The 144,179-nt window shown below is 44.0% G+C and overlaps 1 protein-coding gene and 1 non-coding gene across 2 annotated transcripts; both read left to right on the plus strand.

Annotated features, from left to right (window-relative positions):
- The first annotated feature begins 988 nt into the window (after positions 1 to 988).
- On the plus strand, positions 989 to 110,453 carry SMARCA1 (SWI/SNF related, matrix associated, actin dependent regulator of chromatin, subfamily a, member 1). The gene is made up of 24 exons (XM_038747895.1): positions 989 to 1,158; positions 17,021 to 17,107; positions 24,252 to 24,418; positions 27,502 to 27,602; positions 27,725 to 27,825; positions 30,749 to 30,928; positions 35,686 to 35,841; positions 38,008 to 38,139; positions 39,371 to 39,439; positions 43,342 to 43,451; positions 45,716 to 45,942; positions 46,246 to 46,367; positions 49,095 to 49,247; positions 50,466 to 50,598; positions 51,970 to 52,118; positions 55,436 to 55,555; positions 59,413 to 59,523; positions 59,642 to 59,755; positions 74,515 to 74,637; positions 77,229 to 77,361; positions 85,797 to 85,915; positions 86,038 to 86,250; positions 108,983 to 109,093; positions 109,946 to 110,453. The coding sequence occupies exons 1-24, from the start codon at positions 1,036 to 1,038 to the stop codon at positions 110,015 to 110,017; spliced, it is 3,126 nt and encodes a 1,041-aa protein (XP_038603823.1). The 5' UTR covers positions 989 to 1,035; the 3' UTR covers positions 110,018 to 110,453.
- On the plus strand, positions 34,092 to 34,229 carry LOC119930186. The gene has a single exon (XR_005451674.1). It is a non-coding gene; the product is annotated as a small nucleolar RNA SNORA7 (small nucleolar RNA).
- Positions 110,454 to 144,179: the final 33,726 nt, after the last annotated feature.

Here is a 144,179-nt window from a genome sequence, read left to right on the forward strand (position 1 = left end):
AAAGGGGCTCTGGTGGTGAGGGTGTCCGTTTAAACGTTGTGAGCGCCCGGACCTGAAAAGGCTCCTCACCTAGGCCTCAGCCCAAAATGGCAGGTGGGAGGATGAAGGCCTTGACGCTCCCGCCCACGCCTCGTGATAAATGCCATTATTATTATTAAACAAAACATGTAGACAGGTGTCAAAGTAAATGACACACTTCTCAAGCATTTAGCACAGTGCTCCACACACAGTAAGCGCTCAATAAATACGATTGGATGAATGAATATCAGTGGACAATGGTGTTTGGTGTGGCGGCGGGAGGGAGGGCAAGGGCTCTCCCTTCTGCTCATGAAGGTTGGTGAGATTTGTAGGCCTTGGATGACCAGGAAGGGGGCTCTGGTGGTGAGGGTGTCCGTTTAAACGTTGTGAGCGGCCGGGCCTGAGGAGGCTCCTCACCTAGGCCTCAACCCAAAATGGCGGGCGGGAGGATGAAGGCCTCGATGCTCCCGCCCGCGCCTCACGATAAATGCCGTTATTATTATTAAACAAAGGTGTCAAAGTCATCAGAATGACGTACTTCTCCAGCATTTAGCACATTGCTCTGCACACAGTAAGCGCTCAATAAATACGACTGAATGAATGTCAGTGGACAGTGGTGTTTGGTGTGGCGGTGGGAGGGAGGGCAAGGGCTCTCCCTTCTGCTCATGAAGGTTGATGAGATTTGGAGGTCTTGGTTGACTAGGAAAGGGACTCTGGTGGTGAGGGTGTCCATTTAAACGTTGTCAGCGGCCAGGCCTGAGGAGGCTCCTCACCTAGGCCTCAGCCCAAAATGGCGGGCGGGAGGACGAAGGCCTCGACGCTCCCGCCCGCGCCTCGCCTTCGGGTCACGCGGTGGGGCGGAAGTCTCGCGATATTTGGGGGGAGCGAGGGTTGGCAGGCGTCCGGGGGTTGTGTTGGGGGGGGGAGGTGTTGGAGGGGGCGGCCGTGACGTCAGGCCGTCTGGGGAAGAGCGGCGGGCACGGGGCCGGGGGGGCGCCGGTGGTCGGGGCCGCCGCCATGGACGCCGCCGGGCCGGACGAGCAGCCAAGGCCGTCCACCTCGCGGGGGGCGGGAGCGGCCGCCGCCGGGGCCCCGCAGGAGGAGGAAGAAGAGGAGGAAGGGGAGGAGGAGGAGGAGGAGGTAGGCGGTGGCCGACGGGGGAGACGCCCCTCCGGGACGGGAACAAGCCCCAGGGGCCGGGGTGGGGGGGGGGCGCGCGCATGCGCCGAAGGGCGGGGTTGGGGTGCGGCCCCCTCCCCTCGGGCTGGGCGCGTCCAACTGGGGCGGGCCGCGGGGGGGGGGGGGCGGCGCGCGGTTGGTTTCGTCTCCGTCGTCCCCCAGCCGCCTCCCCCGCCCTCGGGGGGGGGAATGGTCTCTCCCTCCTGCCAATGCACAGCGGGGGGCGGGGCCGGGGCGCGCGTGTGTGCGCGTGCGCGCGCGCGCGTCATTCATTCATTTAGCAGTATTTATTGAGCCCTTACTGAGCATTCATTCAGTCGTATTTATTGAGCACTTACTGTGTGCGGAGCATTCATTCATCGTATTTATTGAGCGCTCGCTGCGTGCGGAGCATTCATTCAGTCGTATTTATTGAGCACTTACTGTGTGCGGAGCATTCATTCATCGTATTGAGCGCTCGCTGTGTGCGGAGCATTCATTCATCGTATTTATTGAGCGCTCGCTGTGTGCGGAGCATTCATTCAGTCGTATTTATTGAGCGCTCGGTGTGTGCGGAGCATTCATTCAGTCGTATTTATTGAGCGCTTCCTGTGTGCAGAGCATTCATTCAGTCGTATTTATTGAGCACTTACTGTGTGCGGAGCATTCATTCATCGTATTTCTTCAGCGCTCGCTGTGTGCGGAGCATTCATTCATCGTATTTATTGAGCACTTACTGTGTGCGGAACATTCATTCATCGTATTGAGCGCTCGCTGTGTGCGGAGCATTCATTCATCGTATTTATTGAGCGCTCGCTGTGTGCGGAGCATTCATTCAGTCGTATTTATTGAGCACTTACTGTGTGCGGAGCATTCATTCATCGTATTTATTGAGCGCTCGCTGCGTGCGGAGCATTCATTCAGTCGTATTTATTGAGCACTTACTGTGTGCGGAGCATTCATTCATCGTATTGAGCGCTCGCTGTGTGCGGAGCATTCATTCATCGTATTTATTGAGCGCTCGCTGTGTGCGGAGCATTCATTCAGTCGTATTTATTGAGCGCTCGGTGTGTGCGGAGCATTCATTCAGTCGTATTTATTGAGCGCTTCCTGTGTGCAGAGCATTCATTCAGTCGTATTTATTGAGCACTTACTGTGTGCGGAGCATTCATTCATCGTATTTATTGAGCGCTCGCTGCGTGCGGAGCATTCATTCATCGTATTTATTGAGCACTTACTGTGTGCGGAGCATTCATTCATCGTATTGAGCGCTCGCTGTGTGCGGAGCATTCATTCATCGTATTTATTGAGCGCTCGCTGTGTGCGGAGCATTCATTCAGTCGTATTTATTGAGCGCTCGGTGTGTGCGGAGCATTCATTCATCGTATTTATTGAGCGCTCGCTGTGTGCGGAGCATTCATTCAGTCGTATTTATTGAGCACTTACTGTGTGCGGAGCATTCATTCATCGTATTTATTGAGCGCTCGCTGCGTGCGGAGCATTCATTCAGTCGTATTTATTGAGCACTTACTGTGTGCGGAGCATTCATTCATCGTATTGAGCGCTCGCTGTGTGCGGAGCATTCATTCATCGTATTTATTGAGCGCTCGCTGTGTGCGGAGCATTCATTCAGTCGTATTTATTGAGCGCTCGGTGTGTGCGGAGCATTCATTCAGTCGTATTTATTGAGCGCTTCCTGTGTGCAGAGCATTCAGTCGTATTTCTTGAGCGCTCACTGTGTGCGGAGCATTCGTTCAGTCGTATTTATTGAGCGCTTACTGTGTGCGGAGCATTCATTCAGTCGTATTGAGCGCTCACTGTGTGCAGAGCATTCATTCAGTCGTATTTATTGAGCGCTCGCTGTGTGCGGAGCATTCATTCAGTCGTATTTCTTGAGCGCTCGCTGTGTGCGGAGCATTCATTCAGTCGTATTTATTGAGCACTTACTGTGTGCGGAGCATTCATTCATCGTATTTATTGAGCGCTCGCTGTGTGCGGAGCATTCATTCATCGTATTTATTGAGCGCTCGCTGCGTGCGGAGCATTCATTCATCGTATTTATTGAGCACTTACTGTGTGCGGAGCATTCATTCATCGTATTGAGCGCTCGCTGTGTGCGGAGCATTCATTCAGTCGTATTTGTTGAGCGCTTACTGTGTGCGGAGCATTCATTCATCGTATTTATTGAGCGCTCACTGTGTGCGGAGCATTCATTCAGTCGTATTTATTGAGCACTTACTGTGTGCGGAGCATTCATTCATCGTATTTATTGAGCGCTCGCTGTGTGCGGAGCATTCATTCAGTCGTATTTATTGAGCACTTACTGTGTGCGGAGCATTCATTCATCGTATTTATTGAGCGCTCGCTGCGTGCGGAGCATTCATTCATCGTATTTATTGAGTGCTCGCTGTGTGCGGAGCATTCATTCAGTCGTATTTATTGAGCACTTACTGTGTGCGGAGCATTCATTCAGTCGTATTTATTGAGCGCTTCCTGTGTGCAGAGCATTCAGTCGTATTTACTGGGCGCTCACTGTGTGCGGAGCATTCATTCAGTCGTATTTATTGAGTGCTCGCTGTGTGCGGAGCATTCATTCAGTCGTATTTATTGAGCGCTCGCTGTGTGCAGAGCATTCATTCAGTCGGATTTATTGAGCGCTCGCTGTGTGCAGAGCATTCATTCATCGTATTTATTGAGCGCTCACTGTGTGCGGAGCATTCATTCAGTCGTATTTGTTGAGCGCTTACTGTGTGCGGAGCATTCATTCATCGTATTTATTGAGCGCTCACTATGTGCGGAGCATTCATTCAGTCGTATTTATTGAGCACTTACTGTGTGCGGAGCATTCATTCATCGTATTTATTGAGCGCTCGCTGTGTGCGGAGCATTCATTCATCGTATTTATTGAGCACTTACTGTGTGCGGAGCATTCATTCATCGTATTGAGCGCTCGCTGTGTGCGGAGCATTCATTCATCATATTTATTGAGCGCTCGCTGTGTGCGGAGCATTCATTCAGTCGTATTTATTGAGCACTTACTGTGTGCGGAGCATTCATTCAGTCGTATTTATTGAGCGCTTCCTGTGTGCAGAGCATTCAGTCGTATTTATTGGGCGCTCACTGTGTGCGGAGCATTCATTCAGTCGTATTTATTGAGCGCTCGCTGTGTGCGGAGCATTCATTCAGTCGTATTTATTGAGCGCTCACTGTGTGCGGAGCATTCATTCAGTTGTATTTATTGAGCGCTCGCTGTGTGCGGAGCATTCATTCAGTCGGATTTATTGAGCGCTCGCTGTGTGCGGAGCATTCATTCAGTCGTATTTATTGAGCGCTCACTGTGTGCGGAGCATTCATTCAGTTGTATTTATTGAGCGCTCGCTGTGTGCGGAGCATTCATTCAGTCGGATTTATTGAGCGCTCGCTGTGTGCGGAGCATTCATTCAGTCGTATTTATTGAGCGCTCGCTGTGTGCGGAGCATTCATTCAGTCGTATTTATTGAGCGCTCGCTGTGTGCGGAGCATTCATTCAGTCGTATTGAGTGCTCACTGTGTGCAAAGCATTCATTCAGTCGTATTTATTGAGCACTTACTGCGTGCGGAGCATTCATTCAGTCGTATTTATTGAGCACTCGCTGTGTGCGGAGCATTCATTCATCGTATTGAGCGCTCGCTGTGTGCGGAGCATTCATTCATCGTATTTATTGAGCGCTCGCTGTGTGCGGAGCATTCATTCAGTCGTATTTATTGAGCGCTCGGTGTGTGCGGAGCATTCATTCAGTCGTATTTATTGAGCGCTTCCTGTGTGCAGAGCATTCATTCAGTCGTATTTATTGAGCACTCGCTGTGTGCGGAGCATTCATTCATCGTATTTATTGAGCACTTACTGTGTGCGGAGCATTCATTCAGTCGTATTTATTGAGCGCTTCCTGTGTGCAGAGCATTCAGTCGGATTTATTGAGCGCTCGCTGTGTGCGGAGCATTCATTCAGTCGTATTTATTGAGTGCTCGCTGTGTGCGGAGCATTCATTCAGTCGTATTTATTGAGCGCTCGCTGTGTGCGGAGCATTCGTTCAGTCGTATTTATTGAGCACTTACTGTGTGCGGAGCATTCATTCATCGTATTTATTGAGCGCTCGCTGTGTGCGGAGCATTCATTCAGTCGTATTTATTGAGCACTTACTGTGTGCGGAGCATTCATTCATCGTATTTATTGAGCGCTCGCTGTGTGCGGAGCATTCATTCAGTCGTATTTATTGAGCACTTACTGTGTGCGGAGCATTCATTCATCGTATTTATTGAGCGCTCGCTGCGTGCGGAGCATTCATTCATCGTATTTATTGAGCGCTCGCTGTGTGCGGAGCATTCATTCATCGTATTTATTGAGCGCTCGCTGTGTGCGGAGCATTCATTCAGTCATATTTATTGAGCGCTCGCTGTGTGCGGAGCATTCATTCAGTCGTATTTATTGAGCGCTCGCTGTGTGCGGAGCATTCATTCAGTCGTATTTATTGAGCGCTCGCCGTGTGCAGAGCATTCATTCAGTCGTATTTATTGAGCGCTTCCTGTGTGCAGAGCATTCAGTCGTATTGGGCGCTCACTGTGTGCGGAGCATTCATTCAGTCGTATTTATTGAGCGCTCGCTGTGTGCGGAGCATTCATTCAGTCGTATTTATTGAGCGCTCGCTGTGTGCGGAGCATTCATTCAGTCGTATTTATTGAGCGCTCGCTGTGTGCGGAGCATTCATTCAGTCGTATTTATTGAGCGCTCGCTGTGTGCGGAGCATTCATTCAGTCGTATTTATTGAGCGCTTGCTGTGTGCAGAGCATTCATTCAGTCGTATTGAGTGCTCACTGTGTGCAGAGCATTCATTCAGTCGTATTTCTTGAGCGCTCACCGTGTGCAGAGCATTCATTCAGTCGTATTTATTGAGCGCTCGCTGTGTGCGGAGCATTCATTCAGTCGTATTTCTTGAGCGCTCGCTGTGTGCGGAGCGCTGTAGTAAGCGCTTGGGAAGGGCAAGTCGGCTATCAATCAATCAATCGTATTTATTGAGTGCTTACTGTGTGCAGAGCACTGTACTAAGCGCTTGGGAAGTACAAGCTGGCAACATATAGAGACAGTCCCTACCCAGCAGTGGGCTCCCAGTCTAGAAGGGTGAGACAGAGGACAAAACTAAACATACTAACAAAATAGAATAGATAGGTACAAGTAAAATAATAAATAAGTAAAAATAGAGTAATCAATATGTACAAACCTATATACATATATACATCATCATCATCAATCGTATTTATTGAGCGCTTACTATGTGCAGAGCACTGTACTAAGCGCTTGGGAAGTACAAATTGGCAACATATAAAGACAGTCCCTGCCCAACAGTGGGCTCCCAGTCTAGAAGGGGGAGACAGAGAACAAAGCCAAACATACTAACAAAATAAAATAGAATAGATAGGTACAAGTAAAATAAATAAATAGAGTAATAAATATGTCCAAACATATAGACATATATACAGGTGCTGTGGGGAAGGGAAGGAGGTAAGATGGGGGGGATGGAGAGGGGGACGAGGGGGAGAGGAAGGAAGGGACTCAGATAGATAGGGACGGTCCCTGCTCAACAAGGGGCTCACAGTCGGGAAGATAATAATGATAGCATTTATTAAGCACTTACTGTGTGCAGAGCACTGGACTAAGCGCTTGGGAAGTACAAGTCGGCAACATATAGAGACGGTCCCTACCCAGCAGTCGGCTCCCAGTCTAGAAGGGAGAGACAGAGAACAAAACTAAACATATTAACAAAATGAAATAGATAGGTACAAGTAAAATAAATAGAGTAATAAATATGTCCAAACATATAGACATATATACAGGTGCTGTGGGGAAGGGAAGGAGGTAAGATGCGGGGGATGTACAGCCCCTTTTAGACTGTGAGCCCACTGTTGGGTAGGGACTGTCTCTATGTGATGCCAATTTGTACTTCCCAAGCGCTTAGTCCAGTGCTCTGCACATAGTAAGCGCTCAATAAATACGATTGATTGATTGATTGATTGATGGAGAGGGGGACGAGGGGGAGAGGAAGGAAGGGGCTCAGATAGGGACGGTCCCTGCTCAACAATGGGCTCAGTGTGGAAGGGGGGGGACAGACAACAAAACAAAGCTGTCTGTGTGTGCCTGTGTGTGCGCATCTGTCTGTGTGTAAGTGTGTGTGTGCGGCTCTGTGCACGTCTGTGTGTGTGTGTGTGTGTGCGCGCAAGCGCCTGTGTGCGCGTCTGTCAATGCAGTACCTGTATATATGTATGAATGTTTGCACATATTTTTTACTCTATTTATTTATTTATTTTACTTGTACGTATCTATTCTGTTTATTTTATTTTGTTAGTATATTTTACTTGTGCACATGTATTCTATTTATTTTATTTTGTTAGAATGTTTGGTTCTGTTCTCTGCCTCCCCCTTCTAGACTGTGAGCCCACTGTTGGGTAGGGACTGTCTCTATATGTTGCCAACTTGTACTTCCCAAGCGCTTAGTCCAGTGCTCTGCACACAGTCAGCGCTCAATAAATACGATTGATTGATTGATTGTGCGTGTGCGTCTGTGTCTGTGTGTGTGTGCGCGAGCGTCTATGCAGTACCTGTATAGATGTATATACGTTTGCACGTATTTATTACTCTATTTTACTTGTACGTATCTATTCTATTTATTTTATGTTGTTAGAATGTTTGGTTCTGTTCTCTGTCTCCCCCTTCTAGACTGTGAGCCCACTGTTGGGTCGGGACCGTCTCTATATGTTGCCAACTTGGACTTCCCAAGCGCTTAGTCCAGTGCTCTGCACACAGTCAGCGCTCAATAAATACGATTGATTGATTGTGCGTGCGTCTGTGTCTGCGAGTCTGTGCGTGTGTGTGTGTGTGCGCGCGAGCGTCTGTCTGTGTGCGCGTCTGTGTGTGCAGTACCTGTATATATGTACCTATGTTTGTACATATTTATTACTCTATTTATTTATTTATTTTACTTGTACATATCTATTTATTTTATTTTGTTAGTATGTTTGGTTCTGTTCTCTGCCTCCCCCTTCTAGACTGTGAGCCCACTGTTGGGTAGGGACTGTCTCTATATGTTGCCAACTTGTACTTCCCAAGTGCTTAGTCCAGTGCTCTGCACACAGTAAGCGCTCAATAAATACGACTGATTGATTGTGCGTGCGTCTGTCTGTGCGTGTGTGTGTGTGTTTGCGAGCGTCTGTCTGTGTGCGCGTCTGTGTGTGCAGCACCTGTATATATGTATATACGTTTGCACATATTTATTACTCTATTTATTTATTTAACTTGTACATATCTTTTCTATTTATTTTATTTTGTTAGTTTTATTTTTTATTTTATTTTATTTTATTTTATATTTTATTTTTATTTTTATTTTTATATTTTTTATTCTTGTTTTATTTTGTTAGTACTTTTGTTCTCTGTCTCCCCCTTCTAGACTGTGAGCCCGCTGTTGGGTAGGGACTGTCTCTGTATGTTGCCAACTTGGACTTCGCAAGCGCTTAGTCCAGTGCTCTGCACACAGTAAGCGCTCAATAAAGACGACATTGATTGATTGATTGTGCGTGTGCGTGCGTCTGTCTGTGTCTGCGCGTCTGTGTGTGTGTGTGTGTGTGTGAGCGCCTGTCTGTGTGCGCGTCTGTGTGTGTGTGTGTGTGCGCGCGCGTCTGTCTATGCAGTACCTGTATATATGTATATACGTTTGCACATATTTATTACTCTATTTATTCATTTTACTTGTACATATCTCTTCTATTTATTTTATTTTGTTAGTATGTTTGGTTCTGTTCTCTGCCTCCCCCTTCTAGACTGTGAGCCCACTGTTGGGTAGGGACCGTCTCTATATGTTGCCAACTTGGACTTCCCAAGCGCTTAGTCCAGTGCTCTGCACAGTCAGCGGTCAATAAATACGATTGATTGATTGATTGATTGTGCGTGCGTCTGTCTGTGTCTGCGCGTCTGTCTGTGCAGTACCTGTATATATGTATATACGTTTGCACATATTTATTACTCTATTTTACTTGTACATATCTATTCTATTTATTTTATTTTTGTTAGTATGTTTGGTTTTGTTCCCTGTCTCCCCCTTTTAGACTGTGAGCCCACTGTTGGGTAGGGACCGTCTCTATATGTTGCCAACTTGGACTTCCCAAGCGCTTAGTCCAGTGCTCTGCACGCAGTCAGCGCTCAATAAATACGATTGATTGATTGATTGATTGTGCGTGCGTCTGTCTGTGCGTGTGTGTGTGCGCGCGAGCGTCCGTCTGTGTGCGCGTCTGTGTGCAGCACCTGTATATATGTATATACGTTTGCACATATTTATTACTCTATTGATTTATTTTACTTGTCCATATCTATTCTATTTATTTTATTTTGTTAGTATGTTTGGTTTTGTTCTCTGCCTCCCCCTTCTAGACTGTGAGCCCACTGTTGGGTAGGGACCGTCCCTAGATGTTGCCAACTTGTACTTCCCAAGCGCTTAGTCCAGTGCTCTGCACACAGTCAGCGCTCAATAAATACGATTGATTGATTGATTGATTGTGCGTGCGTCTGTCTGTGTCTGCGCGTCTGTCTGTGCAGTACCTGTATATATGTATATACGTTTGCACATATTTATTACTCTATTTTACTTGTACATATCTATTCTATTTATTTTATTTTTGTTAGTATGTTTGGTTTTGTTCCCTGTCTCCCCCTTTTAGACTGTGAGCCCACTGTTGGGTAGGGACCGTCTCTATATGTTGCCAACTTGGACTTCCCAAGCGCTTAGTCCAGTGCTCTGCACGCAGTCAGCGCTCAATAAATACGATTGATTGATTGATTGATTGTGCGTGCGTCTGTCTGTGCGTGTGTGTGTGTGTGCGCGAGCGTCTGTCTGTGTGCGCGTCTGGGTGCAGCACCTGTATATATGTATATACGTTTGCACATATTTATTACTCTTTATTTATTTATTTTACTTGTACATATCTATTCTATTTATTTTATTTTTGTTAGTATGTTTGGTTTTGTTCCCTGTCTCCCCCTTCTAGACTGTGAGCCCACTGTTGGGTAGGGACTGTCTCTAGATGTTGCCAACTTGTACTTCCCAAGCGCTTAGTCCAGTGCTCTGCACACAGTAAGCGCTCAATAAATACGACTGAATGATTGTGCGTGTGTGTCTGCGCGTCTGTGCGTGAGTGTGTGTGTGTGTGCGTGCGCGCGTCCGCGTGCGTGCGCGTGCACGTCTGCGTGTGGGGTGCGAGCGTCTGTGCGCGCCCGCCTGTCTAGGCGTCTGCGTGCGCGTGCACGTCTGTGCGCGCGCCTGTTTGAGTGGGTGCGGTCGCGCGCGCGTCTGTATGCGTGCGCGCGTGCGCTCGCGCTCGCGTGTCTGTGCGTGTGTGTGTGTGTGTGCGCTTGCGCGCGCGCCTCTCTGTGCGTCTGTGTGTGTGCGTGTCTGCCTGTGTCATTCATTCATTCATTCAATCGTATTCATTGAGCGCTTAGTGTGTGCAGAGCACTGTGCTAAGCGCTTGGGAAGGACAATTGGACAGCAGATAGAGACGGTCCCTACCCAGCAACGGGCTCCCAGTCTAGAAGGGGGGAGACAGACAACAAGACAAAACTGTGTGTGTGTGTGTCTGTGTGTGTGTGTGTGTCTGTGTGTGTCGGTGGGTTCATTCAGTCGTCTTTATTGAGCGCTTACTGTGTGCAGAGCACTGTGCTAAGAGCTTGGGTGCGGGGCGTTGGACAGAGCCCCCGGGAGGGGGAGTGTGTGCGTGTGTTTGTGTGTGCGTGTGTTTGTGTGTGTGTGTGTGTCGGGGGTTAATAAAGATGGCATTTGTTAAGCGCTTACTATGGGCCAGGCACTGTTCTAAGCACTGGGGGGTGATACGAGATCATCAGGTTGTCCCATGTGGGCCTCACAGCCTTCCTTCATTCATTCAGTCGTATTTATTGAGCACTCACTGTGTGCAGAACACTGTGCCAAGCGCTTGGGCGTGGGGCATTGGACAAAACCCCCGGGGTGTGTGTGTTTGTGTGTATGTATGGGGGTTAAGGATGGCTTTTGTTAAGCGCTTACCAAGTGCCAAGCAAGCGGGGAGACGGCGTGGCTCAGTGGAAACAGCCCGGGCTTTGGAGTCAGGGGTCATGGGTTCAAATTCCGACTCCACCACTTGTCAGCTGTGTGACTTTGGGCATGTCACTTCACTTCTCTGTGCCTCAGTTCCCTCAACTGTTAAATGGGGATGAAGACTGTGAGCCCCCCGTGGGACAACCTGATCACCTTGTTAACCTCCCCAGTGCTTTGCACATAGTAAGCGCTTAATAAATGCTAACATTATTATTATTATTATTATTATTATTATTATTAGCATTGTTCTAATCACTGGGGGAGATACAGGGTCATCAGGTTGTCCCACGTGGGGCTCACAGGCTTCATTCATTCATTCAGTCGTATTTATTGAGCACTCACTGTGTGCAGAACACTGTGCCAAGCGCTTGGGCGTGGGGCATTGGACAAAACCCCCGGGGTGTGTGTGTGTTTGTGTGTATGTGTCGGGGGTTAATGATGGCTTTTGTGAAGCGCTTACAAAGTGCCAAGCACTGTTCTAGTCACTGGGGCAGATACAGGGTCATCAGGTTGTCCCATGTGGGGCTCACAGTCTTAATTCAATCGTATTTACTTGCGTGCAGAACACTGTGCTAAGCGCTTGGGAAGTACAAATCGGCAACAGATAGAGACGGTCCCTTCCCGACAACGGGCTCCCACTAATCCCCGTTTTACAGAGGAGGGAACTGAGGCCCAGAGAGGTGAAGCGACTTGCCCAAGGTCACCCAGCTGACAAGTGGCGGAGTCGGGATTAGAACCCACGACCTCCGACTCCCAAGCCCGGGCTCCTGCCACTGAGCCACGGGTTCATTCAGTCGTCTTTATTGAGCACTTGCTGTGTGCAGAACACTGTGCTAAGCGCTTGGGTGTGTGTGTGTGTTTGGGGGTGGTGTGTTGGGCAAAACCCCGGGCGTGTCCTATCTACATGTTTTGTTTTGTTGTCTGTCTCCCCCTCCTAGACTGTGAGCCCGTTGTTGGGTAGGGACCGTCTCTGTATGTTGCCGACTTGCACTTCCCAAGCGCTTAGTACAGTGCTCTGCACACAGTAAGCGCTCAGTAAATACGATTGAATGAATGGCTGAATAGAGAAGCACTGTGGCTCAATGGAAAGAGCCCGGGCTTGGGAGCCAGAGTTCATAGGTTCGAATCCCAGCTCTGCCACTCGTCGGCTGTGTGACTTTGGGCAAGTCACTTCACTTCTCTGGGCCTCAGTTCCCTCATCTGTAAAAATGGGGCTGAAGGCTGTGCGACAACCTGATCACCTTGTATCCCTCCCAGCGCTTAGAACAGTGCTTTGCACATAGTAAGCGCTTAACAAATGCCATTATTATTATTATGCCCTCCCTCTGCCCATCTGCCAAGCTAGCTCTCTTCCTCCCTTCAAGGCCCTGCTGAGAGCTCACCTCCTCCAGGAGGCCTTCCCAGACTGAGCCCCTTCCTTCCTCTCCCCCTCGTCCCCTCTCCATCCCCCCCATCTTACCTCCTTCCCTTCCCCACAGCACCTGTATATATGTACATATGTTTGTACATATTTTTACTCTATTTATTTATTTATTTTATTTGTACATATCTATTCTATTTATTTTATTTTGTTAGTATGTTTGGTTTTGTTCTCTGTCTCCCCCTTTTAGACTGTGAGCCCACTGTTGGGTAGGGACTGTCTTTATATGTTGCCAATTTGTACTTCCCAAGCGCTTAGTACAGTGCTCTGCACATAGTAAGCGCTCAATAAATACGAGTGATGATGATTATTATTATTAGTAGTAGTAGTACAATGAGAATGATGAGAGGACCAGACCCCAGATGCTGCGCCCCCAACTCTCCAGTAAACCAAAATTGCTTCTTTCAGTCATCCCCAACATTTCCCGCTTGCCCCCCCAATCAGTTTCCCTCGCCTTAGATTTTTTCTTTCTCTCTCCAGAGACATTTTCCCTCCATCAATCAATCAATCAATCATATTTATTGAGCGATTACTGTGTGCAGAGCACTGTACAGCGCGCAGGAGGGGGAGACAGACAACAAAACTAAACATGCAGACTGTGAGCCCAATGTTGGGTAGGGACTGTCTCTATATGTTGCCAATTTGTACTTCCCAAGCGCTTAGTACAGTGCTCTGCACATAGTAAGCACTCAATAAATATGATTGATTGATTGATTGTACCAAGCGCTTGAATGAATGAATGACTCGTAGAACAAAACCCTGGTTCTTCGTGCTGCCGGCCCTCTCCTGGGTCCAAAGCAAATGAACTAATAACAGTTTTTATTTTAGTGAAATATAAACATCAGGGTACTTTAACAGGCAGGCGGTGGTAGTGGGTTTTGATGCTTATTTATAATGTTTTTGTATGGATCTTCAAATATCTTCCTTTTAATGATGTGAATAGTGGTATTTGTTCCTACATGGTAAGGCCTGGGAGAGGTGCAGTCCAATAATAATAATTATAATGATGGCATTTATTAAGCGCTTACTATGTGCAAAGCACTGTTCTAAGCGCTGGGGAGGTTATCAGGTGATCAGGTTGTCCCACGGGAGGCTCACAGTCTTCATCCCCATTTTACAGATGAGGTAACTGAGGCACAGAGAAGTTAAATGAGTTGCCCAAAGTCACACAGCTGACAATTGGCAGAGCTGAGATTTGAACCCATGACCTCTGACTCCGAAGCCCATGCTCTTTCCATTGAGCCACACTGCTTCTCTGCAATGAAACCAGACATGATTTTGAGCTTTGGGTAATTTATTTGATAATAATAATAATGATGGTGGCATTTGTTAAGCACTTACTATGTGCGAAGCACTGTTCTAAGTGCTGGGGTGGATACAAGGTGATCAGGTTGTCCTACGTGGGGCTCACAGTCTTAATCCCCATATTATTTTCATTCAATCGTATTTATTGAGTGCTTACTATGTGCAGAGCACTGTTCTAAGCGCTGGGGAGGTTATCAGGTGATCAGGTTGTCCCACGGGGGGCTCACAGTCTTCATCCCCATTTTACAGATGAGGTAATTGAGGCACAGAGAAGTTAAATGAGTTGCCCAAAGTCACACAGTTGACAATTGGCAGAGCTGAGATTTGAACCCATGACCTCTGACTCCAGAGCCCGTGCTCTTTCCATTGAGCCACGCTGCTTCTCTGCAATGAAACCAGACATGATTTTGAGCCTTGGGTAATTTATTTGATAATAATAATAATGACGGTGGCATTTGTTAAGCACTTACTGTGTGCGAAGCACTGTTCTAAGTGCTGGGGTGGATGCAACGTGATCAGGTTGTTCTACGTGGGGCTCACAGTCTTAATCCCCATATTATTCATTCAATCGTCTTTATTGAGCGCTTACTGTGCGCACAGCACTGTACTAAGCGCTTGGGAAGTACAAGTTGGCAATGTATAGAGACGGTGTGCAGAGCACTGTACTAAGCGCTTGGGAAGTACAAGTTGGCAACGTCTAGAGACGGTGTGCAGAGCACTGTACTAAGCGCTTGGGAAGTACAAGTTGGCAACGTATAGAGACGGTCCCTACCCACCAACGGGCTCACAGTTTAGTCCATATTACAGAGGAGGTCACTGAGGCCCAGAGGAGTGAAGTGACTTGCCCAAAGTCAAACAGCTGACAAGTGGCGGAGCCGGGATTAGAACCCATGACCTCTGACTCCCAAGCCCGGGCTCTTTAAGACTGTGAGCCCCCCGTGGAACAACCTGATCACCTTGTAACCTCCCCGGCGCTTAGAACAGTGCTTTGCACATAGTAAGCGCTTAACAAATGCCATTATTATTATTATTATTATTATTTCCACCGAGCCACGCTGCTTCTCTAAATACTAATACTGCTTCAAAGCAGCCGGTTTCAGGCTGGGCATTTTTAACCTTAAACAACCCGCTTCGTTGATACGAATAATAAAATTAAATTTAATATGCGGCATTAGCTTAGATCAAATCTCATACTCCCCTTTGTAATTGAAGTAGCTTTATCCCCCTTCAACCGATGAAAGGTGAGGGGCTTTGGTAAGTAGTTAACCTACCCGCTTTCATTTGAGTCAAGAAGCTCACAGGTCTGCTAGTATTTATGTCAAATGCTACAAGCAGAGAGGGCTGGATAAAAACGGCATCGGACTTTTCTTAATATACTACATTGTACACGAGAAACAGCACCGGCGAGGGAAAAGGAATTGGGCTTGGGAATCAGAGGACCTGGATTTCTAGTCCCGCCTCTGTCAATTCAGTCATATTTGAGCGCTTACTGTTCGCAAAGCACTGTACTAAGCAGCGTGGCTCAGTAGAGAAGAGTAGAGAAGCAGCGTGGCTCAGCGGAAAGAGCCGGGGCTTTGGAGTCAGAGGTCATGGGTTCAAATCCCGGCCCCACCAACTGTCATCTGTGTGACTTTGGGAAAGTCACTTGACTTCTCTGTGCCTCTGTTCCCTCATCTGGAAAATGGGGGATTAAGACTGTGAGCCCCACGTGGGACAACCCGTTCCCTTTGTAACCTCCCCAGCGCTTGGAACAGTGCTTGGCACATAGTAAGCGCTTAATAGATGCTATTATTATTATTATTATTATTATAACTGTGGTATTTGTTAAACGTTTGTTAAACATTTGAGAAGCAGCGTGGCTCACTGGAAAGTGTCCGGGCTTTGGAGTCGGAGGTCGTGGGTGCAAATCCCGGCTCTGCCAGTTGTCAGCTGTGTGGCTTTGGGCAAGTCACTTCACTTCTCTGGGCCTCAGTTACCTCATCTGTAAAATGGGGATGAAGACTGTGAGCCCCCCCGTGGGACAACCTGATCACCTTGTACCCTCCCCAGCGCTTAGAACAGTGCTTTGCACATAGTAAGCGCTTAATAAATGCCATTATTATTATTATTATTATTTACCACGTGCCAAGCCCCGTTCTAAGCACTGGGGTAGTTAGAAGGTAATTAGGTTGGATACAATCCCGCAACCCACATGGGGCTCACAGTCCTGATCCCCATTTCACAGATGAGGTAAGTGAGGCCCAGAGAAGTGAAGTGACTTGTCCAGGGGCACACAGCGGACGTGTGGCAGAGCCAGGATTAGAGCCCATCTTGTCCGACTCCCAAGCCCGTGCTTTTCACACTAGGCCACTCCGCTTCTTCATTTATTCATTCAGTTGTATTTATTGAGCACTTACTGTGTGCAGAGCACTGTACTAAGCGCTTGAGAAGTACAAGTTGGCAACATATAGAGACGGTCTCTCCCCAACGGCAGGCTCACAGTCTAGAAGAGTGAAGTGTTAGATGCTGGAAAGCGACTAGCTGATATTGCTTTTAACAAAACCACCTACCATTAAATATTGTATCTACCTCTCTGAATTTCTGCTATTGCCCCCCCCTTAATGCTTTTTCCTTTCTCCCTCAAATTTCTCCTCCCTTCTCCCCACTCTTCCCTCCCCACCAACTCTTCTTCTCCTCAGTTTCCCCAGTCTCTGTCCTTACTCCCCTCTCACTCCATATGCATTCAGCCTGTTTATATGCACATGGGTTATTTGTGGAAGGTTATTTCTGTTTTTTGATGTTTTTTAAAGACCTCTTTCATATTGTCTAAAACTTGAATTTTAAGTCCACTCTAAGTGGAATGACTTCATTGGGAAAGGCTTGCCATTTTTAACAGTGATGTTGAAATTAGTTGATGATTTCCATTAGTTCTTTAACTGGTAACCATCCTCATTTTGGGTCATGTGCTAATTTCTCTCCTTGGAAATTCCAGAAAAATGATCCTCCATTTCAACTCAAACTTCCCCCAAAAGCCTGTAGACCCGAGAAGGAAATTGACCCGGAATATGAGGAAAAGATGGTATGTAATTTGCCGGTTCGGGTAACACGTGGTTAACTTTTGTTGATTTGTTTTATATGTGATTTAACTCAACTGAGACAATGGGAGGAAATAAAAAGATTACAGGCAGGATGTGATGTGGAGGGAAGCGAAATAGAATTAAGGCAGCAATATTAAAAAAAAATCACATAACTGCATATCTACATACTACATAACTACATTATCCTCTGTTTCTGTGGAGAGCAAATACATTATACTAGTACATTATACTACATTATACTATAACTAGCAAATACTAGTGGCTTCATAAATATCTCCCGAGTGGACAGCTAATTGCAGTTAACATGTTCCCAAAACATGCAGTTTTTTTTCCATTATATTCTCAGTAACATAGAATAAGCTCTCTAGTATTCTTATAACATTGTCTGCTTTATTTTTCAGTCCCTGGAATCACCTTTATTTTTTTCCTTCACGTTTTAACTGAAATCTCATCCCTTGGGATTCTACAAAGTCAGTGAGTCCAAGAGCCACCCATCTATAATAATAATAATAATAATATAATAGCATTTGTTAAGCGCTTACTATGTGCGAAGCACTGTTCTAAGCACTGAGGGGGATACAAGGTGATCAGGTTGTCCCATGTGGGGCTTACATTCTTAATCCTCATTTTACAGATGAGGGAACTGAGGCTCAGAGAAGTTAAGTGACTTGCCCAAGGTCACACAGCAGATGTGTCAGAGCCGGGATTTGAACCCATGACCACAAGTTTAAGCACTTTTAAGATTTGTCTTCTTCCCCACATGCCATGTTGCATGCGCTCAATCTGTTTATCTGAGCTCGTGCTTTGCAGAGCACTGTATTCAGCGATTGAGAGCATTCCAACAGAGGAAGAAGACATGACCCCTGCCTCCAGGGAGCTTACATTCTAGTTGAAAAGAAAGACACTTAAGAATTCACAGACAGGAGGGAGATGTGTTCAAATAGCATAGCATGTAAAATGATGTGTGAAAGTGCTAAGGTGGTGCAGAAGTGCAGGAATGAGAGAGTAAGGAGGCTATGGACTAGGGAGAAGAAAAATTAATCAGAGAAAGTTTCTCTGGAGAGGTGGGATTTCAGAATAGTTTAGAAGATGGGGTAGAGCTGTGGACCGGTGGATTTGAAAGGAGAGCGAGTTCCAGGCTCGAGAGAACGCCTAAGCGAGGGTTTAGCGCTGGGAAAGGTGAACGTGAGACACAGTGAGTAAGTTCGCCGGAGAGGAAAAGAGGAGCATGAGCTGGGATGAAGTGGAAGAAGAGTAGATAAGTAGCCGGGAGAGTAGTTTAAAGCCAATAATCAGGAGTTTCTGTTTGATGCGAAGGTAAATGGGTAACTATTGGAGATCGACGAGTGGAGAGACTGATGCCGAACAAACATTCTAGAAAGATGATCCGAACAATGGTGTTTGAGCACTTATTGTGTGCTGAGCACTGTACTAAATGTTTGGGAAAATGCAATAGAACAGAGTTGGTAGGGCACCGTGCCGAAAGGGCCAGCTTCATGCTTTCACTTGTCTGCTGTGTGACCTTGGGCAAGTCCCTTCACTTCTCTGGGCCTCTGTTACCTCATCTGTGAAGTGGGGATTAAGACTGTGAGCCCTATGTGGGATGAGGACTGTTTCCAATCTAATAATAATAATAATAATAATGGCATTTGTTAAGCACTTACTATGTGCAAAGCACTGTTCTAAGCGCTGGGGGAGATACAAGGTGATCAGGTTGTCCCACTGCGGCTCACAGTCTTAATCCCCATTTGACAGATAATAATAATAATAATAATAATGATGGCATTTGTTAAGCACTTACTATGTGCAAAGCACTGTTCTAAGCGCTGGGGGGGATACAAGGTGATCAGGTTGTCCCACATGGGGCTCACAGTCGTAATCCCCATTTTACAGATGAGGTAACTGAGGCTCAGAGAAGCTAAGTGACTTGCCCAAGGTCACACAGCAGCCGTGGCGGAGCCGGGATTCGAACCCATGACCTCTGACTCCAAAGCCCGTGCTCTTTCCACTGAGCCACGCTGCTTCTGTGATGAGGTGACTGAGGCACAGAGAAGTTAAGTGACGTGCCCTAAGTGATTAACCTGATTAACTTGTATCTACCCCAGCGCTTAGAACAGTTTGGCACATAGTAAGTGCTTAACAAGTACCATTATTATTATTGTTATTATTATCATCATCACTTCTCTTCTTGGCTCTCAGGCTTTTCCCTTCTGTATTGGTCTCCACCTCCTTGCCCAAGTCCCCCCTTGTAATTGGCTGGTTTCCACCTGGATGCCCCTAGTCAGATGACTGATATCCCATATAAAACAACTTTCTCTGACATTGATTGGTAATATTTATTGAGCATTTACTCTGTGCACTGTAAAGAGCACTTGGGAGTGGACAATAGAGTTATCAGACATAACCCCCACTTTCCAGGAGCTTACGTTCCCGCAGAGGAAGCAGACATTAGAATGAGGAGGCGGTAGAGCGAGTATTTTCTCTGTTCTGGAGACATCTGGACCTGTCACACTTAACAAAATAATAATAATAATTGTGGTATTTGTTAAGCGTTCACTATGTGCCAAGCACTGTACTAAGTTTTGGGGCGGATACAAGCAAATTGGGTTGGACACAGTCCCTGTCCAATGTAGGCTTCACAGTCTCAATCCCCATTTTCCAGATGAGGGAACCGAGGCCCGGATAAGTGAAGTGACTTGCCTAAGGTCACACAGCCGACAAGTGGCGGAGCCGGGGATTAGAGCCCATGACCTTCTGATTCCCAGGTCCGTGCTCTGTCCACTAGGTCATGCTGCTTCTGTGTGAAGCTAGTCTCCCCGAACATTTGGCCCCCCAAACCGGGCAGATAGTAGAGTGTTCACAGTTCAGTCCCATAGTCACTAGGCCACCGAACTTCCCAGTAGGGCCGCTAAAGTAGCCGGGTCTGTCGGAAGCCCCATGGGTGCTCTCGGGTCTCTGGTGTCCGAGACTGAGCTCCTTATCTTCCCTCCCAAACCCTGTGCCCTCCCTGACTTTCCCATCTCTGTTGACGGCACTACCATCCTTCCCGTCTCACAAGCCCGCAACCTTGGTGTCATCCTCGACTCCGCTCTCTCGTTCACCCCACACATCCAGTCCGTCACCAAAACCTGCCGGTCTCACCTCCGCAACATTGCCAAGATCCGCCCTTTCCTCTCCATCCAAACCGCTACCTTTGCTGGTTCAATCTCTCATCCTATCCCGACTGGATCACTGCCTCAGTCTCCTCTCTGATCTCCCATCCTCCTGTCTCTTCCCCGCTTCAGTCTATACTCCGCTGCCCGGATTATCTTTGTACAGAAATGCTCTGGGCGTGTCACTCCCCTCCTCAAAAATCTCCAGTAGTTGCCTGTCAACCTTCGAATCAAGTAAAAATCCTCACTTTCAGCTTCAAGTTTCTCCACGATCTCGCCCCCTCCTACCTCACCTCCCTTCTCTCCTTCTCCAGCCCAGCCCATACACTCCGCTACTCTGCTGCCGCTAACCTCCTCACTGCCTTTTAGACTTTTAGACTGTGAGCCCACTGTTGGGAAGGGACTGTCTCTATGTGTTGCCAATTTGTACTTCCCAAGCGCTTAGTACAGTGCTCTGCACATAGTAAGCGCTCAATAAATATGATTGATTGATTGATTGCCTCATTCTCGCCTGTCCTGCCAAAGACCCCGGGCCTGGAATGCCCTCCCTCCGCACATCCGCCAAGCTGGCTCTCTTCCTCCCTTCAAAGCCCTACTGAGAGCTCACCTCCTCCAGGAGGCCTTCCCAGACTGAGCCCCCTTTTTCCTCTCCTCCTCATCCTCCCCTCCCCACCCTCCCTCTGCCCTACTCCCTTCCCCTCCCCACAGCACTTGTATATATTTGTACATATTTATTACTCTATTTTATTAATGATGTGCATATAGCTGTAATTCTATTTATTCTGACGGCACTGACACCCCTCTACTTGTTTTGTTTTGTTGTCTGTCTCCCCCTTCTAGACTGTGAGCCCGTTGTTGGGTAGGGGCCATCTCTGTTGCCGATTTGTCCTTCCCAAGCGCTTAGTCCAGTGCTCTGCACACAGTAAGCGCTCAATAAATACGATTGAGTGAATGAATGAATGAATGGTGCCTTACTCCGTGCTCTTTTGAGGCAAGTGTAGCTCAGACTGACTCCTGTTTGAAGAGCAGGATGGTGGGAAAGTTAGTATGTTCCCCGAACATGCCATTTTCTTCCATTATTCTCAGTAACATAGACCCAGCTCTCTAGTATCCTCTTCTCTCCCCCCAACCTATCTCCTCTCCCCCACACCCTTTCCTCTCTGCCCACCCTCTTCTCTCCTTCCATTCTACGCTCTCTCCCCCCTCTTCTCTCCTCCCCTCTCTCTTCTCTTCCCCACTCTCTCTTCTCTCCCCTCGCTCTCTCTTCTCTCCTCAGATCAGAGAAGCAGCGTGGCTCAGTGGGAAAGAGCACGGGCTTTGGAGTCAGAGGTCATGGGTTCAAATCCCGACTCCGCCAATTAGCTGTGTGACTTTGGGCAAGTCACTTAACTTCTCTGGGTCTCAGTTACCTCATCTGGAAACTGGGGATGAAGACTGTGAGCCCCCCCACAGTGGGACAACCTGATCATCTTGTAACCTTTCCAGCGCTTAGAACAGTGCTTTGCACATAGTAAGCGCTTAATAAATGCCATTATTATTATTATTATCTCTTTTCCTCCCCTCTTCTCTCCCCCATTATCTCCTCTCTCCACCCACTGTCTCTTCTCTCCCCACCTCTCCCTTCTCTCTCACACTCCCCCGTCTCTCCCTCATTCTCTCCTCCTCCCTCTTCTCTCCCCCATTCTCTCCTCTCTCCTCCCACTCTGTCTTCTCTTCTCCCACTCTCTTTTCTCTCCCCAACCCTCCCTTCTCTCCCCTACTCTTTCCTCCTCCCCTCTTCTCTCCCCTATTTTCCCTCCTCTCCTCCCACTCTCTCTTCTCTCCCCCACTCTCTCATCTCTCCCTCAGTCTCTCCTCCACCCCTCTTCTCTCCCCCACTTTCTCTTCTCTCCTCCACTTTCTCTTCTCTCCCCCACTTTCTCTTCTCTCCCCCACTCTCTCTTCTCTCCACCTTCTCTCTCATACTCTTTTCTCCCCCCACTCCCTGCTCTCTCCCCCATCTTCTCTCCCCCCCCGTCTTTCCCTCCACTCTCTCTTCTCTCCCCCCACTCTCTCTGCTCTCTCCTCCTAACTACACTCCTGTTTCAGCTGTCTCTGAAGCTGTCTACATGTTTTGTTTTCTGTCTCCCCCTTCTAGACTGTGAGCCCATTGTTGGGTAGGTACCATCTCTATATGTTGCCAACTTGTACTTCCCAAGCGCTTAGTACAGTGCTCTGCACACAGTAAGTGCTCAATAAATGCGATCAAATGAAAGAATGAGCTGGAGAATCAAGTCCAATATATATTTTTTTTGATGAATGAATGAACATTGGACAGGGACTGTGTCCAATAATAATAATAATAATAATGGCATTTATTAAGCGCTTACTATGTGCAAAGCACTGTTCTAAGCACTGGAACCTGATTAACTTGTAATAATAATAATAGTGATGGCATTTATTAAGCGCTTACTATGTGCAAAGCACTGTTCTAAGCGCTGCAGGGGATACAAGGTGATCAGGTTGTCCCACGTGGGGCTCACAGTCTTAATCCCATTTTACAGATGAGGTAACTGAGGCACAGAGAAGTTAAGTGGCCTGCCCAAGGTCCCACAGCTGACAAGTGGCGGAGCCGAGATTTGAACCCATGACCTCTGACTCCAAAGCCCGCTCTCTTTCCACTGAGCCACGCTGATAGTGTTCAAATGGACGGAATTTTCCTCGGAAGACTGAAGGCTCTTCAGCCCGAATATAGTTTTTATTTCCTTATTGTGTTAATCTGGTAGCTCTTTCGGAAATGCAGCTCATCTTTTGCAGTTTTAACGACTGTAGGGATAGCAGGAGAGGGAGAATAAAATATAGCAAAAATGGTTTTTGAAGTGATATCACACAATTAGACCTCTTCAGGATACATGACCTCAGTCTTTGTGTTTGATTCAGAAAAGTAGATTTGGAGCAAAATAAACTTTAGAATTTATATTCTTTGTTATCTAATTTAATATATCCTGACGTTTTTTAAAGAATGTTTCCTAGCAAAATATAAATGTTATGTTGCCCTCAAATGGCAAGAAAGTGAATCACTTGTTCATTTTTATGTAATGCTGTGACTTCAAGGATTATCACATATTTTTAACTGAAGTTTAGACCATTTTGGGGAAGGGGCATATTGCATATTAGCATATAGAATTTCAATTAAGAAATGCTTATGTTACATTATTTAAAACACTGCTTAAAAATACGCCTGAAAAGAAATTACGGAGTAGCGCAAGGTTTTTATTTATTCCCTCAAAAGAAGAAATTTTGGAGTAGCGCGAGGTTTTTATTTATTTCCTCAAAAGAGTGAAATCTAAAGCATTTGCAAAAAGCTTTTGGAAACAGGTTTGAAATATGATGATTATGTATTGCTTCATGGTACAGTGTTCAAACTTCAGGAGATTTTGGGGAACAGCGTAGGTAGATAGAAAACAAATCATGAATCTTTTAGAAATGTTTTGATTTGTTTTGACTTCACTGTTAAAAAGGGGATCCCTTTGCTCACTTGAATTACTGAGTGTTAAAATCAGACCTAAAAACCTGAGTTTCTATAATCCTCATAGCACTTCTATTAGTTATTTACCCTGTTAGTCTCCCTATTTGTAATTTGAGTGTCTGTCTTTGCTACTAGAGACTGGAAGCTCCTTGAGGGCGGAGATTGTGTTTAACTCTTTTATAGTCAGGGTGCAGTTGTCTACTCATAATAGATGCTCAGTAAATACTACTGATTAATCGATTACTAGAGTACTTGTAAGGTGACTCCCATACGAGCTAGTTAATTGAGCCACATTCTTTTGGATCTACAAGTTGTCTTGAATACCGTGTGGCTGTCATTTTTGTCGAATAAATAGAGGGTAATAAAAAAGTATTCTAGGGCTGGATGCATTTTCCAGCAGTTCTTCAAGGGAGTGTAAGGTAATGAGTGGAAAGGATAAAACTCTTTTTCTCTTTTCAAAATTAGAAAACAGACCGTGCTAAAAGATTTGAATTCCTGCTGAAGCAGACAGAACTCTTTGCTCATTTTATTCAACCCGCAGCGCAGAAATCTCCAACATCTCCACTAAAAGTGAAACTGGGTCGCCCACGAATAAAGAAAGATGAGAAGCAAAGCCTTTTGTCAGCTGGGGAGTATGTTTTCATTTCTGTCTTTGGTTACACATTTACACCTCACTATGCAGAATAATTATGTGTGGGCAGTTTGAACACGGTATGTAACTGGAATTTTCTCTCCCTGAAGTAATTCCCCAAACCACTTGCACCTGGAGAATTACCCTCATGGGCCTAGCTTCAGCTTCTGAAGATAATAATGATAATAATAATAATAATAATAATAATAATAATAATAATGATGGCATTTATTAAGCGCTTACTATGTGCAAAATTCTTTTCTAAGCACTGGGGAGGTTACAAGGTGATCAGGTTGTCCCACGGGGGGCTCCCAGTCTTAGTCCCCATTTTACAGATGAGGTAAGTGAGGCACAGAGAAGTTAAGTGACTTGCCCAAAGTCACACAGCTGACAGTTGGTGGAGCCAGGATTTGAATGTGGATAGTGGCTCTTGGTGGTGGTAGTTATGGTAATTATGGGATCGATCAATCAATCAATCAATCGTATTTATTGAGCGCTTACTGTGTGCAGAGCACTGTACTAAGCGCCTGGGAAGTACAAGTTGGCAACATATAGAGACAGTCCCTACCCAACAGTGGGCTCACAGTCTAAAAGATGCTTACTGCGTCCAATGAACTGCACCAAGGGCTCGGGAAAATCCCTTGGGAATTTGAGAAGGAGCGTGGCACAGTGGATAGAGCACAAGCCTGGCAGTCAGAAAATCATGAGTGGTTATCCTTCTCTGTGACCTTGGGCAAGTCACTTCACTTCTCTGGGCCTCAGTTACCTCACCAGTAAAATGGGGATTGAGACCGTGAGCCCAGCATGGGACAGGGACTGTGTCCAACCCGATTTGCTTGCTTAGTACAATGCCTGGCCCGTAGTAAGCACTTAGATGCCATCATTATTATGGACAAACAGTTTAGGGTTGAGCAATCAAGGCCGGCAGAGGAAAAGTGGATTTCAAGCATGGAAGGTGTAGGGGCAGCCCTTAATACTAGCACTATCACCGACTTTGTCTCCGTGTTCCCAATTGCCTTAGCTGATGAAAAAAATTGTGTTGTGGAGTCCAGTCCCTAGCAAAGCCTAAGGAGAGCAGTGAAGGCCGGAGGGTTTTGCTCTTTTGATTTGTTGACACCAATCTGTCTCTCCCCAACCCCCCATACCACTCCCAGTCCATTCTTTCGCTGCATCAACGTTTGGTCCTGAAGAGCTGCATGGAGGGAAGAGATCTCCCAACTTCCTAGACGCTAGGCAGTAAGGCCTAGTGGAAAGAGTATGGGTTTGGGGAATTAGAGGACCTGCGTTCTAATCCCACCTCTGCTCCTTGCCTGCTGGGTGACCTTGGGCAAGTCATTGAAGTTCTCTAACCCTCAGTTCCATCATCTGTAAAATGGGAATGCAATACCTGTTCTCTGTCTTATATGATGAGTAGGTGAGCCCCATGTGAGAATATGATGATCTTGTGTCTACCTTAGCACAAAGTAATAATAATGATAATAATAATAATAATCCCTTCAAGGCCCCACTGAGAACTCACCTCCTCCAGGAGGCCTTCCCAGACTGAGCCCCTTCCTTCCTCTCCCCCTCGTCCCCCTCTCCATCCCCCCATCTTACCTCTTTCCCTTCCCCACAGCACCTGTATATATGTATATATGTTTGTACATATTTATTGCTCTATTTTACTTGTACATATCTATTCTATTTATTTCATTTTGTTAGTATGTTTGGTTTTGTTCTCTGTCTCTCCCTTTTAGACTGTGAGCCCACTGTTGGGTAGGGACTGTCTCTATATGTTGCCAACTTGTACTTCCCAAGCGCTTAGTACAGTGCCCTGCACACAGTAAGCGCTCAAAAAATACGATTGATTGATTGATTGATGTTATTTGTTAAGCACTTACTATATGCCAGGCACTGTACTAAGCACTGTGCTGGATACACAAATCAAGCTGGACATAGTCCCTGTCCCATGTGGGGCTCACAGTCTCAGTCCCCATTTAGGGGATTGAGATAGGGGGAACTGAGACACGGAGAAGTGAAGTGACTTGCCCAAGGTCACAAAGCAGACAAGCGGCAGAGCCGGGATTAGAATTCACGACCTTCCGATTCCGAGGCCCATGGTCTTTCACTAGGCCACATTGCTTCTACAGTGTTTGGCACATAGTAAAACGTGAGCATAAGTGGGAAGAGAAAAGGAGACATTCAGCCAACTTTCATGCACTCTCAGATGCTCTATACATTCTGGGTAATGATGATGGTCCACTATTTTGAATCTTTTCTTTCTCTTTTTTTAAATGATATTTGTTAATCACTTACTCTATGCCAGGCAGTATAGTGCTTTGCACATAGTAAGCGCTTAATAAATGCCATCATTGTTATCATTATTATTATTATTATTACTAAGTACTGGGGTAGATGCAAGATATATTGTACTGGATAGGGCTCACAATCTTAATCCCCATTTTACAGATGAGGTAACTGAGGCCCAGAGAAATGAAATAACTTGCCCAAGGTCACACAGCAGACAAGTGGCAGAGCCAGGATGAGAATCTAGATCCTCTTACTCCCAGGCTTGTGCTCTCTCCACCAGTACATGCTACTTCCATGTTTTCAACAGCAAAGTTAAACCTGGGATTTTTTTTAAAACTAATTTAAAGCAAATTTAATGTCTCAGTGAAAAATTCTTAGGGGAAGAGATGCTAGTTTCAGCTCTCTGGATGTGTGAGGCAATTAATGATAATGGTATTTGTTGAGTGCTTACTATGTGACAGGCACTCTTCTAAGTGCTGGGGTATGTATAAAGTAATTGAGTTGAAACTGGGTATTAAGCTGGAATTTCCCTTCAAACTTTACTGTATTCTGCAGTAGACCTAGGATTCTTAGATTTGCCTGGTAGAATGTATAGAAATGCAGCACATTTCCAAGAACATCTTAAAGGCTAGCCAATTCCGTCTCTTCCAAGAAGACACCAGTCGACATTAGTTCTGATCTTTCTCTGCATTTTTTGTGTGGGTAAAAGTATCTTCAGGACATAGCGAGATGGTATTTTTCTTAGTATGCCGGCTGGACCTAAACTGAGGTTGTTTTGTTCGTTCTCGATTTCAGTTACCGACATAGGCGTACAGAGCAAGAGGAAGATGAAGAGCTGTTGTCAGAGAGTCGGAAAACTTCTAACGTGTGCGTTCGGTTCGAGGTGTCGCCTTCGTGTGAGTACTGTGAGATGTCGGTGGGCTCTTCTCCTTTGGGTCTGAAGCGAGCGTTCCTCTTCAGAAAGAGCGTTTGCTAGACCACAACGAAAGGATTCACAGCTGTCATTTTACATTTGTAGATGTGAAAGGAGGAACGCTTAGAGATTACCAGGTGAGAGGATTGAACTGGATGATCTCCTTGTACGAAAATGGAGTCAATGGCATTCTGGCAGATGAAATGGTAAGAGGAGCACTTTTGTAATTGGTATCAATCAATCAGTGGTATTTATTGAGCGCCAGCCGTGTGCAGGGCACTGGACTAAGTGCTTGGGAAAGTGTAAAATAATAGAGTTGGTAGACATATTCCCTGCCACAAAGAGTTTACAGTCTAGAGGAAATAATCTGATTCTGAACCCACTTTTTCTTAAGGTATTGGTTAAGCGCTTACTATATGCCGCGCACTGTACTAGGTACAAGCTAATCAGGGTAGACACAGTCCGTGTCCCTCATAGGGTTCCCAGTCTTAATTTCCGTTTAGCAGATGAGGTAACAGTACAGTGTCTGACACTTATTAAGTGCTTAGTAAACACTATATTAAAAAAAGGAAAAGAAAAGCTGCCTCCAACCTAATGAGCGGAAGCCAGAGCCTGGACTTGCTGCCCTCTTGTGGAATGTTCTGGGATAGACTGTGGATAGTCACTTGAGAAATACGAGCATAATAATAATAATAATAATAATAATAATAATAATAATAATAATAATAGCATTTATTAAGCGCTTACTACGTGCAAAGCACTGTTCTAAGCGCTGGGGAGATTACAAGGAGATCAGGTTGTCCCACGGGGGGCTCACAGTCTTCACCCCCATTTTTACAGATGAGGGAACTGAGGCCCAGAGAAGTGAAGTGACTTGCCCAAAGTCACACAGGTGACAAGTGGCGGAGCCGGGATTTGAACCCACGACCCCTGACTCCAAAGCCCGGGCTCTTTCCACTGTGCCGCGCTGCTTCTCTATAATAATAATGATGGTATTTGTTAAGCGCTTACTATGTGTGAAGCACTGTTCTAAGCGCTGAGGGGGATACAAGGTGATCAGCTCTCTTCCTCCCTTCAAAGCCCTATTGAGAGCTCACGTCCTCCAGGAGGCCTTCCCAGACTGAGCCCCCTCCTTCCTCTCCCCCTCCCCATCTCCCCCGCCCTACCTCCTTCCCCTCCCCACAGCACCTGTATATATGTTTGTACAGATTTATTACTCTATTTATTTTACTTATACATATTTACTACATATTTTGTTAATATATTTTGTTGTCTGTCTCCCCCTTCTAGACTGTGAGCCCGTTGTTGGATAGGGACCGTCTCTATATGTTGCCAACTTGTACTTCCCAAGCGCTTAGTACAGTGCTCTGCGCACAGCAAGCGCTCAATAAATACGATTGAATTAATGAATCAGGTTGTCCCACGTGGGGCTCAGAGTCTTAATCCCCATTTTACAGATGAGGGAACTGAGGCACAGAGAAGTTAAGTGATGTGCCCAAAGTCACACAGCTGACTAGTGGTGGAGTCGGGATTAGAACCCATGACCTCTGACTCCCCAGCGCGGGCTCTTTCCACTGAGCCACGCTATTTCTCTAGAAAGAGCAGGAAACTCTCAATCAATTGTATTTATTGACAGCTTACTCTGTGCAGAGCACTGTACTGAGTACTTGGGAGATCACTATATACAACAGAATTAGCAGTCACATTCCCTGCCCGCAACGAGCGTGCAGTCTAGAGATGAGCTTATAATAATAATAATAATGGCATTTGTTAAGCGCTTACTATATGTGCCAAGCACTGTTCTAAGCGTACAGTCTAGAGATGAGCTTATAATAATAATAATAATGGCATTTGTTAAGTGCTTACTATATGTGCCAAGCACTGTTCTAAGCGCTGGGGGGGGTTACAAGGTAATCAGGTTGTCCCACATGGGGCTCACAGTCTTAATCCCCATTTTGCCGATGAGGTAACTACTTGTACTTCCCAAGCGCTTAGTACAGTGCCCTGCACACAGTAAGCGCTCAATAAATGCGATTGAATGAATGAACAAAGGCTCGGAGAAGTGAAGTGACTTGCCCAAAGTCACACAGCTGACAAGTGGCAGAGTCGGAATTAGAACCCACGACCTCTGACTCCCGTGCTCTGTCTACTGAGCCACGCTGCCTCTCCTTATAGTCTTATTACTCATCTTTATTAATCGATCGATGGTATTTATTGAACACTTACTGTGTACAACTGACTAAGAGCTTGGGAGAGAACGATAATTTCTTTTCAATCTGTTTCTTTTAGCAATTGAAGCTATATTAATATCTATCTCTCCCTCCAGACAGTAAACTTGTTGTGGGCAGGGAACATGTTTGTCAACTCTGCTGTACTGAACTCTCCCAAGCGCTTACTGTAGTGCTCTGTGCATATTAAGCACTCAATAAATACCATCGATGGTGATGAATTGGAAGTAGAAGTTTAATAATTGCGGTCTTTGTTAAGCGCTTAGTATATACCAAGCACTGCACTAAGCGCTGAGGTAGATACAAGCAAATCAGGTGCGATACGATCCCTGTCCCACGCCCTAACGACTAGCCAGTATAACCTCTGTCCTAAAAGCGAAGTCAAAATGGACATTTTCAATTTAAAGCCTTCTAGAAAAGTGGCTCAACTATTTCACGGAAATCTATAAAGTCATAATAGCCGTATAATTTAAATCACGTAGAAAAGGTGATTTGTTTTTAATATAGTTCATTCTAGGCCCTAGCAAATGTCAGTATTTCTGAATATGTGCCAATCTCATGGGAAAAAAAAAGAACAAATTAATGGCAGCGTGAGAGAACATTGGTTTATCCTGGTTTTTTTTTTTTTGAGAACAAAGACTTTCTTCTTTCTGTTTTGGAGACTCAATCCGATAGTTCCTAGTAGATCACGTACCTTCTTTTGTTGAATAAATAAATATTGATTGAATAAGGATGGAAATTGCCTTTGTTCCCGTGTATGTCACCTGAACTGTAATATGTTTTAGTTATTCTCTAGTAACATACAACTAATGCGACATAGAAAATATTGAGTTCTGATACTAAGGGAATCCGATTTTAAAGTTTGTGATTTTTTTTTTCTCTTGTCGGGGGGATGCTACAGGGTCTTGGCAAAACTCTGCAAACGATCGCTCTACTTGGTTATCTGAAACACTACCGAAACATCCCTGGACCGCACATGGTTTTGGTTCCCAAATCAACTCTGCATAACTGGATGAATGAATTTAAGCGCTGGGTTCCGTCTCTCCGTGCCGTCTGCCTCATCGGAGACAAGGATGCAAGAGTAAGTGAGACACAAGTTGAAGAACAGCCCCTCGCTCAAATATAAGTTTAGCTACATCTTTGGTCGAGACGTTATATTGACTGGCAATAGGGGAGCCAGTAACAGGCTGCACACTTGTATGCTTATTGTCTTATGCTGTCTCCATGGGCACTCCATGGGCACATCTCTCCGAGAACGCCCCACCTCCATCTGCAATCGTTCTGGTAGTGGATCCACAGAGTTTTCTTGGTAAAAATCTGGAAGTGGTTCACCATTGCCTCCTTCCAGTCCGTAAACTGGAGTCTCCATCCTCAACTCTCTCCCATTCTGCTGCTGCCCAGCACAGGGGAGTTTTGACTTGTAGCAGGTGGTCTTCCACTCGCCAGCCACTGCCCAAGCTCGTAATGGAATGGGTAGGCCTCAGCTTGACTCTCCCTCCCGTAGTCGAGACTGATGGACTACTGGAAACTCTCCAGGTGCTCGTAGTTGGGACATTTTTGCGGTGGTTTTATTTTATAGTAGTTGTTAAGCACGTATCATGTGCCAGGCACTGCACAGGTACAAGCAGATGAGGTTGGTCACAGCCCATGTCCCAGATGGGGGGCTCACAGTCCTAATCCCCATTTTACAGATGAGGTAACTGAGGCCCAGAGCAGCGAAGCGATTTTCCCAAGGTCACACAGCAGGCAAGTGCCAACTTGTACTTCCCACGCGCTTAGTGCAGTGCTCTGCACAGAGTAAGCGCTCAATAAATACGATTGAATGAATAAAGTGGCGGAGCTGGGATTAGAACCCAGGTCCTTTTGACTCCCAGCCCCCTGCGCTCTCCTCTAGGCAACACTGCTTCCCTTGCAGCATGACTCAGTGGAAAGAGCCCGGGCTTTGGACTCAGAGGTTATGGGTTCAAATCCCAGCTCCACCACTTGTCAGCTGTGTGACTTTGGGCAGGTCACTTAACTTTTCTGTGCCTCAGTTCCCTCACCTGTAAAATGGGGATTAAGACTGTGAGCCCCCTGTGGGGCAACCTGATCACCTTGTAATCTCCCCAGCGCTTAGAACAGTGCTTTGTACATAGTAAGCGCTTAATAAATGCTATCATTATTATTATTATTATTGTGCTTTAGTTGGGTCATTCTTTTTCATGACCTAGTTAGGATGAGAATGCGTTGTGCTGGGAATCCTGGTTTGACGAAGTCATTCATGTAAGCTTAAGCATGAGAGGGATTATGGTCTAGTGGAAAGAGCTTGGGCCTGGGAGTTAGAGACCGTGGGTTCTAATCCCTGTTCTGCCATGTGTCTGTTGTGCGACCTTGGACAAGTCACTTAACTTCTCTGTGCCTCAGTTACCTCATCTGGAAAAATGGGGATTAGGACTGTGAGTCCCATGTGGGACAGGGACCGTGTCCAACCTGGTGACCTTGAATCTACTCCAGTAATTAGAACAGTGCGTGGCACATAGTAAGCATAGTAAGCACATAGTAAGCATAGTAAGTAAAAATACCACAATTATTATTATTACGATCTTGAAACTTTTGAAGTATGATCTTACAAAAGCCACGGCCACTCTGCCTATGCATAGCAGTTCGTGCTGTATGGCCCTCCGCATTCGAGTGGAATCCCAGAGGGGAAGAGAACCGTGCATTTAGTGAGCCATGGATTTGGGTTTAAGGAAGAAGGACCTGCTTTCGTGTGTGTCCAAAGAGTAGTTGGCTCTCAAGGCAATCGAGAGAGAAGGCAGTCCGTCAGATAAACTCCCCTGGAGGTAGAGCTTTATAGATGTTCTAAAAATGATCATGCAGGGATGGCGTAGGGGGAAAATGTTGAAGTATATCTCTACAGAATGGGAAAAGTATGACTCTAGGATCCCGCTTCTGGAGAAGGACTGCAAGAATTCAGTATTTCTTTTCCCTACTTATTTAGTTCTTTCACAGTTTGGAAATTGGGTTCTGGCTGAATCCCATGGTAAAGAAAACTTGCTTTGCCTTCACTCAGATTCTGATGCTGCCTGCAAGCACTTATCCATTCCTTCTAACATCCCGTCAGATACACAGAGTCAGAAAAATCTTCTCTAATTCTGTTATTACATTGTAGCTAAACCATTTAGTGAAAACACATATTTGGGCAGAATTGAGGGCATTTAGATTTAAATGGGTCTTTGAAAGTTATTCTCTGAAGTAAAAGGAGTTTAGTGAATATTTTGCTTTTTAATGTACTGTTTTAAAATTTAGCCCTAATAGACATAGACGGTATAAAAATGCTCCATGGACTTAGAAAGTTTGAGTGTCCTGATAGCAAGTTATACTTAGGAGACACATTGACTCTTTCAAGCCTCTGGGATAGCCAAGCTAACTTGACATTTTAAAATTCCTAACCTTTCTCTAAAATGATCTGTAAAATAAGGAAGAGGATGAGTGTTGTTATTAGTAATAATAATAATAATAATAATAATGATAGATATCAAGTGCTTACTATGTACCAAGCACTGTTGTAAGCAGAGGAGTAGATCTAAATTAATCAGGTTGGACAGAGTCCCTGTCCCACATGAGGCTCACAGGCTATGTAGGAGGGAGAAGGATTTAATCTGCATTTTACAAATGAGGTAAATGGGGCACAGAGAAGGTAAGTGATTTCTCCATGGTCACACAGCAGACACATGACAGAGCTGGGATTAGAACCCAGTCCTTCAGACTCCCAGGCTTATGCTCTTCTCCCTAGGCCACTGCAGAGGGTGGGCAAAGGTTTTACTCTAAATCAGGAGTCTGGAACTTCTTGGTGCAGGAGAGCCAAACAATAAAGAAACATTTGAACATTTGGTGGGCCAAGAGCAAATCATACAAATTAAACACTTATTAATGTAGTTTACTTCATTGTGGAAGAGGGATTCTAAAATAAAGATAAGGAAGACCCTTTGTAGAATTGGATCTGATTTTATTACATTTCTTTCTGTGGTCTCCCACCTTGCTCCATAATCCCAATTTTCCTGGGCCAACCTCTTTCTTACCCTGGTCAGGATTTACCCCATAATCTGCGGTAGTGAAATTGCTGCCGAAAAGTAATTGGCAAGAAATAAAAGCTTGGTTTTTCTAAAATCCCCAAGCAAATGAACAGTTCTCTTGTTTTAGAAAGAGTTTTCAGTTGAGAAAAATTGGAGTGTGTGGTAATTAATATCATACTGCATGCATTGCCCCTCTCGGACTCGCATCTGGAGAGTTTCCAGTACTCTACCAGTCTTGGCTATGGGAGGGAGAATCAAGCAGAGGCATATCCATTGTATTCCTAGCTTGGCCAGTGGCTAGTGAGTGGAAGGAAATCTGCTGCAAGTCAAAATGTTCTTGTGCTGGGCAGTAGAGGCTTGGGAGAGAGTCAAAGGTGGAAACTCAAGTTTACTGTGCGGAAGAAGGCAATGGTAAACCACTTGTGTATTTTTACCAAGAAAACTCTACGGATACGCTACCAGAACGATTGCAGATGGATGTGGGACATTCTGGGAAGGAGTCGCTATGGTTCAGAAACCACTCAACAGCATAAGTCAAGACAAAAAGTTAAAGAGGGAGAGGGAGAAAGAGGATATGAAAGAGGATGAAGAGGACGAAGAGAGGACAGGAGAGAATCTGTCAGGGAGAATCAAGGAGGAATGAAAACTTTGACGTATACTAGAGCAGGGGGATGGGGTTCAGAGAAGACAGGCTTTGGGCAGATGAGGGAAGCCATGGCATTTCGAACCATGGCGACAGTGAGACGCCACCTCACCCTGAAGCCCTCTGGTCAACCAGGCCGAGCTGAAAAGGCGGCAGCAGCAGGAGCGTAGCTGTGCCAGCTCACTTTGGGAGCAGATGGCCCTGCTCACGGTGGACTCGCTGGCTGCTACTCTAGACCGTAAGTTCGTTGTGTGCAGGAAATGTGTATATTGTTGTATCGTACTCTCCCAATCGCTTATACAGGACTCTGCACACAGTAAGCGCTCAACGGATACGATTGACCGACTTGACTGGTACGCTGCAGCCCAGCCCCGCGTCACAACGTGGGGTGGCAGTTGATGCCACTTTAAGGCCGAGCCCAGTGAGCGTCAGACTCGGCCCCCAGGCTGCCACGGAGTTTCTGTCCAGGTGAACGGTCCTGGCATCCAGGTAGCATCCACTTGGAAACGAATCCAGTCAGAGTGGGAGGCCTGGCTTTACCGGTTGTCTACCGGAACCATCCCACCGTAATTCTGTCCTTGGACAGGAGGTGAAGGGGAAGGAAGTTCTTCAACTAGGGGGCATCTTTAAATGAGAGTGCCAAAAACAGTACCGGCATTAAAATTTGCTAGTACTGTTGAATCAATCAATCGTATTTATTGAGCGCTTACTGTGTGCAGAGCACTGTACTAAGCGCTTGGGAAGTACAGGTTGGCAACATATAGAGACAGTCCCTACCCAACAATGGGCTCGCAGTCTAGAAGGGGGAGACAGAGAACAAAACCAAACCTACTAACAAAATAAAATAGAATAGATATGTACAAGTAAAATAAATAAATAAATAGAGTAATAAATATATACAAACATACATAGATATATACAGGTGCTGTGAGGAAGGGAAGGAGGTAAGATGGGGGGATGGAGAGTTGAAGAGTATTATATAACTGGGACTTGCTGTGTACAAGTCAATCCCCCCAACCCCCCCCCCCCCCAGTTTTTTTTTTTAACGGAAATAATGCGAATGTGTTTTCATCCACAGGAATTTGACATGAATCTTGATGTGAATGCATGTCGATGAAAATACATTTTATCTTGCGATAGGCTGCTTTTATTAGGGACGTCATGATGCCTGGGGAGTGGGATGTCTGCGTCACTTCGTACGAAATGGTCATTAAAGAAAAATCCGTGTTCAAGAAGTTTAATTGGCGATACTTAGTCATCGATGAGGCACACCGAATAAAGAATGAAAAATCAAAGGTGAGGCACTTGCATGTCATCATTTTTAGTTAGTATTGGTGGTAGTATTAATGGTATTAAGTGCGCAATGACATATCCCTTATCTATTGTGACTTTTTTCGCTAAAACCCCTCTCTCTGAACACAGTTCACAAACCTGCCTTCTCTTCACATTCATTCATTCATTCAATTGTATTTATTGAGCGCTTACTGTGTGCAGAGCACTATACTAAGCACTTGGGAAGTACAAGTTGGCAGCATACAGAGACAGTCCCTACCCACTGACCTCCTGACTCACACCTGACCTCCCTGCAAAACTCTCTAATCCCAGCTCTGCTACTTGTCTGCTGTGGGACCTTGGGCAAGTCACTTCACGTCTCTGTCCCTCAGTTCCCTGATCTGTCAAATGGGGGTTAAGACTGTGAGCCCCATGTGGGACGTGGATTGTGTCCAAATTGATTAGCTTGTGTCTACCCCAGCGCTTAGAATAGTACCTGGCACGTGGTAAGCACTAAACAAATACCATTAAAAAAACCAAACCAAAAGAAAACAAACAAAGAAAACCTGTCTCTTCTCCGCACACTGAGAGCTCCGGTCCTAATCTCCCTACCCGTCTCTGAATGCTAATAATAATAATTATGGTATTTGTTAAGTACTTACTATGTGCCAAGCATTGTTCTAAGCACTGGGATAGATGCAAGGTAGTCAGGTGGGACACAGTCCCTGCTCCATGTGGGGCTCACAGTCTCGATCCCCATTTTACAGATTGGGTAACTGAGGTGCAGAGAAGTGAAGTGACTTCCCCAAGGTCACACAGCAGACAAGCGGTGGAACCAGGATTAGAACCCCTGTCTTCTGACTTCTCAGCCTGTGGTATTACCACTAGGACATACTGCTTCTCCAAGCTGTCATGCTCCACTTGGACTCCTTTCTCAACTTGAATTGTGTGCTTTGAGTTACAGTGTGCGCTCTGAGCACCTCAGAGACATTCAGAGGCTGGGCTTCTACTCCCAAAAGACCAAAAAGATCCAAGTAGAGTGCTTCTAGGAGCAGAATTGTTAGAATTGTTGGGCCTGGTCCTGAGCATCTCAGGATCCTAGGTCCAGGAAAGGAGGCAGGTGGCAGGTGGAATGCTAATCTTCTCCTCTAATGCTAACCCTGTCACTGTACCTCAATCTCATCCATCTCGCCACCCACATCGTACCTTTCATTCATTCATTCAATCGTATTTATTGAGCGCTTACTGTGTGCGGGGCACTGAACTACCTCTGGCCTAGAATGCCCTCCCTCCTCATAGCAGACAGATAATTGCTCTCCTGCTCTTTCAAAGCATTATTGAAGGCACATCTCCAAGAAGCCTTCCCTGACTAAGCCCTCCTCTCTTCTTCTCCCACTCCCTTCTGCACTGCCCTTTCTTGCTCCTTCATTCATCCTCCCTCCCATCCTCACAGCACATATGTATATATTTGTAATTTATCTATCTATCTATCATCTATCTATCTATATTAATATCCATCTCCCCCTCTAGACTCTGAGCTTATTGTGAACAGGAATGTGTCTGTTGTACTCTCCCAAGTGCTTAGTACAGTACTTTGCACGGAGTAAGTGTTCAATAAATACAATTGAATTAATGAATGTTCAGAACACTGTACTGAGTGCTGAGGTAGAGTATCAATCAGTGTTATTTATTGAGTGCTTACTACATGGGGAGCACTCTACTAAGCACTTGGGAGAGGGCAGTGCTTAGGTACAAGCTAATCAGGTTAGGCATAGTCCCTGACCCACATGGGGCTCACAGTCTTAATCCTCATTTTACAGATGCAGTCAATAAGGCACAGAGAAGTGAAGTGCCTTGTCCAAGGTCACACAGCAGACAAGGGGCAGAGCTGGGTTTAGAAACCAGGTCCTTCTGACCCCGAGGTCCGTGCTCTTTCCACTTGGCCATCCCGTTTCAGCCGTGTCCACTCCCACGGACCTAATATTCCGTCCTGAAACCTCCAGGGTCTCCACTCCCTTCCTTGCTCACCCCAACGACCTTGTCATCTACCTTTTACTGTGCATTTTTGGTTTTAGTGATTTTCAAATTTGGGGTGGGAAAGGGCAAGGAGCCAGGTTAGTCAAGTGAAACAGAAGTAGATATTTATGTGTGCCTTAACGGGAAATGTTGATAAGGCTTTTATTTTTCTAGCTTTCTGAGATTGTTCGTGAGTTCAAGACGACAAATCGATTATTGCTAACTGGAACTCCTTTGCAAAATAACCTCCATGAGCTTTGGGCATTACTCAATTTTCTGTTACCTGATGTCTTTAATTCGGCAGATGTAAGTCTTAACCAGAATTATTCAACTTCCATGTTTTGTAAACATTTCTCATCAAAAATGGCTTAGCAGTTTAGAGTGTTGTGATTGGTACAGGCATAATCAGGGTTCATCAATAATAAGGTCCGTGAAATTATGGATATATTTCAAGTGGATGGATTATGGAGTAAGTTTTCCTATAAACTTATATGGATTAGTTCGGTTCTGTCCTAAAACCAGCCCTGCATGACTACTTAGTGCTGTATATCTACAAGTGCCACGGGACACTGACAACTCCATCCTCACTGGAGTTGGAAAGAAAACCTTATTTACTAGGAAAATATATTCTATTCTTTAAATTTAAAGATGTCAGTCCCTATGGTGAAGTTTACCTCTGGTGTGGCTGAAAGAGCTGGTGGGGAATTGTTGGTTCCCATACCCACTTTTCAGCCCCACCTCTGGTAAACTACATTCACACAAAGGCAGTCGTGCTTTCATCTGGTCACACTTCCCATTTACCGTGGTTGGCACAGTTTTTCACTTCACCTCTCAAACGCAATCCTTTTTAAACGTTGGCTCAGAAAAGTTCAAAACAAAGCACTCTTTACTTGATTGCAGAATATCAGACAGACCAATCTGCTGAGGCTGGATTTTTATCACTACCTGAAAATGATTCCTCTGCCCCACCTGATTTCGATCATCCCGCCGTCCGTACAAAATGCAGTTTGAATTCGTCTCTCATATTCATGACATCAAACTGAACTCGGTTCAGTGAACCTCTAAGGATTAAAGTTTTGTCAACCCTATATAAACTTAGAAGTCACACTATTTTCAGAAGTAAATTTTGTTGACTAGCAAAGTAAATTTGTGGTTTTAAGCACTAAAATACATGTTTTAAATGGTGCTTTAAAAATAGTCAATTCGTATGTTCTCAAGCGTCACACTAACAAAATACTCATTTGAAGAATTGTGAGATTTATGTGATCCCACTAGACTGTAAGCTCTTTATGGGCAGGGAACATATCCAGCAACTCTGTTTTATAGTATTCTCTCAAGAGCTTAGTACTCTGCCCACAGTAAGTATTCAGTAAAATGCAGTGAATGCCTTAGATTAATATGAGGTCATTTCCGTGGGCCTCAATTTCAGATTTATAAATACAAAACTAGACTCTCATTAAAAGTAAGAGTTTGAATAGTCTGTCACAAGTGAAGCAGACTAGCCTGATACGGTTTTCATTTTTTCCCTTTCGTGTAGGATTTTGATTCCTGGTTCGACACTAAAAATTGTCTTGGTGATCAAAAACTTGTGGAGAGGCTGCATGCAGTAAGTAATAGCTGCCGAAGTAATTTACTGGTCTAAAAATAAATGGGATCTCAAAACCAAATACCAGGTTGGTACAGTTTGGGGGCTAAGTGGATTGTCAGTTAGTGTCTTCTGCTTCCTTAACCGTCTTATAAAATCCTGATGGTTCAAAATTGACAGATTTCATTTTCCGTCCCTACAGAGCTGTGCCAAAACAAACCTTACCACACCTCTAAAACCCAGTACTCCTTTTCTCAATATTCCGACTCATTCTCCGTGTCCATTCTCCCCTGACCTGTGACTCTGTTATTCAGGTCCTTCGTATCTAATTCCTCAGCTATAGCAATTCTGCCCTGTAATAATAATAATAATGATGGCATTTGTTAAGCACTTACTATGTGCAAAGAACTGTTCTAAGCACTGGGGGGAAACAAGGTGATCAGTTTGTCCCACGTGGGGCTTCACAGTCTTAATCCCCATTTTACAGATGAGGTAACTGAGGCTCAGAGAAGTTAAGTGACTTGCCCAAGGTCACACAGCAGACATATGGTGGGGCCGGGATTCGAACCCATGACCTCTGACTCCAAAGCCCGTGCTCTTTCCGCTGAGCCACGCTGATCCTCCCCCTGTACAATCTTAGAATTTTATGCCAGGCCTCCCTGTTGTTTGGTCTGTGATTAGCCTCCGTGTCTGACCTCATTTCTGCAGAAGGCCCCTTTCTCGCTGATCAGACTCACCTTGATCAAGATCTAGCAGCGTGGCTCAGTGGAAAGAGCACGGGCTTTGGAGTCAGAGGTCATGGGTTCGAATGCCGGCTCCGCCAATTGTCGGCTGTGTGACTTTGGGCAAGTCACTTAACTTCTCCCTGCCTCCGTTCCCTCACCTGTAAAATGGGGATTAAGATTGTGAGCCCTCTGTGGGACAACCTGATCACCTGGTAACCTCCCCAGCGCTTAGAACAGGGCTTTGCACATAGTAAGCGCTTAATAAATGCCATTATTATTATCTAGCGAGGCCTTGATCAGGTTGGATCTTGCCCCACTGCCGTGCTCTTCAGTGCTTCATATTGATCAGTATCGATTGACTCTCCCATCTTACATCTCACGAATGTCCCCTACGGCCAGCCCATTTCACGTCTCCTACTTGGACTCTTCGTTGGCAGCTAAAGTTATACCCCACCACCCACATCTCTCCTAATATAATTCTGGCTATGCACAAGGATTTTCTGTTATGTGGGCAGGGAACATGTCTATCAACTCTGTTGTAATGGACTCTCCCAAGCGCTTTGTACGGTGCTCCACATACAAGAAGCACTCAATAAATACCATGGATTGATTGATTAAGAAAAATGGGGCCTTCAGACTGAACAGAAAGTAATTTAGCTTATTTTTGCACATGAAATCACTATAAAAATTTAGTGTTTAAATTTTATAGGTTCCTAATTCATAATTTGAAACTTCTACAATTTTTGTTTTCACTTCATTACTATTTTCATTTTGTTCGATGATAATGGTGGCCATATAAGGGTACAGTGGCATAGTGGGTAGTGCACGGGCCTGAGAGCCAGAAGGTCATGGGTTCTAATCCCAGTTTTGCAACTTGTCAGCTATGTGACCTTGGGCAAGTCATTTCACATCTCTGTGCCTCAGCGACCTCACCTGTAAAATGGGGATTGAGACTATGAGACTGTGTGACTTTGGGCAAGTCACTTAACTTCTCTGTGCCTCAGTTACCGCATCTGTAAAATGGGTATTAAAAATGTGAGCCCCCTGTGGGACAACCTGATCACCTTGTAACCACCTCAGTGCTTAGAACAGTGCTTTACACATAATAAGCGCTTAACAAATACCATCACTATTATTATTATTACAAGTTAATCAGGTTGGACACAGTCCCTGTCCAACGTTCATTCATTCATTCAATCCTATTTATTGAACGCTTACCGTGTGCAAAGCACTGTACTAAGCGCTTGGGAGAGTACAATACAGCAACACACAGACACATTCCTGCCCACTACGAGCTCACAGTCTAGAGATGGGGCTCACAATCTTAATCTCTATTTTACCGATGAGGTAACTGAGGCCCAGGGAAGTGAAGTGACTTGCCCTAGGTCACTCTGCAGACATGTGGTGGATCTGGGATTAGAGCCCAGTTCCATCTGACTCCCATATCCACGAAGTCACACAACTTCACTCAGTGGAAAGAGCATGGGCTTGGGAATGAGAGGTCATGGGTTCTAATCCCACCTCTGCCACTTGTCAGCTGTGTGACTTTGGGCAAGTCACTTCACTTCTCTGTGCCTCAGTTACCTCATCTGCAGAATGGGGATTAAGACTATGAGCCCCATGTGGGACAACCTGATGATCTTGTATTTCCCCCCAGCGCTTAGAACAGTGCTTGGCACACAGTAAGCGCTTAACAGATACCGTCATCATCATTATTATTATTACTTCTCTGTTTCCCAAATCTCTGGGGATTCCAGGTGTCGTAGTAGACTCTTGGTGAGTTGTGACTTGGTCGCATCGCAACAAGTCTAAGGAGACTGAAACCTCTGAGGGACCCGGGAACTAGCCCTTTGGTGCTCCGAAGACCACCCTACCTGTAGGTTTGACTGCGGCCTGGTAGAGGCCCCCCAGGACAGCAGCAGATTGGAGAGTGTTCCCTTGGTCCGCTCTGCTTCGGACCAGTCCCCCTGGACTGTGGAGCCAGTCTGTGATCTGGGGGTGAGAGCGAGCCCTCATGGTTGAAATACACCTGTTGGCAACCACTTTGAGATCACTGGCTTGCCAAGCGCTTAGTACAGTGCTCTAAACACAGTAAGCGCTCAGTAAATATGATTGACTGAATGAGTGAATGAATGGTTTCCTGGTGGCTCTCCACTAGTAGCATACCGGAATGGGACCCAGCTATTTCACACTCTATCTGTATATCAATCAATCGTATTTATTGAGCGCTTACTGTGTGCAGAGCACTGTACTAAGCGCTTGGGAAGTACAAGTCGGCAACACATAGAGACAGTCCCTACCCAACAGCGGGCTCACAGTCTAGAAGGGGGAGACAGAGAACAAAACCAAACATACTAACAAAATAAAATAAATAGAATAGATATGTACAAGTAAGATAAATGAATAAATAGAGTAATAAATATGTACAAACATATATACATATATGTATATATTCGTCTATCTCGCCTCCGACCTCTCACCCACATCCAGCCTCTGGCCTGGAACGCTCTCCCTCCTCATATCCAACAGAGGATCACTCTCCCCGCCTTCAAAGCCTTATTGAAGGCACATCTTCTCCAAGAGACCTTCCCCAGCTAAGCCCTCATTTCCTCTGCTCCCACTCCTTTCTGAGTCGCCTTTCTACTTGGTTTTGGTCCTTTTATTCACCCCTCTTTCAGCTCCACAGCACTTAAGTCCCTATCTGTGATTTATTATTTATATTAATGATTGAATTCCCCCTCTAGACTGTAAGCTCGTTGCAGGCAGGGAATATGTCTGCCAACTCTGTTGTACCCCCCCCCAAGCGCTTAGTATAGTGTGCACACAGTAAGTGCCCAATAAATACCGTTGATTGAATGTGTGTTTACTTGAACATCAAATTATTTGGACTGCTTCTTTTGTAATAATAATTGAAGTCTTTGTGAAAAGCACTGCTCTTCCATTACAGTATAAAGTCCTTGGTGGAGGGAAACATGTCACTTCTTTGTCTTCTGCTTTCCAATCACGTGGAGAGTGCACTACACCTCGTAAATGATCAATAAATGTGCTGGCTACTGTAATTTGAAGTTTGATGAACTAAATTTATACCAGGCCAGGTTGGGGGTTGGGGAGGAGATAATGTTAGCCCTACTGTAAACCTAGAGTTTATAATTTCCAATGAGCATTTTGAAAGTTTTTATGAAAACCTTTACTTTGTAGGTTTTGAAACCATTTTTGTTGCGCCGTATAAAAGCTGAAGTAGAAAAGAGCTTACCTCCTAAGAAGGAAGTAAAAATTTACCTTGGATTGAGCAAGATGCAGAGAGAATGGTGAGCCTTTGTATTCTGTTTTCTAATTCGTCCGATGTATAGAAGACTTAGCTTTATAGTGTTTAATTGTGCTTTTTAAGTTTGTCAAATGGAAATACTAGAGGTAGGGAAGAGGCATAATGAACCCTCAGCATGCTCACCATGATACTGAGTTTATCACATGTATGGACCACAAAATTTTTTTCAACATATTGATTAGTATGGGCCACACAGTTATGAAACTGAATCCAGTTTTGAGAGAGGTAGCGATATCTTAGAGGTTTTATAGAAGAGAAAATGATCCATATATGTTAAAAAAAAGGTTTACAAAGGAAAAATAAATAATAATGATGATTGTGGTATTTTTTTAAGCACTTACTATGTTCCTAACACTGAACGAAGGGCTGGGGGTAATCAGGCTGGACCTAAGTCGCTATCCCACATGGGGCTCACAGTTGAAGGGGGAACGAAAAGAGGTATTTTCCCCTTATTTTGCAGATGAAGAAACAGAGGCTCAGAGAAGTTAAGTGTCTTGCCCTCAGTAGCACAGCAGGCAAGTGGCACGGCTGACATTAGAATCCAGATCCTCGGACTCCCAGGCCTGTGCTCTTCCCATTAGGCCATAGAGAAGCAGCGTGGCTCAGTGGAAAGAGCCTGGGCTTTGGAGTCAGAGGTCCTGGGTTCGAATCCCGGCTCCACCACATGTCTGCTGTGTGACATTGGGCAAGTCACTTAACTTCTCTGTGCCTCAGTAACCTCATCTGTAAAATGGGGATTAAGACTTTGAACCCCACGTGGGACAACCTTGATTACCTTGTATCTCTCCCAGTGCTTAGAACAGTGCTTGGCACATAGTAAGCGCTTAACAAATGCTATCATCATTATTATTATTAATATTATTATTCTAGGTGCCTCAGTTACCTCATCTGTAAAATGGGGATGAAGACTGTGGCCCTGTGCAGGTCAGGGAGCGTGTCCAACCCTGATTTGCTTGTATCCACCCCAGTGATTAGTACAGTGCCTGGCACATAGTAAGCGCTTAACAAATACCATAGTTATTATTACCTTTCTTGGCTCCACATTGGTGCCAATTTGCTGTAAAACCATAAATAAGGATCAAATGCAGCCAGCTTATGTTTGGGACCACTAAGGGAAGATGTGGAATTAGGAACTCCGTGCAGGATCCAATTGAAAGTTCTGTGTAGGCTCCAGCAGCCACGCCTGAAGCAAGCTCCCAAACCTGACAAGTTCAAAGATGAGATTTAGTGACTCAAATGGAAGAAGATCACAATGGAAAACACTAAAGACAAAGTCTGCTAGGTAATATTTGCAGCCACTGAGGTTTAAGATGCAAGCATTAAGCTGAGGATACCATTGGCACAAGTCATGTTAAGCAATCAGGCATATTTACTGAGCACTAACTGTGTGTGCAGCACACTGTGTGAAGCACTTGGGAGAGTACAGTATAAGAGTTGATAGTCTCATTCCCCACCCACAAAGAGTTTACAGTCTAGAGTGGGGAATGGCCAAGTCATATGGTTAGGTTTAGGGAAAAAGTGGGGGACTAGAGGTTAGTATAAAATCAGCCAGGCCCAAATAATAATAATAATAATAATAATGGCATTTATTAAGCGCTTACTATGTGCAAAGCACTGTTCTAAGCGCTGGTGAATGAAATGAAATGAACCAAATGAAACAGTGCAGCCTAAAAGTAGGGAAGGAGTAAGAGACAAAAGGCTCTGTGGCCCTAAGCTCATCTTCAGTGGTCGCTCGGGGCTATTTTTGAAAAAGGCTATACCAGGTGGTATTTTGTATCCCTTTTTCACTTATTTGGGTTAAGTAACTGGAAATGGGAAGACCAGGATTGATTAGAGAGAATTACAAGGTTGTGAAATTGAGGTGATATGAATTTCATATATGGATACGTGAGGTTCCTGAGATGTGAAAAGTTAGCCTTTTTTTCTTTTTTTTCTCTCAAAGTAAGTGTATATTTAATATGTTCCAATCCTGACTTGTGTCTGCATAACTAGTTTTTTTCTCTGTGAATGCTCAATCAATCAATAATGTTTATTGAGTACTTACTGTGTCCAGAACACTGCTCTAAGCACTTGGGAGAATACAGCGTAAGAGTATCGCAGACACACTCCCCGCCCACAATGAGCTTACGGTCTAGAGATAATGCTACTCTTTTAGAAATGGGAATGAAAAACCAGAGAAGCCCTTTCTAAATGGAAGCAGTAGAAAATGAAGTGGAAATTGCTTCTAATGGCATGAATATCTTTCAGGTACACAAGAATCCTGATGAAAGATATCGACATTCTTAATTCAGCTGGGAAAATGGATAAAATGCGCCTGCTGAACATTCTGATGCAACTGCGGAAGTGTTGTAACCACCCGTATCTGTTTGATGGAGCTGAGCCAGGCCCACCCTACACCACTGACACCCACCTCGTTAATAACAGTGGCAAGATGGTGGCACTGGATAAATTGCTATCCAAACTCAAGGAGCAGGGTGAGTCTTGCCTCGGCCATGAAAAATCTATTAAAAGCCACGTTGTGATGCCGAATTGCAGCAAATTAGCGAAAAACAAAATGGCTTTCTTAGGATAAAGGCTGTAAATTGATTTCTTTTTTAACCTCGGCATGAATTTTTGATGGCTCTAAAAAAGAATCAACAGAGTGGTTGAGACATTTAAACTGCATTTATATACCCCTTAAATAGATTCTGATGCAGATTATCTCCAACTCTTCCGTAAATGTCACGGAGGCTGTACCATGATGGGATCTCTTTATTTTTATGTTTATAATCGTGTAGGTTCCAGAGTTCTTATCTTTAGCCAGATGACCCGGTTACTGGACATTTTAGAAGACTATTGCATGTGGCGAGGTTACGAGTATTGTCGACTTGATGGACAAACACCACATGAGGAGAGGGAGGTGAGAAGAAAAATCATTTCTATTGTTTTCGTGTGTCAGATTATTGCTCCGTCATTTAATGAGTAGAATAATTAGCATGGCCGTGGTACTGGTTCGGCGTTTTTATGTGCCAAGTGCTGTACAGTCAGGTCAGTTAGAGTCCTTGTCCCCTCAGCCTCACAGTCTAAGGGGAAGGGAAAATAGGTGTTGTTCTCCTTCCATTTCATTAATAAATAAGTGGACTAGATTCCTCTGTAGTAGTAGAAGTAGTAATAGTATTGATTAAGCACTTACTGTATGCAGGGCACTGTACTGAGCGCTGGGAGAGAATACACAAGTGAGAATTAGACATGGTTTCTGTCCCTCAGGGGGCTCACAATCTAAGAACATCAGGTATTCTCATGAGGTAAATCGGACTCTCTAAGGAAAATGTCAAATTTTTGTTTTATAAGTTATCGTGAGAATAATCATTCCCTGCCCCAGTATGGTTGATGGGTAGTCCTGCTTGGAGACAGCATAGCTGAACTCAGGGAAACGTCTCTCGGGACCCTGGAACGGAGATGAAAGAAGCTCCGAGACCTGAAAGTGGCAATGCATCTCCTAGTATTTTTAATAATCACTCACAGGGGTAGTTCACTTTGGGATGTGTTTTCAAAGAACTCTGTATGACCGTTGGATTCACTTTTACAAATTCAAAAATTTCAAACTTAAACCGTTTCTGGCATTTTTAATAACAGAGAGCTGGAGGTGGTCTTGCAGTCTTTCACAGTGGTGAAGTATGTAGGTGAGAGGCTTGATTTTTGTGCTTCGCCTACTATTCGTTTGTCTTTCTGTCTATATAAAGTGATCATTGTAGTAATCAGAAGAATGACAAGGTAGTATACCATATCTGTGATCTTTCAAATATTGGAAAACCTTTCTAAATTAATCAATCGGTACTATTTAATGAGTGCCAGCTGTGTGCAGGGCACTCTAATAAGTGCTCTGGAAAGTACGACAGAAGCAACAGACCCAAGCACTGGCCTCAGGAAGCTTTTGGTCTAGTGTGGAACCAGACATGCAGTTATGTTCAGATAGGAGAAAAAACAACAGACAATGGATAGGTGAAGAAATGCTTAGAGTATGCAAAACAGCATCAGTTAGACAGTCATATTGAGTGTTTACTGTGTACAAAGCAGTATACTAAGCACTTGGGGGAGAGTACAATATAACAGACACATTCCCTGCCCTCAAGGACCTTACAGTCTAGAAACTGTGCAATATAAGTACTGTAGGTGGCATATGAGCATGTAAATGCCAAGATAGTTGAGAAGATATTGCCCTCTAGACTGTAAGTTCCTTGTGGGCAGGGAACTCGTGTATCAACTCTGTTCTATTGTACTCTCCCCAAGCACATAGTACAGTGCTTTGCACACAGTAAGTGCTCAATACATATATTTGAGGAGAAGAATCATTAATTGGGGAAAGGTGCCCGGGAAAGGTGGGATATCATGCGGCCTCTTGAGATGGGGGAGAACAACTATTTCCCTTGGAAGGTGTCTGCATCATTCATTCATGCATTCAATCATATTTATTGAGCACTTCCTGTGTGCAGAGCACTGTACTAAGCAGCAGACATATCACATCCCTCAGGGCAAAGACACTTTGGATTGACAGATGGAAGTGGACAGGTTGTGAAAGATGAATTAATTACTCTAGGGCTATTAGGTCAGATTGGAAATGCCTGCACCTTCTTTACTAAGTCAGTGCTGGGGCAAATATGTTGCCAAGAACAACACACTTAGGAAGCAAGATTGCCTGCAAGTTAAAATAATCTAACTCTTGTTGGTATCAACAAGATAAGAAGGTATCTGCAATCGCTTCAACGCTTACAACACAAAAAGGCTTACATAACAGAGATGTTCACAATATAAGTAGATCTTTATTCAGAGTGAATATTTCTCCGTATGATTGCCCTTATTTAATAAGATTGTCTCTATTTTTGCTTCATTCATTCATTCGTAGTTATTGAGCACTTACTGTGTGCAGAGCACTATACTAAGCGCTTGGAAGAGTACCATACAACAATAAACTGGTACATTCCCTGCTCACAAGTTTACAGTCTATTCCCATTTGACATTGTAAGCTACCAGAGCGGGCATCTGCAGTCCCCCGCTGACCTGTCTGAGGGTTGCCTGCTAAACAATTGTGGATGGCACACTGGAATCTGGAAAGGGTGGGAACACTGGTATATGGATGAGGAAACATCCCACTTTTGCTGCCACTTTTGGTAGTGGGGACATAGGAGGGGACCTATTCTAGGATTCAGCTGGCCCTTCCAAAAAAAAAAAATGGCAGTCCTGAGGTCGGGTTTGCTGTGTGACTTTGGGCAAGTCACTTCTCTGTGCCTGTTACCTCATCTATAAAATGGGGATTAAGGCTATGAGCCCTATTTGGGACATGGACTGTGTTTAACCTGATTAACTTGTGTCTGTCCCAGTGCTTAGTACAGTGCCTGGCTGGTACCATTTTTTTTTTTTAAAAGGCGGTGCTCCACCATTCTCCCCCACACTTGCCGGGCAACAGAAGGGGTCCAAGAAAGTGGCCCACATCCCAGGATTCTGTCGAAATATTTTTGATAATGCATTAGTTCACCATGTATAGCCTATTAAAATGCTGAAATTACAGTGTATCGTGATAATAGTTTGATTTGTTATTCTCGCCTCCTTTCCTTTCTGCTTCCTTCCTCTGCCATTTTTCCCCCCTTAGGAAGCAATCGATACCTTTAACGCTCCAAACAGTAGCAAGTTCATCTTCATGCTGAGCACCAGAGCTGGAGGTCTGGGAATCAATCTGGCAACTGCAGACGTGGTTATATTGTACGATTCAGACTGGAATCCCCAGGTTGATCTACAGGCTATGGTTAGTAGTCTTTAAAAGAATCTGAAATGTGCTTCACCCCAGGTGTCTGAGTCTACTGATCTATTCATTAGTCCCAGAAGTTAGAGGGAGAAGAAGATTGCCCAAAGTGACAGGACAGCAATGGTCTTCAAGGATACTGTTTCTTTTCAAGTGGATTAGTATGGAAAGTAAGAGATTTTCCTAGTTGCAGAAAATAGGTGGTTGAGGGTCTTTAGCAGACTTGTTTTTTAAAGCCTGCTAAGCACACAGTTGGCCTTAGTCCTTCCAGATGCAAGAATCAAATGCTACAGTATAGGGATAATTAAAGCCAGGCAGCTATGCATATCTAGAAGGTTGATGACCGAAAGGGCAGAAGGCAGGAGAACATTTCCGTGATAGTGAACAAAAGGGAGAGAGGAGGTAATAAAGGAAGACAGGCTATGGACTTTCCTCCAGGGACGCCCTCCTGGAACTTAGGGCAACTGGCCTGGGGACACTTTACTCTCTTGTATTTCCTTAAGGGAAGTCTTTCTCGTCTCTCTCTGAACATTAATTCCCTAGGATATTTCTGGTGGGCCACCATCATCCTAGTATAGCTTCTTTCTGCTATTCTGTAATAGACCCTCTTAGGTGATTTCCTCTCCCCTCCTCTTCTCCAATCGTCTCCTCGCAGGTGCACTGCTATGGAAAATATCTAGGCATGCCTTCCCTCCTCTGAGGGTCCAGTTCTTGGTTGCCCCTCATGAATGCCTCCCTGTCTCTCTTTCTTGCCCTCGGTTTTTCAGCCCATTTCTGCTAGTAGACATAGCAACGTATCATATTAACACCCATGTGAAAGGCAGTTGAAAATAATTCCTTCCTGTTCACGTTACACTGTCTTGTAATTGGTGAACGACAAAATATCGATAAAGGCCAAGTCACTCTTTTATACTTATCAAACATATTTTTGAATATAATTGTTTTAACAGATCTGAACTAGCCTCCAGAAGTGAAGTTCCTTTTCATTATAAAGAAGTAACAACCATCCTTGCGCATGCATAGTTTTGATGTGCTGGAAAGCTAAATTAAATGACTAGCCAACTGAGCTGGAGTATTATTCAGCACCCTGTAATTCCTAATTGTGTTTTAAAAAACAGACTTCTAAAGAGATTAAGCATTGCTTTTGTTTCTTCGAGAATTTTAGTTTTGTCATGGATGCTTTGCTATAATTTTTTCTCATGTGTGTGTGATTTCTACTAGGATCGAGCACATCGTATTGGACAGAAGAAGCCAGTCAGAGTTTTCCGTCTCATCACCGACAATACCGTTGAGGACAGGATTGTAGAAAGAGCGGAGATAAAGCTGAGACTTGATTCGATTGTTATACAGCAAGGTATGAGATACTGTGTAGGCATTATGTACTCACACTCTTGTAGCGAAATCCCTTATATTCAGGCGGATTATAATAGTTAATGCTAGTCAGCATTTCCATACTGTTCAATGTGTAAAGCATCTTTTCCAAATGTAAAAAAGGCAAACTTTAAATTATAGTTCCTTCATTCAGATTTGAAATGTTACAATTTGTATTTTTGTTGGTACAATTTTTAGTTGTGTTTTAATCATTAAAGGAAAGAGGGCAGTTTAAAAAATGATAGGTATTTCTAAGTTTTTGGTTCCACACCATGACTTTCAAAATAAAGCATTTGTGGTAAAACTATTTTAAGTGATTACTTTTTAACAGTATTAAGCACTTAGTACATGCAAGGAACACTACTAAACTAACTCTGGGGTAGATACAAGCAAATCAGGTTGGACACAGTCCATGTCCCACATGGGGCTCACAGTCTTCATCCCCATTTTATAGATGAGGTCACTGAGGCTTAGAGGAGTTAAAAGACTTGCCCAAGGTCATACAGCAGACAAGTGGCAGAGGGGCATTAGAATCCAAGTCCTTCTGGTTCCCAGGCCCGTGCTCTTTCCACTGGGACACATTGCTTCTTGAACTTACCAAAAAGAGTGCATAATTCAAAGCCATTTCTGTTTCATTGCAGGCCCTATTGTTCTTGAGCAAAAATCTTGTCCAGTGTAAATGACGTTCATTCAGAGAGCTCTTGTTTCTGTTCCTTTGCATGGTCAGCTAACGTGTTTTGTTAAAAAGGAAAAACGATAACTTCAGAAACTGAATTTAGGGAGGGAAATGGACAATTGAATGGGAAATGAGATTAAAGAGAAAGAATGCTGCAGATTTTATAGAATCTTGTCAAAACATTCAGAAACTTATTGCGCTAGTAAAACTTCCTTTGTAATTTAAATGTGCTTATGAGTATTGGAATGATTTTCCTTTTTGATATTCAGATATTTCATATCTGACAGACGATCACTCTCCCCACCTTCAAAGCCATATTAAAAGCTTATCTCCTCCCAGAGGCCTTCCCATACTAAAGCTCTCATTTCCTTTTCTCCCACTGCCTTCTGCACCACCCTTGCAATTGAATCTGCCCCTTTTATTCCCCGCTCCCTCAGCTCCACAGCACATAAATTATTATATGCTACATAGCCATAAATTATTTATTTATATTAATGTCTGGCTCTCCCTCCTAGACTCATTGTGGGCAGCGAATGGGTCTACCAACTCTGTCATGTCCTCCTCTCCCAAGTGCTTAGTACAGTGCTCTGCAAACATTAAGTGCTCAATAAATGCAATTGATTTGTGCTTTAGAGGATAGTTAGCTGCAGCCCCAGCATTTTTATTCCTTAAATCTAGGCAGACTCATCGACCAGCAGTCTAACAAACTGGCTAAAGATGAAATGCTGCAGATGATACGCCATGGAGCCACTCACGTTTTTGCTTCGAAAGAGAGTGAGCTGACGGAGGAAGACATTACGACTATCTTAGAGAGAGGGGAAAAGAAGGTGAGCCTGACGGAACTTGTAAGGGAATTTTATACCTAGTCTGAACAGAATTGTGTTCAAGCTTAATATTCCCCATTAAAATGTAAGGGTTTTTGGGGGTGATGGATGAAAGAGAACAAAAATAAGAAGCTGTAAATTCACTCAGTAATAATAATACTACTAGTATCTGGTATTGTGTTTGTGATGGTCTTACTGGGTAGAGAGCCCTGTATGAAGAGCTAGGGAGAATAAAGTACAACAGGATGGGGAGAGACATTGACGTGCCCTGTTGAAGTGATGCTGGATGCTGAAAGAATCAGGGAAATATTTTTTTGACTCATTCTGAGCCGGTAAACAAACCCGCTTTGGAGCAGGTAGAGCGGACTCATTCCTGTGGTTGGCCTACAAAAGCCACCACTTTGCACAGTGCCGCCAGCCCAGCTCCTGGCTCCTGGGCAAGCGGGTCCATTGCCACCACTGCCGCTCTCACAGTGGGGAGGTCCCGGGGGCGGGGACAACTATTCAGAGCGGGCCTTGAACCCTGAGGAGCAGCATCTCTCCTTCTACAAGCCACCCCCACACGTCACTCCTCTAGTGTCAACCTACTCAATGAACCTCCATCTCGTCTCTCTGCTGATCTCTCGCCTACATCCTGCCCCCGGCTTGAGATGCCCTCCCTTTCATATCTGATAGACAGTGACTCTCCCCACCTCAAAATCTCATTGAAAGCACATCTCCTCTAAGAGGCCTTCCCTGAATAAGCTCTCGTTTTTTTTCCTCCCACTTACATCTCCATCACCCTGACTTGTTCCCCATATTCACCCCTCCCTCAGCCCCACAGCACTTATGTGCATGAGTGTAATATATTTATTTCAATTAATGCCTGCTTCCCCCTCTGGACTTGTAGTGGGCAGGGAACGTATCTACCAACTTTGTGGTATTGTACTCTCCCAAGTGCTTAGTACATAGTACTAAGCTCCTTAACAGTACACGCTCAATAAATATGATTGATTAATTGCAACCTCTGTGACCAAGGGCGTAGGTGGATTCCCACATTGGGGCTTTCTCAATGGAGCTGAGCACCCTTCCTGTGGATCATATAGCATGCCACTGTCAGCTGTGGACTCTGCATTCAGCATGCTTGTAATAGTTTCTTAGCCACAGATTTCTGGTAGAAGAGTAGTAATAATAGTAATAATTGTATTTAAGTGCTTATTATGTGCCGGGCACTATAGTAAGCTCTGGGACGGATACAAGTAAATCAGGTTGGACACAGTCCTTGTCCCACGCAAGCCTCACAGTCTCAGTCCCCATTTTCCAGATGAGGTAACCGAGGCCCAGAGAAGTGAAGTGACTTGCCCAAGGTTACCCGCAGACAAGTGGTGGAGCCAGGATTAAAACTCCCAGGCCCGGGGTCTACCCGTTATGCAGTGCTGCTTCTCAACAGATTGTTCCTCAAGTAATAGGTGGGGCCTCCACCCATCTCCTTCCTGCCATTCCTCTCCAAATTCCTAGCTCGTGGTGGGCAGGGGACGTGTCTGCCAACTCTGTTGTATTGTACTCTCCGAAGCGCTTAGTTTTATGCTGTGTACATAGTAAACCCCAAGAAATGCGATTGATTGAACAAGTTGTCCACACCCACTGTCCCTTCAATCTGGCTTCTGCCCGCATGACTCCCTGGAAACTGTCCTCACTAAGGTCACCAATGAGCATCATGTTGCTAAATCCAACAACCTTTTCTCCGTTATCATCATCCTCAATTTCTTGGCTGTCTTCGATGCTGTTGGTAACCCCTTTTTGAAATATTATACAACTTGGCTTCACTGACACCGTCCTCTCCTCATTCTCCTCCTATTCCTTGGACTGCTCCTCATCCATCTCTTTTGCAAACTCCTCCTCTGCCTTCCACCCTCTAGGACTGGGAGTCTTTCAGGGCTCAGCTGTGGATCTCCTTCTACACTCCTCTCTTGGAGAACTCATTCACTCCCATAGCTTCAACTACCATCTCTATGTGGACGATTCCAATTAATCTCCCCTCCCGTCCTCTCTCCATCTCTGCAATTTTGTGTTTTTCCCGCCTTCAGGTCATCTCTACCTGGATGTCTTGCTGACTTCTCAAACGAAACAAGTCCAGAACAGAACACCTCGTCTTCCACCCAAACCTTGTCCGCCCCGATCTTTCCTACCTCTGTAGACAATGTCACTCTGCTCCATTTCACAAATCCATAACTCTGACATTATCCTCGACTCATTTCTCTCACTGAAATCATATATTCAATTTGTCATCAAATCCTTCACACACCAGGAAAATCTGCCCTTTCCTCTCTATCCGAACTGCTACTATGCCGATCCAAGTACTTATATCCCACCGTGACTACGGTATCAGCCTCCTTGCTGACCTCCCTGCCTCATGTCTCTCCCTCTCCAGTCCATACTTCATTCTGATCCCTAGATCATTTTCCATGCTTCACCACTCCTCAGGAACCTCCAGTGGTTGCCCATCCACCTCCACATCAAACAGAAATTCCTTACCATCGGCTTTAAAGCACTGAAGCAGCTTGTCCCCTCCTACCTCACCTCACTGCTCTGCTGCAACAACCCAGTCCATGCAGTTTGCTACTCTGTCACCATACTCACTGTTCCTTGCTCTAATTTATCTCGCTGCTGACTCCTTGCCCATATCCTCTCTTGGGCCTGAAACTCCTTCCTCATATAGAACAGACCACTTCTGTCCCCTGTGTTTAAAACCTTATGGAAATCACATCTCCTCCAAGAGGCCTTCTCTGAGTAAGCCCTCTTTTCCCCTATTCCCTCTTCCTTCTGTGTCGTCTATGCACTTTGATTTATTTCCTTTAGACACTGGATATTCATCCCAACATGAGCCCCATGGCAGTTACATCCAGGTCTGGAGTTTATTTTAATGTCTGTCTCCAGACAGTGAGCTCCTTGTGGGCAGAGACAGTGTCTACCAACTCTGCTGTAGTGTACTCTCCCAAGTGCTTAGTACAGTGCTCTGCACAAAGTAAGCACTCAGTTAACACCAATGATTAATAAATATTGGTGAGCAGAGGTCTAAATGTTATTGTCCTTGTTATTTTGCAATGTCTGTTGGATTCACATCATGGCTACTGCAGGTCTAAAGTTAGATGTGTTGGTGAATTTGATGAGTGTGCTTGTGTATGTAGTGATACAATGTAGATGTCATTCACAATTTTAAATTATTTCTTAAACTGAAGCAAAATTTCAGTAGGTACAGTGTTTTTTAAATGTTCACTGCAGTATCAAAACTGTTTCAGAATTGTGCAAAAGTAACTTTATAATTTCAATGTATTAATTAGACAGCAGAAATGAATGAGCGCTTGCAGAAGATGGGAGAAAGTTCCCTAAGAAATTTTACTATGGATACAGAAACCAGTTTGTACAATTTTGAAGGTGAAGATTATAGAGAAAAACAAAAGGTAACTCATTTTTTTCTAAAGTAAACAATGTCAAATTGAACACTTGTTTAAAAGAGTTGACAAGCCCACAGTCTGTTTTCTAATGTTTCTACCAAGCAGTTAAGAGAGATCTGGGCTGTCACTTTGCTTTTTGTAAACATAAAGTGTTATAACTTTGTGAACTGGTTTAAGTCAATATTAGTCATATACCTTGTTTTTTTTGTCAGAACTAGAAATCCTTGAGTCATCTTGGGCTGTACATCAGCCTAGTGCTGATCTGTTATGTTTTTTGGACCAAATGGGGTAGTTTCTTGACTTGGTGGGTAACTAGCGATGCCCAGAGTAAATTAAGACCCTGAAGTAGACTGAGAAGCAGCATGGCTCAGTGGAAAGAGGACGGGCTTGGGAATCAGAGGTCATTGGTTCTAAACCCGGCTCCACCACTTGTCAGCTGTGTGACTTTGGGCAAGTCACTTAACTTCTCTGGGCCTCAGTTACCTCATCTGTAAAATGGGGATTAAGACTGTGAGCCCCAAGTGGGACAACCTGATCACCTAGTATCCCCCTAGTGCTTAGAACAGTGCTTTGCACATAGAAAGCACTTAACAAATGCCATCATTATTATTACAGTGTCTGGCACATAGAAAAAGCTTAATAAATACCGTAATTATTATTCTAATTATCCTGCCATTCTGGGCTCGTCCAGCCTCTGGCGTCTGTAGTCCCCAGACCCCTTCAGCTTTCCCAAGGCCATTACCCCCGATTCCAGGATGGTGTTGACATGTTCATCCCATTCCACAAAAAAAGACCTGCAAGAAACTAACAGAAGCTGGCCGCTTTTAGCCCAAACAAAAGAGGCCTTTTTATTTTCACAGTGGAAGGTAAAAGGATTTATTGTTGCTTGTTTCAGTGGAAAATTCAGCCATTCAAGTACATAGGGGTCATCAGTATTTATTCCATAATGAAATATTCGTGCAAGGTTTCCCTTTGACTCTGGATACTGATTTTTGGAAACTACTCAGGAAAATAACCATTTGTCTTTACCCTCCCATGTAACAATTGTGGAAGTTTTGTCTTTCCATACCTGTTTATGATAAAACAGACTGTGAGCCCGCTGTTGGGTAGGGACCGTCTCTATATGTTGCCAACTTGTACTTCCCAAGCGCTTAGTACAGTGCTCTGCACACAGTAAGCGCTCAATAAATACGATTGAATGAATGAATGAATGGAGCAGTGGGGCCTACTGGGGAAGCAGCATGGCCCCATAGGGAAGCGACATGGCCTAGTGGAAAGAGCACAGGACGTGGGTGTCAGAGGACCTGGGTTCTAATCCCAGCTGCACCACTTGCCTGCTGTGTGACCTTGGGCAAGTCACTTGAATTCTCTGGACCTCAGTTCTTCATCTGTAAAAATGAGGATTAAATCCTCCGTCCAATTTAGACAATGAGCACCATGTGGGACAAGGACTGTCCAATCTTATTATCTTGTGTCTATATCAGCACTTAGTAGTAATAATAATAATAATGATGATGGCATTTGCTAAGTGCTTACTATGTGCCAAGCACTGTTCCAAGCACTGGGTACAGGGCCCAGTACGTAGTAAATGATTAACAAGAGAAGCAGCATGGCATAGTGGATAGAGCATGGGCCTACAAGTCAGAAGGTTATGGGTTCCGATAGCTGCTCTGCCCCTTGTCTGCTGTGTGACCTTGGGCAAGTCACTTCATTTTTCCGAGCCTCAGTTTTCTCATCTGTAAAATGAGGATTGAGACTGTAAGCCCCGCGTGGGACAGGGACTGTGTCCAACATGATTTGCTTGTGTCCACCCCAGCACTAAGTACAGTTCCTGGTACATAGTAAATGCTGAACAAATACCATTATTGTTATTATTATCAAGTACCATAAAAGCATAAAAATAAAAGCAAAAAATCAACTATTTCATTATTACTAATCAAACATTTATTAAATGCTGTACAAAATGCTAAGCTAAAGCAATGAACCAGTAAAAGAAAATAAACTGATACACGGATCTTTTAGGTTTTTTTATGATATATGTTAAGTGCTTACTATGTGCCAGGCACTGTACTAAGCACTGGACTAGATACACGCTAATCAGGTTGGGCCCAGTCCATGTCCTGCCTGGGGCTCATGGTCTTAATCTCCATTTTACAGATGAGGTAAAGGAGGCCCAGAGAAGTGAAGTGACTTGCCCAAAGTCACACAGCAGACAAGTGGCAAAGCTGGGATTAGAATCCAGGTCCTCTGACTCCCAGGCTGCATATGTTGTGAGATGTAGGCTCACAACCTAAAAGGAAAAGGTTGGATAGATTCATTCATTCATTCAAGCGTATTTATTGAGTGCTTATTGTGTACAAAGCACCGTACTAAGCGCTTGAGAAGTACAAGTCAGAAACATATAGAGACGGTCCTTACCCGACAACGGGCTCGCAGTCTAGAAGGGGGAGATAGACAACAAAACAAAACATGTAGACAGTGTCAAAACTGTCAGAATAAATTGAATTATAGCTATATACACATCATTAACAAAGTAGAGTAGTAAATATGTACAAGTAAAATAGAGTAATAGATCTGTACAAATGCATACAAGCGCTGCGGGGAGGGGAAGGAGGTAGGACAGGGGGATGGGGAGGAGGAGAGGAAAAAGGGGGCTAGATCTGGGAAAGCCTCCTGGAGGAGGTGAGCTCTCAGTAGGGCTTTGAAGGGAGGAAGAGAGCTAATTTGGCGATGACAGATGCGATAAAAAGAAGATAATCCAATCACCATTAGACCCTGGTAAAAATCAAATAAAATTCAGTCACCACAATAAAATAAGCCAACGAAACAGTATTTTGAGGAGCGCAATCTTCCAGCAGCCCACAGGCCCAGGCTGTTAGCCATTCCCTAACAAGTTGTCCCCCGTGGGGCTCACAGTCTTAATCCCCATTTTTACAGATGAGGTAACTGAGGCTCAGAGAAGTTAAGTGACTTGCCTAAGGTCACACAGCAGACTTGCGGTGGAGCCAGGATTCAAACCCATGACCTCTGACTCCAAAGCCCAGGCTCTTTCCACTGAGCCACGCTGCTTCTCTGATACTCGTGGCTTTTGTTAAACTCTAGTGGAAAGAGCCCGGGCTTGGAAGTCATTCATTCAATTCAATCGTATTTATTGAGCGCTTACTGGGTAGCTTAATTGGGTAGCACCTCTTGGTTGAGGAGGTGATTTTAAAAAGGCTTTGGAAGTAGGAAGAGTGGTGGGCTGTGTGGATGTACTAGTAATCGTATTAATAATTGTGGTATCTGTTAAACACTTCTCCACAGCACCTGTATATATGTTTGTACATATTTATTACTCTATTTATTTTACTTGTACATATCTATTCTATTTATTTTATTGTGTTAGTATGTTTGGTTTTGTTCTCTGTCTCCCCCTTTTAGACTGTGAGCCCACTGTTGGGTAGGGACTGTCTCTATATGTTGCCAACTTGTACTTCCCAAGCGCTTAGTACAGTGCTCTGCACACAGTAAGCACTCAATATATACGATTGATGATTCCCTTCCTGGCCTCGTGGATGGAACACTAAGGAGGTAGTAAATATCCTCTTCTCCTATTTTCTCTGAAGGCCTTTCCAGCTCAACAAATAATCTCTGCAGTCTCTACATGCTTTAGTTTCAACAAGTAATTTATTTCTGTTAATGTCTGTCTCCCCCTCTAGACTGTAAGCTCCCCGTGAGCAGGGAACCCTCCTGCCAGCTCTGTTTATAACGTACTCTCCCAAGGGTTTAGTACAGTGCTCGGCACACAGGAAGCACTCAAACGATGATGATGATGCTGTATTTTGGAATTATTGTAATGGCGTATTTTTCTTTGTTTTGTCTAGCTCAGCATGATGGAATGGATAGAACCTCCTAAACGAGAACGTAAAGCCAATTATGCAGTGGACGCCTATTTTAGAGAGGCTTTACGTGTGAGTGAGCCTAAGGTTCCCAAGGTAAAATCACTACTGTCAATTTTTAGCCGTGCTTTTCTTGTATAACAGAACCAATAGATTTAAGTAACTTAATTGTAGCATCCTAATCTGTTGAATGTGTTTCTTTTATTTTTGAAAGGCCCCGCGACCACCAAAGCAGCCTAATATTCAAGACTTTCAGTTTTTCCCACCAAGATTGTTCGAACTTCTGGAAAAAGAAATTCTCTATTACCGGAAAACAATAGGCTATAAGGTAACTTTCTTTTTTTCCCTCTGGTTTAATCAGTCAATCTGTCATATTCATTGAGTGCTTACTGTGTGCAGGGCACTGTACTAAGTGCTTGGGAGAGTACAATATTACAGAGTTGGTAAGCACATTCCCTGCCCATAATGAGTTCTTTCAAGTGTCCACTTAAGAAAATATACTCTTTTGGTAAACTGGGTGGTGGTGTGTGCTCTTTTTGAATGTCTTTGGAGTAAATCAGAGAAGTTTTATTAAGTAAAAGAACTTTAGAATGGTAACGAAGTCTTAGGCTTCTGAATTAAGAACAATGCTCACAAAATATTATTTGAAGATTATCCTGGAAGGTAGTGTAGAAAATAAATCACATGGCATTCCAAAAAAAAAATTGCAGTGAAAGCTGTATTGTAATTGACCAAAAAAGGTCCCAGGAAATAAGTCATGAATTTTGCCACTGATCTACACAAAGGACAGTACTGAATACAAAAGTTATTTGATAATTTTGATATAATATCTCTGAAATTATATTTTTATGAATACTGTAGATTAATAAAGGGAAAAGCTTACATAAAAAGGTGATTTAGGGGGAAATTTATTGAGGGTAGAGTAAATATTATGATTATTCTGGTAATGTAGGTAAAGAACCTTTAAAGGACTTAATTAAACAGAATCATTAAAGAGCTGAATTTTAAGGAAGATGAGATTTTGCATAAAATAATCAAGACATGAAGAATATTAGAAAGTATTATAATAAAATATTCATAAAGTAGGAATTTCATAGCAAAAAGGAGACAGAATGAAAATGGTAATAATTGGCATTAGCAGAAGTTAAAACAGGGGGAGTGAAAATTATTTATGTCTGCAACCTTTGTTTTCTTTAGGACGTAAGCAGCTAGAGAAGGCCAATTCTTTTTAAATTAGAATCCTTACCCTGTCTGTGAACCCGTGGTTATTGAAAAATACATTTCAGTTGTTGGAGCTAGGTTAAAGACCTCAGAAGGTTCCTTAAAATGCTAAAAGCGGAGAAAGATCAGTTGAGGTGAGTGCAGTAACAGCTAATTAAAAAAAAAAAGACAAGCGTTTTAGTAAGGTTTTGAAAAAGAACAAAAAGTCTATGTGATAGTCTCTCTCCGGAACTCAAGAGAGACTAACAGTGAGACAAGATCCAGCGTGGTCTACTGGGTAGAACACGGGCTTGGGAGTCAGAAGGATCTGAGTTCCAGTCTCGGCTCCACCACTTATGTGCTGTGTGACCTTGGGCAAGTGGTTCCACTTCTCTGGCCCTCAGTTATGTCATCTGTCAAATGGGGATTAAGACTGGAACCTCATGCGGGACATGGACTGTGTCCAACCTGATGATGTGATATCTAGCCCAAAGCTTAGTACAGTGTCTGACGGATAGTATACTAGTATACTTCATGCTTTTTTATACAGGCCTAACTTTGCTTGGGTTCATGGTTAGAGAAGCAGCATGGCTCAGTGGAAAGAGCGCGGACTTTGGAGTCAGAGGTCATGGGTTCATATCCCGGCTCCGCCACTTGTCAGCTGTGTGACTTTGGGCAAGTCACTTCACTTCTCTGGGCCTCAGTTACCTCATCTGGAAAATGGGGATGAAGACTGTGAGCCCCACGTGGGACAACTTGATTACTGTGTATCCCCCCCGCCAGCGCTTAGAACAGTGCTTTGCACTGTTAATAAATGCCATTATTATTATTATTATTATTATGGTTCTATTGACTGTTCTCCTGGGCTTCTGGTAGAGCTGCTTACCTGCCCATTGAGAGTTCTGGAAACTTCTCATCTCCCCCCTTCTTCCAGCTGGGTTTAAACATCTCTAAAGGTCTAAATAGGAGTGGTCTACTTCCTTGCTTTAAGGACCGGCTGTGTTTCACCCTGGGAACAATCCGTCCATCAATCAGTAGTCAATACAAAGGACTCTACTAAGCTCTTAGGTTGTCTTGTCCTCTGCTGTTGAGTCATCTCCGATTTTTAGCAACTCCATGGACACATCTCTCCCAGAACGCCCCACTCGCCATTTGCAATTGTTCTGGTTGTGTATCCATAGAGTTTTCTTGGTAAAAATACAGAAGTGGTTTGCCATCGCCTTCTTCCGCGCAGTAAACTTGATTCCCTGTCCTCGACTCTCTCCCGCGCCGCTGCTGCCCAGCACAGATGAGTTTTACTCACAGGCTAGCCACTGGCCAAGCTAGGAATGGGTATGCCTCTGCTTGACTCTCCCTCCTGTAGCTGAGACTGGTGGAATACTGGAAACTCTCTAAATGCGATCCTGAGAGGGAGGTCAAGCACTTAGGTTACTAAAATAGAATTGGAAACATAATGCCTGCCCTTAAGTAGCTTACTGCCCAGAGGGAAGCTGTGGCCACATCTGCCTTCCACTTTAAGAGTGTTTGTTCTTAGATTTAATAGACTGAGGTGAGTTAAAATCGAGTTAGGACAAACTTCGTCTAAATGTATTTAAACCAGAGGATCAGATAAAGTCCATTGAAAAGTGATAAAGGAAGTGGCAGAAGAGAATGGCAAGCTTTTTTGGAAGACAACCAAGAAAAATGTGAAAGCGATTTTAAAAAAAGTGAAGGCAGTGAGATGGAAGAAGAATACAGACAAATTGCAGGTTAAATATGCTGGATAGAATGAATAAAGTAGTTCCTCATAAAATCCTGCACTCGGAAGATACTTAGGTTACATCGTCCAGTGCCTTCTCTCCAGGCCAGTAAATAATTAAACCATTCAAAAGTGACGGACGTCACTATGGGGATGAATACTCCACAGCCTCATTTGGTATACCACTTCAAGGTTTTGTGACATTTGCAAATATCGAGAAATACTCTCATGTCCAACTGAATATTTTCTTGTTTTAAATGAAGTCCATTTTCATCTGAAGGATTTTTCCCCAACTTGCAGACCAGTTGGTCAGCTTTCTTCCCATTAAATCTTTTTACAAATTTTGAAGATGGTTATTGAACCTTCCTTTTTTTCTCCTTGAGCCAAACAACCCCAAATCCTTTAATCAGCCAGGATTGAGAAGCAGCCTGGCCTAGTGGATAGACCACAGGCCTGGGAGTTAAGGACCTGGCTTCTAATCCAGGTTCTGCCGCTCATCTGCTGTGTGGCCGTGGGCAAGTCAATTCACTTCTCTGTGCCTCGGTTACCTCAACTGTAAAATGGGAATGAAGACTGTGAGCCCCATGTGGGACAGGGACTATGTCCAACCTGATTAACTTGTATCTACCCCTGCGCTCAGAACAGTGCTTGGAACATAATAAGCTCTTAGCATGCCTTGTCTTGTCTTATGCTGTTAAGTCATCTCCGACCCATAGCGACACCATGGGCACATCTCTCCCAGAACGCCTCACCTCCATCTGTGGCCTAGTGGATAGAGCATTGGCCTGGGAGTCAGAAGGTCATGGGTTCTAATCCCGGCTCCTCCACTTGTCTGCTGTGTGACTTTAGGCAAGTCACTTAACTTCTCTGGGCCTCAGTTACCTCATCTGTAAAATGGGGATCGAGACTGTGAGGCCCCACATGGGACCAGGGACAAGTGTCCAACCCGATTTGCTTGAATCCACCCCAGCGCTTAGTACAGCGCCTGGCACATAGTAAATGCTTAACAAATATTGCCCATTTAATTGTTTTGATGCCTGTCTCCCCGCTTCTAGACTGTAAACCCGGTGCGGGCAGGGATTGTCTCTCTTTATTGCTGAATTGTCCTTTCGAAGCTCTTAGTACAGTGCACTGCACACAGTAAGCGCTCAGTAAATGCAACTGAATGAATGAATGGTGGTGTATCCATAGAGTTTTCTTGGTAACAATATGGAAGTGGTTTATCATTGCCTCCTCCTGCACAGTAAACCTGAGTTTCCTTCCTCAACTTTCTCTTACGCCGCTGCTGCCTAGCACAGATGAGTTTTGACTTGTAGCAGATTACCTTCCACTGGCTAGCCACTGCCCAAGCTGGAAATGGAATGGGTAGGCCTCTGCTTGACTCTCCCTCCTGTTGTCGAGACTGGTAGAGTACTGGAAACCCTCCGGGTGCTACCCTGAGGTGGGGGCTTAACACGTACCATGATTACTATTAATTAGTAGGTTGGACACGGTCCCTGTCCTACATGGGGCTCACACTCTTATTTCCATTTTACAGTTGAGGTAACTGAGCTACAGAGAAGTGAAGTGACTTGCCCAAGGTCATGGAGCAGGTCAATGGTGGAGCAAGGATTAGAACCCAGGTCCTTCTAACTCTCTGGCCCATACTCTATCCACTAAGCCATGCTGCTTCTCACTCATGGCTTGTTACACTGGGGGATGAGGTGGGAAGGAGAAGGTAAAGAGTGGATTCACGACAGCCCTGTTAAGTACCGGATTCCTGTAGAGCAGGAGGCTGCAAAGACCATTTTTCCCTAAGGGGATAGAGGAAAGATATTTTCCTCACCTGGTCCACTACCAAATCCCACTGTTTTTTCCTGCACAATATTTCCCAGGTCCACCCCTTCCTCTGCAGCCAAACTGCCACCCACCAGGTACAAACTCAAGGTGGGCTGGGGTCTCCTCGGTGCCAGTTTGCGGGGAGGTAGTGTGGGCGGCTGCCCGTTGTGTGGTGGAGGTGCCGGAGAGTGCCCTGAGGCTTTCCTCCCTGCTTTTTGCTTTCCCACCATGTGGTGCAAAGCAGGATAGGAGGGAGAATGTGGTATTCCTGATTTGAAGGGAATAGTGAAGTGGTTGAAGCTGAGTCCTGTAGCAAGAGGTCTCGGGTTTATTTCAGGCTGAGGAAAACCATAGGATGTGCTGACATCTTTAATAAAGTAAGTTTTAAAAATGAGTGGGTAAATGGAGAAGGTTGTACAATCCTTCTTAGTTCTGATAGTGCATCAGAGAGGGCAGTGGATTTTGCAGAGTTAGAACTTAGGTTGCGTGAGGTGACTTGTGGTTACTGCTTTCATTTTCTCTGCCATCACGTTTAATTCAGCCCTCCATATTTCTGTGAAATGTTTGCTAAGTTTCCACAAAGGAATAAAAACAAAACAAAAAACAGGTCTTCAGTGTAGAACTTTCTGTCCAACTTTCCTCAGTCTTCCAACCAGGAATCCAAGTCCCATTTGAAAAGTCTTCTTTCAAAAGGTACTTTTTAGATAGTGCAGGATTAGTGTATTATTAACTGAGTGGCAGGGTGACCTAGTGGTTGGAGCCCAGGCCTCTAGTAGTCAGGATCAGATCCATCTCAGCTAATCAGTTTTGTGAGGATTCCCAGGTGGTTTGTGATGACAATCAGATCAGGTAACATATGATGGCAATGGGCGATGCCAGCGGAGAGTGTAAAAGTGAGAAGGAAAGGAAGGGAGAGCAGGAGAGGGAGGAAGCGTACGTGCCTCTGGAATCTCTAGGGCCTGATTCCTGCCCCAAAACACATTATGCCACCGGCTGGACTAGCTTACCAAATTCCCAAGGACACGGTTGGCTTCCCTAACATTCCGCTCAGCAGTCCTGGAAGCATTTTCCACCTCTCCAGACCATGCAGCCGGCTGAGGGAGTAGTAGCCAGCCTCTTAGAGAGGTAGTGGGCCAGTACAGCTCATGACCCCTTTCAAGCCAGTAACGTGCCCCCATGTTCGCCATCTCCATTCATTCATATTTGTCGAGCACTTACTATGTGCAAGGCACTGTACTAAGCGCTTGGGAGAGTACAATATAAGAATAAATGGGCGCACTCCCTGCCCACAGCGAGCTTACAGTCTACAGGACTCTAGTGGCTGTCGCTACTCTGACGTGAGAGAAAAAGCAAACTATCACAAGGTGAGAATCAATCAATCATATTTATTGAGCACTTACTGTGTGCAGAGCACTGTACTAAGCGCTTGGGAAGTACAAGTTGGCAACATATAGAGACAGTCCCTACCCAACAGTGGGCTCACAGCCTAGAAGGGGGAGAACAGTCTAGAAGGGGGAGAAGCAGCTGGCCTAGTGAAAGAGCACAGGACTGGGCGTCAGAGCACCTGGGGGCTTGTCCTGCCTCCACCACACTGTCAGCTGAGTGTGACCTTAGGCAAGTTACTTATCTTCTCTGGGCCTCAGTTCCCTCATCTGTAGAAATGGGGATTGAGACTGTGAGCCCCACGTGGCACGTGGACGGTATCCTATCTGATTAGCTTGGGCCTCGCCCCTTGCTTAACTTAGTACAGTGCAAAGTACATAGTAAGTGCTTAGCAAATACCATCAAGAAAAATAGTAGGAAAGAAATTTAGGAGTTCAGAAAGGATTCCCTGGGGACACTTCTGGAGACGCTATCAGCGGTCAGGGAGAACCCAGGTTTCCGGGCCCTCAGATTGGATGGGAACAGCCAATTGGTGTTTTCCTTTTTTAGTGGTATTTGCTGGAGAGCTTATTGTGTGCCAGGCACTGGGTCACTGAAAAGAAAAAGCCCAGCAAACTCAGAGTGCTTGGGTGGCATGTGGGCAGGGAATAGATCTGTCTGAGTGTCACTGAATTTCTTAACTGACTGTGAATCCTTTCAAGTGGTTACAGGCATTTTCTTCGAAAGGGGACTTGAATATCTATCGGTGCTTTTGACTTGATATTGAAAAGTATTTGAAGAAGCCTATAATGTGGGGCTCTCATCTCCTGGGAAGAAATATGAAGTGCCTGTTGAAGTTGTGTGGTTCAATCCAGTTGTATCCTCGGGGAATTCAGAACTCGGTAACTAGAAGGACCAGGGTTCTAATCCCAGCTCTGCCGCTTGTCTACTTTGAGGCCTTGAGCAAGTCACTCACTTCTCTGTGCCTCAGTTCCCTCACCTGTAAAATGGTGATTAGGAACTGTGTCCAACCCGTTATGCTCGTAACTAGCCCAGTGCTTAGTACAGTGTCTGGCACATAGGAAGTGTTTAACAAATACTACAATTATAATTGCTACAGGCTAATAAAGTTGGACACCATCCATGTCCCACATGGGGCTCCCAGTCTTAATCCCCATTTTCAGATGAGGGAAGTGAGGCAACAGAGAAGCCAAGTGACTCGCCCAAGGTCACCCAGCAGACAAGTAGCAGAGCAAGGATTAGAATCCAGGTCCTTCTCACTCCCAGGCCCCTGCTCTTATTCACTAGGCGAGTCTGCTTCACGCGTTCTTGTCTTTCTCCCGGAGCTGTCTGATCAGTCTGCCAATCTTCCAGTTTGGCCGATCAGTCGTAGAGCAGGGTTGTATTCACAAATGGGCAAGAATTGCAGGGAGGGCAATAGTGTGCTCTATGCGGTTATGCTCAAGGGTGGCTTTGGGCTAGGGATCAGGGGTTGGGTTTGTAGTGGTGGCAGTCAGAACCGTTGGGGTTGGGGTGTCACATCGTGGGGTGGGATGAGACCACCATGATTTGCTGGCCCCTGACCTTCATCCTCATGGGTCTCTGGAGAAATCTTGTCCTGTATCCAGTAGCTAAATTGCATTCCATCTTTCTGGACTCTTCTTGTATTAAAAGTTCCCCTGGAAATTTTTAGTCATTGGGAGGGGTACCTGGAAAATTGTACCGTTTTGATAATTGCATTTTCCTCATAAAACATAGATGTTCATGTTTTTTTCTAGTGACAGTCCTTAAAGAAAATATTATTAACGTATAACATAACTTCTGCAATCTGACACTGAATGACTCATGAATATTTAACAGCAGAATCTCTAAAATTGAGGACTTTTCTTAATTGACAGAAAATGTAAAGCTGTGGTATACGATTTAAATCAAATGTCAGCAACTTGGATTGCTATTGAATTTAAGGATCTATTAAACCATAAAAACATGTATATAAGTTGAATATTGAACTTTAACATTCAAAGCAAGTCTATTTATTGATTGCATTTTATTCTTAATTCACGCATTTGTATTTTGCCGCAGAGCATTTGGTATAGATAATCACATTTTTCGATTTAAACTCACTCCTTCCTGAAATGGAAGGTATATTGCCTGGAGTCTGGATAACATTTTTTTTATTATAAATGCCTTTTGGTTTGTTTGATTGTGAAATCAAACTTGGCACTTGCTGTGACATCTAAATGCAAAGTTTAGGATGCGTAGCAGTTTTGGAAATGTATGTGGGTCTCTGAAAAATGGGAGCCTATTCTCTGCCAGAATCTTGCTCCTTTTAAAATTGAAGATTAGTATTTATTCGAGTTAGCATATTGAATGCATTCCATGTTTGATGAAACAGTTGAGGTTGATTAACTAAGCCCAGACTAAGCCCCCCTTTTCCTCAGCTCCCCTCCCTATCGCTTCGACTCACTCCCTTTGCTCTACTCCCCGCCCCACAGTACTTGTATATAAAATGTACATATCTATAATTCTATTTCTGTTAATGCCTGTTTACTTGTTTTGATCTGTATAATACTAAACTTCTATTTATTTATATTGATGCTATTGAAGCCTGTTTACTTGTTTTGATGCCTGTCTCTCCCTTTCTAGACTGTAAGCTCGTTGTGGGCAGGGATTGTCTCTCTTTATTGTTGAATTGTACTTTCCAAGCACTTTGTACAGTGCTCTAAACACAGCAAGCGCTCAATAAATACAATTGAATGAAATGAATAATGTACTATGCAGAAAGCGTACTTGTGGAAAAGTTTCATAAACTTGTTGGAAAATGTCATTGTCAGTATAAAAACGGTCAAAAATTGGTCCTTTGAGGCAATGCTGAAACAGAAGAAGGTTAGAATGAGGTCAGAGTTCAGAACTTACCATAAATAGATTTTAACCACATAAATGATACCCCATAATTACAACGGTCATTATTTTCATGTATTTTTTAAATTGTCTTATGTCCTCTAAAGAGAGTAAACCCTCCGTATTCTGTTTCACGGATGTATCACTTTTTCAGGCTAGAAACTGCCCTTAAGCAATGGTTATCTTGTGGAAATGTACAGTGTTGCCTTTGGTGTGTGAAGAAAATGTCTATAATGATGAAGTTTACAGATGGATATGTGTGTTGTGTGTATGTAGTGCTGAATTCGCAGAGCTAGCTCACTGTGGGCAGGGAACGTATCTGCTAATTATGCTGTACTGTCCTCTCCCAAGCACTTAGTACAGTAATTGCTCAGTAAATGCGGTTGATTGACAGAGATCAAAATCCTCTCCAGACTACTGCCCCTCAAGAATAGCTCCTTTCTTATTTGCAGTGCATTTAGATGTTTGAGCCCATTAAGGGACAAGAGTCCGTGTCTAATTCCCACTCGGGCACTCTTTCCCAGTGCTTCGTATTGTGCTCTGCACACAGTAAAGGCTTAATAATTACGACTACTACCAGGCTGGTCTGTCAGCGGTATCTGAGTTTTCAGCTGAGGTGCAGTTCTGTAGGCGGCTTTGCTTTCCTGAAGCACTTTCTCTACCCCTTGTTTTTAGTTGCCCCAACTCAAACAAAGTTTCGTTATAATAATAATAATTTGGGTACCTGCTAAGTGCTTACTTTGTGCCAGGCACTGTCCTAAGCACTGGGATAGATACAAGTTCATTAGGTTCATTAGTTCCTGTCCCAATCTTAATCTCTATTTTACAGATGAGATAACTGAGGCCCAGAGAAGTGAAGTGACTTGCCCAAGGTCACACAGCCGACTCGTGGTAGAGCCGGGATTAGAATCCTAGGCCTTCTTACTCCTAAGCCCAAGGCTCTATCCATTAAGCCACGCTGCTTCTCCCATTGTGCTGGCATCTGTTCTCCCATGCCCCCACCCAGGGAGGATGGGTTAATAGTGACATAGCTTCAAAGCAGTAGATAGATTTGGTTGTTTGTTTGTGATTCTTTCTTGGGGAAATGCCTTTATAAATCAATCAATCATATTTATTGAGTGCTTACTGTGTGCAGAGCACTCTACTGCATGTTTGGGAGAGTACAGTAGAACAGAGTCGGTACATAATGAGCGTATCATCTAGAGAACGTCCGCGATTATAGGGTAGATAAATTTGGTGATTTTTCTTCCTCCCTTTTCCCTGCCCCTTTCCTTTTCTTTTCTTTTTTTTTTTTTTTTTGGCCCTTTTTTCTCACCACTCTCCTCCTTTCCCTTCAGGTGGTCTCCTGGCTTGTTTCTTTCTCTCTCCTACTAAATTTTGCCTTCCATTATTCCTCCCATTCCTTCAGTCCCTCTTCTTATTATCATCATATTATTGCCTTTCTCCTTCTCTGTCAGTATTTTTCTATGCCTTCTTCAATTAATCGGTATTTATTGAGGACTTACCATATGCAGAGCATTGTACTAAGCGCTTAGGAGAGTACAGTACAACAGAGTCAGTAGATTCCCTGCCCACAAGAAGCATTCCTCTGTCTCGGAATTTCTCTGACCCTCCCTGGATGCCTCACATCTTCTGTTTCTTTCAGGGTCTTTCAGCTTCTCCTCTAAAACCTTACATGGACCTGACCCAGATCTTAGGTAACCAAGCACACAGTCTCAATTATGCCCAAACCCGAAGCCCTCCTGGATTCGGATTGGGTTCAGTTGTTCTTGCTAGGTCCCCAGTACCCCCTTTTTTTAAAGCTGTTTGGCTTGAAGCACTTAGTACAGTGCCCTGCACACAGAAAGTGCGTCAATAATTAAATAATAATAAATAATTATGGAATGGTACTGGGGTAGATACAGGTAAATCGGGTTAGACAGTCTGTGTCTCACATGGAGCTCACAATCTAATTAGAAGGGAGTAAGAGTTAATCCCCATTTTATAGATGAGGGAACTGAGGCACAGAGAAGTGAAGTGACTTGCCCACGGTCACCCAGCAGACAGATTGCAGAAGGGGCATTAGAACCCAGGTCCTCTAACTCCCAGGCCTGGGCTCTTGCCCCCAGATCCCACTGCTTCTCAGATTACCACTGATGGATGATTTCCAGGCCCGGGCTCTTTCCACTAGGCCACACCACATCTCGGTGTACCATTGATGGATCGATTGACGGCTGCAGCCTGGTGGTTTCAGCCTCATTTCCAGGAGCACTGCTGTGTGTGTATGTGACAGGGGTTCCCCACTTTACTGGGACCACAACCCCTAGTAACCTATAGATGCCACCGTATCTGCGCCTTGGGAGTGAGGCATAGGCCCCGCTCTAGTTTTGCTCGTACTACCTTCCCATCTGGGCCGGGCTTGGATTCCAAGATTTTGACCTCTCTGCTTAGGATGGGATCGTGGATGGGCAGTGGAGAGGAAGCAAGGGAATTTCCAGCTTATAAACTGCTTTATGACCCACCTTCCTCACCCTCAGTGCTTTGCACATAGTAAGCGCTTAATAAATGCTATCATTATTATTATTATTATCCACTGTGCCCTCATCTCTCCGTCTGCTTCTCTTGTGTGCACTGTTTTTCTCCTTTAGCTGCTCTCTCCTCCCACACACAGTTTCTGTAAAGTCCTTCTTTTCTTACCCCATTTTCCCCTCAGATGCTTTCCCCTCTAGTTTGGCTTGGATGGGAAGAAAGAAACTCAGTTTCTTATTGAAAGCGTGAGGCCATGCAACTAATCAGAAAGACTGACCTGTGAGGCCAGGCCAAGGCAGCACGAGTCCCTCTCAGGTGCAGGTATTAGCTCTGCTGGAATATCTTATTGTCAGTGCTGAAAATCAGGCCAAACAGGCTGGAACTTGGCTCTCGTAAAAGGAAAAAGACTGAAATTGCCATTCGAGTTGTGGAAGTTGATTTGGCGGCGGCAGCAGCTTCCTATTTAGCTGGCAGGGAAAGATGTCTTGGGCTATGGAGGGGCATTGGTACCAGGGAGAGATATCAGGGCCTGATGTTCTGTCTGTACAATCAAATTCTTCTTCTCGGTCCCCTGGTCAGTTAGTCAGTTGCATTTGTAGTGCTTATGGTGTGCAGAGCACTGTACTAAGAGCTTGGGAGAGTACAATAGAACAATGAGCAGGCACATTCCCTGCCCACAATGAGCTTACAGACTAGAGGGGGGACAGACATTAGTAGAAATAAACTACAGATATCTACATAAGTGCCAAGGGGCTGGGAGGGGGGATGAATAGAGGGAGCAAGTCTGGGAGACCCAAAAGGGAGTGGGAGAAGACCAAAAGCAGGGCTTAGCCTGGGAAGGCCTCTTGGAGGAGATGTACCTTCAATAAGGCTTTGAGTGGGGGAGAGTCATTGTCTGTTGAACATGAGGAGGGAGGGTATTCCAGGCCAGAGGCAGAACGTGGGCAAGAAGTCAGTGGCAAGATAGATGAGATTGAGGTTCATTGAGAAGGTTGACATTAGAGGAGCAAAGCGTGCGGCCAAGGTTTTAGTAGGAGAGTAGCAAAGTGAGATAGGAGGGGGCAAGGGGATTGAGTATTTAAAACCAAGGATGAGGAGTTTTTGTTGGATATGGACGGGCAACCACTGGAGTTTCCCCACACTGGAGGAGTGGGGAAACACGTCCTGAACATTTTTGTAGAAAAACAGTCCAAGCAGCAGAGTGAAGTATGGGCTGGAGTGGGGCAAGACAGGAGTCAGGGAGGTCAGCAAGGAGACTCATGCAGTAATGGAGGCAGGATAGAGGAGGTGGTTGAAGGCGATGCCTTTAGGAGTGCAGTCCCAGGCTGTGTGGCACTTCCCCATTCGGGCCCAGCCATGCCAGCCTTCCCATCCATCCAGGGCATCGTTGATGCTTTGTGACCCCTGCCCTGTTCTGAGCCTGCGGTCCAGAGCGAGAGGGGTGATTTGGGTCCCTCTACCACCCTTCGCTCTGCTGTCACCGTCACCACCATCCCCACCCTGGGGCATTCCAGGGAATAGGAAGGAGTTCTTCCTCGTGGGCAGGGAGCGTGTCTACCAACTCTGTGGTATTGTACTCTCCCAAGTGCAGATTACTGTGCTCTCCACTGGAAGTGCTCAATAAACATTCATTCATATTCACTGAGCACTTACTGTGTGCACAGCATTGTATTAAGCCCTCGGGAGAGGACAACAGACACATACTTTCCTGCCCACATGAGCTCACAGTCTGGAGGGGGAGACAGACATTACTATAAATAAAAATTTAAGTAAATAAGAAATTACAGAGATATGCAGATGGGCTGTGGGGCTGGGAGGGAGGATGAATGAAGGAGCAAGTAAGAACGGCACAGAAGGGAGTGAGAGAAGAGAAGAGGAGGGCTTAGTCAGGGACTGATCGATGGTGAGTCTGAGAGGCAGAGATTAGCCCAGGCCCGTAGGCCTTGTGGGCCCGAGGGTCCAGCGGGCGGCAGGGAGGAAGACCATTTCCCTTTCCAGGAGGTTTTTGTCCTCTGCTCTAACAGGCAGAGTCTTGCCGTGCGGGGAGGGGAAGGCCACTGGCACCCAGGAATGGCTCTGTCAGTGACGTCATCACGCTGCCCTGCACGCTATCTGTGACGTCATCGGACGTCCGCTCAGAATCGTTTTCTGCTACCAGCTCTGCTCACTCTCATATCATTTACTCCATCGGTTCAGTGAGTAGAGGGGACAAAAGCCGGTTGATAGCTTAACCAGTCGATTGCCTCGTTACAAAACAATTGTTTTTTTCCTATACCCAACTCAACTTTCTCCCACTCTAAGGCCATCTTTCCACTGAAGCCCACAGAGAACAGCTGGTTAACATCCTCCTCACAAAAGCCTGTTCTGTCCTGGACAATAGTTATTAAATCATCCAGCCAATCAGTAGTACTTATTGAGTACTTTTTGCAGAGCACCGTACTGAGCATTTGGGAGAATGCAACAAATGTGTCTGTTCAGTGGTTTTATTGTACTCTCCCAAGTGCTTAGTACAGTGCTCTGCACACAGTAAGTGCTCAATAAATACGATTGATGATGATGATGCTCTTCATATAGAAAGTGCTCAATAAATTCATTCATTCAACTGTACTTATTGAGCACTTACTGTGTGCAGAGCACTGTACTAAGTGCTTGGAAAGTACAATACAGCAACAAAGTTAGACGATCCCTGCCCACAGCGGGCTTACAGTCTGATGGATAGACTGAACAGTTAGCAGACATATGCTCCCTACCCTCAAGGGGCTTCCCATCTAGTGGGGAAAAAAGACACTGAACCCAGTTAGAGTTAGGAGGAAGCAAGAGGATTTTTAAAGCAGTCGTTGTTCTTCCTCTGTCAGCTCCCTCACCACAAAACGCTCATATTCCTGAAAAGAATTATTAAGAAACTCTTTACCTTTCATTTCTCCGGGCTAAAAACTGCCCCATTTCCTTTAGTGTTTTATAACAGAATCTGTTTTCCAGCCCTTTTGTCATTTTTTTACTCATCTCTGCACCCTCCAAATTCTCTTCATCCTTTATAAAAAGTGCTGATCTAACCTGGATTCAGCTCTCTAATAATAAGAGTTTGATGTTTTAGTACTTCCGAGAACCACGTGGGCTTTTTTTAATAACGTCACCACATTGCCGATTTGTAGAGGACTTCATCAGCCTTAATGATGTTTTGTTTATGAAAATGTTTCATTTATGAAGATTGATAAGACTATATAATAATAATAACAATAATAATAATAATAATAATAATAATGATGATGATGGCATTTGTTAAGCGCTTACTATGTGCCAAGCATTGCTGTAATTGCTGGGGTGGATATAAGGTAATCAGGTTGTCCCACGTGGGACTCACAGTCTTTATCCCCATTTTACAGATGAGGTAACTGAGGCCCAGAGAAGTGAAGTGACTTGCCCAAAGTCACACGGCTGACAAGTGGTGGAGCCGGGATTAGAACCCATGATCTCTGACTCCCAAGCCCGTGTTCTTTCCACTGAGCCACACTGCTTCTTCTCTAATAATAATGTCATAACATCATTTGTTCATCATGCAGGTCCCTAGGAATCCTGATCTCCCAAATTCAGCTCAAGCACAAAAAGAAGAGCAGAAGAAGATTGATGAAGCGGAACCTCACACTACAGAAGAGACTGAAGAAAAGGAAAAACTGCTCACCCAAGTAAAGTTTTACAATGTGACAAATGGAAAAACTAGCAGAAAAATGAATAAAGGAAAGCAAATAGTATACAGGCCTACCTCCTGTAAAGTCAGGATTATGGTTGTTGAAAACGAAATTAAATTTCTGCTTGATTAATTAAGAGCCATTTGAGGATCTCTGGAAAAATATGAAATTCTTTATGTTCTCTGTGCTGTGATGTTAAACATCCCTAAAGTATTGTTTCATCTTTGTTAAAGTACTTCAAAGCATAACATCACAGGATGAATATTTTAGTTTTCTTTCATAAACCCTAAAAAGGAATTTCTTGGAAAAAACTACTAAAACAGTAGACTGTGAGCCCGCTGTTGGGTAGGGACCGTCTCTATATGTTGCCAACTTGTACTTCCCAAGCGCTTAGTGTACAGTGCTCTGTACACAGTAAGCGCTCAATAAATATGATTGAATGAATGAATGAATAAAACACAAAACATAGTCAGAACCCTAAACCTGTAGACTGTATTCATTCATTAATTCAATCATATTTATTAAGCACTTACTGTGTGCAGAGCACTGTACTAAGTGCTTGTGAAAGTACAGTTCAAAAATAAACAGTGACAGTCCCTGCCCAAAGTGAGCTTACAGTCCATGCTCGTTATGGGCAGGGACTATGTCTACTAATTCTGTTGTACTCTCCACATAGTAAGCGCTCAGTAAATACCATCGATTAAACCTAATTCTAGCATTTTGTAGTTACATAGTACCTGAACCTCTGGGCTGTCTTACAAAGCATGCCGCTGTTCAGAATGCACTTTTTCTAATGGTGTTTGTTAAGTGCTTACTATGTGTCAGCCACTGTTCTAAGCTCTCACAGCCTTAATTCCTATTTTATAGTAAGTGAGGCCCTGACAAGTGAAGTGACTTGCTCAAGGTCACACAGCAGACAAGTGGCAGAGCCGGGATGAGACCCCTGGTCCTTCTGACTCCAGGCCCTGGCTCAAGCCACTAGGCCACGCTGGTTCTGGTACTTCCAGACTAGCTGCATGGTCCCAATCCCCCACCCCACCTCTCACCTCTCCTCAGCTGCCTTTCGGCTTCCCTTCCTTTCATTCATTCCATTCGATCGTATTTATTGAGCGCTTACTGTGTGCAGAGCGCTGTACTAAGCGCTTGGGAGAGGACAGTAGAACAATAAAAAGGCAAAGTCCCCGCCCCCAATGAGCTCCCCTTATGGTCTCCCCATACGGAGCTGAGCTGTGTGGTACATAATTTGGCGCTTTATTTCTAGCCAGAGCCGCAGTTGCCCATTGCCTCAACCCTCCCTGCCGCTTCCCCTTGGCTGACTTTTTGCGGCTTCCCTCCTCTGGCCTGGACCACCCCGTCAGAGGTAGTAGCGGATCGGGGTAGGTGGGGGGTCAGCAGAACCTCCAAAGCCGCTGCTGTTCTCCCCCTCCTCCCCATTTATCCCCACCAGAATCCCCGGCATCTCTACCCCTGCAGCCTCCACCAGAAAAGGGGAAGAGGCGAGGTGGGAAAGGGAGGAAGCGTTGGCCGTTCTGGCTGCCATTAAGGTTAGAATGAATTGAAATAGAGGGGGCCCAAAATGAGCACATGGTACAGTCCAGCACAAAGGGAGATGGGGGACAGGCCGGGAGGAAGGGAAGAAAAGCAGCTGGAAGCAGGAGATGGGGAGGAGGGGACAGGGAGGGAAGTGACTGAGCTGCAATGAGTGGATGCTACATCGGGAGCCGGATCTACACAACGTAAGGTATTGTAGGTCAATGAAAGGTTTCACCATGTGTACCCTGGTTTTAAGTAAAATGGGGTGCTCAGAATCTAGGTATGCCTATGCCATAATAAAATTGCAAAAAGCTCCCTGGGTGATTGCAGAGACGTTTCACTAGTTTGCTCTTTTGGACACATTGCAGAAATTCGTCTGAAGGGGATTGACTAGGTGATTTTTTTTTATGGTTTTTGTTAAGCACTTACTATGTGTCAGATACTGTTCTAAGCACTGGGGTAGATACAAGGTAATCAGGTGGACACAGTCCATGCCCCACATGGGACTCACAGTCTTATTCTCCATTTTACAGATGGGGTAACAGTCCCAGAGAAGGGAAGTGACTTGCCCAAGGCCACAGCAGACAAGTGGCGGAGCTGGGATTAGAACCCCAGTCCTTCTGACTCTCAGGCCCGAGCTCTATCCAATAGGCCATTCTGCTTTCCACATAGACCTGAGATCTATGGAGAGTGGCAAAATTGGCCCTAGTTCTTCTATCACCTCTCCATTGCATTGAGAACAAGGCTTTGGCTTTTTCTTCAAATGGCAACTTGTTTACTCTGAGAATAATTAATCAGCATCTCTTTAGATTCAGAGTGGGAAACAGATTTCAGTTCACAGGGATTATCGGAGACTCCTCTTGATACATGTAATTAGTAATTTGTTTTGAATCTCAAAAAACAAACCTCAGCCATTAAGAGTGCAAATAAGGAAGGGGTTTTAATCTTCTCAAGGTCTAGAAATGGGACACTGTATCGAAGCAATGAACCACGGAGCCAGGAGATTGAGTAAATCCACCTTTCACTGTGATGTGTTTTCTGTTTTTTCCCCACAGGGATTCACAAACTGGAACAAGCGAGATTTTAACCAGTTTATTAAAGCCAATGAGAAATATGGGCGGGATGACATTGATAATATAGCTCGAGAAGTGGAGGGAAAATCACCCGAAGAGGTCATCGAGTATTCAGGTTTGCACAAAATACGGGATGTACATTTTTATTTTGGTTTGATTCATCCCTCCGGTCTTAGGACCTCATGGGTTTAGTGAAAGCAACTTGAAACTTGCTTGAGTGTGAGATGCTAGTGAAAGAAAGTGAAGATTAAAATGATTGACTTTGTATTAGCAAGTACTAATTCTGAAATGCTTTTTTTTTCTGAGCGCTTAAGTGGTTCTGTAGTGTGTTAGTTTCCTCTGGCTGATGATGAACAAAAAAAACGTACACAGGCATCATGGCCTCCCTTCCCCACACTGCCCTACTCAACCTGCTGGGATACTTAGTGGTCAGAAGAGTCTGGTTTCTGCCTGCTCTCGGTTCAATCAATTGTATTTATTGAACGTTTTCTGCATGCCGAGCATTGTAATAATAATGATGATGGTATTTGTTAAGCGCTTACTATGTGCCAAGCACCGTTCTAAGCACTGGGGGGGATTCAGGGTAATCAGGTTGTCCCATGTGGGGCTCACAGTCTTAATCCCCATTTGACAGATGAGGGAACTGAGGCATAGAGAAGTTAAGTGACTTGCTGAAAGTCACTCAGCTGACAAGTGGCAGAGCCGGGATTAGAACCCATGACCTCTGACTCCCAAGCCTGTGCTTATTCCATTGAGCCATGCTGTGCTTGAGAGAGTACAGGCAGTGAAGCAGCTCGGCGAAGTGGAGTGGCCTAGTAGAAAGAGCACGGGCCTGGGAGTAGAGAACTTGGCTTCTAATCCCACCTTTGCCACATGTCTGCTATGTGACCTTGGGCAAGTCACTTCACTTCTCTGCACCTCAGTTACCTCATTTGTAAAAAGGGGATTAAGACTGTGAGCCCCATGTGGGCCAGGGTCTATATCCAACCTGATTACCTTGTATCTACCTCAGTGCTAAGAACAGTGCTTGACACACAGTAAGCACTTAACAAATACCACAATTCTTATTAGTAGAGAAGTAGATCAGTAGAGAAGCAGCGTGGCTCAGTGGAAAGAGCCCAGGCTTTGGAGCCGGAGATCATGGGTTCAAATCCCGGATTCACCAAGTGCCAGCTGTGTGACTTTGGGCAAGTAACTTAATTTCTCTGTGCTTCAGTTACCTCATCTGTAAAATGGGGATGAAGACTGTGAGCCCCCCGTGGGACAACCTGATCACCTTGTAACCTCCCCAGTGCTTAGAACAGTGTTTTGTACATAGTAAGTGCTTAATAAATGCCATTATTATTATTATTACAGGGTAACAATTGGTGGACACATTCTGTGGCCACAACGAGTTTACAGTCTTAAGGGGGAGATAGACATAAATATAAATAAATTAAGGATACGTATATAAGTGTTGCGGGGCTGATGGTATGGTGGGTGAATAAAGGGACGCAGAAGGGAGTGGGAGAAGAGGCTTAGTCAGGGAAGGCCTCTTGAAGGAGATGTGCCTTCAATAAAGCTTTGAAGGTGGGGAGTGTAATTGTTGGATTTGAAGAGGGAGAGGCAGGACATGAGGGAGAGGTAAGGACGTGAGCGAGAGGTCAGCAGCCAGATAGACAAGATTGTGGCACAATGAGTAGGTTGGCATTACAGGAGCAAAGTGTGCGGCTGGTTTGTTCTAGGAGAGCAGTGAGGTGAGGTAGGAGGGAGCAAGGTGATTGAGTGCTTTTAAAGTCTATGGTAAGGAGTTTCTCTTTTATGTGGAGGTGGATGGGCAACCACTGGAGATTTTTAAAACGTGGGTATAACATGGACTGAACGTTTCTGTAGAAAAATGATTACGAGTTATGCTGAGAGTGATCCTTCTCCATATATTGGTGATAAGGAGAGGTGGGATTCAGTTCCTTTACATAAATGCCCTGGGAAAAGTCCCCAGTGAGAAACACTGTGACTTTTTATCCCGAGGCTGCTGCAGTTGTGACTCAGCTAGCTCTGGGTAAATAACCCACGATTAGGGAGGCCAAAGTGGTTTGCGTCAGTTTAAGATTGAACCTTGGAGATTGGTTCCTGGCTCAATCTCTGATTTTGGGGTCTTCTCTGGGCAGGCCTAAGGATTTGGTTCTTTCCCATTTGTGACCATCCTATACCTGTTCTCGAATGGACCCAAATCTCTAGATGAACCGTATAGACTCTTTAAGGATATTTAGAATTCTCCAGTTCAGTATTTTTGTGGGTAGTCCTGGAGTACCATCTTTGACAATCCACCATTTGTTGCCTATGTTTCTTGGCTTAATTTGCGCATTGCACAGTGGATTTTCTGAAACTATCCATTTTGACTACATCAAGAGTAGGTATGAAAGGTGGATGATGCACTGCTTTTCTACTGTAAGAAGCTCCTTAATTTCTGATGGTGCTAGTGACTAATAATATCTACAACTCCGACAGCCCTAAATTAAAGTAGAAAACTGAATCAAGAAGGTCATGAGATCTTTTGAGAGGTGGTGAGCATGTCACTATGGCAGCAACAATCACCAAACCAAAGATTCAGAAGAGGGATGTTGCTATATTTGGCTACAAGATCCAGGTGGATTGTATATCTCACGTCTGGCTTCTTCAGCAGATTCCTCATCTGTAACATTCCTTCATTCATTCAATCGTATTTATTGAGCGCTTACTGTGTACAGAGCACTGTACTAAGCACTTGGGAAGTACAAGTTGGCAACATATAGAGACGGTCCCTACCCAACAGCGGGCTCACAGCCTAGAAGGGGGAGACAGACAACAAAACAAAACATATTAGCAAAATAAAATAAATAGAATAGTAAATATGTACAAGAGTAAATATGTACAACACCTGACACGGGAATCACTGCCTGCTCTCTCTCCCACCTAGACTGTGAGCCCAGGATGGAGCAGGGACTGTGTCTGACCTGATTATCTTCAATCTATCCCAGCACTTAATAAGAGCAGGGAATGTGTCTGTTTATTGTTATATCATACTCTCCCAAGCACTTAGTACAGCAGTCTACACGCAGTAAGCACTCAGTGAATACGATCAACAGTTCCGTGATGTCCCGGCTCCGCCAATTGTCAGCTGTGTGACTTTGGGAAAGTCACTTAACTTCTCTGTGCCTCAGTTCCCTCATCTGTAAAATGGGCATTAAGACTGTGAGCCGCATTTGGGACAACCTGATTACCTTGTATCCCCCCCCCAGCACTTAGAAAAGTGCTTGGCACATAGTAAGCGCTTAATAAATGCCATTATTAATATTACTATGTCGATGATTATCACAGCAGTTTCCGTAGCATCACTCTGGGCATCTATACAGTGCCAACAATAAAGGCCCAGAACACAGCTAGAAGCAACGCTGATTACAACCTAATTCGCCCAGGAAGGAGGCGGGCAGAAAACCTGTCTGCAGAATGTCCGAACAGCTATCGTCCCTGGTGCAGCCACATGCAGGGTGGGCAGACAAGTGCTTTAAGGCTAAAATAGAGCCCAACCTCAAGTGATAAGGCAGGAATGTGCACTGCTGAGAGGAAACGGCATCGAACAAAGTGGCCCATTGTGAAGCAATCAAGAATGGTACGGCTCTTCTCGGATAAAGGGTTCGGACGGACAAGGAGGCAGAATCAAAATAGATTCTAGGCTCTGCAAGGGGTAGTTGCAGCTGGGGAAAAGGACACAAAAAAATTCCACGTGGTTCCAAACCCTAGGTAACTCCGGATAAAAGGTGAATTTCCTAAAATACGATGCTTTAGAATGAAAAAATAATGCATCTCTCTAGCTACCTTCCCCCCCAATTTGCGAACCATACTTGTCTCCAATGTCGGAAAGCCACTTGCTTTGGGACAGAGACACATTCTTCTGCTCTCTGTGATTTTGGCCTAAGATTATTATATTATTATTATATTATATTATATTATTATTCTTGTGTCTTGTAATAATAATAATCAGGGTATGAGAAGCAGCGTCACTCAGTGGAAAGAGCCCGGGCTTTGGAGTCAGAGGTCATGGGTTCAAATCCCAGCTCTGCCAATTGTCAGCTGTGTGACTTTGGGCAAGTCACTTCACTTCTCTGTGCCTGTTACCTCATCTGTAAAATTGGGATTAAGACTGTGAGCCCCCTGTGGGACAACCTGATCACCTTGTAACCTTCCCAGAGCTTAGAACAGTGCTTTGCACATAGTGAGCGCTTAATAAATGCCATCATTATTATTATTTACTACATACCAGGCACTGTACTAAGCACTGGAGTGGATTCAAGCAAATCAGGTTGGACACAGTCCCTGTCCCAAGTGGGGCTCGCAGTCTCAACCCCCATTTAGATGACCTAACTGAGCCCCAGAGAAGTGAAGTGACTTGCCCAAGGTCACACAGCAGACAAGTGGCAGAGTCAGGATTAGAACCCATGACCTTCTGACTCACAGACCCGTGCTCTGTGCTGCGTCTCATTGAATTGTTGGGATTGATGGTTACAATACAGACCTTGAATCCCAGGAAGATTCCCAGCTGTGGGCAGGGAGTGTGTCTGTTAGGTTGTTATATAATACTCTCCAAGCACTTAACCTAACCCTCATTCATTCATTCATTCAATCGTATTTATTGAACGCTTACTGTGTGCAGAGCGCCCAGCCCCCCAACTGCCTTCATTTGCGGGAAAGGCAAAGGGGAAGCCTGGAGCGGGAGGGGGGAGATGAAGTGCAATGGAAAATATATCCTGTGGTCACGGTGGGGGTCCTCCTTCTACTGCTACTTCTGGAAACCTCCCACTCAAAAGGACGAAGAAGCCACCTGACCCTGGCTGAGCGATGTTGGTAAGCTGAGGCCGCCCATACCGCCCTTCCATCGTGGCTGCTTCCCTGGCCGGGGACAATCATCATCAATCGTATTTATTGAGCGCTTACTATGTGCAGAGCACTGTACTAAGCGCTTGGGAAGTACAAATTGGCAACATATAGAGACAGTCCTTACCCAACAGTGGGCTCACAGTCTAAAGGGGGGAGACAGAGAACAAAACCAAACATACTAACGAAATAGAATAGATATGTAGAAATAAATTAAATAAATAAATAAATAGAGTAAAAAATATGTACAAACATATATACATATATACAGGTGCTGTGGGGAAGGGAGGGAGGTAAGATGGGGGGATGGAGAGGGGGACGAGGGGGAGAGGAAGGAAATGGACAATGTAGTGATGCCGCTACACAGAGCTCTGCATAGAGAAGGAGCGTGGCCTAGAGGATAGAACATGGGCCTGGGACTCAGAAGGACCTGGGTTCTAATCCCAGCTCCGCACTTATCTGCCGTGTGATCTCCGGCATGTCACTTCACTTCTCTGGGCCTCAGTTCCCTCATCTGTCAAATGGGGATCAAGACTTGAGCCCCATGTGGGACAGTGACTGTGTTGTTTGTATCGATCCCAGCTCTTAGTTCGGTGCTTGGCATGTAGTGAGCACTTAACAAATGCCACTTAACAAATGGAAAGAGCCTGGGCTTTGGAGTCAGAGGTCATCGGTTCAAATCCCGGCTCTGCCACTTGTCAGCTGTGTGACTTTGGGCATGTCACTTCACTTCTTTGGGCCTCAGTTCCCTCATCTGTAAAATGGGGATTAAGACTGTGAGCCCCCCGTGGGACAACCGGATCACTTTGTTAGCTCCCCAGTGCTTAGAACAGTGCTTTGCACATAGTAAGTGCTTAATAAATGCCATTATAAAATGCCATTATTATTATTTATTACTATTACTATTATTAGAATTCAAGTGTCTTGCATTACCTAGTTTCACTTCCAGCTCCTAGTTTGGTGCTTGGCATGTAGTGAGCACTTAACAAATGCCATTATTATTATTTATTACTATTACTATTATTAGAATTCAAGTGTCTTGCATCATCCAGTTTCACTTCCAGCTCTTAGTTCGGTGCTTGGCATGTAGTGATCACTTAACAAATGCCATTATTATTATTTATTACTATTACTATTATTAGAATTCAAGTGTCTTGCATCACCCAGTTTCACTTCTCAGTGTAATAGCTCACCAGACCAAGGGGACTGCATTGTTGTAATAGAGTCCCTAGTTATTAATGATTTCTAGACTGTAAGCCCGTTGTTGGGTAGGGACCATCTCTATATGTTGCCAACTTGTACTTCCCAAGCGCTTAGTACAGTGCTCTGCACACAGTAAACGCTCAATAAATATGATTGAATGAATGAATAATGACAGGTGAGCCTTGGTCCAACCACAAAGACTTTTCCCAGATAATGGTGCTAGTGATTTGCTCTGGGCCAGTTGTATTTTTCTGATCCCTCTCAAACCTAGTCCTGCTGGGTCAGTTATTGTAGTTAGTGAGAGGGCATCACATTGCTAAATGTCTGCAAGAATCTTACATAGAAAATCCATCCATTACCAAAATGATCACAACCTAATTCTGATGCTGTGCCATAGCATCAAAGAGAAGGAGCGTGGCCTAGTCGATAGAACACGGGCCTGGAATTCCGAAGGACCTGGATTCTAATCCCTGCTCTGCCACTTGTCTGCTGTGTGACCTTGGGCAAGTCATGTAACTTGCATGTACCTCAGTTACCTGAACTGTAAAATGGGGATTAAGACCGTGAACCCCCCATGTGAGACAGGGACAGTGTCCAACCTGCATAGCTTGTATCTACCACAGTGCTTAGAACAGTGCTTGACACATAGTAAGCACTTAAGAAATACTGTTATTATTATTATTATTATTCTTAGACCAGCAGGCAGTTGCCAGGGTAGCTGCCTCATTACCCACTATGGTTTTTGCTGCCTGCATTGGAATTTTCAGGAATCCTGCTGAGTTTCCCCACCACGTTACCTGTCCTAAGCGGTCCTTCTACCAGAAAACTTTACTATTGATGGCTTATTACCAACAAGTGTATTCCCTTTGTATTATACTTCTGCAATACTTGTTCGTATTACACTTCTGTAATACTTCTTCATATTACGGTAATAATAATAAATTGTGGTATTTTTTAAGTTCTTACTATGTTCCAGGCACTATACTAATCTCTGGGGTAGATACAAGCAAATAGGGGTGGACACAGTCCCTGTTCCACATGGGGCTCACAATCTCAACCCCCTTTTTACAGATGGGGTAACTGAGGCACAAGAAGTGAAGTGACTTGCCCAAGGTCACATAGCAGACAAATGGCAGTGCCAGAATTAGAATCCAGGACCTTCTGACTCTTAGGCCCATGCTCTATCCACTATGCCATGAACTCAGGCACTGAAGTGAAGTGATTTGCCCAATGTCACAGAGCTGGGATTAGAACCTATAACCTATTGACTCCCAGCCCCGGGCTCTATCCATTGGGCCACACTGCCTGGATCAGGCTCTGGGAAGGATGCATTGCTGAAGGTGGTGTCTCTCCAAATGTCGGTCTTTGTGGTATTCATTAAATAATCAGTAAATGTTGCTGATTAGCTAAAGATCTAGGGGGCCTGACTGTGAAAGTTGTAATTACTGAAGCTCACCTGAATTTTAAGGGAAGCGTTAGGTTCCCAGTTTTGCCAAGCCCTATGAAAACCATATGTTGCCATTCTCTACTTAAATTCCAAGATCGTAGGGATAGAAGAAAATTAATGTTTTACTGAAGTTCCTAGGTATGTAGGCAGTCCTCTAGACTGCAAGCTCATCATGGGCAGGGAACGGGTCTGCTAATTCTGTTGGATTGTACTCTCCCTAGTGCTTAGTACAGTGTTTTGCAATCAATCAATCAATCGTATTTATTGAGCGCTTACTGTGTGCAGAGCACTTGGGAAGTACAAGTTGGCACAAAGTAAGTGCTCAGTAAATACTATTGATAGATTGATTCATCACCCCGGTTCCAGTTATTTCATTATAAAGCCATTCATCTATTAGGGAACGTACACTTTAACTTGTGGGTTGCTTTTTGTTTCGCCGCTGCTGTTCGGGATGAAAGCCAGGCAACACACCCAGTTAATTGGGACTCCTTTTTGTACGATTGCTTAAATTGTAGAGCTACAACATAGTAGTCCTTGCGTGTGTAACTCATTATGATCATAATGTGATCAGATTTAACTCATTATAATCATGTTACTGAGGATTGTGGGTCAAAAGTGGCCAGCAGGAGTTTGTGAAGTGCTTGACAAGGATTAAGAAAATCGATGTTTTCCACAATTTCACTTCCTCCATCAAGGTTCACAGTTATCATTGTTGGTGTTGTGTCTTTTCAGTGTTTTAAAAATGTATTCCATATATGCACCCAGCACCTTTCGTCTGGTACAGAACATCCCTGAAACCAAATTCCCCGTATTTACCTGAATTCTTAGGGGAAAATTGGATTTGTGTAACAATGTTTCTCATAAGGAGTTTCCATTTTCAAGAACGTGACTACAGCAGCAAAAGGTAGTTTTACTCTTTTTCAGAAAGCATCCCTGGTGGCCTGTCATGAGAATGAAATCGTGCCTTCTGGTCCAAAGTAATTTTAAAATATGGTATTTTTGCCTTTCAGCTGTTTTTTGGGAACGTTGCAATGAACTGCAAGATATCGAAAGAATTATGGCTCAGATCGAACGAGGTGAAGCGAGGATCCAACGAAGAATCAGTATCAAGAAGGCTTTGGATGCCAAGGTAGCATTTTTCCTGAAATTTTTAATAATTACTTTGCTGCATATACCATCATTGTGATGAAGTTTATTGTTCTGAACTCAGTAAAGGCATCGTTTTCTCTTTTTTTTTTCTTTGGTATTCAGATCGCAAGATATAAAGCCCCTTTTCATCAGTTGCGCATTCAGTATGGAACAAACAAAGGAAAGAATTATACAGAAGAAGAAGACAGGTTCTTGATTTGCATGTTACATAAAATGGGCTTTGATAAAGAAAACGTCTATGAAGAACTAAGGCAATGTGTGCGCAACGCTCCACAGTTCAGATTTGACTGGTTTATCAAGTCGAGGACGGCCATGGTAAGTTTCTTAAGGTTTGACTTTTAAGCAGAAGTAAACTGCGCATCTTCATTAGGTTGCAATTTGGTTCTTTGTCTGAACTTTGGAAGTTAGGAAGCAATTAGGCGGGAGGACAATTTTTATTCCTTTTTTTTTCCACTCCATGATTTTCTGTTCCAAGAGATGCTGGTTGTGTTGTTTTTAAAGTTACAGAGCTGGTTAATAATGCTCTTGTATGAAATTGAAAGTAAACACTGCCATAAAAGCTTAAAAGGGTTAAACCTTGTCAGTCAAGAAGATTTAAAAAAAGGTAATTTGTGAAGCCAGTTTTTCATTCACTAAAATTAGCACTCTGAACAACGACTCCATCCATAACTGACCTTTATGTATTTGTATGCCTCCATATGCACATTACATGCATATGTACCCACACATGGAAGCTTGGGGAGCTACAACCTATTGAAGACCCTTAGGGGGCTCACAGTTTAAGTAGGAGGGAGACAGGTATTGAATCCCTACTTTGCCGATGAGGGAACTGAGGCAGAGAGAAGCGACGTGACTTGTCCAAGGTCACACAGTAGGATTAGAATCCAGATCCTCTGACTTCCACCTCTTTCCACTTGGATACGTTGGATATGCTGTTTCTCCTCAACCACACTACCACGTACCAGGCAGTGTACTAAGAACAGGGGTAGACACAAGCAAATCAGGTTGGACACAGTCCGTGTCCTTCTTAGGGCTCGCCGTCCTGATCCCCATTTTTACAGATAAGGTAACGGAGACACAGAGAAGATTCCAAACCCTTGCAGTCCGTCCTTGCTAGGAAGTTTCTCTGATCCCCTGCTCATCTCGGTTGCCCTTCCCTGAGTATACCCTTGAAGGAACCACACATTTTGAACTTAGTGTTCCCGAGTTTTCATACCATTGGCGTTTCATAGACACTTTGTCTACATTCCCCCTTTTTGCCAGTAATTTCAGTAAGCTCGTTATGGGCAGGGATCGTGTCTGCTAATTCTATTATATTGTACTCTCCCAAATGCTTAGTGCACGTAGTAAGCACTAAGGAAGGAGACCCCTCCTTCCTCTCCCCCTCCTCCCCTTCCTCCCCCTCTCCACCCCCCGCCTTACCTCCTTCCCTTCCCCACAGCACCTGTATATATGTTTGTACGTATGTATTACTCTATTTTACTTATACATATCTATTCTATTTTATTTTGTTAATATGTTTTGTTTTGTTCTCTGTCTCCCCCTTCTAGACTGTGAGCCCACTGTTCGATAGGGACTGTCTCTATATGTTGCCAACTGCTTAGTACAGTGCTCTGCACACAGTAAGCGCTCAATAAATACGATTGATTGATTGATCAATACCAGCGATTGCTTGATGTGACAGAACACTTATGATACTGGCACCTGGTTTTGATGAGATCCACAGCCCTGACAAAATAATAGGTCTTTTGTCCCCTATGTCGGCCAACAATATTGAATCAAAGCACTACAGTAAAGTAGATTTGTTTAAATGGTCTGCTTTTATTAGGTAAGAATAGATTTCCGTTAAGATAGTTTCCGGAGGAGAAAAAAGTCAGTACAGTATGCGCTAAAAGCCACTAGATGTCTCCCAAAGCCCGTTGAAATAACCATTCTTTCCTCCATCTTCCCATCTCTCTTCCAAACATTTTCTTCGGGAAATTTTATTTTATCAATAAATGCAAATTTCCCCTCTTTTTTTAACAATTCAAAGACAGATTCTAACTGCAGTGTTTGTTCAAAACCATAAGCCGAGAGGTTTAAAACATGATTTGGTACGATGTTCTTTTTTTCTCAGAGTGAATAAATCAGTATATATGTGGTTACCTTTGAAAAGGAAGATTCTGCCTTTTTTCCCGAAAATCTCTCTTTAAAAGACTTACTAATTTCTTAGCTTCACTAAGCTTCTCTTTTATTCTCATTGAGGTTATATGTCCTCTAAGTTGTGCTACTTGTAGTCGGGGTGACTTTTTGGGTCGTGAGCCCGCATTGTAGAGCAGGGTTTCTAGTGAAGACGAGTAGGCGTTTTTCTTGAGTTTGTTTCAAGCTGGGGCTTTATGCTTCCAAGAACTGGAAGTATCTCCATCAGGGCTCTTAACTTCAGGATTTACAAAGATTAAACTCATTGTAAACTCATTATGGGCAGGGAACATGCCCGCTAATTCCTCTCCTCTCCCCATCCTTCCTCTCCCCCTCCTCCCCCTCCCCATCCCCCCTTGCCCTACCTCCTTCCCCTCCCCACAGCACCTGTATATATGTTTGTACAGATTTATTACTCTATTTTACTTGTACAAACAAAATATTAGTAAATACTAGTAAATATGTTTTACTATTCTATTTATTTTATTTTGTTAATATGTGTTGTTTTGTTGTCTCCCCCTTCTAGACTGTGAGCCCGCTATTGGGTAGGGACCATCTCTATATGTTGCCAACTTATACTTCCCAAGCTCTTAGTACAGTGCTCTGCACACATTAAGCACTCAATAAATATGATTGAATGAATGAATGAATAATTCTGTTGGATTGTACTCTCCTAAGCATTTAGTGCAATGCTTCACGCATAGTAAGCCCTCAATTAATAATTAATACCTTGGAATTCATTCAATCGTATTTATTGAGCACTTACTGTGTGCAGTACGCTGCACTTACTGTGTGCAGTACGCTGCACACAGTAAGTGCTCAATAAATATGATTGATTGAATTGCAGAGCACTGTACTAAGCGCTTGGAAAGTACAGTTCGGCAATAGATAGAGACAATCCTTATTCAACAGCAGGCTCACAGTCTAGAAGGGGGAGACAGACAACAAAACAAAACAAGTAGACAGGCATCAATAGCATCAAAATGCATACATTAAATTATAGATATATACTCATCATTATTGAAAGGAATAGTGAAAATATCATATTTTAAAAATGAGATGAAAGAATTGAAAGGAGTAGTGAAAAAATCATTATGAGAAAGGGAATACTCAGTGCCTATCTCCCCCTCTAGATTGTAAACTCATTACGGGCAGGGAACATATCTGCTAATTCTGCTGTCAAGCGCTTAATACAGTGCTCCACACATGGTAAGCACTCAATAAATGTGATCGAGTGATTGATCGCTAGTCTTTCCAAACATTTTTCCCTTTTAGTTGATTAATCTTGGCGGCAGTCCTTTGGGTGAAACAGAGCAAATACTTCCTCCTTTTCCTGTCACAGGTTACCTTAGCTAGTTCCTTCTGAAAGTATTCTGGAGTTGCAAAGGGCTGTTGAGGCAGAAATGATAAGCCTGAAATGTAGAACTCACCGTAGTGGCCACAACTTTTGTCCCCTGCAGTTCTTCTGAACGATTTGAGGGGAAAGACATTTCAATCTCCTCACTGAAAATTAGGAGCAATCCTTGTTTATTTTTGTAATCACTTTTTGTCGATTCAGTCAATCAGCCAGTTGTCATATCCATTGCTAGATTATACCTATTGCTGCATTTTCTCCTCTTTCAGATCCATTTTTCCTCCTAATTTTTACATTTTAGAGAAAGAGCCTAGCCCAGTGGAAAGAATGTGGGCCTGAGAGTCAGAAGACCTGGGTTCTAATCCTGTCTCTGCCATTCACCTGCTTTGTGCCTCAGTTCCCTCTTCTGCAGAATGGGGATTCAATACCTGTTCTCCCTCCTACTTTGATTGTGAGCCTCATGTGGGACTTGATTATCTCGTATCTACTCCCCCTTCTAGACTGTTGGGTAGGGACCGTCTCTATATGTTGCCAACTTGTACTTCCCAAGCGCTTAGTACAGTGCTCTGCACACAGTAAGTGCTCAATAAATACGATTGAATGAATACTCCAGCGCTTAATACCCCAACCCCCTCATACTAAAGGAATGGTTTCATTGCATTTAATTTTTTCATTTGTTATGAAATTGTTGCTCACTATAGATATTTAATTTCCTGATCCAGTAGAGATAGTGGTACACTGTGAAAAAAATTTGTTTACAACACTCACCATAATGTCACATGAATTCTAGTCAGTCAATCCTATTTATTGAGTGCTTATTGTGGGCAGAACACTGTACTAGGAGCATTGGAGAGTACATAATAACAACAATGAACAATATAACAATAACAGTATAACACTGATAATGCTAAGGTCTCAAAGGATCCTGGACTTAAGGTTAGTTATTGCAGGTGAGTGACTCACAGGGTGGTTTATAAATTTACAGGTTAGTTGTTGGGTTGCAATTTTTGCCACTTCTAACCCCCCAAATTGAAATAACTTGAGCTAGTAATAGTAGCGATATTTACTGAGCACTTACTGAGTACAGTGCACTGAATTAAGCATTTACGTTTCCTGCCTACTACGGACTTGAACTCTAAGTGGTTAGAAGTAATGATATATATATCCACAGGGGATAAGAATGGGCATAAATAAATGTGTATATAAGTGCAGGTGGCAACCAAAAGGTGAAAATTAAGAATTGGGGTAATAGTAATTAACCAGGGAGGGCTTGTTGGAGGAGGTAAGGTTAAAGGTGGGGATGGCTAAAGTTTGGTGGGTTTGGTAGGGAAGGGCGTTTCAGGCTCTGGGAACAAAGTGAGCTAGCGATCAAAGGCAAAATGAGAACTGGGAACAGTCAGGACATGGGCTTGGAAGGAGTGAAGCGGGCAAGTGACTTGCCCAAGGTCACGCAGCAGACAAGTGGCAGAGCCGGGATTAGAAGCCAGTTCTGCCAGACACCCAGTCCCGGGCTCTATCCACTAGACCACACCGTTCCTCAGTGCTTTCCTCAGAAGCATTTCAGTGAATCCAGGAAATGCTTTCGAGGAAAATGTCAGTTTCAGCGGTAGAATGGACTTGACTGTAAAGTGAGAGTGAGGAGCCGAGGGTGATATCCGGGTTGCGGGCTTCACTCACTGGGAGGACGGTGGTATTGTCAATGGAGACGGGCAAATCGGGAGGAAGAGATGTTTAGGAGGCAAGATGAAGTTCGAGAAAAAATTCTCGTTCTTAATTTAAACCTTCAGGATCCTGTAAACATAATAATAATAATAACTGTGGTATTTGTTAATTGCTTACGTGTGCTAGGCACTGTACTAAGTACTGGGGGGGATACAAGCAAATTGGGTTGGACACAGTCCTGTCCCACGTGAGGCTCACAATCTCCATCCCCATTTTACAAATGAGGGAATTGAGGTACAGAGAAGTGAAGTGACTTACCCAGGGTCACACAACAGACAAGTGGCGGAGTCGGGATTAGAACCCATGGCCTGACTTCCAGGTTCGTGCTCTGTCCACTATGCCATGCTCCTTTTCTAAACACCCAAATCTTGTTTGTGTGTACAAGTTTGACCAAAACTTAAGTAGATATTATCCCGAGGGCTAAACCTTTGACCCCCTTTCTTGCTCACTTCACTTCAGTCAGTTCACTCAGGTATTCATCAGCACCTAGGTCTCCATCTGAACAGTCCATCAATTAATAGTATTTATTGAGTGTTCACCGTGTGCAGAGCACTGTACTTAGCACTTGGGGGAGTGCAGTAGAATAGAGTTGATAGACATGTTCCCTGCCCACAAGGAGCTTACTGTCTGGGATGGGGAGACAGACATCAATACAAATAAATAAATTACAGATATGTGCATCAGTGCCATTGGGACTAGGAGGGGGAAAGAACCTAGAGTGCAAGTCGAGGCGATGCAGAAGGGAGTAGGAGATGAGGAAATGGGGGGCTTAGTCTGGGAAGACCTCTTGGAGAAGATGGGATTTGAATAAGGCTCTGAATATGGGAAGAGTGATGGTCTGTCGGTTATTTAGGGGGAGGGAGTTCGAGGCCAGAGCCAGGACAAGGCCTCATCAGAAATTTGGTTTACCGACTACATTTGGGCCTTATTTTGGGCGGCATCTCCTACAGTGATATTGAGACTCCACAGATCTCATCTAAACTAGAGGAATGAAGGACTAAGTTTGCGACTTGCATTTATTTCTCTACTGTTCCAGTGCTATTGTTTGACATTGATCGTGGCATCAGATCTGAATGCTAATCAAAAGAAAAACTGAAGCAAAGGAAGGTTAAGTAAGCAGTTTGTCCCAGATGATTTTCAGTGCAAAGCCTACTTTTTAAATTATTTTTAAATTTTATAGTATTTGTTGGGCTCTTATTATATGCCAGGCACTATACTAAGCATTGGGATATACAAGATAATGAAGTTGAGCACAGTCAGTGTTCCACATGGGGCTCACAGTCTTAATCCCCTTTTTACAGATGAGGGAATTTAGTCACAGAGAAGTGAAGTGACTTGCCCAAGGTTGCCCGGCAGATAGGTAGACTTCTTCTAGCCTATCGAGGGTTTTTTGTCTTTGCTATTAATTATTTGGTGAAGGCAGTATGTTAGTAAAACTCTCGATTAGTTTGTGCCCAAATATTTCTGCTGAACTATCTTCTTCGTGGTTAGCTCTTTTTTCTAGAAATGCTTTTTTCAATTTTGATGTGAACAAAAAAACCCTAACCATAACTTTGTATTTTGTTAATATAATAAAATATTCAAATTCCCCCATTCACCCAACCTGGGATGCGGAACATGAACTTGGTCAGGAGAAACCTTATTAGGCACTGGGTAATTAATCGTGAGTATCATAAAAGATTAAGTGTATCTTCTGTGTACTCCAGTAGGTTAAATGTTTGAGCTCCCGCCCTTTCTGGAAAAGGTGTTTTAAAAATTTTAAAACCAAGTGATTGAGCACAATCTTCATTATTCAGGCTATGGGATAAGGGACCGTGTCCAACCTGTCTTGTACCTGCCCCAGTGCTTTGTACAGTGCTTGGCACAAAGTAAGAACTTGATGCCATTCAAAAAAATGGGTCAGGGGATAATAGTGGAAAATTGTCTACCAACTGTGTGGTATCGTACTCTCCCAAGTGCTTAGTGTAGCGCTCTGCACACAGTAAGTGCAGTGTTGCCTAGTGGATAGAGCACGGACCTGAGTCAGAAGGAGCTGGGTTCTAATCCCGGCTCTGCCACTTGTCTGCTCTTGACCTTGGGCAAGTCACTTTCTTCTCTGGGCCGCAGTTACCTCATCTGTAAAATGGGGATTAAGGCTTTGAGCCCCATGTTGGGACATGGATTGTGTCCAACCTGATAATTTTGCATCTACCCCAGTGCTTAGTACAGTGCCCGGGACATAGTAGAAGTGCTTAACAAACACTATAAAAACAATAAATGAAATATGATAGACTGAGAATTGAATTGTAACTACCTCATGACACACCACCTCTGGAATACGTCCTGTATTGTTTGAAGCCTAACTCTGGCAGCGTGGCTCAGTGGAAAGAGCACGGGCTTTGGAGTCAGAGGTCATGTGTTCAAATCCCGGCTCTGCCAAGCATCAGCTGTGTGACTTTGGCCAAGTCACTTCACTTCTCTGTGCCTCAGTGACCTCATCTGTAAAATGGGGATTTAAACTGTGAGCCCCCTGTGGGACAACCTGATCACCTTGTAACCTCCCCAGCACCTAGAACAGTGCTTTGCAAATAGTAAGCGCTTAATAAATGCCATTATTATTATCTTTCTATCAATCAATCCATTTGTATTTATGGTGTAGTGGGTAATATAAGGGCCTGGGAGTCTGCAGGTCATGGGTTCTAATCCCGGCTCCTCCACCTGTCTGCTGTGGGGCCTTGGACAAGTCACTTCACTTCTCTGTGCCTCAGTTACCTCATCTGTGAAATGGGGATTAAGACTGAGACTATTTGGGACAGGGACTGTATCCAACCTGATTTGCTTGTATCCACCCCAGTGCTTAGTACAGTGCCTGGCACATAGTAAGCACTTAACAGATACCATTATTATTATTTATGGAGCACATACCATGTGCCGAGCACTGTGCTAAGGCTTGGGAGAGTTAACAGGAGCTAACAGACTAGAGGGGAGGCAGAGGGTAAAATAAATTTCAGGTAGCTAGGTTGTAATCTCCCTGTGGGACAGGGGCTGTGTTCCACCTGATTATCTGGTACCTACCCCAGTACTTAAGACATTGATACATAGCAAGCGCTTAACAAATAACATAATTAATGAAAATGTACGTAAGTGCCGTGGGGCAGGGAGAGGGGTTCTTAGAGGGAAGAGACCAAAAGGCATAGGAAAAGCAGAAGGGAGGACTAAGACAGGGAAGTGAAGGCCTAAATGGGGAAAGCCTCTTGGAGGAGACCGGCTCTGCCACTTGTCTGCTGTGTGACCTTGGGCAAGTCACTTAACTTCTCTGTGCCTCAGTGCCCTCATCGGTAAAATGGGGATTAAGACTGTGAGACCTCTGTGGGGAGGGACTGTGTCCAACCCGATTATCTCGTATCTACCCCACTTCAAACAATGCCCAGCATATAGTAAAAGCTTAACAAACAATTATTATTATTATTATTAGTAGTAGTAGTAGTAGTAGTAGTAGTAGTAGTTGTAGTGATTGAAAGATGGGGAGAGAGGTTGCAACCACTTTACGGTAAACCTGAATTGTTTGATTCCTCACTTGGCGCTTATTCCATCCGGCTTGGCTGTTGCAACCAGGTGCTACAAAAGAGTACATTTCCCTTAACCGCCCCCACCTCCCTACGGGGGCTGAGTTTAAGCAATCAACAGTGAATGGATCTTGGAGACATTTCTGCCCACAGTTTGTATCAGATGTTCAAGGCGGTGGAAGAGACTTCAGAAGCAATAACCGAAGAAGCGGTTGAACTGGGGAGGCAATTTAGTGTAGCGATTGGGTGGTGCGGCGACTGAAAGGTTCATCACATTTCAGTCAGCGGAATTGGCCCTCCGGTTCAAAAGCCCATTGCATCGATGCAAGATGCCGAAACAGATGAAGAGGTTATGGTTCCTCCGCTGCCGGCTAGAGGCTTGGGCTCGAAAAGTCTGGCATCAATTTTTAGGAAAGAGGATGATGAATTTATAAATCTGATTGAAGAAGACCGTAATGGACAGAAGAGTTCAAAGGAGCAGAGGAGTTCATCTGATATAAGGTGCTTTAATAAGGAAAGAAGACTTCTGTTTATTTCTTTAAATTAATGCCCGTCTCCTATCAATCAATCAATCATTCATATTTATTGAGCGCTTACTGTGTGCAGAGCACTGTACTACTACTACTAATAATAATGATGGCATTTATTAAGCGCTTACTATGTGCAAAGCACTGTTCTAAGCGCTGAGCGCTTGGGAAGTACAAGTTGGCAACATATAGAGACAGTCCCTACCCAACAGTGGGCTCACAGTCTAAAAGGGGGAGACAGAGAACAAAACCAAACATACTAACAAAATAAAATAGAGTAGATATAAATAAATAAATAGAGTAATAAATATGTACAAACATATATACATATATACAGGTGCTGTACATATACACAGGTATGGCTTCTAGGCCGTAAGCTCCCTGTGGGCAGGGAATGGGTCCACCGACCCTGTTGTATCATACTCTCCCAAGTGTTTATTACAGTGCTCTGCACACAGTAAACACTAAATCAATACCACTGATTCTGTTCAACCTAAGTTGGGCAAATTTTTCATCAAGAGGGAAAACTAAGTCGACAGTCAACAGAACCCTCTAATGAGAAGCAGCGTGGCTCAGTGGAAAGAGCCCGGGGTTTGGAGTCAGAGGTCATGGGTTCAAATCCCGGCTCCTCCAACTGTCAGCTGTGTGACTTTGGGTAAGTCACTTAACTTCTCTGTGCCTCAGTTACCTCATCTGTAAAATGGGGATTAAAACTGTGAGCCCCCCCATGGGACAACCTGATTATCTTGTAACCTCCCCAGTGCTTAGAACAGTGCTTTGCACATACTAAGCACTTAACAAATACCATCATTATTATTATTATTATTCTGGCAAAAAATCATTATCCCATTCTTTTGTCTCTGTCACTTCAAATTGTTGTATGCTTAGAATTCCTTTAATAAGGACGAAACAATAGTGGTGTTTATCATCACAGTATGTAGCTGTGAATTCAGAGGTTCTGGAAATGGATTGTAAATATATAATTGCACGTCTCTGTCATAACCATAATATAACCATTCATGACACAGTCACGTTTTCTAGGAAACCAATCTTCTTATATTGTGCAGCATGTCCCCTTTGCCCAGGCATAATTTTGGGGATATTGAATTACGTGTCCAGCTGTGCTCTGTGAAGTAAATACTTTGCTTTTTGAAGGCGGGGGTGGAGGGGTAATATGGCCTCCAGAATGCTCTGGGGTTTGCTGATAAGCTCCCCTTTAGACTTCAAGCTCCCTTGCGGGCAGGGAACATGTCTATCAACTCTGGTGTATCATACTCTCCCGAGTGCTTAGTGCAGTGCTCTGCATACAGTAAGTGCTCAATAAATACCATTGATTGATTAACTTATATGGTCCTGGGACAATGCTTTGAGATCAGTGCTGCAGTCCAGTTACTGGTCTCTCCTGCTTGGTCTTGAGGTGGTGTTGGTATGTTTGTAAAGTTTTTTAGTTTCTCAGGTAATAATTGATAGTAATAACAATAATGATCATTGTGGTATTTGTTAAGCACTTACTATGTGCCAGCCACTGTACTAAGCACTGGGGTGGATGCAGGTAAATAGGGCTGGACACAGTCCCTGTCCCACATGGGGCTCACAGTCTTCACCTCCATTTTACAGATGAGGGAACTGAGGTATGGAAAGCTGAAGTGACTTTCCCAAGGCTACACGTAGACAATTGACAGAGCCGGGATTGGAACCCACGACCCTCTGATTTCCAGGCCCATACTCTATCCTCTTGGCCATGCTGCTTCTCAGATGGTTTCTATTTTTCTCTACTTTTCCGAACCTTCATTTACCATTTCACCTCTTATTTTCTATCCTTTCTGAGCCTCTTCTTTATTGTTCATTTTTCTGGCTGCCTCCTTTTCCCTGCATCATAGGCTCTTTTCCCAATGGTGAAAATGGCCCCAATTCCTAAACAGTTCGTTGGAAGGATTTAATCTGATAATCCCTCACCAAGTCTGATTAACTTGTATCTATTCCAGTCCTTAGAAACAATGCTTGACACAAAATAAGTGCTTAATAAATCCCATTTCAAAAGTCATTTGAAAATAAAGGGCCTAAAGCAGTAAATTATTAATCCTGATTCCAACAGCCACGTACTTTATGTGGAATAGGTTTGTTTAGTTCTTTAGTTCTCAAGTACTTTGGGGTGTTTATTTTAATGGAATTTAAGTGCTTAGTACGTGCCAGACATTGTACTAAGCATTGGGGTAGATGGAAAATAGGTTGGATGCAGTTCCTGTCCCACATGGGGCTCATAGTCTTAATCTCCATTTTACGGATGAGGGAACAGAGAAGTCACTTGCCCAGGGTCACTCAGCAGACAAGTGGCAGACCCGGGATTAGAACCCATGACCCTCGACCCGTGCTCTTTCCAGTAGGCCACGGTACTTCATCATTGCTTGCCGTAACCTGATTGTACTACTTTTGCCTGGTAAGGTTTGCAAACTTTATAGAGGCAGCTCTAGATTCCTCTGTAGAGTTTGCAGACTCAAGATAAGAGTGCTTAAAGGAACTGAAGAGCATCTCCAAATAAATTATCAAGCATGTAGCCTTAGCTTAAATAAAGAAACAGACAACGATGAATGAGGTCATGTTTATTAATTAGGCAGCTCCTGGTAAAGTTAATTGTTCAGTCAGTCTGTAGGTAAGCCATTCTTCACAGGTGTTTTATGCAGCCCTGACTTTTTGCCCCAAAGCTAAACCCAAGTGTGCTTAGAATGAGCCAACCGGTCAGTGATTGCTGCCAAGATGATCTCCTTACCAAGACTGCTTTCCAGAAGTCAGCATCTGGCCGGATTAATTGAAGTTCTCAGTCTGCGAGTTTTTAATATTTTTTCTTCAGTCTTCCCTGCCTATGGATCCCCCGTTTTGGTCAGCTTTGAAAGTGTTTAAGGCATTCTACTCACTGGTCTAGACTGTAAGCTCCTTGCAAGCAGGGAACGGGTCTACCAGCTCTATAGTTTCATCTCCCAAATGCTTAGCACAGTGCCCTGCACACTGTAAACACTCAGTGAATACGGTCAATTTTGGGCAGGGAACGCATCTGCTGATTAAGTTGTATTGTACTCTCCCAAGCACTTAGTACGGTGATCTGCTCATAGTAAGTGTTTAATAAATACCATTAATCGATTTGCTGTACATTTACAGCTGACCAGAAGTCAGTTGTAGCCAGTGAGTAATTCATTCATTCATTCATTGTCGGTCAGTCATATTTATTAAGCGCTTACTGTATGCAGAGCGCTGACATCAATACAAATAGATAAAATTACAGATATATATATATTAGTGCTGCGGGGATGGTGATATGCCCTCCAGGTGTGTGTATTTATTTACGTGTGTGTGTGTGTGTATTTGTGATTCTGCCTTTCCACTTAATAATATGGCAGATGTCTGTTTCTACCAGAGCTGCTTCAGAATGTGGACATGTTACCAGGGCATGCACATTTGCGCCTGATGAAAATGATGGCCTTCTTCATCCTTTTAAGCTATTATTTTCTCAGCAAATTTTGGAGTGGAATCTACTGAAAATACTGCTGCATATAGTGAAGTAAAATTTTATTGTTATTACTGATTTGTTTACAAATGGCAACTTTATTATTAATTAACTTGTTTTTCAGGGAAAGAATTAAGAAAATGACTTTCCCCCATTAGAATCGTTATACAATGGATAGTTTTTCCTCCAGTGCGTATAGGTTAAAAAATAGCTATAAAGTGTTAACTTTCCATTGTGATTTACCCCGAGGACGCATAATCATTTCCAGTTGACTGACTGACTGTTAACTTGCTTTTATCAACTTTCTATGTTGCTTTTCTGGAAAGGAACTTCTTAATGGTTTTGGCTTGAAAATTGCAAAATGTAGTTGCTTGGAAATGTAAGGAAGCTAAAGAGGAGCTTGGATGGCCTGGCTGTAGCATTGCATAGTGGATAGAGCATGGGCTTGGCAGTCAGAAGGTGATGGAGCCTGGCTCCACCACTGTGGGTGACCTTGGGCAAGTCCCTTAACTTCTCCGTGCTTCAGTTATCTCATCTGTAAAAAAAAAAAAATGGGGATTAAAAGTGTGAGCGCAGCGTGGGACAGGAACTGTGCCCAACGTGATTAACTTGTATCTGTCCCTGCACTTAGAGAACAGTGGTTGGCATATAGTAAGCGCCGAACAAGTGCTTAGAACTCTTATTAGTATTTATAATGTCACATGGGTTTGAAATTGTGTTAGAATTAAAATAGAGTGGTTAGAATGTACTTTGTTTCGAATATATAACACAGTTAATATCACAGAATCTTCTCTGGCACCAGTCAGTTGTATTTATTGAGCTCTTACCATGTGCAGACCACTGTAGTAAGCACTTGGGAGAGTATGATATAACAACAGGCAGACCCATTCGCGGCTCATGATGAGCTTACAGTCTAGAGCTTACTCCCAAATCACGCTTCACAACTTGTAAATCGGCAGTAGGGTACAGTAAGCCAACTCGGGCTATCCAGAATGACTGGGACGTGTGCTATTTTGAATCATCGAGAGGCCGGGAATGCCTGGGGCCCTCTTCCGACCCAATGAAGTGATTCTAGCTGGGTGGAGGGGATGGAGGGGAGAGGGGCTCTGTTTTTTCTCCGTCCTGGTAGGCAGGCCAAAAATAGAGCCTTTCTTGAGCAGAGGTAGAGCTGAAGGGGAAGGAGGGGAACCTCAACAAACATTCCATTTTCAAAAATAATGGCTGGGGAATGGGGAGTCACATATTTGAGGGCCTGCAGCAAATGAAAATCACAGGGACCCACCAGTCATTTCTAGGAACCATCATTCCATATGCGAAATTTTCAATATTCAGTTCCTGTTTTCAAACGCTTACCTTCAGAAATACCATGTTTCTTTGCAGGTTCTTCTCATTCTCGCCTTCTTTTTAATAGTATTTATCAAGTGCTTACTGTGTGCAAAGCACCACCCTGAGCACTGCAAGTCACTTCATTTCTCTGTGCTTCAGTTACCTCATCTGTAAAGTGGGGATAGAGATCGTGAGCCCCACGAGGTGCATGGACTGTGTCTAACTCGATTTGCTTGCGTCTACCCCAACGCTGAGTACAATGCCTGGCAAATAGTAAGCGCTAAACAAATACCACCACTGCCATCATCATTTTTTTCCTGGGCTGCAGGACAGGGTCATCTTGCTGCCTTTTCCTCATCTGTCCTGACTCAGAGCTGGGAGTGGTGGGACATACCTACCTATGGGGACTGCAGGCAGTTTCTCTCCCAGGCCGTTAAGCCTCTGGCCTGGTGAGAAAGGGGACTGGTAGTGCTCTCTGTAGTTTTAGTGTCTATCTTCCCTGCTAGATGATAAACTCCTTGAGGGCAAGGGATCAGGCCTACTGATTCTAGTGTACTCTCCCAAGCACTTAAGAGAGTGCTCTGCACACAGTAGTTGCTCAGGAATACTAAGTGATAACCCCCTAAGCATTAGGATAGACAACAATAATGAGAGGTATTTGTTAAGCACTTAACTATACACCAAGCACCGTACTAAGCATGGTGGCAGATACTTGGTAATGAGGTTCCTATTGTCTGAGAGGGAGAACAGGTATTGCATCCCCATTTTGCAGAGGAGGGCACTGAGGCCCAGTGAAGTGAAGTAGCTTGCTCAAGGTCACACAGCAGACAAGTGGCCAAGGCAGGATTAGAACCAAGGTCCCACGACTTCCAGGCTTGTGCTCTTTCTGCTAGGCCATGCTGCTTCTCATGTAATTGGATAGGTGGTCGAAGAGGAGAAGCATCGCACATCACGACTCCCAAGTCCTCCCTAACTATGGCTGGCAACAGAAGGACCGGATGGACTATTAACCTGACTCAATAATGACATTTTGTGTGATTTTAGATTCTCATATTTAGCAAGAGCCAATAAATGTCCCTGAGGGGCCGTAGAATTCAGCAACAGAGAGGTGGTAATGAGGGAACAACCGTGTCTCTAACCGCCTTCCCCTCCCTTCCACGATCAATTAATCAGTCAGTCGGTGGTATTTATTGAGTGCCTGCTGTGTGCAGAGTGTTTCCATGATCAATTAAACAGTCGATCAATGGTATTTATTGAGTACCTCCTGAGATTGCCTGGGAAGTACAATAGAGTTGTAACGTTTGGTCCACATTTCCCCACTCCTCAGGAGCCTCCAGTGGTTGCCCATCCTCCTCCGCATCGAACAGAAACTCTTTACCATCGGCTTTAAAACAGTCAATCACCTTGCCCTATCCTACCTCACCTCCCTACTCTCCTACTACAACCCAGCCTGCACACTTTATGCCTCTAATACCAACCATCTCACTGTACCTCGAGCTCATCTATCTCACTGCCAACCCCTCAACCACGTGCCACCTCTGGCTTGGAATGCCCTCCCTTCTTCATATTGGTCAGACAGTCACTCTCCCCACCTTCAAAGCTTTATTGAAGGCACATCTCCTTCAAGAGACCTTCCCCGACTAAGCCCTCTTTTCCTTTTCTCCTGCTCCCTTTTAGGTCACTGACTTGCTCCCTTTATTCATTCCCCCTCCCAGCCCTGCGGCACTTACGTGCACATCCGTAATTTATTCAGTTATATTAATGCCTGTCTCCCTCTCTAGACAGCTTGTTGTGGGCAGAGTATGTGTCTGTTATAGTGTTCTCTCCCAAGCACTAAGTATAGTGCTTTGCACAAAGTAAGCACTCAGTAATTACAATGGATTGATTAACTAATAATGGTAATAACAATGGTATTTGTTAAGCACTTACTGTGTGCCACGCACTGTTCTAAGCATTGGTTTAGAGTTGGTAGATGAGATCCCTGCCCACTGGAGACTCACAGTCTACAGGGGGAGACAGTCATTAAAGTAAATTACCGAGAGAGAAAATAGTAGCGTATAATGAGATCAGTCAGTCATTGGTGTTAACTGAGCGCATACTGTGTGCAGAGAGCACTGTACTTTGCCCATGGGAGAGCACAATACAATAGAGTTGGTAGACAAGTTCCCTGCCCACAGTGAGCTTCAAGTCTGGAGGGCCATTCAGAAGTATCAGCATGCTTAAGTTCACCCTTTACTGTCTCTTGGTGCTAAGGTGAAAAGTTGGTGGTTCAGTTGCAGTTTGTGTCCTTGCTCCTTAGAGCCCCCCGCAAAACCAAAAGTTCTATATCCCTTCATAGTCACATACTTGCATGACTCCCCGATATTTTAGAAGGTGTTTTTTAGCTATAATTCTAGCAGTCAACTAATGACCCGGGAGTGTTTGACCACTAAATAGCAACCTGACTGAGTTTTTAGCATGTCTTTCCATAAGGGAGATTATGCAGCAGCCTAGAAAATCTATTACAGCAGTTAGAATGCCAAATTTTGTGGGAGCTTTTTTAAAATGTGTTGGGGGGAGATAGGTATAAAGAGAGAAGGAAATTCTCTTCATTCAAAAAAATGTGGAGCCGAATTTATAGTTTTGTGTCTTCCGACTCTTGTTATATGGTGTTCTCCCAAGCATTCAGTACAGTGCTCTGCACGCAGTAAGTACTTAATAACTACCACTGATTGATTCTGGGAAAAAAAAGGAATCCTTCCAGCTTAGATACACAAACGCAATGTACAGTTTTTGTCTTTTCTTACTCACCTGTCCTTGACTTTAAACCAGATTCAGGACTTCTGTCATTCAGACTTAAGCAAGTTTAGTACATTGGAAATGTAATATGGCATCTCTTTAAACTCTTTCAATAAGTCACTTCAAGTCTGCCGATGCTCTCTGTGCTCGTTGAGTTGATGCTTTGAAGCTGGACATTGGGACAGGGTATGTGGGAACTTTTCACACCATCAGGATTGATGTTTTCCACATTTCACCCACAATGGAGCAATGATTACTGCAAATGCACATCATGCGCAGGCATGATATAATAGATGAAAAGTTGAAATGCACATATTTCTAATAACTTAAAACTTATTTAGTAATGGGTAGTATTTGGATTTCTAAAAACATTAAGGGACAAGTAATAGAAAAATGAAGGCAGCAGAATTCACTTAGAACAAATCTACTTTGTGAAAATCTGCACTCCAGGAAGAATTTTCCTTGAGAAAAGCTATGAAAGATGGATAGAAATAGCAGTGGAAAATGACCGACTGCTCCTAAACCAAAAAATTAATAACAAGCTATTTAAGCCTAACAAGCACCCCAACCCAGGGAAGCAGCATGGCCTAGTGGATAGAGCAGGGGCATGGGAGTCAGAAGGACCTGGGTTCTACTCCCAGCCCCACCACTTGTCTGGTGTGTAACCTTGGGCAAGTCACTTCACTTCTCTGGGCCTCAGTTACCTCATCTGCAAAATGGGGATGAATACTGGGAGCCCCACATTGGACAGGGACCGTGTCCAACCTGATTTGCTTGTATCTACCCCAGCGCTTAGAACAGTACTTGACACATAGTAAGCGCTTAACAAATGCCATTGTTATTATTATTATTAATAACCCAGACTGAAGAGTAGAAGGACAAAGGTGAGAAGGCAGAGTATTAGCAAGTGAGTTCTGAGTAGCGTAATTAAGCCCTCAGGAGAGCCTGATGGTTCTGTATCTAGACTGTAAGCTCCTGTGGGCAGGGAACTGTCTACCATCTCTATTGTGCTGTGTATTATAAGGGAAGCAGTGTGGCGTAATGGTTAGAACGTAGGCCTGGGAGTTAGAAGGACCTGGGTTCTAATCCTGGCTCTGCAACATGGATTCAAAACTTCTTGAGAAAGGGGATCTACGAAGGGTAATAACCACTGCCACTCATTCTCACGTGGCTCAGTGGAAAGAGCCCGGGCTTTGGAGTCAGAGCTCATGGGTTCAAACCCCGGCTCTGCCAATTGTCAGCTGTGTGACTTTGGGCAAGTCACTTAACTTCTCTGTGCCTCAGTTCCCTCATCTGTAAAATGGGGATGAAGACTGTGAGCCCCCCGTGGGATAACCTCAGTTCCCTCATCTGTAAAATGGGGATGAAGACTGTGAGCCCCCCGTGGGATAACCTGATCACCTTGTAACCTTCCCAGTGCTTAGAACAGTGCTTTGCATATAGTAAGCGCTTAATAAATGCCATTATTATTATTATTATTATGTCTCTGGAGAAATGGGTGATTTTTCTGTGCCCAGAACAGTCTGTGACAGGTTGAAATGCAAGGGAAGGTTAGAGCTGATTATGCGATCTATTTATACCTACTTTGAGGAATTCTACATTGTGGTGTGTGAGACTCCGTAGGAAGTCTGAATCACCCCAGTCACCCATGAATATGTATCTGTGGAGAACACGCTCTGAAGATATCTGCAGTTACAGGCAGCTCTAACTTTTTGCCAGTAATAATAGCCAGGAGGGGAGAGTTTAATGATCCAAGGAGTTTTGCTGTATAGTTGATATCATTGGAATGACACTTTCAAACCTCAGCAGGGTCAGCGCAACCCTTCTAAAACAGGTAAATGAACACCCTGATTTTTATTAATAATAATAATAATAATAATGATGGCATTTTTTAAGCACTTATTATGTGCCAAGCACTTTGGGTGGCTGCTCGGGGCATAGTCCTTAGAAGCATTCATTCATTCATTCGATCGTATTTATTGAGCGCTCACAGTATGCAAAGCGCTGTCTCTTGGGAGAGTACAAGGTAACAATAAACAGACACATTCCCTCCTCAGAACGAAGCAGTGTGGCCTAGTGGAAAGAGCCAGCTCTCGGGGTCCGAGCTTGGGCAAGTCACTTAACTTCTCTGTGCCTCAGTACCCTCATCAGCAAAATGGGGATTCAATACCTGTTCTTCCTCCTACTTAGACTGTGAGCCCCATGTGGGACCTGATAATCTTTTAATCTTTTAGACTGTGAGCCCTTTTAGACTGTGAGCCCACTGTTGGGTAGGGACTGTCTCTATATGTTGCCAGTTTGTACTTCCCAAGCGCTTAGTACAGTGCTCTGCACACAGTAAGTGCTCAATAAATATGATTGATGATGATGATGATATTTTTGTATCTATCCCAGTGCTTAACTCCTAAAATGCACTTAAATACCACGGTTATGGATTTTTATTATTGTTAAATTGCCACCCACCTTCACATGCAGCTCTTTGCCTAAATTATTAAGTCAATTTTCTTAAAAAAAGTCTAGCTTATTTTCCCAACACAGCCGTGTTAAACAAATTTGTTCCCGTGCCAAGCTGAAGGCGAATCCAATAAGGAGCCAGAGTCTCTGGATAAAATCATAATAATAAGAGTAATAAACGGGTATTTGGACAGGCAATCGGGCTGTTTTTAAAATGGTATTTGCTAAGCACATACTGTGTGCTAGGCACTGTTCTAAGGCACAGGGGTAGATACAACGTAATCAGGTTGGACACAGGCCATGTCCCATATGGGGCTCACACTCTTAATCCCCATTTTTTTTTACAGATGAAGGAACTGAGGCCCAGAGAAGCGAAGTGATTTGCTCAAGGTTGCATAGCGAATAAGTGACAGAGCCGGCTTTAGAACCCAGGTCCTTCGGATTCCTAGGCCCGTGCGCTGACCACTAGGCCATGTTGCTTTTCTTCAGGCAAAGCCTCATACTCCCGCATGCAGGCGATGAGACTGACGTCAAACCAACTCAGATAAATTCTGTGTTTTTCCTTGAAACCTTACGTTTCCCGGTCCTCTGGATGGCACAGCACCCACGGAAGCTCCCATGGCTCCTCCCGGTTCCCTCCCTCACCATATTCCAAGTCCGATTGTTGAATCACTGTATGTTTCCCCAGTGGCCATGTTGGCACACCATTTTTCTGTGATTTTTCTTCTGCACATGAGTTCCCCCACAGGCTACATATGCACAGGGTTCACTTTCATTCATTCAGTCATTATTTATTGAGCACTTACTGTGTGCAGAGCACTGTACTAAGCACTTGGGAGAGTACATTGTAACAATATACGGACACATTCCCTGCCCACAGTGAGCTTACACTTGTAACTGCCTGCCCCCTTGGAGGTAAGCTTTATCTTATTGTTACCCACCAGTGGTCCTTCTCAGTCCTCCTTTCAAGCTGTGCCTCCTTATTTCATTCTTTCATTCATTTGATCGTATTTGTTGAGTGTTTGCTTTGTGCAAAGCACTGTACTAATTACTAAGTACTAATAAATACTAACTAAAACAACATACAGGCACATTCCCTGCCCACAGCAATCTCTGTTTTGGTTGCTTTATCAAAGGAGTTCACTCTTTTGTTTGACTCCATATTTCCAGCTTCATTTTTAACTATCGGTGCTATCAATCAGTCAATCCATGGTGTTTATGGAGCACTTACTATGTGTAGAGCACTATACTAAGCTCTTGGGAGAGTACAAAACAACAGAATTAGCAAACATGTTCCCTACCTTTAAAAGAGCTTCACGGTCGAGAGCCATGGTTTAGCTGCTGCCCATAACGGGCTTACAGTCTAGTGCTATCTGGACATCTTTTCTTCCCCAAGATAATTCATTTTTAAGAGGTAAATTATTAGTATTTATTAACAAGTAATCTATTTTTCCTGGCCAAATCATCTTTCTCTTGAAGGGGAATTTCAGAAAAACTGGGACTACTTCTGTTGTGAAAAGTTAAGAAAGTTTTTGTAAACACACACTAGTGTGGAGACAGTTTTAATAGTCTGTAGTTATTGCTTTGAACAAAGTTCAGGCTGAATTCTAGTTGAGAAAGTTTGCTGCCAAAATGAATCAAAATGCCTTTTCTTAATAAGGATGACTATGCTTTTTAATGATCCTGTACACGCCTTTCTGCTTTGAACACATGCTTTCATTATTTGATTTGGCTATAACAAATTGAAGTATTGGGGAATAGTCTTCCGACAGCGTGTGTCCGAACACAAAGTGTTGTACATGTTGGTGCAAGTAGATTCAGTGTAGGAAAGAAACAGAAACTCCGCACCACAGTCCCTGTGTCTTCTCCTACCTTACCTCGCTACTCTCCTGCAACCAGCCTGCACGCTTCCCTCCTCTAATACTAACCTTCTAACTCTACTTCGATCTTGTCTGTGTCACCGATAACCTTTCACACACATCCTTCCTCTGGCCTGGATTGTCCTCCCTCTTCATATCTGACAGATGATCACTCTCCCCACCTTCAAAGCCTTATTGAAGGCACATCTCCTCCAAGAGGTCTTCCCAGACTAAGCCTTCCTTTCCTCTTCTCCCACTCCTTTCTGCCTCACCCTGACTTACTCCCTTTATTCACCCTCTCCCCGTTAGCCCCCCGGCACAGCCCCACTGTTAAGTCCTATCTGCGCACGGAAAGCACTCAATAAATGCGAGTGATTGAAGGATCGGTAAGTACAAACATATGGCATCTGGCACATTGTGGTGCTCTTTTATTTACCACCCTCTCTGAAACAGTTTGGCTTTACTGCACTGTGGTTTTTCAGCACAGTCTTCTATGTTATAAGGGTTGCATTCTCGCCAACGCTGTATTGAGAAACATGCACGTTGTAAGACTCACCCTGTATCTGACACCGCGAGCGGGTATCTAGCACTTCCTTCCGACACTGTGTCGTTCTGCAATTCTTAATTCCACCTCCACGTCCTATCCAAAAATATATAAGAAATCATTCCTTTAGTAGAACAGGGTGTGTTTAATCCAGTAAAACAACTCTGAGTGGCAAGGCTGTACAGGATTTTATGAGTGAGGGATATAACAATAATCTAGGAAAAATGTCTGTTGAAAAATGTCGGTCACTGTAGTACCTAAGAACCATCTACCCCCTAACCTGCTAATAAATAGTTATAATGCAATTTCCCCATAATACTAGGTTCCTCAAAAACACAGCTACCACATAACAGCAGAAAAGACTGCACTGGGCCTGACCTTGCAGCTGAAAGAAAAAGAAAGTAAAATTCACCACTTCAGCTCTTGTCTTCTCAGTGCATGGTTGATGGGAAGTTCAAAACGATCATCCTTTGACACAAAGCAATATAAAGATATGCGAAGTTTTAGGGTAACATACAGCCTGTTAATCCATTGTCATCTTTTTAACAAAATCTTCTTATAAAGGTAACTGTCATAACTTGGACTGTGAGCCCACATGGGGCAGGGATTGGGTCCAACATGATAAACCTGTAACTACCCCAGTGCTTAGAACAGTGCATGATGCTTAGTAAGTGCTTAACAAGGTACTATAAAAGAAAAGAAAACAAACATTTTTGACAGTGGGGTGGGTCTAATATTCATTCATTCATTCAATCGTATTTATTGAGTGTTTACTGTGTGCAGAGCACTGTACTAAGTGCTTGGGAAGTACAAGTTGGCAACATATAGAGACGGTCCCTACCCAACAGTGGGCTCACAGTCTAGAAGGGGGAGACAGACAACAAAACAAAACATATTAACAAAATAAAATAAATAGAATAAATATGTACAAGTGAAATAAATAAGTAAATAGAGTAATAAATACACACAAACATATATACATATATACAGGTGCTGTGGGGAGGGGAAGGAGGTGAGGTGGGGGGGTGAGGAGGGGGAGAGGAAGGAGGGGGCTCAGTCTGGGAAGGCCTCCTGGAGGAGTTGAGCTCTCAGTAGGGCTTTGAAGGGCTTTGAATAGCAAGAAAGCAACTGAGTGAATTAGTTGGGGTCATTGTCCGGCAGTTTGCTTATTAAAAACTACATGCTAGAGTAATTTCCATGTTGTGTATTTGGGACCCAGTTGGTGATACAGAAAGTTTTTAAATTGTATTCCCTTGATTAGGAATTTCAGAGGCGCTGCAATACTCTCATATCATTGATTGAGAAAGAAAACATGGAAATTGAGGAGAAAGAGAGAGCGGAAAAGAAGAAACGAGGAACGAAAGCTCCCGTGGTAAATTTTTTTTGTTATATTGTTATTTTTGCAATGAGATAGTGTGCTTTAAATTACCACGGAATACATTTGGTGAATAAGAGATACAATTAAGTATTCAGAGTAATCACAAAACTTCTAAAAAAAGTTATAAACTGCAAAATGGTTTGTTGATTGAAGAGGCGTAAGCCGGTTATGGGGAGGGAACATGCCTGATGACTGTGTTGTATTGTACTGTTCCAGATGCTCAGTACAATGCTCTGCACCCAGTAAGTGCTCAATAAATACTATCGATTGATTGAGTCATTATGATATACTACCCTGTTAGAGCTGGTAGAATCAGGGTTCAAATACTTTTGAGCAAAACTCACAAAAGAGTTTGCCCAGGAATAGAATAAAGCATAAGCCCTTTGAATTAAGATTAAAGCATGTTTCACTAAAATATGTAACCTCAAGAGGGACAGGGCTGAGTGAAAAATGTATTCTCCCCCTCCAAGATTTAAAGGTTACAAATAATAAATTAAATCAATTCTGAAAGAGAAAACCACGTGAAATTAATTCTGAAAGAGAAAAACAACCACGCAGACAACAAAATACTTTTAAAAAGTGGTAATTAAATTTAAAAGTTTAAAATATTAAAACACCCAGAAACAGAAAATCTACTTTTGGCATCCTTTTCCTTTAAAAATAAAGTTAGAGTTTTATTATTTAGACTGTATAGTATATTTATTATTGTAATTATTTATAAACTCAAATCAAAATTCGAGGTTTTAATGTCTCAATACATGCATGTGCTAGCTTTATCAGCTTATAAGGCATAATCTTATACTGGTTCATATAGGACAAAACTGTCAAATTGTTTTTTTTTTTCAGTCACAGAAAAGAAAAGCGGATTCAGCTACAGACAGCTCTGGAAAGAAGGATGCCAAGAAAGTGAAATCTTAATGCTTAGATACAAAGTGGGAAACTGCTATTTTCTTCTCTACATCTTCAACTGTCAATTGCCAGTTTGGTGTATTCATGGTACTCTTTAGAAAAACAAACAAAAAAACCACCCAAACTCCCCCCCCCACCCTGTTTTAATTTTTTGCGTATTTTGTATATTTTAAAATGCTTTCTACCTGAAATGTGTAGCTTTATATTTTTTGCATTCTGGTATTTTAGTGTACTGTATTTTGTGAATTCCATGTCTTCATCAGATTCCTCTCAGTCCTCGTTCTTTTGACGCTTGTGCTGAGGTTTTAGCTTTTATATGTTTTATATGCTGCTGCTTTGAAAGAGAACCTAGATTCTATAGTTGTATTATTGTTGTTTCATAGTTTAAATTTATATGGCCATGGAAAAATCAAATTAAAATGATTTGGGGAGAAATCTACTTTCACTTTCTTTTCCTTTGGCTTTCTTTTCTCTAGCATATGGATTTGCGTGTGCTCTGCACCAAACTCTGATTAGCATAATAATTGTTTCTTTGAGGTTATCCAACATTGTTTTCCTAGAGGAAGTATGAGAAAAGGAAAAAAATATAAAACTAATATTTGCACCCATGCTTACTCTCAATACCTATTACACTTAAATGATTCTCTGAAGTATTCAGGTGGGGAAACAATATAGAGGTGTCTAAGCAATGTAATTATTTTTGTTTCCTGACTTATAGAACAATCCTGTTGCCAAGTCGCATTGCTTACTATTAACTTCTTTATTAGGTAATAATGTTAACTCATTTATTTCAGGAATATGCATGATGTGCTGTTAGGTCGTGGGCTGGGAATGTGTCCACTAACTCTGTTGTACTCTACCAAGCGCTTAATACAGTGCTCTGCACACAGTAAGCGCTTAATAAATACCATTGATTGATCAAGCCAATGGTGAATGAGCAGGCGACACACAGACTTTCCAAATCTCTCTTTGCCCTGCTCCAGTTGCGGTTTTGTCCCACCACTGACCTTTCAGAGATAGAACAGAAGATAGAGAAACAATGTGGCCCAGAGGATAGAGCGCACAGGGCTGGGAGTCAGAAGGACCTGAGTTCCAATCCTGGCTCCACCACTTGTGTGCTGTAGGACCTTGGGCAAGTCACTCCACTTCTCTGAGCCTCGGTTTCCTCATCTGTAAAAGGGGGATTAAGACAGCAAGCCCCATGTGGGACAAGGACTATGTCCCACTGGATGAGCTTGTATCTACCCCACTGCTTAGTAAGCACTTAACAAATACCATAAAAAAAGAAAACAGAATAGATAAGAAACGTCAACATAATTAAGTGGACCGCTTAATATTTTTATTGACTCACAAAAGAGATAGCTTGTACTTTTAGAGTATTGTTGCTGGTTAGACCAGCTGGGATTAATTCATGGACAATTTCATAATTAACTTGCAGTTATTCAGGTAACCTGGCAGGGTTTATAACTGATCGCAAAACGAACAGGTCTGAAACGGGACCATTGAGAAATCAGAGCACTTTCAATGAAAATTATTTGGTTTCTAATCAGAAAATATACCCAGTTGTCCCATAATATGGGGATTGCATCCCTGAGGACTCCTGAAGACTCGCCTTATAATCCTCATCATGCCTGATGCCAATCTCAGACTCTTTTTCTGACACCGCATGGTGTTATAGTCGAACAAGTCACCCCGACGGATGTGGATGTTTTTACAGGTAAGTAAAAATTACACTGCAAATCCTTCCCCACCACCCCCACTCACCATATCTGTATGTCTCTCTTCATTCCTAGGGGCTTTCCTGCTCCCTTTCCCCCCAAACTCAGCCCCCTCCTTTCCTGTTGCCTCACCCTCATGCTCCAGTATTTATTTATTTTTGATAATTTTGCCACTCTAGCCCCTGCCGGGAAGCAAAAGGGAAAGGGGTAATAATAATAATGATGTTGATGGTATTTGTTAAGCGCTTACTATGTGCAAAGCACTGTTCCAAGCGCTGGGGAAGTTACAAGGTGATCACGTCACACGGAGGACTCACAGTTTTAATCCCCATTTTTACAGATGAGGTAACTGAGGCACAGAGAAGTTAAGTGAGTTGCCCAAAGTCACACAGCTGACAGTTGGTGGAGCCGGAATTTGAACCCATGACCTCTGACTCAGGGTAGTGTTTCGGGAAAATGCCACAGCAACGGCCGTTACCCCCCATCTTGCCCAGGTGTGAGCCTGTTTCCATCCCTACTGCCGTGGGTAGAAAGGAGAGGTTTGGCTTGGAGTGGACACCGGGAAGGTGGGCCATGTCGGATGCGATTGCGTTGGGAGGGAAATGATTTCCTTCGGGGCACAGGGCTGGAGGGAAGTGAATTTTTGTTTTTTTTTGTTTTCATGGTATTTAAGCACGTACTATATGCCAGGATTGGAAGCAGCATGGCCTAGTGGCAAGAGCATGGGCTTCGGATTCAGAGAATGTGGGTTCTCATCCTGGCCCCGCCACTTCTCTGCTGTGTGACCTTGGCCAAGTCACTTCACTTCTTTATGCCTCAGCGAACTCATCTGTAAAATGGGGGAGTAAGACTGTGAGCTCCTTGTGGGACAGGGACTGTGCCCAACCTGATTGTCTTGACTCTACCCCAGTGCTTAGAACAGTGCCTGACACATAGTAAGTGCTTAACAAATGCCATTATTGTTAACATCGTTATTATTATTAATCCCTGTCCCACATAGGGCTCACGGACTTAATCCCAATTTTACAGCTGAGGTAACTGAGGCCCGGAGAAGTGAAGTGAAGGTTACATAGCAGACAAGTGGCAGAGCAAGGATTAGAACACAAGTCCTCTGACTCCCAAGCCCGCGTTCTTGCCAGTAGGCCATGCTACCATTGTTTTTCAGTAATAATAACAGCAGAGTTAATAATGACATGTATTACAGGCTTACCGTGTGCTAGCTGGGGAAATTAATGAAAACATTCTTGGCAAATGGTTTCGCTCTGGTCCGTCTTGCGCTGGTCCAAGAATTTCACCTCTAGTGGCACAATACGAATGCCCCCGGCCGTCCCTCTTAGTCATGGCCCCAGTTCCGAAAACCAACAAAATAGGGACCGGAGTCCTATTCCATCATTCCTAGCTGGAGTATCCAGGCGACCGGGCCTGCTTTGAGCACTCTAATTTTTTCAAAGTAAATGCTTCTGGCCCCGCAGGACACTCAGCTAAGAGCATCAAGTGGGTGCAGAGAGGGCAGGGGTGGGGACAGGCAGCATGGCTCAGTGGAAAGAGCAGAGGCTTTGGAGTCAGAGGTCATGGGTTCAAATCCCAGCTCCGCCAATTGTCAGCTGTGTGACTTTGGGCAAGTCACTTAACTTCTCTGTGCCTCAGTTACCTCATCTGTAAAATGGGGATTAAGACTGTGAGCCCCCCTTGGGACAACCTGATCACCTTGTAACCTCCCCAGCGCTTTGAACAGTGCTTTGCACATAGTAAGTGCTTAATAAATGCCATTATTATTATTAAATACAAAGCTATGAGTCAGGACACAGTTATTGTCCCATATGGGGCCCACAATCTATTTCATCCGCATATTAGGGGTGATGAAACTGAGGCCCAGAGAGGATAAGCAGCTTGCCCAAGGTCACACAGGCCAACGGCGGAGCTGGGACTAGACCCCAGGTCTCCTGATGGCCACCCTAGTTCTTGCAGTTGGTGTTCAGAAGGGACTCAGATGGTGACAGTGGTGGCTACCACTTGGATGGCCGGGGGCCTTTCCTGGACTGGCTTTGAACCGCCATGGTTGGGTTAGAATTGGTGGGGAAATGTGGGAGGGGGGAGAAACAGAGGGGCATTTCTCCACTTCACATGAGGTACCTGAGGCACAGAGAAGTAAAGTGACAGTCACCCAAGGTCACACAGCAGATAAGTGCTGGAGCTGGGATTAGAACCCAGGTCTTCTGAATACCAGGCCCTTGTTCTTTCCACTTGGCCATGGTGCTGCTGTAGAAGAGGGTCCTTGCAGTAGCAATTCATTCATTCAGTCGTATTTATTGAGTGTTCAGTGTGTGCACAGCACTCTACTGAGCGTTTGGGCGATTACAACAAAAAACAGAAATGTTCCCTGCTTACAATGAGTTTACAGTCTAGATGGGGACAGGCAGACATTAATAGAAATAAATAAGTGACAGATGTGGACCTAAGTGGTGTGGAGCTGGGAGAGGGGAAGAACAGAGGGAGCAAGTCAGGGTGACACAGAAGGGAGTGGGAGAAGAGGAAAGGAGGGCTTAAGTAACGTGTTCGGAAGGGGAAGAATACTATAAACAAATCTTTATGGAATGCTTATTACATGCAGAACACTGAACTAAGCGCTTGGGAGAGTATACTATAACAGAATTGGCAGTCACATTCCCTGTGCACAATGGGCTTACAGTCTAGAGGGATTAATTAGACCATTCTCTCTGTCCTTATTGGCTATGGCCATAGTTTTGGGTAAGGAACCCTTAAGATCTTTAGGCCTGTATTACTTGCTCAGCTCCACCTGCCTGTCAGTGACTTATAAGGCCATACGAAATTTGATAGCCTCGTGAGACCGGAGTGGTGAACACAAATCCTGTTAATTCTGGAGGACCAGTCAAAGGGTAGTTTTGCGGAAGGCAGTTCCCTTCCGTGCTAACTCAGAGTTAGGGAGAGAGGCCAAAAACACTGTTGGAATACACTGTTGGAAAATCTACCACTGGGCAAAGTGTAACCATGGCAGATGAGGGGAGGAGGTGAGAGTGGCAACATTTCCAACCCACACCTCTTGGCGTGGTGGAGACGTGGGTGGAAATGACCGGAAGTAGGGGAGCACATACCGGGACTATGCTGCTGAGGGTTTCTGTTGGAAGAAGCATAGAGGGTGTCTACCAAAGCGACCGACTCAGTGGAAATCCTCAAGACCCAAGAAGCAACGAGGCCCAGGGGAAAGAGCACAGGCCTGGGAGTCCGAGAACCTGGGTTCAAATCCCGGCCCCCGCCTTGTGCCTGCTGTGTGACCTTAGCCGAGTCGCTTCTCTGTGCTTCGGTTCCGTCATCTGCAAAACGGGGAATCAATCCCTGTTCTCCCTCCTTCTTAGACTGTGAGCCCCATGTGGGAAATGATGATCTCGTATCTATCTCAGCGCTTAGTCCAGTGGTTGGCACACAGTAAACAGTAAGCACATATCATTGTGAAGACCTCAGGGTTATGAGAAGCAGCGTGGCTCAGTGGAAAGAGCACGGGCTTTGGAGTCAGAGGTCTGGGGTTCAAATCCCGGCTCCACCAGTTGTCAGCTGTGTGACTTTGGGCAAGTCATTTAACTTCTCTGTGCCTCAGTTACCTCATCTGTAAAATGGGGATTAAGACTGTGAGCCCCCTGTGGGACAAGCTGATCACCTTGTAACCTCCCCAGCACTTAGAACAGTGCTCTGCACATAGTAAGCGCTTAATAAATGATATTATTATTATTATTATTATTATTATTATTATTATTATTATTATTGTTATTATTATTATTATTACCCAGGTGACTATTTCAGCTGGTCTCTGATGCTTCAGTCCAGTTTTAGCACTATGTCGGTGAATGTGTTTGCTTTGATTCTTCCCTGCACTAAAAAATATGCTGCTTGCCTACTACTGTTACTAATAATCACCCAGTAATTGCCCAGGTTTGACAGGGCTATTATTATTATTATTTGCATTTGATGAGTGCTTACTTGATGCCAAACACCATGTTTAAGCACTCTTACCTCATCTGTAAAATGAGGATTGAGACTGTGAGCCCCACTGGGACAGTGACTATGTCCAACCCAATTTGCTTCTAACCACCCCAGGAATTAGTGCAGTGCCTGGCACATAGTAAGTGTGCTTAACAAATTCCACACTTATTATTATTATTACATTTGATTAATTGATTAGACAAAACCATTGGAGAGGGAAGTGGAGCAACTGGTGACAGATGCACAAGGAAAGACCCTAATAAATAGAGCAAAAGTGATTCATTCTGGGCAAACCCAGCAACAAAAACAGAGCAGCAGCAGTGGGTTAATAATAATTGGGGTACTATATGCCAGACACAGTACTAAGCACTGGGGTAGATACAAGCAAATTGGGTTGCACAGTTGTAAAATATGTTCTGTCTTTTATGAGGAAATGTTCTGGACCACCTAATAATTAATAGTGGTATTTGTTAAGCACTAACTCTGTGTCAAGCACTGTTCTAAGCGCTGGAGTAGATACAAATTTATCAGGGTGGACCCAGTCCCCGTCCCCAGGGCTCACAGTCTAGGAGAGAGGGAGAACAGGTATTTAATTCCCCATTTTTTAAGAACGAGAAAACTGAGGCACATAGAAGTTAAATGACTTGCCCGAGATCACAAAGCAAGGAATACTAATAGAAGAAAATGAGGTTTTTAGTCACTTTCTATGTGGTAGGCACTGGGGGAGGTGTGCCATACAGCCATCATATTCTAAAGTGGTGGGAGAAAAGGCATTTTATCGTCACAGATAAGGAAATAGAGGCCCGGAGGTGTTAAGTGCCTTGCCCAAGGTCACATAACAGGCAATTGGCAAGGCCAGAATTGAAACTTGGGCCTTCCTCTCCATCCTCCTCTCCCCTCCCCGCCACCCTACCTCCTTCCCCTCCCCACAGCACCTGTATATATGTTTGTACAGATTTATTACTCTATTTATGTTACTTGTACATATTTACTATTCTACTTATTTCATTTTGTTAATATGTTTTGTTTTGTTGTCTGTCTCCCCCTTCTAGACTGTGAGCCCGCTGTTGGGTAGGGACCGTCTGTATATGTTGCCAACTTGTACTTCCCAAGCGCTTAGTACGTGCTCTGCACACAGTAAGCGCTCAAAATACGATTGAATGAATGAATGAATCCTAACTGCTAACACGTTTATACAGTCACTCATCCTAACCCACCTTGATTACTGCATCAGCCTCCTTGCTGACCTTCTTACCTGTCTCTCCCATCTCCAGTCAATACTTCACTCCACTGCCCGGATCATCTCTCTACAGAAACTTTCAGGACATGTCACCCCCACTTCTCAAAAATCTCCAACGGTTGCCCATCCCACAACCTCACCTTGCTTCTCTTCTCTACAACCCAGCCTGCACACTTCTCTCGTCTGTTGCGAACCTTCTCACTGTGCCTCGATCTCTCCTGTCTTGCCGCCGACCCCTGGCCCACATCCTGCCTCTGCCCTGGAATGCCCTCCCTCCTCAAATCTGCCAGGCAATGACTCTCCCCTCCTCTAAAGTCTTATTGAAGACATATCTCTTCCAAGAGGCCTTCCCAAGCTGAGCCCTGCTTTTCCTCATTTCCCACTCCCTTCTACGTCACCTGGACTTGCTCCCTTTTCTCTTCCCCCTTCTCCCAGCTTCACAGCACTTGTGTATATATCTGTCATTTTATTTATTTGTATTGATGTCTGTTTATGTGTATTAATTTCTGTCTCCCTGCTTCTAAACTGTGAGTTCTTTGTGGGCAGGGATTGTCACTGTTTATTGTTGTACTTTCCCAAGTGCTTAGTACAGTGCTCTGCACACAGTAAGCACTTAATAAATACAGTTAAACGAATGAATAACATCCTTTTTGAACTCCAGAGCAAGAGCGAAGTTCAATATAGTAATAATAATTAATTATGGTATTTGTTAAGTACCTACTCTGTGTCAAGCACTGTTCTAAGCACTGGAGTAGATAGAAATTAACCAGATTGGACACAGTCCCTGTCCTGCATGGGGTTCACGGTCTAATTAGGAGGAGAAAAGGTAGTAGAGAAGCAGTGTGGCTCAGTGGAAAGAGCACGGACTTTGGAGTCAGAGGTCATGGGTTCAAATTCTGGCTCCGCCAATTGTCAGCTGTGTGACTTTGGGCAAGTCACTTAACTTCTCTGGGCCTCAGTTCCCTCATCTGTAAAATGGGGATTAAGACTGTGAGCCCCCTGTGGGGCAACCTGATCACCTTGTAACCTCCTCAGCACTTAGAACAGTGCTTTGCACATAGTAAGAGCTTAATAAATGCCATCATTATTATTATTATTATTAGACCCAAAATGCTCACCCAAAGATAGTTTTGGTTCCGCTTAAGAACTTTGAAATTAGGTCTTTGTCTTGACTTTTTTCCTCAGATGATGCCTTCACCCCTAGTGGGTTAGCTCTCTTGCATTTCTTCTGGGTAACTAGTTCTGGGGCAGTGCCCTGGGCAGGACCAGAAAGTTCTTTCCTTGGGTCAGTTGCATGAACCAAGTCATCAGAAGGACCTGGATTCTAATCCCAGCTCTGCCGCTTGTCTGTTGCGTGACCTTGGGCAGGTCACTTCACTTCTCTGGGCCTCAGATACCTCATCTGTAAAATGGAGATTGAGACCGTGAGCCCCGTATGAGACAGGGACTGTGTCCAACTGGATTTGCCTGTATCCACATAGTAATAATACTGATGGTATTTATTAAGCGATTACTATGTGCAAAGCACTGTTCTAAGCACTGGGGGGATACAAGGTGGTCAAGTTGTCCCACCTGGGGCTCACAATCTTAATCCCCATTTTACAGATGAGGTAACAGGCACAGAGAAGTTAAGTGACTTGCCCAAAGTCACACAGCCAAGTGGTGGAGCAGGAATTAGAACCCATGACCTCGGACTCCCAAGCCTATGCTCTTTCCACTGAGCCACGCTGCGGTAAGCACATTACAATTACCAGCCCCTATCTCAAATATTCAGACTTTTTCTCTGCAAAATATATTTTCTTTTTTTAAGAGAGAGCCATGCATCTTCTATGCCCCAGGACTCGTAAACTGAAATCATGATTTTCTGCCTCTTTCTCCTCCTTCCTCCTTTTCCCTTTCAACTTAAAATTAGTTTTCCTGCCAGTGGTGGGCTTTCTAGGAACTAGCACCCCAGTATGAACCTCTCCCTCCTTTCCTGCAGCCCCAAGATGGGACACTTTGAAAGGAGGCCTGCCATGTTAGAAACAAACCCCAGATGAGGAAACAGAATAACCCTGACAATGATTTCATTTCCAGCCCCAGAAGTTAGTGGTAGTTTTAGAATTTGTGATATTGGATGTCCATTAACTGCTGCTTGTCCTGAATGATATTGAGGACATCAGCTGCAAGGAAGATTTTTTTTTGTGTGTGGAAAACAAAAGGGAAATCAATTTTAGTAAATTCAGTTGTTGAGGTTTTATTAAGTTAAGGCACTCAATGTAAATTAGTGTTCTGAATTTATGTCCTGGATCGATAGGTGTAATTATTGATTTGAATTATATGAACCACAAAGTGAACCAGTTTTTCTTGCCCTGCAGTTTTATAACACGCAAACAAAACACAAATACAACTTAGCTGGAAGAAGCTTCGCTACAAGCCTCCTAAGTTAGCCATGCAGATATACTTTGGCACCCAAAAGAGGAGGTGGTTCTCCATCCCGTTAGAGAAGCAGCATGGCTCAATGGAAAGAGCATGGGCTTGGGAATCAGAGGTCATGGGTTCTAATCCTGGCTCCGCCACTTGTCTGCTGTGTGACTTTGGGCAAGTCACTTCACTTCTCTGTGCCTCAGTTGCCTCATCTGTAAAATGGGGATGAAGACTGTGAGCCCTACATGGGACAACCTGATTAACTTGTATCTCCCCCAGTTCTTGGAACAGTGCTTGGCACTTAGTAAGCGCTTAACAAATACCATCATTATTATGTCAGCATCTGAATTTTAAATGATCCAAGGATTTGGATGGACAGTGGTGTTATTGCTAGATTATTCCTTAAGGTGACTGATCCAGAAAGCGAATATTATTTTTGCTTGTGTATGTGGAGGACCATGCTTACTCCATTTTGCCTTCCGTTTAAAGGTTCAGCCAAAGAGACTAATAGAACATCTGCAGTTCTTCCCACACAATTTCACAGCCACTGTTTCCTGTAGTAGCTCTTTTCAGGGTCTGTTGGGTTCTCTTCTGTACTCACAGGATCCTGATGTAAGACATACCATGAAGAAGAATCAGATCAAGGTTAGAAGAGGTGAGCAGCATTGACATAATAATAATAATGGCATTTATTAAGCGCTTACTATGTGCAAGCGCTGGAGAGGTTACAAGGTGATCAGGTTGTCCCACGGGGGGCTCGCAGTCTTCATCCCCATTTTACAGATGAGGGAACTGAGGCACAGAGAAGTGAAGTCACTTGCCCAAAGTCACACAGCAGACAAGTGGCAGAGCCGGGATTTGAACCCAGACCTCTGACTCCAAAGCCTGTGCTCTTTCCACTGAGCCAAGCTGCTTCTCTATTTTCCAGGCCTAGTGGAAAGAGTATAGGCCTAGGAATCAGAGGACCTGGCTTCTAATCCAGGTTCGATGCTTGCCGTTTGACTTTGGGCAAGTGACTTCTCTGTGCCTCTGTTCTTCTGTTTGCCCTCTTCTCCCCTAGACTGTGGACCCCATGCAGGATAGGGACTGTGTCCCACTTAATTAACTTGTATCTACTTACAACAGTGTTTGACATTCAGTAAGCTCTTAACAAATACCATCAAAACACACAAACAGAAGAACTCATTTCACAATCTCCTATGCTTTCATTTCAGAGCTGTGCTTTCAAACCCAGCGCAAATAGATGATAGCGATTCCTTGGGCTGTCAGGTGAGGCACTTGTATTTCATGAAGGTGGAAGGTGGCATTTGAAATGTGCTGGTTGAGTTTTTAGGGAATTTGCAGTGCAACGAAATGAATTTGTATCCATTAAGAGACTTTCCGAACCCTTCCTCACTCCACAACTCCTGTTGCCGCCGGGCTGAGAAAGGAATCCTCAGGAGATGATCTGTTGAACACGTTTTACACCTCCAAGGATGAGGCCCCGTGAAGAAGGGAATACTTATCAATCTTTGAATGCCTTTACTCTAACTTCTACTGATGTCACCATTAATGTTTGGAACCCCGTAGAAGGGCAAAGACCTTAGATATGGCAGTGTTTTTGCTGAGATGTATGAACAGAGAGGAGATGTCTGAATTGGCTCCTCTTCAACATATGGAATACTGAGGAAGTATACCAGATTTCAAATATACCACCACTTCCACCATCTTCCAGAAGGAATCAGTCAGTAGTATGTATTGAGCGCTTACTGTGTGCAGAGCATTGTACTAAGCTCTTGGGAAAGTAATAATAATAATTGTGGTATTTGTTAAGCGCTTACTATGTGCCAGGCACTGAACTGAGCTCTGGGGTGGATACAAGCAAATCGGGTTGGACACAGTCCCTGTCCCATGTCGGGCTCACAGTCTCAATCCCCATTTTACAGCTGAGGTAACTGAGGCTCAGAGAAGCTAAGTGACTTGCCCAAGGTCACACAGCAGACAAGTGGCAGAGTGGAGATTAGAACCCATGACCTTCTGATCCCCAGGCCAGTGCTCTATACACTATACCATGCTGCTTCTCTATGCCCATTGAAGTCACTTCTCTGGTTGCTTTTCTTCGTTCCTTGGATAGAAGCCAGTGATTTATCCAGGTCTATTTCCAGGGAGCAGCTGGGCTTCCAGGGTTGTGACTGAGGCACAGAAGTTGGGTGAGGATTCTTGTTCTACTGGCTACCTCATCTGGGGTTGAAACATTGATTTCCACTTCCAAAAGTCTGGTTCTGGTTCCTTTCATTAAATATAAAATTCACAGAGCTTCAGAAAGCCCAGGGTTAGAAATGTTTAGCACCCTTTTAATAGTCTTTCATTTTTAGAAGGCCAGGACTTTCTCTGATTATGCTTACCACCAGCTTTTATGTGGTGCCAAAAAGTAGCCCTTCTCAGCATAATACCTTTGAACTTGAGCAAAAAGATTCAGAAATGACAAGGGGTAGGGGAAGAGATGTGGTTTTCAGTTGGCAGAACGCATTAAACACCTTCAAAGAGTCTTAGATTGAATAATTTGAAAATGTTTCTCATTTCCTCGGTGAACTTACGGTCCCCGGTTTCAGACAATTTCCAGTGTTTTTGAATCTAACCATCTGCCGCTCTAGACTGTAAGTTCGTTATGGGTAGGGAATGTGTCTATCCCCCTATTATATTGTACTCTCCCAAGTGCTTAGTACAGTGCTGTACACATAGTAAGTGCTCAATAAATATGATTGGTTGATTCTGCTGAATCGCCGATTATCTCCATCTGCAATCATAGGCTTGTCCTGTTTAAGGTTGTGAAGCATTAGCTGATGCAGGAAATGGAAGTGTTGTGTTCTTTTTGTTTACTTGTTTAAGTTTTTCTGTCATGACACTCTGCATTTCCTTATAAGAAAAGATGCTTTTTCCAATCTTTATTTTTATTATTAGTACTAATAATAAGTGTGGTATTTGTTAAATGCTTACTATGTGCCAGGCACTGTACTAAGCGTTGGGGTGGATACAAGCAAATTGGGTTGGACACAGACCCTATCTCGTGTAGGACTCATAGTCTCAATTTCCATTTTACACATGAGGTAACTGAGGCCCAGAGAAGTGAAGTGACTTGCTCAAGGTCACACAGGAGAGCTAAGATGGAATTAGAACCCATGACCACCTGACTCGCAGGCTCATGCTCTAGCCACTTTGCCATGCTGCTGTAGTGTCTCAGATCTTCCACATAACTCAAAAATCTGTCCCATCCCTCCGCACCTTATCAAAGCACTTGCACCTTCCCTTCTTCCCTCCCTCACCACCATCTTCAACTAGTCACTCTCCAATGACTTCTTCCCCTCTGCTTTCAAACATGCCCATGCCCCATCCTAAAAAAACCCTCCCTTAATAATAGTAATCAATCAATCAATCAATCAATCGTATTTATTGAGCACTTACTGTGTGCAGAGCACTGTACTAAGCGCTTGGGAAGTACAAGTTGGCAACATATAGAGACAGTCCCTACCCAACAGTGGGCTCACAGTCTAAAATGGCATTTAAGTGGTTACTGTGTACCAGCCACTGTTCTAAGTATTGGGTTGATCACCATCCCTGCTCCACATAGGTCTCACAGTCTTAATCCCCATTCTACAGATGAGGGAACTGAGGTACGGAGAAGCTAGGTGACTTGCCCAAGGTCACACAGCAGACAAGTGGCGGAGCCAGATTAGAACCCATGACCTCCTAACTCCCAGGCCTGTGCTTGATTCATGTGACTCATGTGACCCACCCCAAGAAGACCCTGCTCCTCCTACCTCTAATCCTGACCCGGAGAGTCCATTAAATTGTACAAACAGCAAGGACCTCTGACTTCTCTTAGCAGCCCCGGCAAAGTAAATGGGGAACTAAAATATGCTGCATTGAAATGGGAAACTATTCCGTAGAGAAGTTCTAGCTCCAAACACATCTCTTTCAGGATGGAACGACAGATTTTTCTCCTCCCTCGTCGTTACGGGGGAGATACAGCCCCCAAGATGGCTCGCTGGGGTTTGGAAGCGCTCCCCAGATTGCCGAGAGAGCTGTGAATCCAGTTCTTGGATCGGAAACACTGCCTCTGAGACCCAATAAAGTTGTGGTGGCTAACTTATAAATGTGTGGTTGCCCTCCCGGGCTTTGTTTCAACCATAAATCCCATGCAGCACAGCATGGGACAACTGAGCCTCATGGAACACATTAAAGGAAAGAAGCACTTGTTGGGAACTGTCGGCTCTGATCTAGACTGTTCAAATCGCAAGTCGCTCTCTCGTTTGTTATTAAAAATACCCCACTCTCTGCTCCACAGTACAGCTAGTGTTTTGAAACTTCCTCTTTTTCCTCCTTCTGGGTATATTTAAGATTTGGAACAGAGCACTCTTCTTTTTATTTTCTGGTCAGCTTTTTCACCTCCCTGTTATCTCCTCTGGCATTCTTTTTCTATACAGGAGATGTCAGTTGGACCCTCTTGATTCTTGTAAACTCAAGGCTGTTTGAAAATGGCGAATGTGTGATTTGATGAATTGAATTTATTATAAAGATCATTTCTCTTCAATGCTTCTGCTGCTTAGAGATTCATTTTCCAGCTCACCATCGCACAAGTGAATTTTTAAAATGTAATGGATATCACAAAACTCTTCTAGACTGTGAGCCCGCTCTTCTAGACTGTGAGCCTGCTGTTGGGTAGGGACCATCTCTATATGTTGCCAACTTGTACTTCCCAAGCGCTTAGTACAGTGCTCTGCACACAGTAAGCGCTCAATAAATACGATTGAATGAATGAATGAAAACTACTTTTGTTTTGCTGGAGTGGAGTGAAGCTACCTGAGTATTGACAGGCTTATGTTTGACAGAGAGCTTATTTTGGCTTCAATTTCAATTTGGGCTTTGGAGTCATGGGTCATGGGTTCAAATCCCAGGTCCGCCACTTGTCACCTGTATGTATGTATATATGTTTGTACATATTTATTATTCTATTTATTTATTTTACTTGTACATATCTATTCTATTTTATTTTGTTAATATGTTTGGTTTTGTTCTCTGTCTCCCCCTTCTAGACTGTGAGCCCACTGTTGGGTAGGGACTGTCTCTATATGTTGCCAACTTGTACTTCCCAAGCGCTTAGTACAGTGCTCTGCACACAGTAAGCACTCAATAAATACGCTTGATTGATTGTGACTTTGGGCAAGTCACTTAACTTCTCTGGGCCTCAGTGACCTCATCTGTAAAATGGGGATGAAGACTGTGAGCCCCCAGTGGGACAACCTGATCACTTTGTAACCTCCCCAGCACTTAGAACAGTGCTTTCTTTTTTCAAGTGCTTAGTACAGTGCTCTGCACACACTAAGCGCTCAATAAATACGATTGAATGAATGGCCAAAGTGAATACTTGAATTATTATTAAGTAGCACGGCATAATCGAGACATGGTGCAGTGTAGTGGATAGAGCACAGGCCTGGGAGTCAGAAGGTCGTGGGTTCTAATCCTGCCTCTGACTGCTGTGTGACCTTGGGCAATCACTTCATTCATTCAATCGTATTTATTGAGCGCTTACTGTGTGCAGAGCACTGTACTAAGCGCTTGGGAAGTACAAGTTGGCAACATATAAAGACGGTCCCTACCCAACAGCGGGCTCACAGTCTAGAAGGGGGAGACAGAGAACAAAACAAAACATATTTACAAAATAAAATAAATAGAATAAATATGTACAATCAATCAATCGTATTTATTGAGCACTTACTGTGTGCAGAGCACTGTACTGAGTGCTTGGGAAGTACAAGTTGGCAACATATAGAGACGGTCCCTACCCAACAGCGGGCTCACAGTCTAGAAGGGGGAGACAGAGAACAAAACAAAACATATTAACAAAATGAAATAAATAGAGTAAATATGTACAATCAATCACATTTATTGAATGCTTACTGTGTGCAGAGCACTGTACTAAGCACTTGGGAAGTACAAGTTGGCAACATATAGAGACAGTCCCTACCCAACAGCGGGCTCACAGTTTAGAAGGGGGAGACAGACAACAAACAAAACATATTAACAAAATAAAATAAACAGAATAAATATGTACAAATAGAGTAATAAATACGTACAAACATATATTCATTCATTCATTCATTCAATCGTATTTATTGAGCACTCACTGTGTGCAGAGCACTGTACTAAGCGCTTGGGAAGTACAAGTTGGCAACATATAGAGATGGCCCCTACCCAACAGCGGGCTCACAGTCTAGAAGGGGGAGACAGACAACAAAACAAAACATATTAACAAAATAAAATAAATAGAATAAATATGTACAAGTAAAATAAATAAATAGAGAAATAAATATATACAAACATATATACATCTATACAGGTGCTGTGGGGAGGGGAAGGAGGTAAGGCGGGGGGGATGGGGAGGGGGAGGAGGGGGAGACTTCACTGCCCCGTGCTTCAGTTACCTCATCTGTAAAATGGAGATTGAGATAGTGAGCCCCATGTGGGACCGGGACTGTGTCCAACCCTATTTGCTTGTATCCACCCCAACGCTTAGTACAGTGTCTGGTGCACAAAATGAGCACTTTCCAGATACCACAATTATTACTAATTAGGTTGGTGTCAGGTTAGGTTATCATCATTGGAGTCCTTTATTTTTATAGGAAGCTTTTAAGCCTTATTACTCCCCCTGCCACGGCTTCTCTTCTTCGCTCCGGCTTTTCTCCTGGTTTCTTCCCTTCCTGTTCCCTCTTTTTCCTTCCCTGTTTTTCTCCTTCCTGCCTCCCTCTGTCAACTCATCCTTCTCCCTTCCAATTTCACCACTGCCTAGGGCCGCTTCTCAATGTCAACCATAGGAGCACCCGAAGAAACCGGAGGAACTACCCGAAAGCCTTAAATCATCATCAAAATCATGATGACAATATTAATAATAATTGTGACATTTGTTCAGCACTTACTATGTGCCAAGAACTGTACTAAGCCCTGGGGTAATCAGGTCAGATACCTGGGGCTCATAGTCTAAGGGGGAGAGAGAACAGGTATTTAATCCCCATTTTACAGATGAGGAAATGGAGGCTTAGAAAAGTTAAGCAAATTGCCCAAAGCAATACAGCAAGTGAGTGGCGGAGCCAGGATTAGAACCCAACAGCTCAGACCTGTGTTCTTTCCTCTAGGCCACGCTGCTTCCGAAGATTTCTGATGATGCGATCGGGTCTCTGAAGCTGGAAGAGGGGTGTCACAAAACCTTCAGGGCACAAATGGTGGTGTCGCTTCCACAGTCTGAATCTTGTGGGTGCCCTTGACCCTGAAAACCTGTTCCGTGATGCCCAGAGCAGCAGCGGTCACTATTCTTTTTTAAAATGGTATATGTTTAGCGCTTTCTATCTGCCAGGCACTGTGCTAAGTGGTGGGATAGGTACAAGCTAATGGGGTTGGACACAGTCCGTGTCCCACATGGGGCTCACAATCCTCATTTTAATAATATTTCTGGTAATTGCCAAGTGCTTACTGTGTGCCAGGCACTGTACTTAGCACCGGAGTGGATAATAATAATAATGATGATGATGATGGCATTTATTAAGTGCTTACTATGTGCAAAGCACTGGGGAGGTTACAAGGTGATCAGGTTGTCCCACAGGGGGCTCACAGTCTTCATCCCCATTTTACAGGTGAGGGAACTGAGACACAGATAAGTTAAGTGACTTGCCCAAAGTCACACAGCTGACAAGTGGCGGAGCCGGGATTTGAACCCATGACCTCTGACTCCACAGCCCGGGCTCTTTTCCACTGAGCCACGCTGCTTCTCGTGGAAGCAAATCGGGGTGGACACAGTTGCTGTTCCACATGGGACTTATAGTCTCAATCACCATTTTACAGATGAGTAAATTGAGGCCCAGAGAAGTGAAGTGACTGAGGCCCAGAGAAGTGAAGTGATTTGCTCAAAGTCACACAGCAGACAAGTGACAGAACCAGGATTAGAACCCAGGTCCTTCTGACTCCCTGGCCTGTGTCCTATCCATTAGGCCAAGCTCCTTCATTTCTTCTTGTCTTTCTCCCTGCAAATTTAGCTCAAAGCTTTGGCAGAGAGTAAGTGCTTAATACAAATACTGATGAGGATGATTCAGGAGTAAAATAATTTTTGTGCCAAAGATCCAAGGCAATCTACCTCATGGAAATCTTATCCAGAACCCAAAATGTGCATTGGCAGCACCAAACTAAATATTGGGACAAATTATCCTTCGTAGGCTGGACAAAGATTCAAATCCAAATCGAGACGGTCATCATGGTATTCATAAGACATATAGTGTATATGGGCTGAAAAATCCATCGGTAATACGAGACTTTGCAACTAAAGGCATAATTTCCAGTTAGCACTGTAGTCTGTTGGAAAGAACATGGAACTGGGAGTCGGGATACCTGGGTGAAAGGCCCAACTCTGCACTAGCCTATTTTGTGGCCTTGGGCAAGTCATTTAACCCCTTGTCTTCCTGTTGGAAACCCCTTGAGGATTAAAAATTCATGGGAAATTAGGCAGGGGTTCATCAAAGGCTTGCCCTGACAGGAGTTCAATCAGTCAATCCTATTTATTGTTGGCTTACTGTATGCAGAGCACTGTACTAGATAATAATAATAATAATAGCATTTATTAAGCGCTTACTATGTGCAAAGCACTGTTATAAGCGCTGGGGAGGTTACAAGGTGATCAGGTTGTCCCACGGGGGGCTCACAGTCTTAATCCCCATTTTACAGATGAGGTAACTGAGGCACAGAGAAATTAAGTGACTTGCCCAAGGTCACACAGCTGACAATTGGCAGAGCCGGGATTTGAACCCATGACCTCTGACTCCAAAGCCCCTGCTCTTTCCACTGAGTACAATAGAGCAATATAATAGAGTCGGTAGACACATTCCCTGCCCATAGGTTAAGCTGTAACTTAGTACAGTGTCTGGCACATAGTAAGTGCCTAACAAATGCCATTATTATAATTATTATTTATTATTAAGGAACTAAGGGAAGTCAGTGCTCACCCAGGGCATTGGGGAAGTAGTACTTTCTGTCCCTTGAGAGTACCCAAAGGTAGCAAGCGATAGCTATGGGGTTATCTAGGAATAACTGATCACTATGGACAGTCCTGGAGTTAGGGTGTTACTTGGCTTATGCTGTCGAGTCGTTTCCTACCCAAAGTGACTCCATGGATGCATCTGTCCCAGAACACCCCACTCGTCTTCTGCCGTCATTCTGGTAGTGTATCCAGAGAGTTTTACTGGTAAAAATATGGAAGTGGTTTACCACTGCCTTCCTCCACGCAGTAAACTTGAGTCTCCACCCTCGACTCTCTCCCATCCACTGCTGTGCAGCCCAGGTGAGTTTTGACTTGTAGCAAATTGCCTTCCATTCGCTAGCCACTGCCCAAGCTAGGAATGGAATGGGTAAGCCTCTGTTTGACTCTCACTCTGTTAGCTGAGACTAGTAGAGTCCTGGAAACTCTCCACGTGCCATCCTGAGAGGGGAGGGGCTTAGTTGAATAATTTTCTTTCCTCCCCTGTACTGCTCTTTGTTATTAGCCATGCACATGGGACTATTAGAACCCCTGCTTTGGGTCATTTAATACCAAGAGCCAATAGCACTGTTTCAAAGGAAGCCAGATCTCCTCAGGAGCTTCTTCCAAAATTCACCTCCGTGTTCAAAATTAGAAATGGGCACTGCCATAGTCCCTGGATAAATTCAAGTGGGATGTTTATACTGTTCTCCATCTGTATCCCGATATTGAGCTGACATCTAGAGATCAATCCGTCAATCTATCAGTGGTATTTATTGAGCGCTTATTGTGTGCCGAGCACTACAGAAGACACTTCTAGACTGTGAGCCCGTTTCTAGACTGTGAGCCTGTTGTTGGGTAGGGACTGTCTCTATATGTCACCAACTTGTACTTCCCAAGCGCTCAGTACAGTGCTCTGCACACTGTAAGCGCTCAATAAATGCTATTGAATGAATTAATGAATGAATTTGGGAGAGTACAATGGAGTTGGTAGACACCATCCCCGCTCTCTATCAATCAGCAGTTTAGTGGGCACTGTATCAAGCACTGGGGGGATTGAAATAGTCAACCTGATAGTTTCTGGACTATTAAGGGAGAGGAAAAATGACTTATTGATAAGAAGAAGCAGGGAAAGTGGATATATATATGTATAGTTGAGTGCTTAAGTAAAAGGATACATAAATCAAAGCATGCTGTGTGCTGAGGTGGTACTGGGAGGGATATGACCTGAGGAGAGGAAAATTAATCAGGGAAGGCTTCCTGGAGGAGGTGTGATTTTTGGAAAGGCTTTGAGGATGGGTTGAGCTGCGGTCTGGAGGATGGATGCAGTGGGAGGGAGCAGAAGAAAGGATGTTTGCAAGGAGTCAGAGGCGGGAGGTGTGAGAACAAGTCACAGCCAGCCTATTAGCTGGAGAGGAACAAAGAGAGCGAATTGGAGGGAAATGGGAGAAGAGAGTAGGTGGTTAGTGGGAAGGGAGTATTAAATCCTTAAATCAATCAATCAATCAGTGCAGAGCACCATACTGAGCACTTGGGAGAGTACAATAAAACAGAGTTGGTAGGCTTAGTCCCTGCCCACAAAGAGCTTAAAGCCAGGAGACAGGAGTTTCTCCCTGATGCATTAAGGAATGGGTAGCCATTTAAGGTTTCTGGGCAGTGAGGAGGCATGTACAGATAGAAGCTTTAGGAATATGAACCGGGCAGGGGAGTGAAGTAGGGACTGGAGGCAGGGAGGCAAGCGAGAAGGTAGATTTAGTAGTCAAGCTGAGAAACAGCATGGTGAGATGGAACGAGCACTGGCTTGGGAGTCAGAAGGTCATGGGTTCTAATCCCCAGCCCTGCCACTGGTCTGCTGTGTGACCTTGGGCAAGACGCTTCACTTCTCTGGGCCTCAGTTACTTCATCTGTAAAATGGGAATCAAGACTGTGAGCCCCGCATGGGACAGGGACTGTGTCCAATCCAATTACTTTGCATCTACCTCCACGCTTAGTACAATAAGTACTTAAACATAGTAAGTGCTCAACAAATGCCGTCATCATCATTATCATATGACAACTGCCTGGACCAACAGGCTGGCTGCTCCAACGGGCTGGAAATGTAGTGGAGGAAAAACCGACAGGATTTAGTAGTTGACAATGTGGGAGTCAAGTGAAATGCCAAGATTATGGGCATTAGAGTTGGGGAGGGTGATGTGCAAACCTGGACTGCATTGGAATACCAGAGGTTCCATGAGACATTCAGAGTCTAATACAGAGTCTAATACAGCCCACGCCAGCCAGTGGGATTTTCCCAGTGTTCTGATGGGTCAATTCAGTGTGTAATATCTTTAAATTGTATATTATAAATTATTTATTCATGTTAATGTCTGTTCCCCCTCTAGACCGTAAGCTCTCTGTGAGTAGGGAATATGTCTACTAATTCTGTTGGATTGTATCCTCCAAGCACTTAGCACATGGTAAGTGCTCAATAAATACTATTGATTGATCGATTCCCAATTTCCTAGTTTTCAAGAAAGTATGGCTAGATTGTCTAGTCTCAAAGTTAAGTTGGCATTCATGGCTGGGGTTTTTCCAAAAAAATTGCTAAATGTCATAACATAGCTCTGTCCAGCATTTTGAGAAGTGATGCTTTGTAACTAACAGAGTAGGAGCCCCCTATGGCAGGGACTGCATTTGACTTGATTATGTTGTCTACACCCCAGTGTTTATTTAGTACAGGCATTGGCACACGATACACACTTGACAGATATCGCCATCACCACCATTATTATTATTTTTATTATTCCAATGCCACAGTTTTGCAGCTCCTCCTTTTCTACAGGGCTCTGTCTCACTGTGAAATACCCTTTGAAGCCCATTAGAATCCAAATAAGTGGACTGTATTTGAGTTGAATAAATCTTCTTGAAAAACAAAGAAGCATTTCTCGTGCTTACCGTGAAGCAGACAGAGGAATAAGCTTGCTTGTGTAGACTCAGTCATCCTCCAAGAAAGAGCCGGATGAGTTAGGCCGGGTGAAGTTGTTTATCGCTCAAGAGGGGAGAAGTCTCAATCCAGACCTTGTTAGAAATTCTGTTTCCCCTCTTTCAAAAAGATGATAGGAAAGGGTAATTTACCCACTAATATTAGAAGCCAACACATTATTAATAATGTGGCATATAAGAAGGAATGAGTTATAATTCTCTTCAAGCTCCAAGAGGCTTTTATTACAGTACCAGCCAGGAAAGCTTAGCTTATTAATATACTGAGCAACAACATTCGGTAAACAACTCGTACTTTCAGATTCACTCCAGTTAAAGAATACTGTATTTAAGTCTTTGAAACTGACACTTGAAAATGAAATACCGTTGCAAATAATGGGAATATTGTAGATGTATTTTATACCTCTCTCTTCCCCATATCAAAAGGTCTCATAAATACAGTCTCTAAAAATGTCTGTGGAAGAGTTAACATAACTGAACAAGCAATAAGCCTGACCTTTCAAAGTAATTTATTTTAGATTTGCTCAATCCTTTTTTATTAAAACTAGCACATCTGAAGCAGAATTAAATCCCATTATGCCAGGTGTGTGATTATATCAATTTTTCTCTGCCATTGATGCACTTTAATAAAAGTTGCTTTGTTTCATCTTAGGCGAACATGAACAAGGCTGGAGATTGGTTTGGCCACCGGCTGAGAATATGAACCCAATTTTTTCCTAGAAACTGAGGCTCCGTTTTAAGTCACTCGGTTGGTTTGAAAATACCTGCCTTGTTTATGGTTACTTAATGGGGCAGGGCTTGTGGTGGACATTATTAGTAATTATGTTATTTGCTAAGTGCTTACTTTGCATCAAATACTGAACTCAGCACTGGCGTAGATAGGAGTTAATCAGGTTATACACAGTCCCTGTCCCACATGGGGCTCCAGGCTTAGGAGCATACATTAACTAATAGAATTAACCATTCATTAATTAGTGGTATTTATTGAGTGCTTACTTTATGCACAGCACTATACTAAGTGCTTTGGAGAGTACAGTACAGTTGAATTATTAAGGTCACTGCTAGTATTAGAATTTGGGAGACAAATTTAGTGAAAACTATCACAAAATAATTGATTAAAGTTTAATCTGGCTCCACCTTCACTGCAATAGTTTGCTCTTTGTGGCCAGGTATAGAGATTAAACATTACCACCAAAATTTCTTCATTTGGCTCTTTGATCTGTAATATAATTTTCACCCAGGTGAACAAGGTGTTTATACATTATTCCCATTTTGGGTTTTTTTTTATACCCAGCCTTTGGTTGATGGTAATAAATAAATTGCTAGAAATGAAAATATCTCCCACCTGCCAATCTCTTGGAATGGAAGGGCTTGGAATTCAGTTGAGTGGTCAGGCAGAAATCCACCCCATTCTGGTTTCTGACACCTCAATCTCACCCAACTCCGGGTTTTCGAGGCTACATCTCTTAAAACTCAGAGATTCAGGGATTGTGCTAAACTGTTGATACTTATTCAGATCCCATCTCCTCCAAAAGGACTTCTCCAACTAAGCTCTCATTTCCCCTACTCCCTTTCCCTTCCGCGTCACCATCTGTACCATTTTATTCATCCCACCCTCGGCCCCACAGCGTTTACATTCATAACCGTAATTAATTTAAATGGCTGTCTCCGCTTCTAAATTGTAAGCTCCTTGCAGACAGGGAACAAGTCTACCGACTCTGTTATATTGTACTCTTGCAAGCTCTTAATACAATGCTCTGCCCCCAGTATGCACTCAATCATTACAATTGACTGACATTGATAAATGAGCTTCAGTTCTAAGTGGCACTTTGGAAGCAGGCTAGATAGCGTGATGGCTCCTCATTCTGTGAGGGAGACCCCTGCAGCTGTAATGGAAAGACAAAAGGCAGAGTTCTTCTTCCAATTTTTTCTCTCTCTGTACTTAGTCTTTCCTTAATTTACTCTAGTTTCCTCCAAGAGGGAGCATACGTCCTTAGGCACTTAACGCATGAAAAGAATCCCAACTAATTGATGCTTTTAGGCTTGGTTCCAGAATAATGTGAGGCAAAGTTAAAAGAAGATTATTTTACATCCCTTTCGGGGTTATATTTTGCTAAAGGAAAAGAATGAAAACCTTCATTTCAAGCCTTGAGTTTACAGTGATAAGTGCTACGTAAATGTAAGCCTGTTGTGGGCAGGGAACATGTCTGCTAATTCTGTTGCATTGTATTCTCCCAAGCACTTAGTATGATGCTCTGCAAATAGTCAATGCTGAATAAATACCATTGATTAATAATTAATGATGAATAAATGATTACTCCATGAGGTACTTAGGACAGGCCTTCGGAGGGAGTTGAACATCTTCCAGGTTTAATGTGGTCTCTGGACTCTATGATATTTCACAACTCACCAACATCCAAGCACATTTTTTGTAGTTTACTATTTCTAATCAACTCCACTGTTTATTGCAGTGGAGTATCGCTGGCTGCTTTTATTGGGCACATTTCCATTCATTTATAACATGCCTATAAAGAGAATAGTAAGTCTTTTTTTTATTTGGATGCAGGATCCAAACAGTCATGGATCAGAGGAAGAATTTCCCCCTCATGTCCCAGAACTTTTGGAAAAAACAAACCCTGGAGGAAAGCAGCATGGCCTAGTGGATGGTCCACGGCCCTGGGAGTCAGAAGGACCCGGGTTCTAATCCCAGCACTGCCATTTATCAGTTGTGTGAACTTGGGCAAGTCACTTAACTTCTCTGTGCCTCAGTGACCTCGTCTGTAAAATGGGGATTAGGACTGTGAGCCCCATGTGGGATAGGGACTGTATCCCACTCAATTACCTTATATCTACCCCAGCACCTAGTACAGTGCTTGGCACATAGTAAGCGCTTAACAAATACCACAATTATTTATTATTATTATTATAATTCACTGTATTATCCAGGCAGAAATTTGTTTTCTAGGCTTGGTGGGGAAGTTGCTCAAATTGCTTATATGTTCTGTTCATCAGTTCTGGGAATGAGCACTTGCCAAATTGTTGTTTTCTGGCAGTAACTGCTTACCTCAAAAAATCTGTCATTTTTCCCAGCCATGCTCCCACCTGCCAGTGACTTAGTAATTGTGCCCAGTCTCAATTGCTTGGAGAAATTCAGAGATTAAGGTGGGTCCAAAGTTATTTCTCATCTGCCTAGAAGAGACTGTAAGTTCGTCCTGGGCAGGGAACGTGTCCACCAACTCTGATGTATTGTAGTCTCCCAAGTGCTTAGTACAGTGCTCTGCACACAGTAAAGACTCAATAAATACGATGGATCGATTGAGCCCACTGTTGGGTAGGGACTGTCTCTATATGTTGCCAACTTGTACTTCCCAAGCGCTTAGTACAGTGCTCTGCACACAGTAAGCGCTCAATAAATACAATTGATTGATGATTGATTGATCCAGTGTGTGATGGCATGGTCATGGCCTTAGCAGATTCTTTAAAAACCCATTTAAAACAGGCTTAGCAGGGAGAATTTCAGTGACACGCAAAGGGGTTGGTTTGTTCTACACTTCTCAGAAGCCTTTGGGATATGCTGGGTGGAGACTTAAGCTATGCCTGAGGTAAAAAGGGATTAACAGTGAGCTACTTGAGCCTCAATCCGGTTCATTCACTCATTCATTCATTCATTCATTCATTCATTCAATTGTATTGAGTGCTTACTGTGTGCAGAGCACTGTACTAAGCACTTGGGAAGTACAAGTCGGCAACATATAGAGATGGTTCCAGCCCCTTGTCCCCTCCTTCTCCTCCCCATCCCCCCCGCCTTACCTCCTTCCCCTCCCCACAGCACCTGTATATATGTTTGTACATATTTATTACTCTATTTTACTTGTTCATAGTTACTATTCTGTTTGTTTTATTTTGTTAATATGTTTTGTTTTGTTGTCTGTCTCCCCCTTCTCGACTGTGAGCCCGCTGTTGGTTAGGGACCGTCTCTGTATGTTGCCAATTTGTACTTCCCAAGCACTTAGTACAGTGCTCTGCACACAGTAAGTGCTCAATAAATACGACTGAATGAATGAATGAATGAACCAAAGCCTTAAAATGTCCATGTCTGCCAATTCAGAGTGACCGGTTTCTTGTCTTTGTGCTTCCGTTATGGATTTTGCATCTTAAAACCTCAGTAGCTTTAAAGATCACTCCATAAACCTCAGCTTTTATATTTTTAATTTCCACTGTTTCCATTTTATAATGCTAATTAAATCCTCACTTCAGTTACTAATCTGTTCCTTTTTTACAGTACTTGTTAAGCCTTTACTACGTGCCAGGCGCTCTACTAAGCGCTAGGGTAGATACAAGCTAATCAGGTTGGGACGCATTCTCTATCCCATATAGGGCTCACGGTCTTAAACCCCATTTTACAGATGAGGTAGCTGAGGCACAGAGAAGAGAAGTGACTTGCCAAGGTCACACAAGTAGCAGAGCTGAGATTAGAACCCAGGTCCATTTGACTCCCAGGCCTCTTTCCACTAGGCCGTGCTGCTTCTCTAGCTTGGTATTACAAACCCACTGGTCCCAATCTCAATCTTGTAATAATAGTAGTAAAAATAGAAGTAGTAGTCCTAATGGGAGTGTCACGGCATAGTGGATAGAGCATGAGCTTGGCAGTCAGAAGGTCATGGGTTCTAAGTCACTTCACTTCTCTGGTCCTTAGTTAACCTCATCTGTAAAATGAGGATTGAGACTGTGAGCCCCACATGGGACAAAGACTGTGTCCAACCCGATTTGCTTGAATCCACCCCAGCATTTAGTGTAGTGACTGGTACAGAGTAAGTGCTTAACAAATTCCACAATTATTATTATTCAAGACACATTCCCCAGGGAGCTTACAGTTTATTCAGGAACACAGACCTAAAGTTCTTCAGATTGATCAAAATCAACAATTGAATGCAAACTTGAATGAACACTGAGATATGAATGCTGAGGATGGGTATAAACAAGTGCATATTTTCTTCAGGTGGCACAGAAGCTGGGAATTAAGTGGGGAAAAAATGTTGGAGGTGGAGGCCTTTTAGGAGGGTTTTAACCTGGGCAAGTCTGTGTTCTGTCCCATTTGGGGAGGGAGGGAATGTTTACAGAAAGGGTTGGACATGGGAGAGTTTAGAATGACATTCAGTTAGGTTTGTTTGGGAGTAGTTAGTTTTGTGGCTTTAACATTCTCCGTCGACTCACCACCTATCTTCCCTTGCTGATTTTCTACTACAATGCAGTTCTCACACTGCACTCCTCTAATGCCAACTTTATCATCCTACCTTGATCTCACCACTGACTCCTTGCCCATGTCATCTCTCTGACCTGGACCACTCCCTTCCCAATATACTAAAGACCACCATTCACCCCTGTGGTGAGCCCACAACAAGCTGTCTCTAATAATAATAATAACGATTGGAATTTATTAAGCACTTACTATGTGCAAAGCATTGTTCTAAGCACTGGGGAGGTTACAAGGTGATCAGGTTGTCTCACAGGGGGCTCACAGTCTTCATCCCCATTTTACAGATGAGGTAACTGAGGCACAGAGAAGTTAAGTGACTTGCCCAAAGTCACACAGCTGACAATTGGTGGAGCTGGGGTTTGAACCCACGACCTCTGACTCCAAAGCCCAAGCTCTTTCCACTGAGCAGCGCTGCTTCTCCTTCTAGTGACTGTTTGGGATCCCGTGAACAACAACAACGAAGAGACTTTGGAAGGCACTGATGAGCTTTACTTGAGGGCAGGTGATTGCGGGCCTCGGGGGATGGAGCAAGGAGGGAGGCGGGGCCTTTCCTGGTCTACCCAGGCCTGAACTAATTAATGACTGCCTTTTTAAGTCCCAGCTGCAGCACCTAAGGCAGATGAAAGGCTGCCAGGGTTAGGCAGAGGGAGCAGAATTGTGCAGAGAAGCAAGAAGGAAGCAGGCTGAGCGCAGCCCCAAGAAGCAGCATGGACTCTCTGGCAGGAGAGTAGAGTTTGGAAACAGAAAGAAGAAGCATTGGCAGAATGGGCTTCGTGACTTGCCCAAAGTCACATGGCTGACAATTGGTGGAGCCGGGGTTTGAACCCACAACCTCTGACTCCAAAGCCCAAGCTCTTTCCACTGAGCAGTGCTGCTTCTCCTTCTAGTGACTGTTTGGGATCCCGTGAACAACAACAACGAAGAGACTTTGGAAGGCGCTGACGAGCTTTACTTGAGGGCAGGTGATTGTGGGCCTCCGGGGATGGAGCAAGGAGGGAGGCGGGGCCTTTCCTGGTCTACCCAGGCCTGGACTAATTAATGACTGCCATTTTAAGTCCCAACTGCTGGCACCTAAGGCAGATGAAAGGCTGCCAGGGTTAGGCAGAGGGAGCAGAATTGTGCAGAGCAGCAAGAAGGAAGCAGGCTGAGCGCAGCCCCAAGAAGCAGCATGGACTCTCTGGCAGGAGAGTAGAGTTTGGAAACAGAAAGAAGAAGCATTGGCAGAATGGGCTTCTTTGACCACAGACTCATATTGGATTCTTGGTGGAGTGAGTATTATGTGTATGAGTATATGTATATCCTTTGCAGGTTGGGAAACTAAGTAAAAAACTTTTCACAGTAATCTTGGTGATCAAAAGTGTGGTTTGCAAAACCTCCTCACTCTAGGCTTCAAGGCTCTCCATTACCTCACTTCTCTTCTGTCCTCCAGCCCAGCCTGCACCCTCTGCTCCTCTGCCGCTAACCTCCCCACTGTGCCTCCTCACCTGTCCCATCGTCGACCCCTGGCCTGGAATGCCCTCCCTCCACACATCTGCCAAACTATCTCTCTTCCTTCGAAGCCCTCCTGAGAGCTCACCTCCTCCAGGAGGCCTTCCCAGACTGAGCCCCCTTTTTTCTCTCCTCCTCCCCATTCCCCCACCCTACCTCTTTCCCCTTCCCACAGCACTTGTGTATATTTCTACAGATTTATTACTCTATTTTACTTGTATATATTTACTACTCTATTTTGTTAATCAGGTGCATCTAGTTATAATTCTATTGGTTCTGATTATTTTGACACCTGTCTATATGGTTTGTTTTGTTGTCTGTCTCCCCCTTCTAGACTGTGAGCATGTTGTTGGGTAGGGACTGTCTCTATATGCTGCTGAGTTGTACTTCCCAAGTGCTTAGTACAGTGCTCCGCATAAAGTAAGCGCTCAATTAATATGATTGAACAAATACTACGTGTCACTGAGGTTCCCCCAGTCCAGGAAGGTGCTGGTTGGTATGAACCAGGGGGCTTGCAACAACCCCAGCTTCAAAGCCTGACTTAAATCACCTCTCTTCTAAGAGGTCTTGCTCAGTTAAGCCCTCTTTTCCATGACTATCTCTCCCTTCTGCATCACCTTTGCACTTGGAACTGTACCTTTTAAGTATTCGATATTCATCCCACTCTCATCCCCACCACACTTATGTACAAATCTCTTTCTCCCCTTCTAGTTGGTAAACTCCTTATAGGCAGGGAACCCATCTCTAAGTCTGTTATTCTGTACTCTCCCTAGTTCAGTGCTCAATAGATACCACTGATGGATTGAAGAGAGCGGATATGTAAAGTGTGTTCAGTGGGTGAAGTGTTTGAAGGCAACTGCGAAGAATCTGGGCCCAGGTAGTCAGGAGAAAGTTCTGAGTAGAGGGGTTAGTATTTATCGAACACTTACTGTGTGCAGAGCACTGTACTAAGCACTTAGGAGAGTACAATGCAACAATAAACAGACACATATCCTGCCCACAACGAGTTTCCGGTCCGGGGGTAGGGGGAGACAGACATTAATATAAATGGATGAATTACCGATATGAATATTAAGTGCTGTGGGGCCAGGAGGAGACACCCCAAGAAAATGACCTGTTCAGTACAATATAGTGTAGACTGGAGAGGAAAGATGGGGCAGGGAGAAGAGGCTGGAGTAATAGTTTCAATAGTTGAACTGTGGCAAGCTTGTAGTAGGGCAGCTGTCTGCAGGGAGAGGGAAGGATGGCTTGGGGATTTTGTGTAGGAAAAATGGGCAGGGATTTGGCAGTGGACTGAATGTGAGAGTTAAAGGAGTGAGCACTGATTCTATTTTCTCTCCTTTCTTCACCGCTTGCTAAATGAAAGTGCCCCATGAGACTTCTATCATATGGGTTCTAAACATGAGAAGATTTTTTTACACACGCGCCCGGCTCTAACAATTTAGTACTATCTTATTTGTTGAGAAATGCAATTTAGTTTTGGATTTGCTATTTCCAATCCCATTTTCCTTTTACCTAAATCAGTGTAAATCAAGATTTGTTAGGGATTGAATTTTCACACTTCACCAACTGCTTGCTATTCTAACTTCCCCTTCTCATCATGATCTTCAATCCATTCAGGGCTTTCTGACTTTTTTTTTTCTTTACCCATCTTTAACCACCAAGTTCCTTGACACTTCCTCCATTCTCCCCAAAACATGCTTTCTCTGAAATCTTCTTCCTGGCACCGAGAGTCTAAATCTTTTCACTTTCATTTTGTGATCTCTGGTTTGCTCTCACTTCTCATCAAAGTCAAGTGTGTATTTCAAGTCATTTATGTTCTTACCTTCTGGAAGCTCTTTTACTTTCTGTAATTGTGGAGGTTGTGAATGTCCAAGTCCGGTTTAGTCACCATTTTCTAAGAGAGAGAGAGAGAGAGTGTTGAAAAAAATAGTTGTGATTTACAAAAAGGAAGGATGAAGTCAATTACTGAGGTTATTCCTCACGGTAAGACATCTTTTTATTTTGTTCAAATGAGCTACAACTGAAGCCATTGAGGAGGAAAATATGAAATTTGCAAGGCTTTTTCCTCTAACATCTATGACAAATTCAGACCTTAAAATATGTATGTTGCGTCTAGTTGGCAGTCTAGATGATGCTTCCCCTTGGACTTCGCAGCTGTGGATTTCCATTTGGAACTTGTATTTTCAAGATAGAGTTGGGAAATCCAGTTATCTTCATGAAGTTTCTACTTCTTTGAGTTAACAAGACATCATGGAATTTTTAAATGAGAGAGACGATTCTCTAGAGTCAGTATCACTGGAAATCTGGGATTCTATTCCTTTATGATAGAATGAGAAGAAGTGTGGCCTAGTGTTTTTATTTTTATTTTATTTTTTTATTTTTTCAGGTTTTCCTTGAGCGTTGGTTTTCCATCCCCCCTTCCCTTATGCTTACATCATGAGCCCTCTGGGGTACAGGGACCATTCTCATCCTTGTACTTTTCCTGATTCTTAGTACAGCCTATAGTAGGTGCTCAATAAATACTACTGAATGAATAAGAGGATGAAGTCATGTCTATAGCTAGTAGACTTCTTTACATCCTTGCTACTTATTGCTATTTTACTATATTAAACACTTGTAGAGTTTCAAAAGTACAAGCACCCAATGTAAACTCCTAGAGGGTGGAGAATGCATCTTCAAACTCTTAACTGTTTACATATGTGCTTTGTTCAGACTGAGCTTCTTGTGGGCAGGGAATGTATCTACCAACTTGCATTGTATGCCCCCAATCACTTAGTACATTGCTGTGCACACAGTAAGTGTTCAGTAAATACCACTGACTTATTGAATGCTCTGCTTCCAATAGGCCCTCAGGAAATCTGACTGATTCCTGTCAAGTACAGTTCAGCAAGTCCCACTTGGACTGAAACGTGTGCACGCACACACACACACTTTCAGGCACACACACACACACACACGTTCAGGCATTTCTTCGTACAATCTAATTGTTTACCATGTGCAGAACACTATTCTAAGAGCTACAAATAAGCGTTACAAATTAGTTCTTATACTACTTCTCCTTGTGCCAATTTGTGGATCTTGTTAAACCAAAACAAGCTCATACTGTGGGTGAATAGTCCCTAATACTTAGTACAGTGTTCTGCACACAGTAAGCACTCAGTAAATACGATTGAATGAATAATACTTCCATTACACCATTTCCAGCTCTTGGAATGAAAGCACATGCTACTACAGAACCGTTAGTGTTCAGAAAACCACATGATTCAGTTTAGCTATCATCGGGTAGACAAATGACACAACTTTGAGTATTCTGATGGGGATTTTCTTTTTAATGGCATTTGTTAAGCATTTACTATGTGCCAGTTACTGTACTAAGCACTGCTGTAGAACCAAGCTAATCAGGTTGGTTACAGTTCAGGTCCCACATGGGGCTCACATCCTTAATCTCCATTTTACAGATGAGGAAACTAAGGCCCAGAGAAGTGAAGTGGCTTCCCCTAGGTCACAGCAGACAGGTGGCAGAGGTAGGATTAGAACCCAGGTCCTCTGACTCTCAGACCCGGGCTCTATCCACTAGGCCATACTGCTTCTCCATTCTAAAGGATGCCCAGACCACTGATGGGGGTGGAGTTTCACATATGGAAAGGGGAGCCATCGCTTGGCATGAGCTTCATTCCACATTCGAAGGTTCTCGAGTTCTCCATTCTAAAGGATGCCCAGACCACTGATGGGGGTGGAGTTTCACATATGGAAAGGGGAGCCATCGCTTGGCATGAGCTTCATTCCACATTCGAAGGTTCTCGAGTTCAGAGCCAGAAGATAAAGCTGCAATGATGTGGGACAGATTCCCGTTTTGCACTCTGCCGTGGTCACAGTTGATAACAGGACATCCAAGAGGCCGGAGAGAAAAATGATGAGAGCTGTCGGCCCCATGCACCTACAAAAAGGGTAATTAAAATAAAGGAAGAGAGAGCATGCAAAACATAAAGAGGCCATATGGTGTAAGGACTCTGTCGGGTGGAAAATAATCAACAGCTCGATTCCCAAAAGCGCATTCCTTTCAGGCTCCTCTCTTGAAATATCCTTCCTCAGAGCGACCTGTCCAGGTAGGGCTCTGCAGAAATGATGCCATGGTGTCAGCTCGCTAGTCTGGAGTCTACGACTTGGTAAATCACCTCATGAGGGAGGCCCCGAGCAGGGGGAGGTAGGAGTTCACTCCGGTCACCAGAAAGGCCATGCAGCTTGATGCCCTCCTAACATTGCAAGAATCTGAGGCGCTTTCCATTCTCTCAGCAGGATGCCAGGGCAAACAGCAGCCAGAAATGCAATTTTAGCCCAAGACACCCGGGGAAAGAATTTGCATATCGAGTGGGAAGAGCGATCACTGGTGGGGCACTTCTGTACTCAACATATGCTCTGTCGGCCAGGTTTAAAACACACCAACTGGAAAGTGCATTTCAGCCCAATTAGTTCCTTTGCCCTGGGAAAATATTCTACTTCATAGCCAAACCCTCGCTGATCCAGGGAGGCCTGGGAATGTTTTGCTTTCCGGGGCCGGGTTGACTCTGCCCTTCTTTCTTCAGGCCCCTTAGGTCCGATGAAATGGAAAAGGAGAAGGGTAAAAGGTTGTTTTGGAAAAAAAAAAAATGTTATTTACGGTTCTGGCTTATAAGTGAACCAACAGGAAGGAAATAGATGGCAGATTAGTAAACAAAAGAACCGAGACTGCTTGGGTAACTTCACCAACTAGTCAATTAGAGTTAATTATCACCTTTAAACTCCTGGCTTTCCTCTTGCATGCCTGCTGAGGGGCCAATTTAGCTGCATGGCTTCATGGTTGTACAATTTTCTCTGTCTGAAATGATCTAGCTGGCAAGCCCGCGAAAGTCCCAGACATTTACTATATCACAATTGCAATTCTTTTGACTGAATCCTGATTTGATTCAGTCGAAAATGACTTTAGTGTATTGGATTTACGGTTCATTTAACAAGCGCTGTAGATGTCAATACATTAGTGTAAACCCAATGCAGGTAGTAATTTGGTTTCTAATGAGGTTCCCGAGCAGCACCCAGGAGGAAAAGTGGATTGTTGTTCGGTAGGTCTGGAATGTATACCTGTTGGATCAGGTGTATTCACCTGATCTTTTCAATTAATTTCCAGGTAAGGGAGCCTGGTGAATGGTTTGTAAGACCTAAGGCTAAAGGAAGGGAAAACACTGAGGAGAGAGCTAGTGAAACATTGGCATTTAGGAGTCTAGTTTGCATGACAAATTGGAATTAAAGATGGTCCTCAAAGGCCCTAATCTCCCAGGTGTTGTTAGCATCTGGGAGTTAGAAGGACCTGCGTTCTAATCCCAGCTCTGCCACTTGACCTTGGGCAAGTCATTTCACTTGTCCGTTCCTTAGTTATACCATCTGTAAAATGGGGATTGAGACCTGTGAATCCCATATGGGATATGAACTGTGTCCAACCTGATTAGCTTATCTCTACCCATGGCTTAGTACACTGTCTTGGCACGTAGTAAGCATGTAACAAATGCCATTAAAAAAATCCCAAACTAAAACCACATCTGATTTCAAATGGCACTTGAGTGTGGTGTGCAGGATAGAGCCTCTTCACCACGGAAAAGAAAGTGCAGGCATTTCTGTTTCTGGTCAGATGAATCCATCAGGGGTACTTATTGAGCGCTTACTACGTGCAGTGCACTGTACTAAGCACTTGGGAGAGTACAATACAATAGTTCATAGACATGTTCCCTGCCCATGAGGAGCTAGATCTGGAATGTGTCCTGTCAGTGTTTGCTCTGTTGAATAAATGATAATAGAGGTTTTTGTTAAGCACTTACTATGTGCCAGGCACTGTCCTAAACTCTGGGGAAAATACAAAGTAATCAGGGTGAACAGAGACCCTAGGATTCAGTCTAAGAAGGAGGGAGAGCAGATATTGAGTCCCCATTTTTCACCTAGGAAACTGAGTCACAGAGAAGTTGAATTACTTGCCCAAGAGCATACATGGGGCTAGTGGCGGAGCCAGGATTAAAATCTTCAAC

This window comes from Tachyglossus aculeatus, chromosome 6 (genome assembly GCF_015852505.1).
Source record: "Tachyglossus aculeatus isolate mTacAcu1 chromosome 6, mTacAcu1.pri, whole genome shotgun sequence".
Lineage (NCBI taxonomy): Eukaryota > Metazoa > Chordata > Mammalia > Monotremata > Tachyglossidae > Tachyglossus > Tachyglossus aculeatus.

Coding starts and splice junctions, on each gene's coding strand:
- SMARCA1 (XM_038747895.1), top strand. CDS start 1,036: ATGGACGCCGCCGGGCCGGACGAGCAGCCAAGGCCGTCCACCTCGCGG. Junction 35,842..38,007: donor TAAAGAATGAAAAATCAAAG/GTGAGGCACTTG, acceptor TTATTTTTCTAG/CTTTCTGAGATTGTTCGTGA. Junction 52,119..55,435: donor TAGAGAGAGGGGAAAAGAAG/GTGAGCCTGACG, acceptor TGTATTAATTAG/ACAGCAGAAATGAATGAGCG.